Source organism: Pseudonaja textilis, chromosome 8 (assembly GCF_049901715.1).
Source record: "Pseudonaja textilis isolate UNSWEBS1 chromosome 8, rPseTex1.2, whole genome shotgun sequence".
NCBI lineage: Eukaryota > Metazoa > Chordata > Lepidosauria > Squamata > Elapidae > Pseudonaja > Pseudonaja textilis.
Genome location: NC_141997.1, coordinates 22,701,670 through 22,810,229, shown reverse-complemented (window position 1 = coordinate 22,810,229; position 108,560 = coordinate 22,701,670). Strand labels below are relative to the sequence as shown.

Below are 108,560 nucleotides of genomic sequence, written 5' to 3'. Positions count from 1 at the left end.
CAAAAGCAGACTTTGATTTATAGCCTGTGGGGAGGGTAGCCTATGGACCACAGGCAGCCCTGAAATGCTTTCTATCTGGCTTGAAAGCCAGATAGTTGGACTGCCGTTTCAAATTTGGCAACTATTTATATACAAAATCAGCCATGCAATTTCCTGAATTTGGTTTCTGGCATGAAATTTAAGAAACAAGTTACTCTTAATTTTTCATAAATCTACATTTTTAAAAACAGTCCTATTAATCAGCATGATATTAAGTCATTGAAGCTCCATTCACTGATGTGTTTTGCCCACACTCTGAAAATGAAATGGTTGCCTGCCTAAAACAGCAAAGTTCAATCTTAGCAATAAATGTACTGTATATCACTGCAATAAACAGAACTTAAAGGACTCCAAATCTTTGGTGCTCATATACCACAAATATAATTTACATTACTGCTACAGAGTAAGGTAGTAAAATAAAAAGAAATTAAAAATTTTAGACATATCTTTCACGCTGTGGGGCAATCATGTAAACTGTTTAACCAATTGCCACTAAATCAGATTCCTCTTGTAGCTGACAACAACATAGCTGCTTTTATTGCATGACTGCTGCATTGTCAATGAAATTTACTAAAAACAGGGTGAATGAGGGATCATTTCAGAATGGAAAATTTTTGCCACATCCGTGCATATGTTTTTAAAAGACTCATCTTTATGTTTCCAATAAACATTGAGGAAATATTTGGATGCTCCTGCAATACATATTATTTATTATAATCAGTGCATTATATTTATATAGCAATAGCACTTAGACTTATATACCGCTTTATAGTGCTTTACAGCCCTCTCTAAGTGGTTTACAGAGTTAGCATCTTGCTCCCAACAATTTGGGTCCTCATTTTACCCACCTCAGAAGGATGGAAGGCTGAGTCAACCTTGAGCCTGGTGGGATTTGAACTGCCAAATTATAGGCAGATGGCTGCAGAAGTAACTTGCAGTACTGCACTCTATCCACTGCGCCACAGAGGCTCCTAACTTATTAACTGCTCAAGTGATCCCAGGGGAAAAAGTATGACCAAAATGTGGATCTAATCTGAGAGCTAGTTTATGAGGGGGAAAAGCCCTCTTTTGAAACAGCAAACCTTTTGTAATAGCATTAACTTAGAAGGTTCCAAAATGAATTGAGACTGCAATGCCCAGAACTTTTAGGTTGCGTAGCATTCTAGAGAAGAGGGATGTAATTCTCCACTGTTGGTGAGACTAAATGTATTGCAAGGCAAATTTATTTTTTTGCTAGTTGGAGGAGCATGATGAACATTGTCAAATCAATCTAATAAGCTCTGTGTTGTGAATAGTGTGTCATACAAAAGTTACCACCCAAGCAGACTTGAAAGCTCCCTCTCTAGGACAGCTAGCGCTGCCTTGTGACCCAATGAACTTAGTGGTCCGCTTCTGAGAGAAATCACTGGGCTCATACAGAGTTTTCAGAAAGTTTTCAGACCTTCACTTTTGTCACTGCAGCCCTTGTTATGCTGCAGCCTAATTCTACAGTTGTTGAAATTCATTTTTTTCCTCATTAATCTACACTCAGCAACCCATAAAGACAAAGTGAAAACAGAATTTTAGAAATGTCTGTAAAGAAAAAAGTGAAATATCACACTGGCATAAGTATTCAGACCTTTCACTCAGTACTTTGTTGAAGCACCTGTGGCAGCAATTACAGCCTGGAGTCTTTTGGGGTATGACTTGATAAGCTTTAAACACCTGGATTGGGGGATTTTCTGCCATTCTTCCCTGCAAATCCTTTCAAACTCAAGTCAGGTTGGATGCAACCGTTGGTACAAACAATCATTTTCAGGTCTCTTCAGAGATGTTCAATAGGGTTCAAGTCAGGGCTCTGGCTGGGCCACTCTAGGACATTCAGAGAGTTGTGCCTAAGCTACTCCTGTGTTGTCTTGGCTGCTTAGGATCATTGTCATGTTTGAAAGTGAACCTTCAGTCCAGTCTGAGGTCCTGAGCACTGTGAACAGGTTTTCTTTAAGTCTATTCCTATACTTTGATCCAATCAGCTTTCTTTCAACTCTGACCAGTCTCCCATTCCGTAATGATGAAAAACACGGCATAATGCTGCCACCACCATGCTTCACTGTTAGGATGATATTGAGCAGGTGATGGATGGTGCCTAATTTCTTTAATGTTTAGAATTGAGGCCAAACAATTTAATCTTGGTTTTGTCAGACCAGAGAATCTTGTTCCTCACAGTCTGACAGTCCTTCAGGTGCTTTTCTGCAAACTCCAAGTGGGCTTTCATGTGTTTTGCCATAAAGCCAAGATCTGTGGAGGAGGGCTAAAGTAGAATTACGAGAAGAACTGGAGTTGTTCTGGAACTCTGTTCCATCTCCACACAGGATCTCTGGAGCTTAGTTATCAGTGAACTCAATGGTCACCACCTTTCCTAAGGCTCTGCTCCCCCAATTGCTCAGTTTGATCAGGTGACCAGCTCTTGGAAGAGTCCTGGTTATGCCAAATCTCTTCCATTTGAGAATTATGAAGACCACTGTGCTCTTAGGAACCTTCAGCGCAACAGAAATTTAATTGTAGTCTTCCACAAATCTGTGCCTTGCAATAGCCCTGTCTCTGAGCTCTGAAGACACTTCCTTTGACTTCATGACGTTTGCTCTGCTACGATATGCATTGTCAGCTGTGTGACTGTGATAGAGAGGCATGTGCCTTTCCAAATCATGTCCAATCAATTTAATTTACCACAGGTGGATTCCAAGGTGTAGAAACATGTCAGCAACAATCAATAGAAATAGCTAAATTTCATGTGTTGTTGCAAAGGGACTGAATACTTATGCCAAAGTGATATTTCAGGTTTTTCTTTTTAATAAATGTACATACATTTCTACAATTATGTTTTCACTTTGTCATTAAGGGATACAGAATGTAGATTAATGAGGAAAAATGAATTTTAACAACTGTAGAATCAGGCTGCAGTATAACAAAATTGATAAAAGTGAAGGGGACCTGAATACTTTCTGAACGCACTGTACATATGGTGCTAAAATCATCATTTCTTTAAGTGTGGTTGACTGAATAAACAATAGGCTAGGTACCATCATGTTCTGGATACTAAATGAAGTAGATCAAAATGGCTATGTTGACATAACATTCTAAGCCAAATGCAAACAAACAGTTCTGTCAGTTGGCTGCTTTGCTGGAATAAGCAGGAAGTTGGTGGCAACTTTTTCCGGGCTTTGGGCAATGCCTGGTTTTTGAATGGCATGGCAGCATGACACTCCAGAAAGGAATGGGTGGTCCAAACAAACAAAAAACTAAATATAATTTAGTTTTAATTTAATTAACATCAAATATAATTATGTCTGCCACTCAAATAATGTATTTACCCTTGTATCACATTCAAAATTAGAAACATTTTGAGATGTCTGGGGCCTAAACCAAGTTTTTCAGGTTCCGCGCAATCAAATCCCCTTCCTTTTTAGATGAGTTGTATGTAAGAGGCTATGAGTCAGTGAGTGCAACTGACATCTCTATTTTTTGCCCCCACCTCTGCAGACATCTTTGTATGTAACTCTGTGGCTTATTGCAATACCTAAACTCTGTCTGTATACCTGAGACCTGAAATGTTATAAGTGAGTTTTAAGGAAGTAGAGTATTTGGCATTTTTTTCACTAGAGTATTTGTATGACTATAAAGAAACCTCTTTTCCTCACAATATTTTAAAATATTTTATCATATTCTAAAAAGTTTCAACTTCTATCACATCATTTTGTTGGACTTTGGGATATGCTGAAAATTGGGATAGTAATACACTACATGCGTGCATATACACAGAGAGAGATTATATAAAATAGGTTTAACGCTAATGTAAGTGAGGCTGTGTGCAATCCCAAAATTCTTAAATTCCTTGATTGCATATTAATTTGTCTTTCCATGGAGACCCATACGAATGTCTGTTGCTTATCACTAACAGATAGGCAAAGAATTTACATTCATGTGTCATAGTAATCTGAAATTGGTACAATGTCTGACTTCTTGTTAATGAGCAGCATAGTTGTGCATGCTTGACTGGCCATTGCTATTTTGCTTTTACAGCATGGGAGAATGCCTGCCCGTGGGTGTGCCAACAAGCCAAATGTCATCCCTGTTTTTTAAAGACTCCTAACAAGCCAAATACTGCAGGTTTCTAGTTCGTTTGATGGTAACAGGCTAGAAGTTCCAGTAATGCTGAACAAATCAACACTGAAGGTTACCTCATTTGTTTAGCAACACAGCAGTTCTGCTTTATTGTATATCAACGAGCCAGTGAAATATGCAATGACATTATTTTTAACTAAAACAACAGTGCCACAATTCATCAATCTAGATTCCTGTCACAGTCCATCTGACTGACAGTGGAATTAAAAATCGCTTCATATATATTACAACATAGAGAAACACAGATTTCTAGGGCAAAATTAATGTAAAACCATGGCTTTTTTCCAGTCCCCCCCCCCCCATTCAAGTTCTATGGGTAGCATTATTGAAACCTGTGAAGAGTAGCTCCCTTCAAATTAATCAAACTTGAATTAATCATGCCCAGGAATGGATTCATTCAACTGTTTTTTTCAAGGATAGGCTTGAGCAGGTATGGTTATGGGACCACATTTTGTTTTTAGTTAGCATGTAATTCTGAATTCGTTTCAGAGGTGGTATTCAGCCTGTTCTGACAGATTCTGGAGAACTGGTAGCGGAAATTTTTAGTAGTTCGGAGAACCAGAAAATACCATCTCTGATTGGCCCTGCTTCCATGTATTCACTGTCTCCCAAGTCCCAGTTGATTGGAGTCCCAGATGATCGGCTGGGTCTTCTTTTGCTGGAGAACAGGAGAACAGAGCTGGAAAGGAGAACAGGGCTGGAAAGCAGGTGGGAATTTTACAGTATCCTTTCCCTGCCACGCCCACCAAGCCACACTATGCCCACCAAGCCACGCCCAGAGAACCGGTAGTAAAAAAAATTCGCATGCCACGTGCATTGTGAAAACGTGGGTCAATAAGTTTTTAAAACTGCACAGGTTCATGCTAAAGGTACAAATGGATTTTTATTCCCCAGGATTCAATTGAACTCTTTTATATTTTCTATTCTTGAAATACTCAGTTTATATTTCAGAGTAGCAAAAATGGTTTGTGATAAGCACGATTATCTGTCTGCATTGCTCTCTCACACACACACACACACACACACACACACAAAACAGTGGAACAGCTTACCTTCAGAAATTGTGGGTGCTCCATCACTGGAAGTTTTTAAGAAAAGACTGGACAGTCACTTGTCTGAGATTGTAAAGGTTGAGCAGGGGGCTGGACTAGAAGACCTCCAAGGTCCCTTCCAGCTCTATTCTACATTCTACACACACACAGACAGACACTTTCTCAGATGTAATCAAAATAAGGCAAAGAGGCAAAGTCCCAGAAAGCACATTTCCTCCTTCTGTCGTTTGATATTGTAAAACTACAAAAAAATTATCAAAACAAAATCTTCAGTGAGTTCATCAGATGTAACAATGAGTTCCATTGTTTCTGCTCTTCATTTCCCAAAACTAAACAAATTTCCTGCTAGTGACTTCCCTGCAAAGATAAATGTGGTGAGCAATAATGGTATTTGGGAATTTTTAAAATAATACCATTATTACTGTTATAAAAGAAATGGTTTGCAAATGTGCATTTTGAACATGTTGGTGTTGAGCATCTTCAAAGAGCATCTGTTTCCAAAAGCAAAATCTGTTGTCAGTTGTCAAACAACTGGAAACTCTATTATTGCGGTTTAGGTTCTATGGCTCACAAACTATCAAATGAAACCATTGTTCTTTGAAAACATTTTTCTATTATAATCATACAAAGTTCAACTAAAAAGTCATCATGCTGTATATATTAGCTGTAACTATAGCGGCAGTGTAATGACTTTTTAGCTGAACTTCATATCATTGTAATAGAAAATGTTTCTATTGTAATAGTTTTGCTGATTCTTTGGGTAATGTGTTTGTAATCATATACAGAGTTCATTATACCTAAGCCTTAATGGTGTAAATAACCACTTCTGATAATATATAATGAAAGTACAAGATCCGTGGGTCTTGTTAGCATGTTGGGTAAGGAGCTGTTATCCTTTCACTCTTACATATGTTATAGACTTCCCAAGAAAACTAGTTCAATAGATTCATATTGACATATAATCAATGGATTGTTCTATGACCAATTTCCTGACTAACTCTTGTAATTCTGGAAGACTTCTGCAACATCAGTCATGGTAGTCCAACTTAAGCTTCTACAGAGCATCACAGATAAAATCTTTGTCTTGTGGTGTTTGTAGGTATATATTGAATATATTTTCCACGGTCTTCATTGCTACTCTATCAAGTACCAGTCTTTACTATTAGTTTACCTATGATAATTGATCCTAAAAATAAGAAACTATCCATCATTTCACTATCTTTATTTTCAGTTTTAAATCTGGTTGCTCTATCTGTTACTGTTATTTTGGTGATTTAAATATTTAAAATTAACCCCATTGTTACATTTTATTCTTTGGCTTTTATTACTAGAATGTGCAGCTTATTTCCATTTTCAGGTATGAGAGTAATGTCGTCAATAAAGCAAGAGTAATTAATGTTTCTTCTTCTAGTTTTAAAACCACACTCATCATTCTCTAGTACAGCTTCTCTCAATATATATTCAACAAATAAGTTGAATGAATAAGAGGAAAGCATACAGCCTTATATTATTCCTTTGCAGAAATTTGAGCCAGTCTGTTTCATTGTATTCTATCTGGATCATGAGATATTCTAGGATTCCAATTTTCTTAAGCATGTTTGTTAGATTGACATTGTCAACATAATCAAGGGTCTTTCTATAATCAATGCATATATTGACCTTTTTGTAATTTTTTTTGCTTTTCTCAGTTTTGTAGCATGTGCCAGCAACAATGTATGTTGTTCACCTTGAACATATGGTAACATTTTCCATGTACAGTTCATACATATGCTTGGATGTTCTTAATCATTGTATATCAGTGTATGAAACTATGGGTATTGATCATTGTTTATATACTTTGTTATCCTTTCTTTGGTAATGGTAGGATGACTGATTTTTCCAATCTGTTGGGCCATATTTCATTCTCAAAATTTGCTGACTCACTTAGTTAGAACTCTTATAGATTCCTTTCCTATTGCTTCTATATTTTGTACTTATTCTATCAATTCCTGCAGCCTGACACGATGAAAACTAGGGAACGTAAAACATAATATTCTAATACTAGAGGTGTATGTAAGCAAGGAATACTCCCTAGGGTATCTTGAATGTTGACATCTCTATTATACTTAATTTCAGTATATTCCTTACATCCTTGTTTGATCTTCTTTGAATCAGTTATGTACTATCTGTTCATTGGTATCCTTTAGCATACCAGTTCAAGGTTGCAATCTTCTTGAATCCTGAATTTGGAGATATTTTGAAAGACTTTCCTTATTTTTTTTCCATGCTTGTTATTTCCATCTTTGAATTTCTTGGGTTTAGCTTCTCATCCCTTCACAACAACTTCCAATCATTTGCTACAACTTCCATTTTGCTTTCTTCTGTTTTCGTCCTTTGATTACATGTCATAGTTCCTTTGTTTTTTAATCTATGAAGTTCAGAATTTCAAAGAAAATCTGATGTTTTCTTTGAAAATAATGGATATGCATTCAAACTAATATTGTGGAAATTGATTGGCTTTGTTATTCTATTTTAAGTTGACTTGAAACTTGCACTCAAGCAGTTTGTGATCAGTTGCCCAGTTAGCTATTGGTCATATCTTTGATTTAGAACTCAGCTCCTTCATTTCACTGTAGCAATAATAAAGTCAATTTAATTTCTGTGTGCTGTCTTTGATGTTTACATAGAGAGACATTATTTTGATTGTTGGAAGAAGGAGTCAGCAAACAATAATCATTAGCAGAAATTGATGCATCATTATCCTCCCTTCATGTTAGTTTCTTAGACCATTCTGTACAACTCACACCAATGACTGAGAATTCTTTTTGGGTCTAACTGTGGTTCTTTATTTCCCAAGGTCATTCTCACATGCCATTACACCTATATACCTGGATTTGCTATATTGCATTTTTAAAAACAGGTGACTTCTTAGAATAAGCCATTCTTAGAAATAGAATCTAGCTGTTTTAAAGGTTTAACTATCCTTTTTATATCGTTTGGGACAGTATTACATTAGTCATCCAACTTTTAATCAGTTATTAAAGTACTCGTGTATTTTCTAACCAAAGAAACAACTTGATGCTCAGAACTTGAAATATATTTGTTTTACAAACTGACTGAACTATTAATTGTTTTTATTTTTCTTCTGCTTAGAAATGCCTTTTTTAGCATTGCACTTTTGTTATTGTTACTTTTGATTTTTTATTATTGTACTTGGGATTTTAATATTGTATTTGATTTTGGGTTCTATGAACCATCAAGACAGCATGTCCTCTCTTGTACAAACTCTGAAAATAAAGATATAATTACTAAAACAAATACCTCTGTGCTATTTTTCTCTGCTAACATACTTAATGAAAAATCTTGGTACGTGGCTGCAATTGAGCAGTTTCTCAGTACAATCAATTGTTACTATAATTAATTATTGGAATTAACTAGAAAACATAGTCTAAAGAAATAATAGCAAAGAACTAAAATTGATATTGCCTTCTAATGTCATTGATTTCAATTTAAATAGCTAATCTAATCTATTAAAGGTAGGAATGTATCACACTAACAAGAGAGTTATAGAAAGTATTGGGCCAACTGTAAAGGTTTTCCAAAGTGTAAGTGAAACCAAGTGTTCTTCTTTTGCAATAGAAAGCACTGGTATATAAAAACGTAAATAGGCTTCTTACGATTTCACTATAAATCAAGAAAAATGCTTACATACATATCACACACATTAAATAATATGATTGTTTCCTTAGAGCCACTCAGAACTATAGTAAATTCCTCCATATCTGTCAAGCACTGGAGAAATCAGAAGATCCAGGTAGTTCAAATGAGTTATTTCAAGCGTAAGTTCCCTACAAGAATCTGAACTACTAATAGCCCAAGCAAATTGGTGATAGATAAGAGTTGAAGGAATTCAATGATCTCTTAGATCTCTTTTGGGTGTTACGAGATTCATGACTGATGATGCATTTGACCCGTCCTTGGGGCTCAGTGTGGTTATCTCCTACAATCTCTATATACCATGCCCATCTTACAACAATATTTAGAAACAAAGAAGACAGAAGTGTTTTTTTTTTAATGCATTCAAAATAAACATAGTAAGCTGAAATTGTGGATGATGTTCAATGACTAGCTTGTCATTCTTAAGGTCTTAAAAATGTATCTCATTTGGCTAAGTAGGCCTGAAAGAACTACTCAACCACAACCTACAGCTGGGTCACAAATGACCAGATATTATTGTTCATTCATGAGTTGGATTGTTCAAGAATGTAGATTCTAGCTGGCTTTAAGAGTGCCAAGCAGCTCCATGACTCCTAGGAGAGGAAGTTGTTAAACTTATATCTAGAAATATTATTGCTTTTCATCCTAGCCGACATTGTATATAACTCTTCTCTTTCCCTGTTAGAGAGGGTCAGATTTTCCTATTCCTGAGTTAATTTCTTTTCTCCTTACTTTGGACTATGCTGATAAGGAAACAGCAATGTACTCAAGATGCTTTGAGTGTGTTGGAAAAATTTAAGGCTTTGGCCATCATTTCTATGAAGCCTTTGCTGTTTATACTGGCTGTGAATAACATTACTCTGGTGTGAACCTTTATAACAATTATAGCATTATCATAACATTTCTGCATGCATTCATACTCAGATCTAAATTAATCCTTTTGGAGATGGTAGTTTAATACAATTTCCCCTAATGTAGCACTTTCCTGGTTTAACAGTTGCCTAAGTATAATAGAATGGAATGGAATAGAATAGAATAGAATAGAATATTTTATTGGCCAAGTGTGATTGGACACACAAGGAATTTGTCTTGGTGTAAATATTCTCAGTATACATGAAGAAAAGATACATTCGTTAAGAATCAAGAATCATAACGTACAACACTTAATGATAGTCCTAGGGTACAATAAACAATCAAATCATACTAGGAAACAGTCAATATAAATCATAAGGGTACAAGGGACAAAGTTACAGTCTTACAATCACAAGTGGGAGGGGATGGGATGGGCAATAAGGAGTGATGAGAAGATTAGCAGTAATAGTAGTATAGACTTTGTAATAGTTGAACAGTGTTGAGGGAATTATTTGTTTAGCACAGTGATGGCGTTCGGGAAAAAACTGTTCTTGTGTCTAGTTGTTCTGGTGTGCAGTGTTGTTTTGAGGGAAGGAGTTGAAACAGTTTATGTCCGGGATGTGGAGGGTCTGTAAATATTTTCACAGCCCTCTTTTTGACTCGTGCAGTATACAGGTCCTTGATTGAAGGCAGGTTGGTAGTAATTGTTTTTTCTGCAGTCCTAAATATCCTCTGAAGTCTGTGCCTGTCCTGTTGGGTTGCAGAACCAAACCAGACAGTTATAGAGGTACAAATGATAGACTCAATAATTCCTCTGTAGATCTGTATCAGCAGCTCCTTGGGCAGTTTTAGCTTTCTTTGCTGTGCTTTTTTGATGATGTTTTTGATGTTAGGTGTCCATTTTAGGTCATGTGATATAGTAGAACCTAGAAATTTGAAGGTCTCTACTGTTGATACTGTGTTGTCTGGTATTGTAAGAGGTGGTAGTATGGGAGGGTTTCTTCTAAAGTCTACTACCATTTCTATGGTTTTGAGTGTGTTCAGTTCTGGATTGTTCCGGTTACACCATGAGGCAAGTTGTATAAACTCCTGTCTGTATGCAGATTCATTGTTGTCTCAAATGAGACCAATCACTGTTGTGTCATCAGCAAACTTCAGTATTTTAACAGATGGATCGTTTGATATGCAGTCATTGGTATATAGGGAGAAGAGAAGTGGAGATAGTACACAGCCTTGGGGGGGGGGGGCTGTGCTGATTGTACAGGTATCGGATGTGATTCCGCCTAGCTTCACCTGCTGCTTCCTGTCTGTTAGGAAGCTTATGATCCACTTACAGGTGTGTTCAGGTACCGCTAGTTGGTTTAATTTACTTAGAAAAGTGTCTGGAATGATTATATTGAATGCTGAACTGAAGTCTACAAAGAGGACCCTTGCATAGGTATTTGGAGATTCAAGGTGTTGTAGGATGTAATGCAGAGCCATGCTAACAGCATCATTTGTCGATCTATTTGCTTGGTATGCAAACTGATGGAATCTAACAGTGGATCCGTGATGGTTTTCAGGTGGGACAGCACAAGAAAGATATGGTACAATATATCTGGACAACACCTGGTTGGGAAACTCTGACTTAACCAATCAAACCCAGAGTGCTATTAAAGTGTAACTCCTATGGGAGCTCTTGCAGGGAATTATAGTTTTCTATCTATGGTTGCATTGCTATGTCTTGAATAATCTTGAATAATATATAGAAATAAATAAAATAGATCATTAGAGCAAAGCCAAATATATTCAGGATAAATAATTAAAAAGCATTATGGTAGGTTTTGAAGAATATGATTAGCCATGATATCTTTGTGAATACAGTTAGCAAAGTTAAGAATGAGCAAAAAAAAAAAAAAGTTGGCAAATCTCTCCCTTTGTCTTTTGGCATGGGAAGCCCTACAATGCTTGAAAATGGTATGCTGCCAATTCTATAAGCAAGGACTTGGCTTCGATAGGGTGCTTCAGCACTGCCATTCCATCTATACAGCAGCAATCTAATCCAGTCAATGGATTCTGGAATTTGGCATTAACATATCTCCACTAGAGCAGAGTGTTTTAGGAAAAAGAATTGGTTTTGTGTGCTTTTTCCTATTGATATGAAGGTGGCAAGTTGGAATTAACTTGGCATTGTTGCCTCAGTCCAATCACGACTGAATGAATAGATATATAAACACATAACACTGATGGTGGTTTTACTCCCCCCCACTTTTTTTTATAATTGTTACCTTTCCTTGCTGTAAACAAGGCAGCCGTGCCAATTTTCCACAGAATGGAAACTTTCTGTATCCTTCTGCAAGAATACAGTAAATAGTGCACATAATGGAAATGCTCTTCTGTGCCAGCATAATAGAAATGTGAGTGTTAACTCTCAATGGAGAGTTTGAACATAATATTTTTGTTATTAAGGAAGAGATTTGGGACCAGAGGGTGTGACAAGGCAACTTGGAATCTGCAAACTGAATCTGGCTCAGCATAAACCAACTTTTGAAATGTTTCCTATAGTTCCTATTCAAAGCAAATGGCTCATAAGCCATTACTTCATGTGCACATTTGCCTTTCCAGGGTTTCAAACAAAATTCCTTCTCAATTGTTCTTCGGCTTGGAAGAAATTGAGTCTAGGAATAACAAATGCGTTTTACCAATGAGCTTTCAAAGTAGTCAAGGTATGTTGCTTCTGTTGGAAGTTAAAACCCATCCCTCTCCTAGAAAAATGAAATATTCTAGGAAATATTAAAAAGGCAGAATATTATATTTCCAAACAAAAATACACATCAAGACCAAAAATCTTAAATAAGTCAATTGTCTATGCATAAATAGAACTACATCTTGGAAGGGTTTAATCTAAGCTGGGACCTATGTGGTTATTGGTTGACATGGAAACTATCATTCCTCAAGTCCTTCTGGACTCCACATGTTCTATATTAGCATACTCCAAATACGCGTATCTGATTGGTCCACACATGCTAGAAGATGAATGGGTAACTGAACTACAGTGATTGGCTCATTATGAATCAACCGCGATTGGCCGGGCCGATTGCGGGAGATTCAAAGAGCTGTCATTGGCTGGTGAGCCATGAGCAATCCCTATATGAAGGGCTGCCGTGGCTCCAAGATCTTGTACAGATCTATACATTAAATAAAGAGCTGAAAAGTCACACTGGTCTCAAGTGTCTCTTTCCAGATTTAACACCACACATAAGACATAAAGATTGAAGTCACCCAAGCAGCAGCTACTTAGTACCTCAATAGCAAGAATAGCTTGTATCTGTGGTTCAAGTTCACACACAGGGCTCTGACCCAGAGCTCCTGATCAATGCTTCTGGCCACTGAGTGGCCTCATGAATTATTGTTGACTATCCCTTTTCCTGACTTTGGTGTTGCAGCTACTATAGAAGCTGAAAGACAGATGGACACATTTTTGAAAAGGCTGTGTCCCATTACTTGGTCTTAGTAATACCTGGAAAGTCTGCAAACTCATCCATCAGCATGATGGTTGTGGTCTTATTACATATAGACATGGCAACATCTTGCAGTGGGAGACCAAAGTATCCAATCATGTAGGGTGAGGCTTAAAAGAAGGGGTATGTTGCACTGTGTATATTCCCCTCCTCTGTTAATAACCTACCTTGATAATCTGTGTGTGTATTTCTGTGTTATTCTGCAGTTTGTCCCAACCCACAAGAAAAGCGTATATTGTTGCCTGAATCCATATGTATTTGTGAACTTACTTACAAGTTTATAAGAAAGAAATAGAAAAAGAAAAATTAAGTGAATGAAATATATTTTGTAAGTTATGTTATATTTATAAATAGCTAAACATTCTTTTAGGGAATTATTTCCCAAGTGAACAATAAAGGCAAGTATCAAATGTAATTTTCCCTGTTTGTACGTTCAACTGTTGAAGTATAGAATAGATTAGATGTCAAAAAGCAAATGAGATGTAAAAACTACGAAAATTGAATTTCTCCATCACTTCATAAGTCACCCACCAGCTACAGAAATGTCCATTCATTAAACAAAGATCTGAAGGCAGAATTTTTCCGTATCCAATTTTCCATTTTCATTTTAAGCTATACTGACATTTAAGAACCTCTATAAATATCCCAAATGTATTGACATATTGTACAATAACTTAAACTGAACTAGGATTTTCAATCACAAAAATGTCATTCAATAGTATGTTGAAAACTATATTAGTGTTTTACAGGCAAATAAAAACACAGGGACATTAGCGTCTTCTGTAATAATTCCTCAGAAATAACCATTCTTGTTTGTATTTATGTTTCTTCATGCATTTAAAAATATTAATCCATATCCTAGACTTAGACTGTGAATAACTTTATTGTCACTTTGACTGTACACTAATTGGCATACATTAAAATGGAATTTCACTGCATACAGCTCTCAAAGGATCACCTCCTCCAATATATACTATATAAACAGGACAAATAATAATAAAATAAATAAATAAATACAAAATTATGCATATACCCACATATATTATATGACACAGAGAAAACAACAGTCTAGTTCAGATGTACACATGTACATAGCGAGAAAAACAAATCCTGCGAGTTTACCAGATGGATGGCATAGGGAAGAAAGCTGTTAACGAATTGGGTAGTCCTGCTAGAAATACTTCGAAACCTCCTCCCAGAGCGGAGCAACAGAAACAGACCATGAAGTAGGTGTATGGGGTCTCTAGCAATGCTTTGAGCTCTAACCACATAGCACTTATAAGCAGTATCCTGAATAGCAGGAAGCAAGCTTCCTATAATCTTCTCAGCTGTTCTTACCACTCTCTGAATGGTCTTTCTAACTGAGGCACCGCTGCCATCAAACCAAACAGTGATGCAGTTTGTTAAAATGCTCTCAATTATGCCTCTGTAAAAAGTGGCCAGGACAGAAGGAGAAAGGTGTGCTCTCCTCATCTGATACAGGAAATGTAGATGCTGGTTTGAATGTTTCCCTAAGGATGACACTTTACTAAGGAATGCATATCGCTAGGAATGTTGAGGTACACGTGAGTGTGACAAATATATCAGTATGAAAAACATATTAAGTATAAGAATATGGCTGAATGTTCATTAAATCTATTATCAGAAATATTTTATGATTACAGTGAGCACTAAAAGGACTTCTAAACCATCCATTATCCAACTCTTGTTTTTAAGATAAAATTCACTCAGGATTCACTAGTTTGGCATCTATGCCCTGTCTCCCATTCTTTGTAACACTTCCCAGAAGTAAGACTGACTAGAGTTAGTTTGCCATAGATGGGCTGCACCCTCTCTTTTCTTCTAAGAGGCCTATAAAAGGTAGACTTGTAAACTTCAGAGAAAGCAGTTGCGTTACACAGAATATTTCAGTTCACACATGTAATAAAGATATATTGAAATCTTGTATGGTTACAGTCTTCTTTTCCAACATAATTTGATTATTAGGGCTTATCTAATGCCAAAATTGAATAGTACCCCTTTTTTCACAGTAAAGCAATAATTTAACATGGGAAATTTTAGCAGTATACTTGATATGGCATGAATATTGTACAGAGAACCCAGGAAGGGTAGAAAAGTGTACAGTATATTTTCTAAATTCATGGTATCTCATAGAATTTATCTAAGTTTATGAGATCTGTGAAAAGTACATTTGGTATCTATTGATACAGAATTATGTTAATTAAATTTTCATAACCTACACTTCAACTTTATTTATGCATTTAAACCTATATAAGGTATTTTTTCAACACTCTCTCTCTCTCTCTCTCTCTCTCTCTCTCTCTCTCTCTTTTACATGCCGGCTAGTATCTCCAGAAAATACAGTCTTGAATACTAAGAAAAGCTTGCAGAATAGATTGATGGAGAAAAAGAGAGGTTTTATTTTGCAAAAATACAAAGAAAAAAGAAAAGCTATTTACAGTTATTACTGTGCTCTTCTAAAATACAAGTTTTTTAAAGTATTTAGATTATCATATAAGCTTTGAAATAGCTCAGATCCCCAGACAACTTTTTTTAAAAAAATTATTATGTTTCAGCAAAGATTGCCACATGCATTCATTGACTTTTAAATTACCAAAAATTCTAAATTCATGATTATGCTTTCGCATTTAAAGCTTCATATATATAATATAAATAAATATATATTTATTGTTGTAGAAGGTGTCTTCGAAAAACTTTCAAAAAGCCACTTTCACTCTGAAGAAATAGAAATGAATTCTTTTATAGATATTGCTTTTTGAATGCTTGCAGAAAAAAGTCAAAAAAATCAGCAGTAATTTAAAAAGCACATAATGTTAGTGTTTTTAACAAAAAAACCCTAGATTTCCCATGCACAGAGCTCACTTTATAAGATACCATAGATGGAATTTCATACCTAATTTTTGTGTAAATGAAGTTTTTAAGACCCGCTAATTTCACTACATACAAACTTCTTTTTAGTGTTAAATAATAAAAAGCTAAATCTAACTTTCTGCAGGAGCTAACATTAATTACAGTGCAGAGTTGCCAACTCAATAATGATTTTTGGATGATTAAATGTCTTACTTTAGTCAATGTATTTGATGAATTAACCAGCTTAGGTAAATGTTAAATTAGCTCAAAACAAGTGACATTGGAAGAACATTGTAGATAAATAAAATATGTTGACTAAATATGAGAGCTATTTGATTTCTTTTGTGGAATATTGAAGATATGGATCAGTTTTAAGTTGAAAAATCTAAAAGTATCAATTAATGTGTATTGTAACCCAATCCATTTATTTATTTAGTGTATGGCATGACATAAATTAAAAACATAATAAAATATGAATGTTAAACAGATCTCTATTCAGATACCAATATCTAGGCCATCTAACCATTGAATCTTCTTAATAGCATATGTAATCCTACTTGTGGAAATGATAATAAAATCATATCATCAGTACAGAGGAAGCTGTTGCCGTATGTATTTAGAATTGTAGGCATATATACCATGGGATCCTTCATTAACCCTGACAAGTCATTGATATATAAACTAAATAATAATGGGGCCAGGATACACTCTTGCCTTACACCTTTATTTGTGTGAATCCTGTTAGTCAGAGCCCCATTAACCCCATACCACACCCTCAAACATGTACTTGTGTAAAAGTCTTTAATCAAAGCCAGCAGTCACTTGTGCTGACATGTGAGCCACAGGCAAATTTACCTCACTGTGCATGTGTGCACCTCACAGCTGATTTTTTTTTCTGGTTGGTTTGAGGCCTTTTTCGGCCTCCCAAAGGCTTGGAAAAATCCTCTGCAAGGCATTTCAGGATGAATTATAGGCCCTGTAATACCGAAAGTGACAAAATGGGCCTATAATTCGTCCTGAAAAGCCTTGCAGAGGCTTTTTTCAAGCCTCTGGGAGGCCGAAAAGGCCTCAAACCAGCCAAAAATTCAGCTGTGAGGCGCAGTGCAAGTAATGGGGGAGGGATTGCATGCACATACGTAGGGGGCATTCTGGGTGCTGGCACGTGAGTGCGTGCATGCTGACGAGCACAATTTTTGGCACAGGAGCCCAAAAAGGTTAGCCACCACTGGTAGGTTCTATTTTAAGTACCATAGTACTTCTCTGTTTACCATATCAAATGCCTGTCTTTCCCCTCCTTATTTAACCACCTTTATCAGTAATAACTGTTCTAAAAACTTGTTGTAATTAATGGTGAATCAATCACACCTACTTTGTATGAATCTTCCATAGCCCAGTCATTTACAGTGAACTACTTCAACCCAGTAACATCTGGAATGGGGGTGGGAGGCTTAATATCAGGGGTGGGATTCTACCAGTTCGCACCTATTCGCTAGAACCGGTTGTTAACATTCTAAGCAGTTTGGAGAACCGGTTGTTAGAAGAAATTACTGGCCTAATCCTGTAAAGGAAGGCAGGAAGGAAACATTCTGGTGTTGCTTACAGAACCTGCCTCTCCATTAACCCTTATTACATTCTTGGCAGGACTAGACTTCCTGTCTCAGGAACTTCTTTGGAGTTTTTTTTTTCTCCTTTGCTGGTACTTTGCTTATGTGGAGTGACCATTCAAAGTTACAATGGCACTGAAAAAAGTGACTTATGACCATTTTTCACACTTACGACTGTTGCAGCATCCCCATAGTCATGAGAGGCCAAACAAGGAGATGCCTCGATGTGACTGATATTCAGTTGGCCACACCCAGACAATAACATGACCACCAAGCCAGGCCCACCACCTAAGCCATCCCCACAGAACTGGTTGTTAAAAATTTGAATCCTACCACTGCTTAATATGATCTGCTGCTTTTAGATCCTACCACATTTCTATGAAGTATAGTTTTTGACTTTGACTTGGCTGTTACAAAACACTGTTTCTGTTTTTTGCAGATATTCCCCTTTTTGTATGTTTACAATCATCATGACCTTGACTCATGGCCTTACATTCTTCTGTAGAATTCTCTAATATGTAGAATAAAATTCATGCTTTCTTTAACTATGACAAATTGCAGGTCCTGAGGAGGTAATGCTATTACCTCCTTTCACACTTAAGATTTTGGCACAAGGTTCTTATTGAAGAATAGGTTCTTTATTTTCTGCTAAACATAGTGATATCTAAGTTGCCCAAAATATTTTGGTTTTGACTATCTTGCATTGAACATTCCTCCAAAAATAGGAAGAGCAATCCAGATGTTACTAGCAAACTTGAGTTGAACATCAGTGTTTTTCTTAGCAATAATTTCAGCCTTCTTTTGCTTCCATGAATCTCATTTCTTTACTTTGTCCTTTTCTGATGGTGGGGGTCATGAACATTGACAATCAGAACAAGCCAAGCCTAGAGACCTGTCAATGGGGTAGTGGTTTTAACTTTGTGATTCAGATAGACAGTCTTGGGAAGCTTCTTTGTACCAAATTATTGCCATTTCAAGATTATGCCTCTGCCTGCAAACTAGTTGGGTCTCAGAACTTAAGAAATGGATTTGTAATTCAAACTGATAGGTATCAAGGACTTTTTAAAGTCAGAAATGTCTTTTTAGCAGGACATAGTATGTGTCTAGATTCCATATAGGAAATTGTAATGATGATGAGAAGAACTTGTGAATTTGTGAGATTTACATAGAGCCTGCTTGGCTCCAACTATCTTAACTCAATAATTACACAACTGTCCCTAATTATCACCTTAATTGAACTGATTGAACTATGGGAATAATTACTTTTTCACACTGGAACATCTCTTGTATGACAATATTTATAAAATAAATGAAATGACTACTGAATTTTGGTGCTATTTGTTCATTTAGACTCCTTTTATATATAATAGGATCCACAGAGAGTTCTGATAACATTCAGTGGTGAAGAAATGCAAATACTCAGAAAATTTAATGTAGATATAGCCAAATTCTGCAGATATAGTATCAGTTGAACTGAGGATAGGATATACAATCCAACACCATGGATAGATTTTACTATTTATTTATTTTTTATCCCTTACTATTTTTAGAAATAATGTACCAAATATATCCAATATACCTTCTTTCTCCTATTTTTCTCATACTGTAACAACACCCAGGCAGGTGGATTAAGCTGAGAAAAAGTTATTGACTCAAAGTCACTCAGCTGGTTTCCACAGCTAAGGCAGTTAAACTTGTGGCCTGTGGGCCAGCCCGGATGTGTCACATGTTGGCCATGCCATGCCTGGTTTAGCGAAGGGGGAAAAAGTGATGATACATCACGTGATGCCACTGTGATGATGCATGTTTGACATCCCTGCCTTAACCATTAGACAAAACTGGCTCTCAATAATTTGCTATTTTAATTTTGAATCTCAAGATTGTTTTGCACTTTTCAAGAAGACCTGCATTATTTCTGATAAGGATAAATTTGGTACACATAGCTCATTGATATTAGGCAAAATTAAAGTGAGTACTGGGTCAGGTCTTGAAATAAATTTTGTTCCTTTTGGATATTGCCTAACAAGAACTGAGGCAAACCAAATGTAAGACCTCAGTCACTGGTGAAGCTCAGTTTGGGAAGCAGTTTGGAAGCAGGGCTGAGAAGATATGTAGTCAGTTGTTTTCAGTATAAATATTTGACAGTGCTGCTGAGAAGATAAAAAGTTGTTGGTAAAAGGTGAACCTAATATATCTTTTGAAATCCTTAGAGAAACAGAAAGAATGCAAATGATTAAAGAAACATGCAATCTGGGGATGAGGTGAAGAAAAAAGACTAGGTGGCAACCCTGGGACTGCTTGAGAGTCTCATTTGTTTGTATAGTAGCTGATGTGGATGCGATTCCCAAAAAATGTGGAACAAATGCAGCCCATATTGACTTTTCTTGCTATAACTGAACACAGAATTTAAAAGTGTGGATGTCCTTTTACACGCAATAAAGTCTGCTTGTTTTAGTACTGCTAGTTTACTAGTTTTGCTTTCTACTATAGAAGGTTCAGGAATTTAGCTTGGCTGTATTTCATACTACTGGCGGTAAGTGTTACTTTTCCTTTCCAACTGTACCTATTTATATCATCTTTTTTGTTAAGGTTTCAAACAATCAAGATTTTTAATTGCTGGTTAATTCTGCTGACACTGTTGGATGGATAAGAAACGTGGTCAGGCCTGCTGATTCATTCAGTTTTTCCTAACTGCAGTTTACCACCACAGCCTCAATTTTACTGTATTTTGTTTTTCATACTAATATTCATTTCAAAGCTACCTATCCCAATATAAATTGTTCATCACAATTATCTTAACTGTACGTGTGTGTTTGCCACCACAGTTTTTCACATTCTCTCTGCTTCTTTGCTCAGCACTTTGAAAGCTGATTTTCATGAAGTCTGTTTGACCTTATCATTTACTGCCAAGGCCTGTAAGGCGCGCCCTAAAGAAGCTGAACAAGCAGCACTGATCCTCTGAACCAGTTTTTTCTCCTAAAAAGAAGGATCCAGATATTTACAACCATCTTGTATAAATTCTAATAGTCAAGTGATAAACTTTGGTGAAAGTAAATGAGAAAATGAAAATTTGTTCTTTGATTTTTAGAAACACTAATGTTGTTCACGGATCAGAAGCCATCTTTTCCCCAGTGGATCTGTCTTAGCTCAGGTTTAGTTATAGTGTAAAAATGCATCAGTCTTAAAAATGGAATGCACAATTGATGATAGCTAGTAGCACTGAGTATAACCTACAACCTCTCCAAAAGTTGCCATAGGCTTCAATGATGCGAAACGCATACGTTATTAAACTAGCTCAGTACCTATGCTTCGCTACAAAACTATGTGGTCAGGCTTAGTTTTGGGGGAGGAAAATAAGGGGAAAAAATTCTGCCTCTCCCTACCAGCATCCATCGGTATTCATCTGGCTAGCGTCCTGTCAGTATGTGAGAGAGTTGAGAGCTGTTTGGAAACAGAAACAGTATTTGCTGTGTGAGCAAGGAGACAGCAAGGAGCCTGGGCCTGGCTTAGCTCAACTGTTCCGTACTAAAGCTGCTTGGTGATATGAAACTGAAACTGAAAATCCTCTACTTTGCTTGTGTTTTGTATTTGGAACAGATTTCTTTTCAGGTGGGGAGGGAGAGTAGATTTCCTTAGCATCAGAGCATATTAATTGTTAAGTTTGGGAAAAGAGAGGCTGAACCAGAGCATGAGTGCAACAATACTTTATTATAACAATAAAGGGCTGACCGTGCTTGCCAAGCCGGGAACTGGCTCGCAGCGATCAGTAACTGGTTGGACCCCGCAGCCTGCTTTTATAGCTGGCTGCTGGGGAGAACCAACCAATGAGTGAAGGGGGAGAACGCCCCCGCAAAGTGAATGGACCTGAGTGAGAACTCCTAGGGTTCTCAGAACATAACACCCCTTCCCCCCAGATGCGAACACGCATAGTCTTTGAGGTAGGCAGGAGGTTTATGCTGGCGCCCGGAACGGCGCAGCTCTGGAACGCTGTCTGTCCGTTCAGGGTCTGCCTGGGAAGGCAGAGCTGGTAAAGTGTCACCAACGTGCCCCTCGGTTCGGACAGGTCCGGGACTCGTAGGGTTGGTCACTGGGGACGTGCTCCCGTAGACTGGATCGGACTGGTCAGCCGTCTGGGCGCCGCTGTCCGTGTTCGGGCTTTCTGGAATGGCTGCCGGTGTAAACTGGTCGCCGGGAAGGATGTGGATGTGGGGTTGATGTTGAGGCCTCCCTTCGTTTTGTAATTCTGGGTCCCTGCTAGCGAGGGTGCTGAGACGCCTACGCAGCTGGTCCAGGTGCCTTCTCCAGACACAACCGTCCTCCAGCCTGACTCGATACGACCTGGGTCCGGTGATGGCCACGATCTCGCCCGGGATCCACAGGGGGTCTCCAGCGAAGTTCCTCGCGAATACTGGCTCCTGTAAGATAAAATGTCTAACCCCCGATGTGGAAGCGAGGGGAGAGTCAGGGCAGTATTGTGGGTGCAGTCTGTCCAATACAGTCCTCAGGCGCCTGCCCATCAGGAGCTCAGCTGGGGACTTATTGGTGACTGAACATGGAGTTGAGTGCTGGCTCATCAGGAAACGCACGAGTTTGTGGTGCCAATCATCCCTGCTGAACCTCGCCAGGGCTTCTTTAGTGGTCCTGACGGCCTTTTCAGCCAATCCGTTACTGGCAGGATGAAATGGGGCTGTGAAAATGTGGCGGATACCCAGGTTGGCAGCAAAACGGCTGAACTCGGTTGATGCGAACTGTGGGCCATTATCGGAGACAATGGAGTCGGGTAGCCCGTGTGTTACAAACAGGCGAGTTAATACTTTGGTAATTGCTTGTGTGGTGGTCGTGGATAGCTGTGCTACGTCAATCCATTTAGAATAGGAGTCCACGACTACTAGGAACATTTTCCCATGCAAGGGGCCGGCCAGGTCGATGTGAATTCTGGACCACGGAGCGCTGGCGCTCTCCCATTTAGTAGGGGTGGCAATAGGAGGAGCAGGACGGGATTCCTGGCAAATGTTGCAGGAACTTACCCATCTGACGACGTCCTCGTCGAGGCCCGGCCACCATACGTAGCTGCGTGCTAATGCCTTCATTCTAACGATGCCAGGGTGTCCCTCGTGCAACGCCTCCAGAACTCGGGTACGCAGTGAGGTCGGGATGACCACTCGAGTGCCCCACAGTAGACAGCCCTGCAAACTGGACAATTCCTGCATGCGGGTCTTGAAAGGTGTGAATTTGTTTTCAACATTACAACCCGGCCACCCCCTCCTCACCCAGTCGAGCACCTGGGCGAGCGTTTTGTCTGCCTTGGTTTTAGCGGCAATGTCAAGGGCAGTGATGGGGAGGTCCAGTTGGGTGACCTCAAAAATAGCGTGGACCGGAGCAGGGTCTTCAGTTGGAGCCGGCAAGGGACAGCGGCTGAGAGCGTCAGCGTGGGACAATGTTTTACCTGGGCGGTGTATGAGTCTGTAGGAGTAGGCTGCAAGGAAGAGGGTCCATCTCGTCATTCTAGGAGAAAGGACCTGAGGGGTCTGTTTGTCCCCAGCTAGTAGACCCAGGAGGGGCTTGTGGTCCGTGACCAGCTCGAAAAAATGGCCAAAGAGAAACTCGTGAAATTTTTTCACTGCTGCAACAGCTGCTAGAGCTTCCTTATCGATCTGGCTGTAATTGCGCTCTGTTGTAGAGAGCGTCCTGGAGAAAAAAGCAATGGGAGCCTCGGCGCCATTGGGAAGCCTGTGACTTAATACTGCCCCGATTCCAAAGGGAGATGCGTCTGCTGCCAGCACTAATGGAAGGTTGGGGTCGAATTGAATAAGTACCGCCTCTGACGTGAGTAATGATTTGACAGCATGAAAAGCAGCGTCTTCTTTGTGCCCCCAGTGCCAAGGTGATTTTTATCCAGTAATCTGTGTAGGGGTTCAGCTACTGATGCTTTATGGGGCAAGAAGGAGGCGTAAAGTTCAATAGCCCCAAGAAGGCCTGTAGTTCAGTTTTGGAGGTTGGAGTGGGTGCCTCGTGAATTGCCTTAACCTTGGACTCCAGGGGTGAATGCCTGAGGCGTCAATTTTATAACCCAGAAAGTCCACCTGTCTAGTGGCAATGGCGCATTTTTCTTTTTTCAATTTGAGGCCATGCTGTCTGAACCTCTCTAACACTGCTCTGACTCTCTGGAAGAGTTGGGGTCTGTCCCTGGCCGAGACTAAGATGTCGTCGAAGTAGGGTACTATACCAGGGAGGCCCTGCAAAATCCGCTCCATGAGGGATTGAAAAATACCTGGGGCAACACTTACGCCAAATTGGAGACGCTTGCATCGGAAAGCACCCCTGTGAGTGACAATGGTCTGGAGTTCCGCTGTTTGGTTGTCAACAGGGAACTGTTGATATGCTTGAGACATGTCCAATTTGGCAAAAATGCTGCCGGGTTCAAAAGTGTGTAATAAATGCTGAATGACGGGCACTGGGTAAGCGCTGACTTGTAGAAACTTATTGATTGTGGTCTTGTAGTCCGAGCAAATTCTCAGGCTACCGTCTTTTTTTAGGGGTGTGACAATGGGCGTCTCCCATTTGGCGAAATCTGTTGGCTCAATGACCCCTTGTTTTAACAGTTTATCCAATTCTGCATCTAGTTTTGGCCGAATAGCGAATGGGACCCTCCGCAGTTTTAGTCTGATTGGGACTGCCTGGGGGTCGACTGAGAATGAGATAGGGGTACCGTTATAACACCCCAGCTCATCGCTGAATACATCTGAGTAATCAGCGAATAAGGAGTCAGTGTCAGAGGTTGAGACAGCATGGACTCCTGTTAGCCCTAGGCCGAGATGGGGAAACCAATCGAGCCCCAATAAAGTAGGGAGATTGCCGTTAACTACCACTAGAGGTAGGTGACCTTTAAAAGCTCTAAAATTGATAAGGAACTTGCCTCTGCCGATTACAGGAATGGTCCTCCCCTGGTAGTCCTTCAGACTAAACTGGCACTTCTGGAGCCGGCTAGTTGATAGGCTGGGCTGGAGCCTCTTGAGGGTGTTCCACGAGATAATTGAGAGCGCTGACCCTGTGTCAACCTCCATGCGGCACGGTTTACCTTCTAAGTAAACGGAGAGAGAGATTTTACTAACAGTGTGGCAAGTGTGCTTGGCATGGTGGTGAGTGCGACAGTTCAATACTTGCCTCTGCGGTCCAGAGTGTGAGAAGGGGGGGTGCCTTTGTGCTGAGTTTTGAGGGGCTTGGCAGACTCTCGCGATGTGCCCCCTTTTATGGCAGTTATTGCAGGTGGCTCCTTTGAACTTGCAGGTGGCCCTCAGATGAGATCCACCACAGGCTAGGCACAGGGTGATGTGCTTGGGCGGACCGATGTTTTCTTGTTTGGCTCCTACCTGCAGCCGTTTGGTGTTGGAGAGGCGGTGGACGTCGTTTTCATCACTAGGGGCTTCCTCTGCTACCACCTCCTCGGAGTGGACTGGAACTGTCGTTAGCTTTGCAGTCGGGCCATGGATTTCGGTGGCTGATTGCGCTGCCAGTTCTGCTGCCAAGGCCTCCTCGACGGCTTGCGCTAGATTGAGGTCCTTTTTAGCGAGAAGGCGCCTCTGAAGGTGGAGGTCCTTGACCCCGCAGACTAGTTGATCGAGGAGCATGTCCTCCAGGTAGGTTCCAAACCCACAATGCAGTGCTGCTGTTCTGAGGGCGGCCATGTACTGATTGATGGTCTCCTTGTCCGATTGCTTCCTCATACGGAAGGTGAATCTCCTGGCAATCTGTGAGGGCCTGGGAGAATAGTGGTTAGTGAGGATTTCAAGTAGTTCAGACCAAGGAACGTTTTTCAACTCACGTGGAGCCACGAGGGCTGTGGCAGTATCGAAAACGATGGCTCCACAGTAGATCAGGAAATACGATTTTTTCCGATGCTCCACAGCATCAGCCAGCCCGATTGCATCGATATAATGGTTGAAGCGGTTCTTGTATGATTCCCACTTCTCCTCATCCGGTTTGAACGCTGGGAAGACTGGATTGGAATTCATGGTGATGGGACCGGTGGAACAACCTGTGGACAAAATCTCTCTGGGGCAGCGGCAAAAGGTTCTAGTGCCTGTGGCAGGCAAGTGATTTCAGCTCTGGAGAGGCTTTTCGCAATCCTCTCTCTCTCTCTGGGCTAGCACACGGTTTGGCTATCAGCCGTTGGCAGCGTTTGAATTCGCGCCTGTGTGGGCGTCAGTGACTTGACTACAGCACCGCGCTGTACCTTTTAGGTTTGAAATTCAAATGACAGCCGTTTGAATTTTGCGCCTAAACAAACGAGCGGCTGCGGCTCGCAGCGCTTCACTTTCCCTGTAGCTGGGCTAACAAGCGACTACAGACGCTTCTAACTTTCGATTCTGACCGCTCTCTCTGGCTGCGGATCAGTGTTCACTTCTTAGTGCTTGCTGACCGCTTTCTCTGTCAGCGGATCAGTGTTCGCTCTTTTTGCTTGCTGACCGCTCTATCTGGCTGCGGATCAGCGTTTGCTCTTATCGCCGGCCGATCGCTCTCTCTCTGGCTGCGGATCGGCGGCTAGTGACTCAGCGGTTGCATGGTGCTTCTGGTAGCCATCCCATCCTCGTCGCCAGTGTTAAGTTTGGGAAAAGAGAGGCTGAACCAGAGCATGAGTGCAACAATACTTTATTATAACAATAAAGGGCTGACCGTGCTTGCCAAGCCGGGAACTGGCTCGCAGCGATCAGTAACTGGTTGGACCCCGCAGCCTGCTTTTATAGCTGGCTGCTGGGGAGAACCAACCAATGAGTGAAGGGGGAGAACGCCCCCGCAAAGTGAATGGACCTGAGTGAGAACTCCTAGGGTTCTCAGAACATAACATTAATAATAATAAAGGAAATACTAATGCTCTGATGGTCATTTTGAAAAATCCTTTCATAGTGAGCACCTAGAAGCCAAGAGGAACATATGTGCCAAATTTCAATTTTGCAGGCTTTATGGTTCTGGAGATTTTGTGATGATGCGTGAGTGGTATTTCACTTTTATATATATAGGTAGAAGATAGAAGATACAGGATGTCTACTTACATTTCGCATTTTTTAACCTGGTAAACGTACCAGGTCCCCTGCAAGCCATTTTTGAGCTCTTGTCTCAACCAACTTGCTGTTCATTATCAACATCAACTTTTTCAGTGGGAGAAAAGGCTTTTACTGTAATAACAAAGCTTATCTGTAATGTGTGTGTGTGTGAGAGAGAGAGAGAGAGACATAAAATTTTCCTGGCAATTTGAATAACAGGGTCTTATAAGTTAGTTTGTTAATATAAAAATAGGTTCTCTATTCTGGGTAGTAATCACAGAACATTTAAGACTTTGGAGGTAATAGTTTTCCAGCTTCGTTTCTCTTTAAATTAATTGCCTCCTTTTCAAATGTGTTATCATGAAACCCTTATAAACATTATAGTGAAAAGAGCCTTGGATTTCCCCCTCCCCCAAATTTTCTTTTATTGTGGTGTTACTGATTGGAAGCAATTATTCTACTGTTGCATTTTTAGTATTTAAGCTTTCATTATCTACTCTTGGAGTTTATGAAGTAACACTAAAAGTAGTTATAAGAAACTTCTTTAATGATTCATGCTGGCTGGGAAATTCTGAGAGTTGAAGTCCATACAGCTTAAAGTTGTTAAGGTAGATAGACACTGATCTAGATAATGAAGTAACACTGAGAGTAGTTATAATAAACTTTTTAATGATTCATATTTACTTGTAGCTATTACTTCACAGATGCTATGTCAAATCCCACATGAATCCAATATCTCAAGCTCTTTGATATTTCATCCAAGCTTTTCTCCCAGGTCTGCTATTTACATGTCTTGAGCTTGCAACAGATGCCCCTCTTGTTTATGAATAACTTATCTTCCAAAATATGTGCAATCCAGTGAAATTTGTTCGAAGATTTCTTAATCAAAAAAGCATTTATAGGAACCATAAGTTGGCAAAAACCACCACAATTTTCAAGGAACAGTCAATAAAAACGTTAAAGGAATAGCTCCTACAACAAATCACTGACAATATGCAGAAAAATATTTCATAATATCATGGCTTGCCTAACTGGGTCAGTTCTGAAGAAATGGTGAGGTACTGTATGTAGGACACCAATTAAAATGTAGGTCACAGCTATGCATTGCATCATTGATTGAATCATCAAATATTTTCCACAGAAGGACATTAAGTCTAAACAGCAATTCAAACTCCCTCTGAAGTTTGAGAAAATATCTAAGCACAGGTGTTATACTTGTGAAACTTTACGCTTCATGATTTTTATTTGTGTATTTATTTTGTTAGAAAAAGTTCTTTTTTAATGGTCATAAACATAGTCATAATTAGACATAATTTGGAGAAACTTCCTTGTGTTACCCCAAAGGTGCTTTTTTCCCCCCAGGAGGCAACTGGACTTTCTTATTTTTTCTTTGAAGATGCTTCACTTTCCATCCAAGAAGCTTCTTCAGCTCTGACAAGATAGTGGGATAGTGAGCTGAAGAAGCTTCTTGGATGAGAAGCAAAACGTCTTCAAAGAAAAAAACAAGTCCAGTTGCCTCCCTGAAAAAAGGTACCTTTGGCACAGCTATGACCTAAGAATCTCTTCCTTGTGTTACCCATATGCCAATTTTCATATTCAGAATTATTGTGGGCTGACACATCTAGAAACTCCTGCTTTCAGTTGGCAATTAGATGAGGTAAGCTGACTATTACAGAGTTAAATTAGAAGCCTTATTATTAGGGACTGGAGCCAGATTCCACAGCTGGACCTTGCTTTTGTGTTATTTTAAAGTTTTGTCCCTCTGCTCTGTAATAAAATGACGTATGCATCAGCCTGCAACAAGAGTGAGCAACAGCAGCCTCCTGCTTACTGTTGTTGCAGGCTAATTTGCAAAAATAGAACTCATAGTTGTACTAAGGCCAGTGTGGGTACCACCTGGATTGACCCATTCAAGCTGAATATTGATGACTCACAATTCCCCAGATTATTTTGTTCCATTTAGCTTTTTTAGTCAGAAGTTTCTGAGAGCCAAGAACTTTCAATATTCTCTCTAGCAATGCTAAACTTCACACCACATTGAGAAAAATTTGAAAACAATGGCCACCTCAAGACAAGGGACTAAGCAAACTATCTTTACTAAAACAGTGAATGTTTTAAAATATCAGCTGGAATCAAAAGAAGATATTAAACAATCCTATAGAAGCCACAAAACAGTGGTTAAATAGCAGGTTTATTTGGTTATTTTATTAAGTATAAAACAGTACATTATTGCAGTATTTTTATGCTTGCTGTTGGATTGTGTAATAAATGGATTAAAACATTTTAACCATTTAATCAAGATTTTAAACTTTTGTCAATTTAAAACTATTATAACTTTGTCTGATGATATATTCCTGTGAAGATTCATTGAAAATTTTAGATGCTAATTTTTCCATATGTATCTAATTTACAGTATATAGATACCAGTCTTAACATAGCAAATTCTTCTCATGAGCCAGGAAATTCTGTTTTCTTGGATAGCAAGCTTTCTTAATTTATTCACATGCAATTGGCAAAATGTACAACTAAAACCACTGAAAGAGACAAACATTCAGATAGCAGAAGAATGTCACTTCATGGTTTCAGATTCCAGTTAAATTATAAATTGATAAGACCTATTTTGACATTTTTGTAATGTATTGCAATATAGTTAATAATGGGTACTATTGCAAAATAAACTGGAAATGTATTGAATACTGCAAAGGATTGTGGTATTTGCATTTGTTTTAATTCTGTCCAGATTGTTGTGTCCTAACCCCTTCTTTTAAGATATATATATATTCTTCAAAAAAGAAGAAACGACCTCTTCCCTGGTCCAACACCTCAAAGCCACAGGACATGAAATTGATTTTAAAAATACCAGAACTATCGCCAAAACCGAACACTCCAACAGCAGAATAATCAGAGAAGCCATAGAGATAGAAAAACGCCCACACAGCATGAACAAACGAGATGACGCCTCCCGCCTTCCAGCCATTTGGAAACCCGCCCTCATGAACAGACGAGTACCTAACATGAAGAAGGACACCGGACCCACACCCATGAGAGCCACACAAGATGCCACCACCACACTTCCATGTAGAAAACAGACTCCCACCCTTTCAGAAAATGAGAAACGACCATGGACCAGAAGCTGCACTGCAGCTGCATCACTACCCACTTCAAACCTCTCTGAGCCATACATGAAGCAAACCGACACCCACTATGAAGATGCAGAAGGACCACGAACTAGAAGCCAAACAGCAAGATCACAACTCTCCAGCTCAAATCCCCCAGCAACTAAGACTAACCTGAGCACAACCAAGCCCCCACCTGAACAGAACACGCCTCCAACCAATCAGAACACGGCTAACCCCCCAACCAATCAGAACACAGCCAAACCCCTACCAATGAGAACACACCCCACCCAATCAGAACACAGCCAAGCCCCCACCCAATCAAGTCCCACCCCCACTGGCAGTTAAAAGGAGGAAGCAGCTGCAATCTCCATTACTCTGAGAAGCACAGAGCCGGAGACAGAAGCCTGAAGATGATGAATGAGACTTCATCGAAACGTTGCCTAGATACTTCGAATCTTACGCGGGAGAAAACCCGAACAACCAAAGATCCATATATATATATATATATATATATATATATATATATATATATATATATATATATATATATATGCCTTTATTGAAAATTAACAGATTAAAATACAAATATATCTATAAAAGAAAAGTATGTTGATATATTTCATCATCGTTTTTTGACAGTACAATGTCTTGGTTGTATTTATACATTCCAAATATCCATCTATTTCAACAGGTTCTCATTGGTTTAAGTTATAGTATAATACTAGAGGATTGGTAATTGGTTTTGGCTCAGGTTGTGCCTCTAGATTTTGACTACAGTCCCCATAAAGGTGATTGGTACAGACTGGGAAAAATAGTGTAAAGCCATGAAAATATTATTTCAATATTTGCTGGGGAAGAATAAATATCTCTCCAGATACATGTCTTCCATGGGTGATGGGTTGAAGGAAAGAATATCCTGACTATTGGCCAGATACTCAACCTCTGTGCATTAACAGTGGATGTTTTATGTAAGATTGAGACCTCTGATCATGCTAGGTGAGTTTTCCAGTTTACCTTCATATGCCTGTAGAGCTCTGCTCATATATTTAACTAATGAATAAAAAAACATGGATTTATTCGTCCCATGCAATCAGTAGATAAGAGTGCTGATTAAAACAGGGATGATTATTTTCTAGAAACACATCCAAGAATGGAAGTAGCGTACAACGAAGATGAAAGTCCAAATGCAGCATTTTAGGGAACCTGGACTTTAAGGAGATCAATCAAGTTTTGCTTGGGAGATAGAAGGGGTAGATTCTTAGTCAAGTACAGTTAGACTGCAGTTCTAGAAACCTTGAATTATGGGGGGTTTTTTGCCTTCACTTAACAGTGAATAACTGCGGCTATGTATTGGGAAAAAAAGTAAGAAAAAATGCAAGAAGGGAAATTGGATGCACAGAAGGATGACTGCAAAAAAAATGACTTTGGTTATACTGGAGTACAGATTAAAATAGAAGGTTTATGATTATCATACAATAAAAAAAAATTAAATGGAAAGTGTATATTGAATACATAGATAAATTTCTATAGGATTGATTGAGAATTGGAAGATTACTGATTTAATAAAATACTTGTTCCAGTTGATATTCATTATACCATATAAGTAAATTACAATGTTTATCCCAAGTTACCCACACATATAATATTAGGAATATACATTGCTTAATGAATTACCATGCATATAATTTGAAGTACGGTGAAACACAGTAACACAACATGTGTACATATTTCTGATGGGTGGAGCAATCTGTAATTAGAGTAGGCTTCAGAGCTAAATTAACTATTATGGTAAGTAAATGAAAACTCTTAGCTCCCACCATTCTGGTAGTCAGTGTATTTGTCTCCTGCTGCTCAAATGGGCTCCATTACAATTGATTTAATAACTCGGCACTGTTCCTTTATCAACAAGAGCGCAGAAAGCGATTGTAGTGCTTCCAATGGAAAAAGTAAAAAAGAACAGTTGGACAAGTGGACAAGAGCCAAATAGACAAATGCATAGAAATAATCCCTGTTCTGCATTAGATCGGTGACTTATGTTGTTATGTCTTCATAGAACTGATGTGTTGAAAAGTCATATATGATAATGGGTTTATCTCTTTGATATTTGTTTTAATTAAGTGCCGAATTGTGCAACTTTACTTTTGCAGAAGCTTTTTGGTTTTACTTTATATTTGAACATTTCAATACACTGGGGAAATGTGGCTCTTCAAATGTTGATGGTTAAATATGAAGAAATTGCATAAATAAGTGTGTGTTTCTGTGTGTATGCTCAGGACTACTTATAATTTATACATATTCCGGGGTGGACTTGAAGTAGAAAACACCTCATATACCTGTTATTTTGGAAAAAGGTACTATTCATAGCTGAGATCCTGCAATTATTAGATAAAACTGTTTCAGTGACAAAATTCATATTTATCACCCAGAAAGGACCACACAGACAACACAAATTAAATACTGACACAGCAATATTTATAAAGAATCAAAAAAGTCAAGATGGTTCTTATCACCACACAACTGGAGCTCTGCTAGCTTCATTTTTGTTCAACAAATCAACAAACCCCACAATTAGGATTTTTTAAGACGAATACAATAGACTTGAGACTGGTTTTTTGATTCAATAATAATTTTAAAATGCAACAATATTAGTTACATCCAGGCTCATGTCAGCAAGCATAGAATACAATCAGCTATTTCTTCAAAGGTAGTGGTAATGGAGTAAGTTCCATTCTTAGACCTTGATAGAGGGTACAAAGTAGAAGAATCTCTGGCAGAGTTTTGAAAGTCCCAGAGCCCAGAGCCAGATGCCATAAGAGGATTACTGCTCTGAAAATTTCTCTAGGATGGATGAAGGAAATTCCTTAAGATGGATTTTTGCAAAGGAGATTTCAGGTATGAAACAGGTAATGAAGAAAGGTAGTTTCCCCTTTTATTAGAGAAGGTAGATTGCCCTTTTATTATGGTGGGAGAAGCTGGGAGGGTCACTCTGTGGGGCCTGACACGTAAAGAACAATCACCATCTGTTTTTGATGCTGTCGTTCTTCTGCCAGATCCCTCACTTATTCTGATTCAAAGTAGTTTAATAGCAGTCAGAAAAGGTGTCCTCTAACTTGATCTGACCATAATATGTGCTAAAGGCATTTGATCACCTCTCGTTTTCTTCCTTCTATGTTATTTATATTCCTGAACTAAAGAAGATCTGGACTGATTTTTTTTGTGTGGGGAAGGACCATATTCAGTCCTCAGAATAAATTACGCCTTTTTTATGTGAAAAGAATCTTGAGGTTTTAGAAGTAAAGTCAGCTGATTCCCCAAATCTGAATTCAGCACATCTCCAGTTTACAAGCCTCCAACGATGAACAGGAAGAATTCTAGAAACTCTCCCTTGACTTCACAGGTCTTCTTTGTCCTCTGCTACCTTTCCAGTATCTGGAACTGATTTTGTCTATGTTTCAAAAATTTACCTTTGAAAAACAAATCCATACTCTGGAGTTCCAATGTCTGAGCATGTGCTAAGTTGCTATGTTAACCCATTTGCAGGAAAGGAGGAGGGAAGAGGTTGGGACTGTAAGCTGAAACTAGGCCCGATGAGAGAACAAGGCCACTTAACGGAGAGAAACTCCTGGAGAAACAAAAGTGGTAGGGGGGAGAGGAGAGAACCAGGGTAGGATATACTTACAAGACACTAACCGAAGGTAATAGCATTGCTCACAAAATGACTAAAATTGGCATTGCGTGAATTGGGTTGTAAAGTCATCAAGCAGAATGAAAGAGAAATAAGAGCCAGTTGAGTAAAGTGATACGCTTAGATGTGGAAAGGTTGATGTAGGCAATAGGAGCCCAGAAACTTACAGCTAAGTGGCATAGTGGTCACTTGGGTGTTATTTGATCCAAATTAGCTTGTTTCATTTCAGGACGTGCTTCATTTTAGTATCAGCAGCAATGGAAAAATTGGGCAGCTTAATTATGGAGTATGATTTATTTATTTACATTTTAATGTATGTATAGCCACCCAACTTACACAATGCAACTCCAGATAGTATATAACCATAACAAATCCCAATATCATGATAACAACAAAATCAGCAACAACGCCACTCTACTCCTTCGATTTAATTATTATCTAGCTAATCAACTTTCCTCCAAGTAACTCAAACTATTTGCTCAGTAGGTAAATTGTTTGAGAAAGGGTGACACACAATTCAGTTCTGTGCTCAATCTGAAGCTTCCTGGTTAAGCCAGTTTTCCCCGGATGTCCTATCTAAGACTTTTTACAACTGCCGCCCAGTACATTTGTAAAATGCTGGGTATAATAAGAAGCAAATATATTATGGCATGACTGTGCAAATCATTCAAATACTTCATTTGCGTAATTTGCATTACAATATTGTGGTGTGTGTTGCATCACTTGTCCCCCATCCCATGCACAGACACAGACACAGTCTTAATTAAAAATCAGTATGCGTTGTATAACCTGAGCAGGATTTATGCATGAACCAACTTAAAATGGATCCTGTCTGAATTCATAGGAAGAAATGTATTAAATCAAAAAAGTCTGGAAAGTGAATTATATATGACGTGGGAACTTAGACCACCAGTAACTGCCATTTGGATCTGTCAACTGATTCAGTGATAAGGAGAATTATAATTATATTCCAACAATATCTGGATGACCACAGCTCTACTTGCTAATATATAGAATCTAATTTTGAAGGTGGCCATTGGTGGGGTATGATAAATAACAGTAGTTTCCAAAATACAAATTTACAAAAAATATTTCATGATATTTTTAATAGAAGTTCAAATATTATAACATTATTTGTCCTTATTCCCCTCTCTTTTGATAAAATCATAATAAGGCAAACTACAGCAGGTGATGCAATATATATGATTATTAACCTAGTAACAATGACTGCATTTATTGGACAGGCTTCAGAAACCCAGAAGAAGAGACATAATTTTCTTTTGTTATTTCACACAAGATTAATACACTGTAATTTACAGGTAGAAATATTGTGGTCAACATTTTAGTTCCTGAAGCTATCCATTCCCATTCTTATAACTATGGCCTGAATCAGTGGTGGTATTCAGCCAGTTTGCACCACACTGGGCGAACCGGTAGCAAGGATTTGGCATGGTTCACCAAACCGGTAGTAAGTTCTGGCTGGCCACGCCCCAACCCAGTCACCGCTGGCTCACTTGCCCCACCCGCCCGATGCTCACTCACCCCGCCCGCCTGACACTCGCCCCTTAAGGCATTTCTTTCTTTTTTTCCCCTCCTGACAATCAGCTGTTCATATGATATTCCCCTTGCTGAGGCCCAGACCGCCCCACTCCATTTTTGCCTTCCTGACTCCAGAGGAGCCTTCTGGGAGCAAAAATGCCCCCACAGAGGCTCCTCTGAGGCCAGGAAGGTCCCAAAATGGAGCTGGGGGCTGTGTGCCCCCTCCAGGCTCTGTTTTTTTTCTTCCTGAGCCCCAGAGGAGCCTTCTGGGAGCAAAAAAGACCCCCCTAGAGGCTTCTCTGAGGCCCAAAAGGCCCCCCAAAAGGGGGGGGGGCTGTAAAAATAAAAAGCCTAGTCACGTGTCAAGCCCACCAAGCCACACCCACAGAACCAGTAGTAAAAAAATTTGATTCCCACCACTGGCCTGAATCCATGAGACGAGGACCTGTCAAGCCCAACTTCCAAGCTGAATTGATTAAGACCTTTTCACACTCTTTCATGGTGATTGATGGATTTGCCATCTGAACTGCAAAAGACAGATCAATTGGCCAAAAATTATATAATGACAAAGCTTTCAAATATATATTCACATTCATCACTACATGTCAACACTAGAGACAACATACTCAATTAAACAAATGCCATTCAATAATGTACTATTCCAAACCTTGGGGCTAAGCTGAAATCTCTCTATAGATAATATGTCAAATTTTGAAAGAAAAGGTGCAATGCAAACTTGTTTCAAGAAAATCTAGTAAAGGAATCTATAAAATTGTAAGCCACCTAAAACTGAGGGAAAGGGATGGATGGCATACAAAGTAATAAACAAAAGAAAATAAAGTTATAAAGTACATGACCTATACATTTAAAAATTGGGGTATTGTAGATTTTATTGCAGATGAATGAAACAAAGCAGCAAGGAGCTTTGAAAAGTCCTAAAATAAAGAATAAACATATTCAGGTTTGATCAACATTTAGTAATTACTGTATATTGACAAAGATTATTTTTTCTAATGGTACTAATTGATATTCATCTGTACAAATATCATACCCAACATGCCACTTGTTTCTACTGCAATGTCTAGATGAAGAACCTAATTTGCAGAGAATTGCTTGGATACACTTGGGGTATAACTAGGCTGCTTAAATTGTATTTATTTTTAAGATCATTCTGTGTATGTGTGTAAGCAACCACATGGGATTGTCTCAGAGGGTGGGGAAAGTCAAGCAAACTGTCAAAGAAGAAAAGCATTGGCTGATTATACTGTACAAAAGACAGCTAAGAACAAGCATTGATACATTTCAAAATTGGAACTTACTGAATGTGCAGAAAACAAAACATGAAATAATGTAATAAAAACAAGAACAAAATGCTTGCAAGGAAAAGAATTATATGGTCAATTTCTACAAAAGGATTGAGGGAAAACGTAGTTAAGATAAAACCTGACAATGGTTTACAACGGGAAAATTTTAAAAGAGGCTTGGTTTTTGATTGCTAATGAACTAATGAAGAATTGAAAAGTGCAGATTATACAAAGATACAGAAGAAAAAGTAATCATATACTCAGCTGGTTCAAGAACTTCGCAGAAATTGATTATAAACAATGACAAAACACAATCACCAAAATGGAATATCTTAAAAATTATCATGTTTAGTTTAGTTTGGTTTATTTTATTGTCATTGCACCTCGTACAATGAAATTAAATGTGCCACTATTTAAAAATTGGTAGGAACATAGAGTTGAAAAAGTAGTCAAAAATGAGCAGGTTACAATATCGTAGAATTTCTGAATACAAACTGATAAAATTATGGCACATAACATACAAAATTTAACTGTGGTTGAAAAGAATAAAGTGTGGATTATTCCTGTGGTAATACCTGGAGATAGTAAAGTAGAAGACAAAGAATTGGAGAAGATCATTAAGTATCAAAATCTAAATATTGAAAATGAAAGATTATGACATAAACTGGCTGTGTTTGGTCCTAGTGATTATTATTATATTGGGTGCCACCCCACCCCCCCAAAATTGGATAGCACTTAGAAAATCTGTGTATTGACAAAAATTCTCTTGGTTAATGACAAAAGGCCACCCTGCTTGGAATCACACATATACTATATCAAGAAATTACATCATTCTTAAGAAAAACTCAATGCATATGAAGGCTAAAAAACAGCTAAGACTTCACATTTTTGTGCATATAATAAAAATCAATGAGTATTTTACTCCTTTTTTCATGGTGACTCTTTATAAGGAATTTAGTTGACTCAATAAAACTCCACCTATTATAGAATTATGCATTACTGGAAGGAATCTCTCATACAATTAGAGTAAAAAAACTTGAAAATTAACAGTAATTCAGATGCCTTTTCTTCCATCTTGTAGAGTAAAGTTACTATGAACCAATATATTTTCCACTAAGCATTTATTTAGACAGAAATTGTGGCCCTAATGTTTTTAGCTTTATTGTGGCTCTTCCTCAAATAGCAAGTGGCAGCAGTGACTAGAACAGCTGACATTCTATATCAGAACACCAAAAGCAAAACCTATACTAGTTTACCTGTTAGCCCTCAGACTATCATAAACTCCAATTCCTATAAGAAATGAGAATATCTTCTATTGGCCAACAGGTCAGAGTTAATGCAATGTAAAAGAAATGCAACAAAGTTGCTGTTGATTCCATGCATGCACCATTTTGGGACCCTTATGGACTTCACTTTTAGTTGTTTGCTCCAAACATCTAGCCAAAGTTGCCACATGCTGTGATAATTGTGTGCATATTTAGCCAAAGTGCTAGACACAGCAAGACAGCCTTAGCATAAATCTTCCAACGGTTTCTTTTCTATTAGTGTGCAAAAAGTCAATCACTACTGACTAAGTCATTGGCACTCCCATAACTATCTCAGTATGTAGCAAGTCAGCATGGAGCAGTTGAAGGGCAAAGTGCTTGCATGCTTACAACCTATTGCTGTTAGGAAGAAATAATAAAGCAATCAAGTTTTGCATATCCTGGCATCATTTGTGATTGGATTCATAGAGGATTTGATTATTCTTAATTCAATCTGCACAGTTTATGTAGCATAGCTTAAGGCAAACCCTGTGGTGCATAATTGAGCTCTATGGTCAGAATATGTTCTCACCCTCCCAGAACCCCTTCTCCTTTTCTCAGTTTGTCCCAAGAACCACGATATGAAAATCACAGACTCCACTGATGCTATTTCTTTTAAATATATTGCTTGGACTTTTATCTGCCTTAATGGATACTGTAAATTCTCCAGTCAGAGGTGGTTTTTGCTGGTTCTCTGAACTACTCAAAATTTCCGCTACCGGTTCTCCAGAACTGGTCAAAACCTGCTGAATACCACCTCTGGTCTGCAGGTTGGACATGTCTGATCTAGTGGTTAAGGCAGAGGTCTCCAAACCTGATAACTTTAAGACTTGTGGACTTCAACTCCCAGGGAGTTGAAGTCCACAAGTCTTAAAGTTGCCAAGTTTGGGGACCCCTGGGTTAAGGTATCAGCCTAGAAAACAGGAGACCATGAGTTCTAGACACATCTTAGCCATGAAAGCTAGCTAAGTGACCCTGTAATTCTCTTTCAGCCCAAATTGTGTTGGATTTGTTCGTCACCTTGAGATATTTGTAAAAATATTTAAGGTGGGATACAAATAAATAAATAAATAAGAATAATGCAACAAGAAATATGCATCAAAAATCAATGTATCAACACTAAAATGGACACAATTGAAGTGTTAATATCACTTTATAATGCCTTGGTAAGACCACACTTGGAATACTGCATCCAGTTTTGGTAGCCACGATATAAAAAGATGTTGCAATTTCCTTCCTATAGCTTGCTACAAAATATGAATAACAATAGTATTATATATCAGAGACAAATGTCTTAGATCTTAGGCCATACTGTAGCCACTCCACCACACCATCTCTATTTTTAGCCAAAGATTTCTATATGCAGTTAATTGTCTATGAACTGAGTGCCATAACGCTTAAGTAAGATAAGAGGATGTTTTAATAAAATCTCAAAGGATTCTACCTTTATATTTTCTGTGCTCCAAAAAGTAACCCTCAAATGATTTTAATTGCATGTACTTTCAGGGATGTCTGCATAAGATTAGGTTTAAATTAATCCATTAAATACTTTTTATCTTATTTCAGCAATCCACTATTAGAATGATCAAATGCAAAAGAAGTAGTGATGGATCATTAATTGTAGTAAAGCATTTTTTTTTTCAACTCAGTTGCAACACACCACAGCTCTTCTCCCTAATGGATAAAATATAGGAGACAAGTTTCTTTGATGCTAAAAATTGCTTTTTAGAATAAATTATAAAATAAAGAACTGTTGAAAAGCACACAAGTGGTTTTTTTAATCAGTTTTGAAGAAAAATCAGAAGAACACACGTGTTAAACTGTGGAAACAAGAAGTAAGGCCTGCATGAAGAAATCCTTAGTAAGTGTTTCAACATTGTCATGTTTGTGTGGTTTAAAATAAAGCAGAACGAAAGAATAAGGAGTAGTAAAACCAGATTAAAAGTAAATAATTTAGAATACCTAGGCAAACATGAAGTTAATTTGGATCTAAAAATAGAATAATACAAACATGTCTTATTTTCAAAGCCAGAAATCTGACAGCTTTCCTAAAGCCTGTTCTCTATCATTTTAGATTTGCTTTTCGCTCATTTCTTTCACTTTGTCCTGTTAATTGCAGGTTACCTTTAATCACAAGTTTGCTGTCTGGTCCTGAATACCTGAGCAGGGCAACTTTTGTTCAGAGAAAGTGCTCCATGTGGTCCAGCAGCATGCAGACCACCATTCTCCAAAAAGGCAGAACAAAACAAAACAAAAAATTGAATGGAGTTGAAACAAAGATACAACCAATCTAATTTATATTAAAACCAGTTAATAGATCAAACCACTAGTTATTTTTTTTCCTCATGTCATATTAAAATTGCAATCCAGCAGCAACTTTTAAGCAGGGTTTTCCATCTAAGGCAGGGATGTCAAACTCGATTTCATTGAGGGCTGCATCAGGGTTGTGGTTGACCTTGGGGGGGGGCGGGGTGTGTGTAGTCAGGGTGGGCATGGCCAGCGTGATGTTACTTATGTCAGTGGGTGCTTATGGCAGTTCCCGAGTTCTGTTTTCAGCCACGACAGCCTCCTGCAAGCCTCTGCCAGCTAAAACAGAGCTCGGGAGAGCCAGGCGTAGCTGTCACAACAGAGGTGATATTCAGCAGGTTCTGACCAGTTCTGGAGAACTGGTAGCAGAAATTTTGAGTAGTTCAGAGAACCAGAAAATACCACCTCTGATGCCTTCGCTAGAAACAGGTAAGGAATCCAGGTCCTTGAAATCAGGGATTATCCTGGCATCCCATTAAGAATTATTTGGATTCTAATAGACATATGGATATGTCCAGTATCTGCAGTTTGTAATTCCCATTGATTGTACAGCTGAAAGGAGTTAAAGACCAAGAAAATCCAACAGGTTTGTTTGTTATGCCTCCCCAAGGAGAAGTTCTTATGCACAATTTCATGCTCGGCTGGTAGCCCTACTTGGTCTTTGAATAAGGGGGCCGTCCAAAAATACTTGGCCACACCAGGACAAAAACAATGCTTTTTTCATTTATATTTAATTAATATTTAATTTTAATGTGACAATGTGGAGTATTAAAAGGATGATTGTCATATAACTATTACTTTGTCATGTTTTTAATATTTCCTGTGAATCACATTGAAATTAAACACCCCTTTGTAACAGACTTTTAGAGAGTGCATATTATTTTGAATCCACTCACCTTAACCTAAAATGCTTGCTACATGAACTTCAGTGTGTCACTGAAAAACAGTAGATGAAAAACAAAAACATAATTTCTGCCTATTGACTAGCTCATAATAACATGGTGCTCTGAAAACAAAATGGAAGTGAGGGCCAGTAATCTTACCAGACCTGTCATTCAGTGGTGGGATTCAATTTTTTTTACTACCGGTTCTGGGGACATGGCTTGGTGGGCAAGGCCGGGAAAGGACACTGCAAAATCTCCATTCCTTCCCCCAGGGGTGGGATTCTACTGGTTCAGATCGGTTCTATAGAACCGGGGTTGTTATGATTCTGCACAGTTCAGAGAAGCAGCAAATCATGCCCCTGGCTGGCCCTCCCCTTTCTGCCTGCCCCTCCCCTCCTCATCCAGTCACTCCTTAAGGTATTTCTTTTTTTCCCTCCCAACAATCAGCTGTTCCTATGATCAGCTGTGCCGGGATTCCCCTCGCTTACCTACTGCTTTCCACTGGCAGCTTTCCTGAAGCCCAGGAAGGCAAAAACATGGAAGCGGGACACAGCTCCACCTTGCCCCGCCTCCATTTTTTTCCCTTCCTGGGTCCCAGGGAAGCTTCCTGGGAGCAAAAAGCCCCCCCACCCCCCAGGAGGCTTCCCTGAGGCCCAAAAGGTTCCAAAATGGAGCACAGGGTGTTTTTTCCCCCCCCATGCTCCATTTCTTTTTCTTCCTAAGCCCCAGAGGAGCCTTCTGGGAGCAAAAACACTACCCAGGAGGCTTCCCTGGAGGCCCCAAAATGGAGTGTGTCTGGCGGGTGCTGCGAGCCCCTTCCAGGCTCCAGTTTCTCCTCCTGAGCCCCAGCAAAAATGCCCTCCAGGAGGCTTCCCTGATGCCCAGAGGGCCCCAAAAATGGGGGGGAGGGCTGCCAAAAAAAGAAGAAGCCACACCCACCCAGTCACATGACCACACCAATATAGCCATGTTCACTTAGTCATGCCCACTGAACCGGTTGTTACAAAATTTGAATGGGGGAAGGATACTGCAAAATCCCATTCCCTCCCCACCCCACTAACCTCCGTTCTCCTGTTCAGGAGCTCTCTTCTCCTCTTCGGGGCAACAAAAGAAGACCCAGCTGATCAGCTGGGACTCAGGAAGCAGAAAATAGATGGTGGCGGGGCCAGTCAGAGGTGGCTAGTTTACTAGTTCTCTGAACTAGTCAATATTTCTGCTACCGGTTCTCCACAACTGGTCAGAATCTTCTGAATACCACCTCTGCTGTCATTTCCATAAAGCGAACAGCATTCAATTATATAATTTGTATATCTAACATCAGCTTTAAGAGGACAAATATTTTATTAATTTAATTTAATTTAATTCATGTAATTTATATGCCATTAAGCAACTCTTTTGAAACATCTATTCTGGAAATATTTTAAAATATAGTGTTCTACTTCTTGCCATTTGTTTTTTAGATTAAGTATATTTAACTTACTTATTTTGTATGAATAAAAGAACATCTTTAATATTATAGTGCAAGGAACTGGCTGACACTGCAAAGTTTCCTTTCCTTTCCTTTTTCATTTCATTTCATTTTTTTAATTTACTTTCATTTCCTTTATTTTCCTTCAATGCATTATTGGTAACTGGTAACCCTGCAGTTTTCATGCCAATGTTTTTTTCCGAAGTGCTTTGATTTTCAGGCTAAGTCAAGATTAGAACTCACAATCTCCTGGTTTCTAGCCTGGTGCCTTTACCATTCTATCAAACTGGCTCTCCCACTGTTACATAGATAGATTAATTATATGATCTTTATCATCTCTCTATGGTTTTAGGCTAAAAGATTTTCCCCTTTTTAAGGAACCATAAGACAACCTTTCTCCTTCCCCACAAATACACATGAATATGTTCTTGTAATTGCATCTGTTATTTCTTACTCAAAGGATTCATTATGATATTTATACATAAACAAATCATACTTGTGTAGATCCTGTTAGAATATATGAATATCTGGAGTGACGCTTTTATGAATATTACCAAGCTATCAATCACCATCAATCAATGTTTAAAGAGAACAAGTACCTTTAGGTGCAATTGTGACTCCCATCTGGTGTGTTCTGCTGAATATGTTGCTTAAGTAGAACTAATCTAAATTTTATTATAAAGTAGATAACTCTTGCAAATTACTAATACATAATGTGTCACTTTCACTTAGGTCCAAAGTAACTGGTACCTGACAATAACAATACCAGAGTTTCTATGGATGGAAATCTGTTATTAACATAACAATACAAGCATCAGTGTGGAACAAACTGGGTGGTTATAACAGTTCCAGAGGTTCAGCAAAAGGACTGATGAGTCATCCTTTAATTATTTAACAGAATGGCATGAATGTTTGTATGTTGAGCCAAGAAAGCACATGGTTTATCTGTTTAAGTTATTGATTGACCTGGCATTGATTTAAAACTGAGACAGTTGTTGATAGGAGACAAATTTGCAACTATTAAAAAAAAAATACAGGGCAAAAGTTGGCAGGCAGCAGCTAGGATTGAAACAATGGTTTGATTACTTCTATCTTCCCTTTCTGTAAATCACAGAAATTGAACAAAATGGAAACAAAGCAACTATTTCTTTGCAGAGCAAATTACAGATCTATCTCCACTGATCTGGATCAGAGGCAAAAGCTTCCCCTTGACATTACCCTAATACACAGTTTGTTTGACTGAAGTTGGAATGGATTTTATTCATTCCAACTGGCTATCTTCACACAAAATGGCTTATTGCATTATAAGTATCTGATATTTATTACTGTAATTACTGTTTAGGAAAATAACAGCAATGAATAGATATAGTGACTGGTATTATTCATTACTTCAGGTTGGACCTGCATGGGGGAAAGTGGCCTTCAGTACCATCAGTTATGTTATCCTTTTGTTCTGACTGCAAGGATGCATTGTTATAGGTCTTCATCTGGAATGAACAGTTCTAAATGGTGGTTGTGTGAGAAGAAACAGCTCAAATTGTAGGGTACTTCACTGTTGGCATGTTGCAGTGTTCCACCTTTTTTCTCTTACTATTCAACATCTACATAAAACCACCAAAAGAAGTCACCTATTAGAATGGAGTGAGGTAGCATAGATGCAAATGAGGCTAATATATATCAGTATAGCTGTCTTATTGCAGGCCAATAAGGAGATGCAGTCAAAATCTTGTTTCAGAATCAGAAGGCTTAAATTTAATCCCAGCAAGATAAAGTGGCTGTTGATTCTTGGCCTGGTTCACATGCTTCAGCCATCACTCATCACCTCAGGAGAGGTGGTAGGATGATTTGAATTGGTTGGCCCCATCCACGCACACACACCTTCTTCCTTTTAGAGACTGAGTCCCACCAAGCCACGCCTACCAAGCCACCCCCACAGAGCTAGTAGGGAAAAATTTTGAATCCACCCCCCCTGCACAGATCCTTTAGATTTGTACCCCATCCAAAGCAATCTCTGAAGTAAACGATGCAGGAATTTCTGATCAAATAGTAATTCTGACTTGCTGAGATTCATACTAAAATTGTTTTTCTACATCCTTCACAGCTGCCAAACACAGGGTCAGGGTTTCCACAGCATCTATGCTTTAGCCTGGGATAGCAATATATATTCACGTATCATCAGCATACTGACAACATTTCATCTCAAGTTGGTGGATGGTATTTTTCAGTGGCTTCATATGACTGTAAAATGAATCTAAGTGAATATGAGCAATTTTAGCTGTGAAGAACTTTGAAGAACTGTCATGGCAACCAGCAGGATCATTGTCCCAAATCATTCCTTCCCACAGAGAACTAAATTAACCTGAGCAGGGTCCCTGAATGCAAGTCTGCAGATAAAATAAGAGCAGAAAAATAAGAACATTTTGTCACTCTTGACACCACCATTTGGTAGGCTTGGAGTTGTAGCTGTGATTAGTTAAATGCATTCCCTTTTTTCCATTGCCACTCTGGGAGTCTCTTCACTTATTTCATTAACCCTAACCCTCAATAAACCAAGGAAAGTCCAGTATCAAGATACAGAAAATGGTTATTCAGGAGCAGACACTTAGCATCTTCCTAATCTAGAAGGTGGTAAGGCTCATGCAGAAATGTCTGCTGGATCATTGGGTATATCCTCAAACAATAACCTCTGCTAGACAATGTCAATGGATCCATCACCCTTACAGATATCAGGCATGGCCACTGTGTGTTGCTTTATCCAGTAGTAGGATTCAATTTTTTTTACTACTGGTTCTATGGGCATGGCTTCGTGGGCGTGGCGTGGCTTAGTGGGCATGGCTTGGTGGGCATGGCAGTGGAAGGATACTGTAAAATCTTCATTCCCTCTTCATTCCCTCCCCACCCCTGGGAGAAGGTTACTGCAAAATCCCAATCCCTCCCCACCCCACTAACCTGCTTTCCAGCTCCGTTCTCCTGTGCAGGGCAACAAAAGAAGACTCAGCAGATCAACTGGAACTCAATGGGAGGCAGAGAATAGATGGGTGCAGGGCTAGTCAGAGGTGGTATTTGCCTGTTCTCCGAACTACTCAAAATTTCTGCTATTGGTTCTCTAGAACCTGTCAGAACCTGCTGAATACCACCTCGGGCTTTACCAAAAGTGATGTTACTGTGGCAAATCACGCAGCATCAGTTCTTAGGAGAACACTAGGTCTAGCAAATGATTACCTATGTGAACCAAAGCCAGGTAATGTGGGATGAGCCCATGGACATTATAGTACCATGATATAGAACCATGGGACGATGAGATGAGCCCATGCAGGGGTGGGTTTCTACTGGTTCTGTCCACATCTATAGAACCGGTAGCTCTGAAAGGCAGCAGGCATAGAAACGGTTCTATGTCTGCTGATGTTTTTGCCCACCTGCCTGCCCGGGTTCTTACCTGACCTTTATTTTCTGCTTTTTCAACTTCAGCTGCTGCACGAGGCACAGCTGCAGTTTAAAAAGCAGGAAAAAAGTCCTTTGTCAAAGGCTGCTTCTCTGCACGCAGCGTGCTGATGACGATTTACAGGCGCAGCATGCCGGGAAGCACATCAGAAATCACTGAACCTCATAAAACACCGAACCGATAGTTAACCCTGTCGGATCCCACTCCTGAGCCCATGGACATTATAGTACCATTTCTGGAATCACCCCAACTAAAATCCAGATGCCTAGGAAAAGCCACTCTAAGAAACAAGTTGGGAAGTACACCAATACTGAAGTACACCAATACTGGCCTAATTATTCTTAACAATAATAACTGGATTTATTTGGTTAAATTGTTTATATACAGTAATGTATATGGCATATTTCTCATTTCTAATCTTAATTCCATAAATCTCTTGGTTTTGTCTGGCTGCAGCTAGCAACACTTCTAAAGACAAGATAAATAACAGAGGCGATAATGGACAACCTTGTCTCACTCCTTTTGCAATTTCAAAACCTTCAGTACGGTCTCCATTTAATAATACACTTGCTTTTTGATTTGAGTATATTTCTTCTAGTGTTTTTTCTATATTAGTGCCAAAATTCAGCTTTTTAATTTGATATAGCATGAATTTCCAATTAAGATTGTCGACTGCTTTTTGTGCATCTAAAAAAATTAAAGCTGCCTGTTTTTCTGGATGAGCTTCATAGTATTCAATCGAATTTAGTACTGTCCTAATATTGTTTTTAATTTGTCTATTTGGCAGGAAACCATTCTGGTCTGTGTGTATAAGTTCATTCAAAATTGGTTTCATTCTTTCTGCTAATATTGTCATAAATATCTTATAATCCGTATTTAGTAATGAGATTGGCCTATAGTTTGCAATTAATTGTTGATCAGTGCCATCTTTTGCAATTAAGGAGATGTATGCCTTGGACCAGGACCTCGGAAGTCTAGCTTGCGTTAATGCCTCATTATATAGTTCCAGTAATATTGGTTCAAATATTTCAGATAAATTTTTATATAGTTCGCCTGGTAAGCCATCCGGGCCTGGTGTTTTATTATTTTTTTGTTTTTGTATTGCCTTTTGTAACTCTGTTAATGTTATTTCTTTATTAAGTGCTTGTCTGTTTTGTTCTGAGATTGGGCTCAGACCGTTTCCCTCCAAGTAGTATCTAATGTTTTCTTCCCTAACATCTTCTTGCTCATAAAGCTCACCAAAATACCTTTGCGCAATTCTCTTTTTCTCCTCCATCTGATAATCCACTGTCCCTTCCTCATCCTTGAGTTGCTGAATTAGTCTTTTCTCTTTCTCTATTTTTAATTTATGGGACAACCACCTTCCTGGTTTATTTGCTGATTCAAAGAAATTATGTTTAAGAGTTTTTAAGTTATGTGCATTTTCCTCAATATCTATCAAATTTAGTTCATGTCTAATCATCCCTATTTCTTTCTTAACTTCCATATTCTTTGGGTCTTTTTGGAGCTCATATTCAAATTTTTTAATCCTTAATTCGTTCTGTTTCTTCCATTTTTCTTAGCTATAAAGGCTATTGATATGCCTCTCATGAAGGCCTTTGTAGTGTCCCATAAATTTTGTAAACTGGTATGTTTCTTTAGATTAACCTTAAAGAATGTTTCTAACTCATTTTTCATTCTTGAGATATATTCTTTTTCCTTCATTATTTGTGAATTTAATATCCATCTCCTTTTCCTTTTACTATGTCCTTCTCATGTAATTTTAACCGGGTTATGGTCAGCCCATACATTAGGGTCAGCTCTACTTCACTAATGTCTTTCTCAATTGCCCCATTAACCCATACCATATCGATTCTGGACCATGATTTTTGTGGACTAGAATAAAACGTATATTTCTTCTCATTTGGATTCCTCTTCCTCCATATATCTTCCAAATTGGTCTCATGTGTAAATCAAAAATTTTTTGGGGGGGTAAAATTCTCTTTTTTTTCTTCCTAGTCCATTCCATACTAACATAGTCTTTTTTAACATCAACAATAGCATTAAAGTCCCCTATCAAGCAAATATTTTCTTCACCTACACTAATTATTTGATCATACAATCCTTTATAAAACTTCTTCTGGTTAACATTAGGGGCATATATCCCCACTAATAGTAATTGTTTTTGATGTAAATTAATTTGTATCACTAAAATTCTGCCTTGTTCATCTGCATAGATTTTTTTTTGCATTTATCCCTTTTTTTACATAAATTGCTACCCCCATTTTCTTTTGATCTGCCAATGCTGTAAATAATACACCCAACTTGGGATATTCTAGATATTTTTTATGCTGTTTTTGGATATGTACCTCCTGTAGGCATATAATATCAATATTTTGTTTAGTTAGTTTGGTTGATCTGGGCCAACTCAATATTATTCACATCGAGGCACGCATCTCCTTGCCTGGCCTTTCATGACTGTGGGGATGTTGCAGCAGTCGTAAGTGTGAAAAATGATCATAAGTCACTTTTTTCAGTGCCTTTGTAACTTTGAATGGTCACTCCACACAAGCAAAGTACTAGCAAAGAAGGGAAAAAACACTCCAGAGAAGTTCCTGAGACAGGAAGTCTAGTCCTGCCAAGAATGTAATAAGGGTTAATGGAGAGGCAGTTTCTGTAAGCAACACCAGAATGTTTCCTTCCTGCCTTCCTTACAGAATTAGGCCAGTAATTTCTTCTAACAACTGGTTCTCCAAACTGCTTAGAATGTTAACAACCGGTTCTAGTGAATAGGTGTGAACTGGTAGAATCCCTCCCCTGGTGTTACCCCAAATTATTCCAAGCAGGCATCTTTATGAGGAAAGCCTTTAACTCCATGGTCCAGTGACAGTGAACTTTTCTGGTTTAACATGTCAAAAATTCAGAAAATACCTAAACAAAGACTCTGTGGCATGTCACCCCCTACCCCCAACAAAAGGGAAACAATTCTTTACATATTTATTTATTTATTTAAAAACTACAGTCCAATAACGTGTGTGATTCCCCAGGATCTGCCACATGTCACCTTCAAGGAGTGTTCTCTATGTGTTGACAGCCCCTGTGGCCTTTCTGAGGCAGCTTACGGATCTCATGTGGCCTTCATTCTTGAAGCAGCTTTGGGGAATGGCTTCTGCAACCTCTGAAAACTACACAAAAACAGGCCCCATTCTTGCATAATATTTGGAGGCTCCACAGGCTACTCTCACGTGACTTTCTGGACCCCATGTAAAAGCACACCCCATTCTCACACAACCTCTGAAAATCACATGAAAGCACACCTCATTCTTACATGATTTTCAGAGGCTGCAAAAACCACACAATAGCATATTCCAATGTCACACAACTTCCAGACTCTGGTAAGAGTGCACCCCATTCTCACATGGCCTTCACAACCTTCAAAAATCACAGGAGAACAAAGCACACTTTCAAGAATAGTTGTCGGATGTTGGTGAATATCTTGGGTGATACTTGTTGGTGTATGTATCACCTAAAATGTCATGGTGTGCCATCTTTGACATGCCTACCATAGATTTGTCACCACTGCCATAGACAATCACTTAAACACCCATAGCAAATGCATTGGGTTTTCTACTATTACACATGCTGGAAGTTTCTGAATTACTTCTAATCATTTGTTAGGAAATGTATTACAGTAGAAACTGGTACTCTGTACCTGTTCAGTAACAAACAAAATTTCAAATAAAATAAAGAAAATGTTAATGTCTAGCTTTGAACTAATCTCCTTCTCTACTTATATTCGCCATCTGTAAATTAGATGAGCGGGTTGATTGTGCAACTGGACTGACTAGTTTCTTTACTGTATAATATTTCAGAGTTGTAATGACTCAGGTTAGATTTAATCATCACCAATTTGCATCAATGCCCATTCAGATGTGTCCATGCAGTGTTCAGCATTGTTGAAATCTACTGAGACTATAAAAAATGCTCTCTCCACCCATTCTGGAAAAACTAACTGTAAGAAGAGACGGCTGTAAGCATTCTATATTTAGCAGTTTATTACTGTGTAATGAAGCTGTAACTGGTTATTGCAATTTATCTGCATATCTCAATTTTTATAAACAGGCTGCTCTGTTTTGCAAACTAATGAAAGATATCTGCAAGATATCAGTGAAATCAATCCTTCTGGATTGCAACATTCCACCTTAGCTGTACTATTCCAGCTTTGACTTGACCAGCCTCATCACTAATGAGTTTAGGTGGGTGGTTGAAATATTTTTATTTTTAGCCAGGCTTTAATTTTGCTGTCAATTGCTTCCTACTAATGTTATAATATATGAACTGTCCTTTTAATCATAAGAAGATTATAATGTGTAGAAGACCTCAAAGGTCCATTCCTATTCTGGTATTCTGGTATTAACATGATGGAACAACAAAGGGAAAAAAATATTAAAGCCTTTGATGACTTCCACAAATCAGGGCTTCACAATTTCACAACAATTCCACAACAATTCCAATTTCACAATTCCAGAACAGTGTCCATGTTGGAAGGCTGCATGCATATGTGTGTACCTCTGTTCATATTCTATGACACAAACACATATCCATTAACACCCACACAAAACTATATACAGATACACAGACACAAGTGTTAGTCCTCTCCATTTCAGCAAGCCTGAGCAAAATCACTTGGAGGAAGAGAGCAACAATCTCTCTTTTCTTTTCTGGCACTTCTTCTTGCAACATGCTGTTTCCCCTTGGAAGGTATCCAAGGATTTTGAGCAGAGTTGCTGGAGAAGCAGGGAAGGCAGAATCTTATCTATCTAATGATCCTGCTCAGGTTGCTTATTATGACTGTTCCCATCTATTTCCCCTTACCAGCTGTAATACCACCCACCAAGGCTGAGAATAAGTAAATATGAAATAAAAATGCCACTGGAATATAAAAAGAGGCAAAAGGCAGCAGAAAGTAAACATATATCTTTCTACAATAAAGCGTGAGCAACTCCAGTGAATAATAAATTCCTTACATGAATTAATCACAATCTTTTCTCTTTTAGAACAGTATAGTTATAGCCCCATAAATAATGTATCTATGACACTAGAGATAGAAAAATCCACTTTTAAATTTATAGACATTATATATATCTCAGTATAGTGATATCTAACCTACTGTTTATTATTTAAGATGTAAAAAGTATTGCTTTTGGATAGCCAGTATTAGGTAACGAAGCAGGATAGATGACCAAAATTATGTTTAAAAATTAAAATGAGATTTTATGTCTCAGATTTCGTTGTTGTTATGGTCTGTGATTGTGTATAGAAGTCTATTTTTCCCAGTGTAACTCTCCCAAACAGCTGAAATTAACCTTTATATATTCATTTTTATATTATTCAGAACTCCAGTTGGATTTGCAAAGTATTTTTAATGAATAGTGAGCAGCCTGAGAAGCAATTAGAGGATAATTGCTCCAAACTTAAAACATATTCACATTGCCCATTTTGTCAGAATGGCTCACCAGTGGTTTTTGAAGGGCAGAAATGGAGGATATTATCCTCTATTAATCCCCCACTCACTGTCAAAAATCCAAGGTAATTTTTTCTGTTCCATTTCTGAAGTGAAGTCCATGGTCCATATCAAAACATCTTGCATACATTATCAGTTGATAGAAGCTAACCCCAGCAGTTCACTGGCTGTTTAACAGAAGCAGAAACACTCCTTCTGTTGAATCAATGCTTACCATAATTATAATAGTGTTTGGAGTTTCTTATACTAAAATCCCCTAATAGCACAATGGTTATAACCTTTGCCTTGGAAAACACAGTATTGCTAGTTTGAATGCCACCAGCAATGCTTTTTAAAAAAAACTTATTGTTTTTCTGCCCCTGAGCTTCCTCCTTTTCTATACCTTTTCTAAAATAAATACACTCCAGTGGTGCACTGCTGCATCACCTTTCAGTCACCTGAAATAGAATGGTTTCACACACACACACACACAGCTTGTCCCAAATAGCTTATACTGCAAGTTGTTTGAGCTCTTTGACAGCTGAAGGTGAAACCCTTCTATCTTCAGTGACTGGAAAAGTGATGAAAATATGCACTGCTGAATTTAGAAAAGAAAACCACAGGGATAGGAAACAAGCAAAAAAACAACAACCCATTACTTTAACAACAACAACAAAATTATCCTGGATTCTGAACCAGCAACCAGGTAGTTGGTAAGGCAATTATTATAATCATTGTATTATTGCAGCATTCTTAGTAAAGACAGCATTTTTTTTCTCTTGCTCAATTCTGTCCATCCTTGTAGACTGTCATTAAAAAGCAACAAAGCAGTGAGAAGAAATTAAAGAAAAACAAACCTGTTCTTTATGTGGGTATATGTGAATTTTTATGCTTTAATTTTTCCCATATAAAGAAAAATGATTGGCAATTTCTTTCCTAGAATAAAAAGATGTAAAAGAACAATAGCCTGGGAATTGTGAAAGGGGAAGATATGGTGGACACTGTTTAGAGTAGACTGAGTACCTTGCAAACTGTTGCCCCAAAGCATCTGATTGTGGAGAAGATTTTATTTAACTAGCTTGGAGTCAAAATAGCATGAGCACAAGATAGGAACAGCTTAAACAGTGAGTACAAGTAGTCCTTGCTTACCAATTCATTTGGTGACTTTTCCAAGTTACAATACTGGACAAAAGTCTCTTATAAATGGCCCTCACAGTGACGATTGTCATGGTGTTCCACCAATAACGTAATCACAGTTTGGGTACTTGGCAACCAGCTCACACTTACGACAGTTGTAGTATCCTGCAGTCATATGTTTGTCATCTGAGATCTTCCCAGCTGACTTCCAACAAGTAAAGTCAATGAGAAAGTTGGCAGGGACTGACAAGTTGTAGTCATATGTTTCACTTAACAATTGTGGATGATTTGCTTAAAAACCATGGCAAAAGATGGTAATAAAATCAGACCTCATTGAATGATCACATTATTTAACAATGAATTTTTCCATTTCTATTGTGGTCATAAGTTGAGGACTACTTATATGTTACTTTCCATAGGTTGCTGCAAATTAGACATGCCTAAACAGGTCATATTATTTTTAGTCATTTTTCTCCATATAATCACATCTGGATCAAATATCTTGCCTTCGCAGTTCGTAACAAGATTTCTGGTGGAGAATTTTTAAAACTTGGTGAAAATCAAATGACTCTCACAATTTGGTTAAGTTTTAAATTCCCACTCAGCTGCAAAATGAATACAAAAAAGAAATAGAGAGTCCTCCCTTATGTGCATTTTGGCCCAGATCTCTTTCTTCCCCCTCTTACCTAGAGATTTTAGCTGCAGCACGCATAATTACCTATTTCTCCCTTCTCACTGCAATTTGTGCTGGTTGGAGAAAACAGATAATTATTATCTTTCAAGCATATTGGAAGTTAGGTCTATCTGTGACTGGGACAACCTCTGAGCTGCCAACCATTACATGTCCATTTCCTCTTTACATTTCTTCCTCTAAGCCTCAAAATGGCCCTGCCAGGCCAAATCCTCTGATAGAGGACTAAATTGCCATGGCAGGGCAAGACACATTTATAATGAGATACACTATCTGTTCCATACTAACAGGCTTGTAGGCATGCATTCCTATTGGTCCAGAAAAGCCAGGCCGTGATTGGACAGAACTAAGTGTTCTGATTGGTTCTTATTCGGCTGCCGCGATTGGGTAAAACCAAGCGCGGCAAGCTCAAATGCATGTCATAGGCTGCCTAGCCGCAGCCAGCTCTATAAAAGGAGCTGCCTCAGCTGGGAGTCTTGTCTCAGTATCTGGTTTCCTAATAAAGAGCTGTTGTCACTATTTCGAGTCTCGTCTCTCCTTGGGACCCACCGCCCAGACTTAACACTATCTGTCTTCCATTCTCATGCTATTGGAAAGACACAGAGGCTATATTTCACACAGGCAAGTATTTTGTCAGCAATCCTGCAAAAGGTCAGTCCTCCAAAATTGCTAATTTCTGACTGATTGTGTAGGATGTAGCACATGGCAAACTTTGCAATTAAAGACTATCATGAATGTAAGATGTTTAAATGTTGCATGATTCATTGTATTACAGATTCCCCATTTATGCTTCAGCCTGAAATATGTTGAGCTCTTAATATTTATAATGCATCAATAGAACAAACTTTGTTCTCATTCTCACCAGATTCTGACACCATGGAGTTGACTGATGGAAAACAAAAACTCAGTTTATTGCATGTGACAAACCTGCATAGAGAAAAACCTGCAAGAAATCATTTTGGCAAATAGAAGCTTTTGAAACAATGACTAACAGGAGAACTTAAAGGGCTAAGAAAGACATTGTAATGGAATGTATGAATGACCTTGGGAAAGAGAGAAAGTGATGCTGCCTAGGAAACAATCAGCCAAGAAAGTCACGAGCACCCAATGCTTAAGAATTGGAGGAAGCAAATTAGAAAGGACCGCCACAATGGATCAAGCAGTTAAAAGCGAAGGCGAGAAATTTACATCTTCAGACTTGCAAGATTCTGCTAATATAGCCTAACAATCAAATAGAATTAGGTCTTCTAGTTACCTTTCCTGTCTGATTTACTTCGGAGGACTGCAGAAATACACTTGGTTATATATCTGTATATCAGTATATCAGAATAATCAATCACCAAAACTTTTGTTTTGAATCACTGTCTTTCAATATCCACCTCAGAAGAACGAGAGTGAGCAGGTACAATTATATCAGGTCAGAAAGTGCTCAGGAGAGGTAACAGAAGTAGGGTATGACCAAATGAAGGGGAACAGAAATGGCAGCTGTGCTGTAGGGAATTATGGGAGTGACATGTTATGGGAGCGTCTTTTGCACTCTACCTGGTTTTAAAAATCTTCTTGCTAGGTTTTTATCGATGTAACTATGCATTTCTTGCATCTCCTCTGGGGTCATTGAGTACATCTGTGGCTTTGGTGTAATATTTCCAAGATAAAATATTATAGGCCATTGTTGTGCCTATTTACAAAACATGAATCTGAGATTTGCCCACTAAGTATTGGTCTATCAGCCTCTTAAGTATAATAAGTAAGCTAGACATTTATACAATAAATTAGTTAATTGGATTGACTTACAGCATGTACCAGCAGATGAGCAAGCAGGCTTGAGGTCTGGACACTATATATGGACACACCCTTATTATTTGACACCTGGCAGAAAAATACCCATCCAGATCACATTCATCATTATATACTGCATTTATTGATTTCAGGTCTGCATTTGAACTAGTTCCCAGAAAAGGCTGATAATCCACCCCCCAATCATAATATATTGTTTTGTCTGTCTTTTATTTTTATTTTTACTATTATTGTTTTATAATGCTGGTCTGTAACCATAATAAAAATGGATTGATCATAGGAGTGTGGTATAAGTGACAAGATTAAAACACTCCTATGTTGTGCCCAAATACAAACTATTGTATATTTTGCATTAAATCACCATTTATGTATAGATGTATTAAATAACCCTTATTCATTGGCTTGCACACACCATCATGCTAAATTCCAAATAATGATTAACAAGTTAGAATGGTCTAAGATGGGGTGTCCAACTCACCTTGTCACAGCAGTGTCTCTTGACATATCAGGACTTTCCCCCCCATTGCTAAACTAGGCATGGGCGTGGCCCAGCCCACAGACCAGGAGCTTGATAGCCCTGGTCTAAGATAAATTCACAAAATTATATTATGGAGTTAGTGTGTTATGTAAATTAAGTCACACTCTATAGCAAGTTAAACCCAAGTAATTAAAAACTTGGTGAGATTTACCTGGTTTAAAGAAATAAGGCTGCAGGACCAGAAATAAGCCTGCAGGACTTCTTTGGTTCCACTTGGTTGTTAAGTAGTAGAAGCAGAGCTGCTATTAGGTGCTGCTAATTTGTATTTACCTCCTTGGAGTTTAGTGGACAAACACTCACTATCTAGACCTGTCTTTAGTGATATTTTACAACCAGGGGTGGGATTCAGCCGGTTCGGGCCAGTTTGAGCAAATCAGATATTAAATTTACATCTGGTTCACTGAACTAGTAGTTGAACTGACCGGCTGGCTCCACCCCCCTGCCCCTCCCAGGAGTCTCCATGCAGTCCATTTTGAATGCAGGTAAGTGCAGGGTCTGCACGGAGGCTCTTGGAGGGCGAAAAATGGTCCTGCCAGAAGTTCTGGAAGTCTGGAAATGGGCCTGTTTCCAGCTTCCAGATGGCCCCCGGAGCCCAGGGAAGGCCATTTTCACCCTCCCAGAGACCTGAGGGAATCCTCCGGACTCTGGGGAAGGCAAAAACGACCCTCCCGGAAGTTACAGTAGACCATGCCCATCATGGCCACGCCCACCCAGCAACCAGGCAGAGAACCAGTTGTTGGGATTTTTGAATCCCACCTCTGTTTGCAACATTTTCCAAGGACTTTCCATTAATTTCATCAATTTTGATTGATTAGCATTCCACCAATTGCCTTCTTGTTCTTTAATGTGGCTCCTACTTGTCAAGAATAATTAATTTTTTAGGTCATCATTCTCCGACATTACATCCCCCAAATATCTAAATTTCTCCTTGTTGATTTTCATCTCATGGGAGCAATGAGCCTTTATCTGGTGCAGGCTGATTGATTGCTTTGTCTGAATTGACTGTAACTCCTTCCAAATCCATAATATTAAGTCTCTTCTTTTCTCACTTTTTCTTCTTCCAATTTAGACAATCTTATCTGGACTGTAAAAAAATAGAGTTCTCTGGATTTTTTTGCTGACATTTAGCGATTGTCTGGACTTGTTCAGGCTAGATTAAAAAAAAAATGTTTTGGAGCAGCATTTCTCAACCTTAGCAATTTTAAAGTATGGACTTCAATTCCCAGAATATGTTGGCTAGAGTGTTGTGGGAGTTGAAATCCACACCTCTCAGTTGAGGAATACTGTCTTAGAGTTTCACAGTAGCACTTAAAATTTTTAATTCAATTTTCTTAATATATGTTTGTTGTCTTACACACAACAATATCGTCTTTTTAATCATGAATGAAAATTCTTCCTGCTAACTACAAAACCCAGAGCAAACTATAAACACAAGCAATAATAAAAATATTCAGATCCAAGGAGGAAAATGTACTTTGAATCTGCCTCTTGTCCTGATTTTACATGGTGCAAGGTAGCTAAACTACTTTTTGTTTTTTTAATCCTAATAGCTACGCACCCCTATCATATCTTTTGAAAATTATTGCTTTAACTATTCTAAACTTTGTTACCTTTCTACTGTATTCCATATTTCTCCAGCACAGAATTTATTTCTATTTATTTTTGAGCCAAAGATAAAAGAGTTACCACCTTCTTTGTCATCCATAGATTTTCAAAACACACCCGTTGAGCTTTGGGGCTGGGATGGTTTTTGTGATTTAACTGAACTCAGTTCCAATTTTATTCCAGGAATTTGGGGAGGTATGAGCAATGGAATCCCTTGTTTTTATTCTGTCTGATCAACAGTTTCTTGTATAAATGGACAGCAATACAAAGGGGATAAATAAACAGACATGTTTGCATCTTAATATTAATATGAACCCACATTTTCCATTTTCCTTTTATTTATATTTTCAATTTCAGCTTTTAAAGCTTTCTTGACATTCAACTAAAGAAGTGCATATGTGCATATTTGAAATTGTTAATGTTTCAACCTCCAGTTAGATTCAACCTATCATCTTTTCCAGTTCTGCCTTTTTTGTGATATATTTGCTGCTTAAGTTAAATAGATATAAAGACAATAAGCACCCTTATCTTACACTCTTGTCTGTCCTTAACCACTTTGTTCCCACGCTAGTTTCTTGTTCATTGTAAATATTCTTTAGAAGGATAATCAGCTTTTCTGCTACAGCTGTTAGCAGTATTACATTCTACATTATGGCAGGGCATACATAGTCAAAGACCTTGCTGTATTCAATGAAACAAATGAAAAACTCCTTGTATGTTCTTCTTTCCTCCAGCATGCATTTGGTCCTAGCTCCCGCTACCTTTTCTCAACTATCTGGTTGATTTGTCATTTCTTTTTCCATAGGAAACTCTACTTTCATTTACAGAACCTTAAGCAAAATGCTGCTTGAATGAGTAAGATGTGGTATATTGTCAAGGCCTCAGGGAATGATTAACCTTTAATCTATTATGTTATCAATTGTTTTTGCTATTTCAACATTGCTGTCGTGTACAAATAGATTTTTAGCTTCTATTTTATTATTGTTTTTAATGCTTTTATTTGTAATGCTGGTCTGTGATGGTAATAAAAAAATGTTTGATTATGGGAATGTGGTATAAGTGACAAGATTAAAACAATCCCTAATATGTTGTGCCCAAATACAAGCTGTTGTATACTTTGCATTAAATCACCATCTATTTACAGATGTATTGAATAAACCTTGCATCATTGTGCTTATATACAAATAGATGTATATACCATAGAAAGTCAGCAGCTGCTCCCCATGAAATATATTGGGGAATATTAAAAAGGCAGGGTAGAATATTTCCCCTAAAGGAGAAATAGGGGGAAAATCTTAAGGGAGACAGAAACCAGCACCAGTCTCCCTTCCCCAAGCAGAAACTGAGGAGGCTAGTTTTAGAAATGCAGGTTTGGTAATCCATTCAGAAAGAATGGGTCAGACTGAAACTCCAGATAAGCAATTAGACAAGGTTAGCTTCTCCTAAGATTTGCATTTCTCCTTTTGCCTATAGAACTAGCCATGACCCCGACATGGCCCCATAGATATCAAAAAGGTAGATGAAGAGATAGTCAGGAAGATACTAGATTGTGCAGAAATGGATAGATTGGTATTGAAAATTAAACAGAAAGAAGATGTAGAATATTATCAAAAATGGAATCTATTTTACCAATGGTTGGAGAAAAGGGTGAAGATTAAGAATGTAAATTTGTATTATTAAGCAAATTAAATACCCAGACAAATGATATCTTTAAGCACTAAGAAATGTATTTAATAGAAAATCAATTTTTAAAAAAAGAAATCAAAAAGGTATAAAAACCCACCCTATTCTCAACTCCATTTTTTCAGCTGTCCCAGAACTGTATGCTGTGTGTGTTGGTTCTGTTCACCAATAAACATAATCTTTCTTTCCAGTCAGCCTCCATTTATTCCCGCTTGGAACTGGAACTGGATCTGGATATTTCTTCCAACAATACATAAACGCAATACATAGACACTAATTCTTTAAAGTATTACAAGTACCATGAGATCAAGAAGCACATTTGCAACTAATCTGTCTCAATTTGTTCCACGCCTTTTGGCAATGTATTATATATCTTTTTTGGTCTGTGCTTGAGCTTCTTAGGTATGACATTTACCAGTTATTTATATCATGATTAAGGTGTTTTTGAAATTATCTTATCATTTTTCTTACTGGAAGAATATTTGCAAGGGTTTCTTTTTTTGGCAACTTAACCTCTTGTTTCTTGGATTTTTCCTCCAAAGCCCTAATTTCTTGTTCAACATTCTCTATCACAAGATTTCTTAATTGTCAGATGTTAGGTTCCTAACTGAAAAAAAGAGACGGAGATTTGTATTTTCCAATTAGAAAATATTGTTAATGTAACCTTACAATTAGATAGTTCATCTGGTCATGTTTGGTTTATCTAGGAGGGCTTATAAGCACCTACTCCCCAAGGGAAAAATTGATCCATGAGGAGACATTCAAACAACCCACTCCTAACCTTCCATTAATACAAGATGCCACTGACAGACTTCACTGTACTGGTAGAGACTGAAAAAAAAACTTATTTGGCAGTGATAGAAGAAAACACCAGTAAATACTCCACTTGCAGTGATGAAGTTGTAGGTTAAAGGGGTGTTGTGCATTCATGTCCTCTAAAACCACTTACTGAAGAATCATCAATCTGTGGCTAGCAGGTCATGTGGAAGAGCCCAGAGGTACTAAAAATAGACAAAAGGAATAGGTTCTTATGGAATGAGACTCCATACCCTGCGACACCAAGATACAGATTCTTTTGGATTTACTACCCAAAAGTGAAAAGTATAGGTTTTTTTTTAAACAGAACAAATAAATAAACCATGACTTTAAGGTTTTTTTTAAATTAAAATTGAATGTTTTGTGACTTAGGCACCTAATTTTCAGGCAAGAGCTTTGTTTTGTTTTGTTTTTAAAGTGATAGTTTGATTTTAGGTAAAAAGGAAACAATTTGATCTAGCTGGGATATGACTTATTTTTAGGTGGAAGGGAATTTTAATATATCTGATATTACTACAAAAATAGCAACGCTGACTCATGTGTGCCTATTTACCTCCAGGTACTTTTGCCTCTGAATTTGGAAATAGATGTCATAAAACAATCCCACACTTCCTGGACTCCTATCTCACCATAACACTAACTCAGCAAACCTGCTCTGAATCCTATTCCCATTTGCAAGATTTGGATTACAGGTAATCCTCAATTTCCATTACTAAGCAAGAAGGTTGTTAAATTAGTCATGCCTGACTTTATGATCTTTTTGCCATGATTGTTAAGCAAATCACTTCAGTTGCTAAGGGAATCATGTGGCCATTAAGTAAACCCGTATTCCACTGTTATCTTTGCTTGTTGGAAACTGGCTGGGAAGGCTGCAAATGGCAATCACATGACCCCCAAGTCATTGCAACCATTGCAAATACATGATGGTTGCTGAGTGCCCAAATTCTGACCGTATGATCATGGGGATGCTGCAACAGACATAAATGTGACAATCAGAGGTGGTATTCAGCAAGTTCTGACCAGTTCTGGAGAACCGAGAGCGGAAATTTTGAGTAGTTTGGAGAACTGGCAAATACCACCTCTGACTTGATATTTCACAGTATCCTTCCCCTGCTACGCCTACAGAACCGGTAGTAAAAAAATTTGAATCCCACCACTGCTGACAACTATTTGTAAGTCACTTTTTTCAGTGCCTTAGCAACTTTGAACTCGCCCCTAAATAAATGGCTGTAGGTTGAAGAGTACCTGCATGTAAAATAATATTATGTTATAAAGATAACGTATAAGCATTTCAAAGAATCACTTAGAAAAGTGCAATTTCTACATTTTATTTCTGCAAGACCAATTTTCAAAAATGTCTCATGAATGAAGTAGCCTGGACTTGAAGTGGAGTAAGGTTCTAGAGCAGTGATTTACAGGGAAACACAACAATGTAAATATAAGTGTGCTGCTATGAGAAATGAGGGACACGCTTCCCTCCAACACCATAGTTTGCCTAGAATCTTCCCAAGTATGGAAATTAGCTCAATGACTGAAAACAGAAATGTTCTCAATTAACAGCTAGAATGTGATGTGTTTATCCTGTGTACTAATATCTGGAAATGTAGAATATAGTAATAGAATATTTCTTCTACTGGCTGAATATTTCCCCCAATTTATGTTACTGACGTCACCAAGTCATTAGTTATGCCCTTAATAATCAAATATTAGTTTCTTTGGAGGCTAAAGAAAGAATTGAAAAGTTGTCTTCCTTTTTTGCACAACTGCAAGGCTAACATAAGAGTCACTGAGTCAGCATAAGAGCAATACTCCATATTAGCATATGTTACAAAAGATAAGAATCACAAGTTGTGCACCACACCTTTTGCAGATTTAATTATTCAGATGTGTTGATCTACAATTCTCACTATCTCAATTCAGTAATTTAATAAACCAAAGCCCCAGGTAGAGCAAATGAGTTGGGAGGACACTTTTTTTTCATTCCGCTTGATTGGATTAAACTGAATTAAATCATAAAAATGAGAGATAAATAGTGTATTCCTGTAGGGGGCAGTTATATTCTAACCAGTTCCTACCTTCTCTCAACTTGTCCTGGTTGAATGAAGTCAAGACAGATTCTCATAGGCCTGCTGCAGGGGTGGGATTCTACCGGTTTTGTCCACTTCTGTAGAACTGGTTGCTCTGAAAAGCAGCAAACAGAGAGCATACATAGAACCGGTTCTATGTCTGCTGCTGTTTTGACCCACCTGCCCACCCAGGCTTTTACTTGACCTTTATTTCCTGCGTTTTCAACCACAGCTCTCTTTGCGCGACCTAGCTGTGGTTGAAAAAGCAGGAAAAAAGTGCTTTTTCAACCGCTGTGCACCCGCATGCAGCTCAGCTCAGCTGTCCAGGCAGCTAGATGACGATGATATACATGTGCGTGCAAAATGTAAAATCACCAAACCAGTAGTTACACTGGTCGGATCAAATCCCTGGCCTGGTGTAACCATAAAGCCTGCCGATGAAATCTTTTCCAGTCAACAGAATATTTCTTATACATCTTAAAACTAGAGGGAAAGGACTTTTCAGCTTTTTTTGTTCTTTTTACTGTGTGGGTTGGCAACACTTCATACCTTATTAACTATGCACATTCCAGCAATGAAGACAGAGCTGCCATTTCACAATGCATTATTCATCTACACTCACAAAGCCTACAAGTCTAATCCTACACCGATGTTTCCCTTCCCATTTCCTGGTTTAACATAAAGAAACACACCTTGAAGCCAGCAATGTGTGTGCTATTCATCATTCAGAGAGGATCCAATTATAATTATAAATACATGCTAGGTGGGGATAGAGAAGAATTAAGAATGACACTTAAATCTGGAAGAAGTGCTACAGCTTGCCAAAAATATCTCCATTTAAAAAAGCATGACAAATTAAAATATTAAAGGAATCAAATAAGAGTTAAGAATCTTTCTCTGTTGTGTATCCAATATCTGATATTTGTGCTGGATTAACCAACAGACTTTCATTCAAGAAGTATTTCATGATATTTTTACAAAAAAAAAATCTTCCTCAGTGTAATTGATTGATTTAAACCAAGTCAACCTTCAGTATACAAAGACAGTATATAATAATAATAATAATACATAAACACAGCAGTAAAAACTTGTAAACATTGATAAAATATTAGTGATTATTATTTTAATAAGAACCAAATAATACTAAAATGAAAATGACCTAGAAGAGCTTTTGAATTCTTCTCACCTAAGAAGGATACATCTAGATATAATATTTACATTATCACAGTTCAATATTATACCATCAGCAGAGCTGGATGGAAAATCTTGGAAAATTCCATATTTGGGAAGGTTCTACCTTTGTAAAGACGATAATATTAAAACACAAACACGTATTCGGTTGTACTATAACATCTATCAAGAGGTACATAAAGAGCTAATAATGCCTCTTTTAATCCTATTTCAAGGATGGACTGAAATTTTTTATTTTCAATTTTTACTGGCATATAAGGACCTGAAAGGTAATTCTTGATATTGCATTTTATTTATGCAGGTTATAAAACTCATACTGTATATTGCTAACAGCAAAATAGTGCAAGCATGATTGCACATTTTTGTATCTTTTACACCTTGCTTTATTTTATTTTGCATGTTCTATTTTGTAGCTGTTTTTTTGTATTTCATTTTAGTAAATTTTATTTGGTCTGGATTACTAATCTGTAATAAAGAATTTGACTATATTTGAAATAAAATGAACACCGTTGTGATTAAAATACAGAATCCAATAAAAAAGAGGGAAGGACTAAACAGGAAAAATGTGTTTTTCTAATGTGATGAAACCCAAGAGTCAATAATAATTAAAAGTTTTAAAAGTCTTTATTGCTGATACATCAAGGATAAACAGATCTTTACCCCTAAGGAAGCTTTTGGTTGTATCTTTTAATTGGTAATGGATCCATATGTCTATTCTGAGTCAACACTCAACTATCTTAGAAGAAAAAGTTTGACATCCAACTTTCTGGCAGCTTCCACAGAGTCCAGTGAGAGTAACACTAATCTGTTTCCCTTTCCAACACCCATTATTCAATATGTCTTCAAACTGTGAAACATGCAGGTAAATGTTGCTTTTCCCAAGATTAGTTATTGGTTTAATGCTCAATACAAAACACAAAAGCTTATGATCAAACTCAGAACTGAGATTGGTATAACCTCTACAGTTCAATGTATATATAACTGGTTCTTCACCAATTGTCTTGCTTTTTATTAGCTCAAAAGAGTTTTTGTTATGACTAAATGCCTTTGACAAATAATCTTCATTTGTCTTTCAAGTGTGTTATTGGATATGGAACTTGTCAAATCATTGTTCCCTCTGTGCAAATTCCATCAGTCTGTGTCAACATGAATTTCCAAGTCGTTTGTCATTTGGAAGGCTTGTATATCTGTACAGTATTCTCACAGTTTAGTAACATTAGGCCTTTTTATTAATATGGCATTTGAAATGCAAATGTTAGAATCACATTTACAATAGAGATAAGATATTCTGTTTTTAACATCTTTGGAATGATAATATTTGTTGGAAAAAGAAAGTATATCCTTTTATGGTTGGATTTTGTAGGGGAAATCTTGAACTCTACTCTATGCACACCCTACTATTGACATGATCCTAATCATGTTCTATGTGATAAAGATATATTTTTGTTTATCATAGCATTTTCTTTGGCATCATCCAGGTTCTCCCATCTGCCCATGAATGTTACACATAGGTAAAAAATCCTTCTGTTCTAATAAAAAAATACAAAAAGCTACACCCAGATGATCAAGCCTTTTATTCTGAGTGAAAAATTTGGAATAATAAGAGACAGATTATTCTGCATGAATAGAATACAGGTATTCCTTAACTTACAACAGTTCATTTAGTGACCTTGAAGTTACAACAGCACTAAAAATAGTGACTTATGACCATTTTTCTCATTTATGACTGTTGCAGCATTCCCATGGTCATACAATTTACATTTGGATACTTTACAACTGATTCATATTTAAGACAGTTGCACTATTCAGATGTTTTGCAACCTTCTGACAAGCAAACTCAATGGGGAAGCCAGATTCAAGTTATTAATTTAACAACTGATTCACTTAACAAATGCAGCAAGAAAAGTCGTAAAATGGGGCAAAACTCACTTAACAATTTTTTCACTTAACAACATAAATGTTAGGCTCAATTGTGGTGTAAGTTGAGGACTGCCTGTATGCACTTTTTATACTCCTGGCCAGTTTGTTAAAAATTAAAAAAACTAAACTTTAAGATATTAGGCAAGCTTAAACATAAAACACATTTTGTACTCTAGATTTTAATAGCTAATAAGTATTTAGTGTCTGAACATGGTATAAGTAATCCAAACTACTTTTTCCAGAAATCTATGACAACATTTCCATGCATATGTTACATTAATTATTATTCATTTTTTTGTGATTGACTCACAAACTTTTAAAGTTTTCGGTTATATACTTCCTTTTATTTTTGAATATTAAAAGCAGATTCTGAAATGACCTTGTCTTTGCCATGTCAAGATTAAACATAATTACAAACAATAAACAATAATTATAGGTGGTATTTTTGGCATAATCTATGTACAGCATAGAACACAGAGTCTTATCTACCTCTCCCTTATCCACGCGGGGGAGGGGGGGTTATTAATTTTCCCATGGGCCACGTGAGAAAGCCAAGGAGACAGTTGTGGAGGGCCCCTGCTGCCACTGACTCTTGCTCACCATTGCGGGCTGGGTGTGCAGGCCGTAAAATGCCCAGGTCTGCTCATCTACACCAGTGGTTTAAGGATTACAAAATCTATGTAAACCCCAGTGAAAGAAAACTAAGGACTGTTTCCAACATGGAATAGAAACCTGCAGTTTAAATGGTCAGCAAAAACGTAACTGATTAATCTTTGTTGTGCCAGAGATACATGTACCTAAAGGATTTTGCCCATCCACATAATTGATTGGGGCAGGGAAAATAAGAGTATTGCCCAAAACTCCAAATAAACTCCAAGCTTTTACTCCAGGTGAAAGGTCTAGTGGAGAAAATAAGGAAGATGAATAAATACATTTTCTTCTGATCTTTAATCTCCTTAATCAGTTCATCTACTGATGATTGGGCTACTCATACCAGCTAATACTACAGCCCTGGTTCATTAAATTTCAAGTAACTACCGTTATGTTCTCCAGGGAAAGCTTATTTTTATATTCTTATTCTTCGTTCAGCAGAAAAATAGCCTTGCTGATGTATCCATAGTGTTTGTGCTTTTATATTGAATATATTGAATATTTTAGCAAATATTCAAAACTGGCCAGGATTTAGAAACTAAGAATTCGATCCTTGGTTTTGGCATGATTTTTAGACTTATTTTAACTATCAGATTCCTTGTATGTCCAAACACATTTGGCCAATAAAGTATTTCTATTCTATTTTGTTCTATTCTATTCTATTCTATTCTATTCTATTCTATTCTATTCTATTCTATTCTATTCCATTCCATTCCATTCTATTCTTCTACTGTCTGCTTCCCGAGAAAATGGATATTAATCATACTTTTAACAGCTGGATAATAAATAAATGAATATTATCCACAAATTCAAAGTCCAGAGTGATTATGATACTTTGCCTAATTTCGCTCTAGTAGTCAGAAATGCTCACCTGATATAACTCTGTTTGAGAATTCTGACTGGGGAATTCTGGAAGTTGAAGCCCAAACATCTTAAAGTTGCCAGGATTGTGAACCATTGCTATAGTATAAATGGCTGTGCTACTGGACAACATTCATGGACTTACATGCATTCCAAAGTGACTGGCTTTGCCATGTGAGAAAATATTGATTGTTCTGATGCAACAGGACTGTTTCAGCTGACACAGAAAATCTATAACACTACTTTTTCCACAGATAACAACATACAGTAAGAGAATCATAGACACATGGGCATGTAGAAAATTGTCAACATGCTGTCTTCCAGATGTTCAGGGATTACAGCTCCCAAGATTCTCAACTAACCTAGAAAAATTTGAACACATTTGAAAGATAGTAAAATATTCTAAGATATCCACATACATCTGAAAAAGTTTACATGTAGACCATTACATGCATTTTATGATTTCATAAATAACACTCTGTTATTGTGAAATAAAACAGAAGTTACTATGCTATCAGATTTTTTTTTTAAAAAACAAACCTCTAACTCTTTATAGTACTGAAGGTAATAAAATAGACATCCAATTAAATGTGATCACAACCAGGGGTGAGCTTTAAAAATTTTTAGCAATCAGTTCTCTTGATCAGTTGCTGGGTAGGCGTGGCCATGGTGGGCGCGGCTAGTCTGCCTCCTGCACCACCCTGACCTGTGAGTGAAAATAGGCTGCGAGAGTCCCGTTTTTTGTCCTCCCTGGGCTTCAGAGGCTTTCCTCGAGCCTCTGGGAGGGCAAAAACAGGCTCCTCGGGCTACAGAGACTTTCTGGAGACTGGAAACAGGCCCATTTCCGGCCCTCTGGAACTTCCAGGAGGTCCATTTTCTGACCTCCCCGAGCCTCCACACAGGTCCTGCACTTACCTGTGATCCAAAATGGGCCACGCAGGGGTTTCTGGGAGGGGCAGGGAGGGGCCAGCCAGGAGTGCGATTTGCCAGTTTGCCAAAAACTAGCCCTCAAATTAACAACCGGTTCGCCTGAACTGGCAGCCCACTCCTGATGACAGCCATGTTCATGGGCACCATTGCCAAAACACCAAAAAGACATAATGAAAACAGAAATGAAAGATAACACAGCCTTGTTTAAAATTTGCTACTTTAGTTTTTAAGAATTGATGAATATTTTAAAACAATGGCTATGCTTAAAATCAGGCTTCCCCAAGGTGGTCAACATCAACTCCCAAAGGTCTTTTAGACTATCCAAGTGGTTATTGTTCTTGCTGTAGTTGTTAATATTTCATAGTACTATTAGTATTTATTACATTATTTTCCCATAATAAATGTTTGGGACTTGATGAACAATCTGAAATTTCTTGAAAGGATTAGCTGAAGTGTTTAGGACATCCTGCTTTAAATAAAAATACATAGACACATAGTTGGGGAAGTAATACCTGAATTATCTTTGACTCTATCTCATCTGTGGGCCAGGTGTACACTGTTGATCAGTTGCTCCTGAGTATTGTCTTATGGTTCTTTTCCATTATAAAGTAGGATACATAAAATATCAGAAGCTAGAGGGAAGTTTGGGCCATATTCTCTGCTACCTCCTTGCTTCTTTAGATAGCAAACAAGAATTTCAGAAGAAGAAAATCAGAAAAAGCATGAGTTAAAGGCGTCATACTCCAATCAGTGTACAGGAGAGGTTTTGTTTAAAGAGAAAAGATGAATGGATAGTTGAGAACAGACAAAGAATGACAAGTATTATGATTGGAACTGAGATGAGATAAGTAGAATAAAACTAAGAGAGTTAAAAAAAGGAAGAAGCTATATAGAAAATGGAAAACGGTAATAAGATATGGAATTATATATAAAAGGAAAATTATTTTTGAAGTGGTGTCTGTACGATGAGTTTTAACCTGGGATCAAGCAACTTTCAGAAATGATCCTTATTACTTTTCTAAAGTGACCATGCGTTAGACTGAGCAGTTTGATTTCCTTTAGCACAACCTTTCCTCTCTAACTTCTGGGTTAAGAATAACCTGTTGCAACTGATGGACTTTATGCAAAAGTAAGTAGATTGAAATGTAGAGCATTATGAAGAAAAATTCTGGGTAGAATTCAATAAACATGTTTCTTCTGAAGTTTACCTTAATACTAACTTCCCTTCTAAGGCATGTTATTTGTAATTAGGAGTACATATCAGTTTAGGCAGCTATGTCAACTTTCATTTAGTACATATTTGCCAACTGGATGAGAAAAGCACATTCATTTTCTGAAAATATCAGTAAATCAGGGGTGGAATGCTACCGGTTTGACCCTGTTCTATAGAACCTGTAGCTGCGAAGAGCAGCTGACACCGAACCAGTTCGGTGTTTGACCCACCCGCCTGCCCGGGCTCTAGGCTGTCCTTTATTCCCTGCTTTTCCCTCCTCAGCTGCTTTGCGTGGCATAGCTGAGGTTGAAAAAGCAGGAAACAAGAGGATTTTCAAAAACTGTGCATCCAAGCATGTCAGCTGTCCAGGCAGCTGTCCAGGCGGCACAGCTGATGATTTCTTGCAAACACTGCACACACACTGCTATGATTGTCTGAAGTTCGGAAAACCACCAAATTGCTTCATTGGCTGGCCCCTCCCCTCCCCGCCCACTCACTCCTTACCTGGCATGCGAGCCATCCAACTTGCCTGGTTTGGTAAGTTTCTATTTTTCCTTTTTTTTCCCCCGACCATCAGCTGTTCTGCTCTGCCAGGAGATTTAGATTAGCTAGAAAGCAGGAAATCCTTGGATTTCTTGCTTTCTAGGTAATCTAAAAGCAGAGCTGAACCTTCCTTAGGGCTGAAGGTTTTCAGTGCAGACTCAGGTAGCCAATTGCAGATAAATAGATCTCTAAGTGAATCTGTGATTCTGTGAGCACCTCAATCTGCCTGCCTGCTTTGCCTTCTTTTGGGTAAAAGTTGCTTTATTATAAAAAAATCAATATTTACATAAATATTTATAATATTTATATACAAGCTATGACCACCCATTCACATGACCACCAAGCCATGCCCAGTCAGCAAGCCACACCCACCCAGTCACATGGCCACCAGGCCACACCCACAAAACCATTTGTTAAGAAATTTGAATCTCACCCCTGCAGTAAATTCTCTCATTAGCAAATAAAACAAACAAAATGTAATTTTATTTTTACTGAATAAGCAAATCTGTGTACTTAATGTGGGATTAATTATAAAACTAGAAGTGAACTTTAATGGATGGTGGACTTCTTGTCATACTGAATAGTGAATCTATCATAAACATTAATCCATTGTATGTACTGATATTGAACTGATCATGAATCCAAATTCATTTTTAGATTTTTAATTGTATAACTTTTATATTTTATATTTTATGTCATATAGTATACCTTGTTTTAATTGTGGTGCGTCTGATACAAATAAACAAACAATTGTATCATTATCACAAGGCAGACTATTAATTTGCAGGTAAAATGTATGCCCATATTGCTAGCTTTAGAATTCAAAATCCTTTAAAAAAAATTAGCTGTAGATAATTATTGCAATGTCCAGGTAATTATCGCAGAGTACAAAGTCCATTTGACTGAAAAGGTAACAATGAAAATATTATGCTGTATCTTCAGTGAACTTTGAAATCCTGCATTAGGAATAACAGATGGCATTTAATCAATGCAGCATGTAATGTATGTGAGAAACAAATAGCTGGTTTGTTTTCCTTGACTTTGCAGTAAGGATGATAAGTGGCGGACAATTTGTTATTCATCTTCCTTTCACAACAATATATTTAATGATCTGTCATTTTAGCAATAATAAACCCCACTTTCAGAAATGTAACAATAATTCATTTCTGGGTGAAATCTGGGTACTTATTCCCAAATCCATAAGCCTAAAAAGGAAGGTTTGAATAGTCAAGGTTTCTCCCCTCACCCCACCCTGGTTTAATTTTAATTATTCCTTTATTATGTATAATTTATATAATAAGTATATGTATAATTGTTTTTCTATTAAGCTGGAACCTTGATCTATTCTTATTGTTTGCAATCTTGCCCAGAGAAGTCAGTCATTGGGTTTAAAAAATGGGTCATAGTTACAGCTTCTGTAGTGGTAGCTTCTGTTGTGGAATTTTTCTTGATTTTACAGGAACAATGCATAGAAGCCATAATGAATGTTAAGAACATTGTTTTTTTTTTAAGGCCTAAAGATAAGTTTATATCTACCATTTCCTGCAATTGTGAGTTCAGCTGAAATTCAAAGGCTTGCTGGAAGTTTGGTGCCCTTGTCCTTCCCCCTTTTACACACACCTCTATCATTTTCATTGCGATGATTAATGGAAAAGTTGAAGGAACCTGCCCATTGCTAAGCCCCAAGGGAAGAGCTACCAAGCCCTCTCTTATTCCAGCACACTGCTAGGAGAACAAAGGAGATCCTGCCAGATGGAAAATACAAGCTTCCAGCTCTGATTGCTGTTGAGCTAAAGGTCACTCAAAGCAGCATCACGTATAAACATGGCCTAAGTGATTTGTTCAAGGTCAGCCACGGAGTGCATGTCAGATTCATGAATCAGCCTCAAATACCCCAAGGCTCTTGTTTTAGTACATCAACTCAGCTTAGTATCTTAAGAGCAGGCTTTCTCCTTCCCCTGTTCAAGCTGTCACTTACAAATTTACTGAACAGTTTCAGACCCCCTGTCGTATCAACCAAATTGGGAAACAGAAAAGGGTGCAGGGAGGCTTATTTTTCAGAGAGCTCACCTCTCAATGTTCAATGTCTCTAGAGCTTCGCTGATAATTGTATTCTAAATGCCAGTTTTTGAATTCCATCCTTCCCAGGTATATTTGTCTGACATCTTTGTTTTGCACTGTTTTCTATCTGTTTGCCCTTGGCTATTTCTTATGCACAATTTCTTGTGGCACGTGCAAATTATCCATCACTGTTCCAGATCAGATGGACACTTTTGCAAGGCAGCTGCTTTTTCTGTGAGCGAAATGGATATCATGAAATGAAGCACGTTTTGTCATTTCACAACCAGCAATGCGTTGCTGTAGCAACCATCATGTCTATGCTTGAGGATTCTCTGTGGAACCGTATCAGCTCAAATGATGTCGAACCAACCTAGATATTAAAGATTTTTAAAAGTTTTTACAAAAGCTTTTGTCCTTCACTTGTCTTCAGCTACAAAGTATTGGAGTTTTTTTAAAAAAATCTGCCAGGGATTTACAGTGCTAGAACATCCATTATTCCATATTAATATCAATTTCCTCTATGTCTTTCAACTTCTGGTAAAGATGAGTTGCTGGCTTAGGAACATCTGATAATAATCCTTCAAATCTTTAACAACTAAGGAATTTCAAAAGCTGCAATAGTATCAAAACTAAAAAGCCTAGATAGCAGGTGTTTAAGGTGAAGAAACTACAAGGACTGTTCTTCAACTTTCCAAAATTATTTCTGCTTCAATGGGTTCAAGACAACAATCTAAATCAGCTGTACATCTCTATCCTTGGCTAATCAGCTGGTGACATCAAGGTTTTGCCCCCAATGTCTGGAAGGCTATAGAACTCAATGGGGGAAGAAGAGACTTCCACTTAGCCTGAGCAAGTTTATATGATGCTAGGTTTCCCTGGATCTGGAGGCTCACTTCTAGATGGGTTTGCACCAGAGGTGACATTCAGCAGGTTCTGACCAGTTCTGGAGAAATTTTGAATAGTTTGGAATATCACCTCTGACTGGGCCCGCCCCCATCTATTCTCTGCCTCGTCATTGGTTGGATCTTCTTTTGTTGCCCTGCACAGGAGAATGGAGATAGAAAACAGGTTACTGGGATGGGGAGAGAATGGGGATTTTACAATATCCTTCCCCTGGAATGTGGTGGGAATAGACATTTTGCAGTATCCTTCCTCTGCCACGCCCACCAAGCCACACCCACAGAACGGTAGTAAATTTTTTTGAATCCCACCACTGGGTTGCACTCCCTTCTTAAACACAAGTATTACACAATGTACTATTGGAGAGAGCAGGTAGCAGTTATGGCCTAGAAAGCCTTTGCACAATTCTTTCTTTTGCACCAAAGGCATCCATTTCTGAACTGGAAGATGTTACTTATAATTACTCCCTACCTTGGTCATCATTCTAGATTGAGATGTAAGATCTGGCTTTTTCCCTAGGCATTGGTCCAGAGTGATAGATAAGCACATCTATAGAGATTTAAATCTGAATTAGTTATAGGCTTTTGTGGGTTTTTTTCTTGTTCACTTTGTTTCTGGTTTTTAATCCTGTATTAGTCACAATTTGTAGCTGGGATAGAGAGGTATCATAGAAAGCTCATTTTGTCTAAAAAAAATTCAGCAATTTAAAAATATTTTATGGTACATCTGAACTAATTGAAATTTGAAATTGAACTTCACATTAAATCACTCTCTTGATTTCAATCAAAGGCTTCAAATATCTTCAATATCTTTCTTCAGCAAAACCCCTTTGGTTAAATTAAAATGCTACAGGTGTAGTTATGTGCTGTAGCACTAGCAATGGCACTTAGACTTATATCTGTAGCACCAGCGATAGCACTGAGACTTATATACTGCTTCAGAGTGCTTTACAGTCCTCTCTAAGTGGTTTGCAGAGTCAAGCATATTGCCGCCAACAATCTGAATCCTCATTTTACTGGCCTTGAAAGGATGGAAGGCTGAGTCAACCTTGAGCCGATGAGACTCAAACTGCTAAACTGCTGGCAGTAGGCAGTCAGCAGAATTAACCTGCAGTACTGCATTCTAACCACTGTGCCACCACAGCTCTTACATCTGTACCTCTTGAGCCAGACTCTAACACTAGATTAAAAAGAAGGATGTTGTTCCCAAGGAGAAGAACAGTTAAGCAGAGAATGACAGCTTGGGGATAACAGGAAATCTTGGTCACCTTTCTTCCAACTCTAATTATTTTAGAGTTGGAAGAACCCTATTTTAAGCTGAGACATCCCAGAGTAACATTTTATGTCTGCTAAAACCAGATATTTTTAGTGTGCCTTCATTATTTCTGCCAGCATCCTTTTATGACCTCAGTCATCTCACAGAAATGCCAGTGATATCATTTGATTGACTGTAAATCTTTGTTCTTGTCAGTTGTGGGGAAAACATAATATGTGGCCAAGAGTAAGAGTAAGAAAGAAATTAGTGCTTAATACCAATTTCATGGGAATTCATGTATCTATTTGTACTTGAAGAAGAGATTTATATCTCTGTGTATTGCACATTAAGTATATATTAGGTACCGTATATATAATAGGAAGGGAAAGTTAGTATGCTTTTATTCTGCCAAAGTAAAATTAGGAGCAATATTGTGGTTTCTAGATAGACATTAATAGGGTGAAGCAAACCAGAGGTGGGTTTCTACCGGTTTGGCCCGGTTCTCCTGAACTGGTAGCTCCGAAGATCGGCTGAGACTGAATCGGTTCGCTCGGATGATCTTCTGTTCTTCTGTTTGGCCCACCCACCTGCCCGGACTCTAGGCTGTCCTTTATTTCTGGCTTTTCCAACCTCAGCTATTTGCGCGGCACAACTGAATGCTGTACATCAGCTGTGTTACACACAGGGCTTGCAGGAGAAGATGATTTTCAAACAGTGCACATGCACGGGCTCACCAAACCGGGTTTTACATTGGTTGAATCCCACCTCTGAAGCAAACAGCAGAGATCTAGAGATTTGCATGTCTGGAGATGCATATATAAGTTTGCACCATCCAAATCAATGTATATTAATAAAACAAAGGCATTTATTTAAAAATAAACTACACCATATTCTTTTTCTACTTCTTTTACTTGTGGAAAAAATGGTCCACGTGGTTTGTATTGGCCATTCACAAAATTGCTGGTGATCTTGAATGGATCAACAAAAATACCATAACCACTAAAAATATCCCTACTGAGGTCTCAGGATGGGAGTTGGACTCCACCTATTTCACCTTGAAATGAAGCTTTCAGATTCCATTGTTCAACCAACATAAATCAGCAACAGAGCATTCCTGCATATTAAATTCTGTCCTCTTTGATTTATGAATATTCCTATTTCTGGTAGGAAAAGTGTGACTGATCATTACTTTCCACTGAAGCCACAGTGGTGGTGTTTATTCTATGTGAGGCAAAATGCATATTGGTAATAATAATACAGAGTTTGAAGTAATAGAGTTTTGCCCTGTTATTGCCAGTTACCTGTTATTCTGCTTTTCTACTTTTGTGGGTGGCCACCATAACCTGACAAATGATTTAAATTTTATTATAGGAAGTTTCTGTTCAACAAGTATAAACAGATACTAGGGAGTAGAAACTGGAAACAGTGTATAGTGGACATATATGGTGTCCAATGCAAGGTGATGACTATTTGTTTGCTACATATTTATATGGTAACATTCATGAAGTGAATCTGGGTGGTGCAGTTGCCTAGAGATAAAGCGCTCACCTCACAATCAGGTACAGGCAGATATTTCTCTCTCTGGGCACAATGAGAATATATCTGCTGAATATAACTCCACATTGGCAACAGGAAGGGTTATATGGACAGTAAACACTCAGCTCCATTCGGTTGCCCAGACTCCACCCCGCAAGGCATTATGGGGTCATTAAAAGAAGATGATGATGAAGATGATGATATGGGATTTGTTTTATCAATGGTTGGATAAAAAGGCATGGTAATGTAATCGTCTAGATAATTTTGTGACAGAAATTTAATAGACTGATATAAAACATAATATAGATACATATATAGATACATATAACCACTGGTTGAAAGTATGACACAGATTTTAAGATAAAACTTGGAACATCTCGTATAAAATGATGGGATAAATAGTTTAGTCATGGATGATTAATAACTGATAAATATATAAGCATATGTTAGTTCAACAATGTGAAGGCGGATATAAGTTGTGAGTAAATTACTACAAAAGGATAGCACAAAAGATATGTAACCAACTGACACACTGTATGTATATAAAATGGAAGATGTTTTTATGTTTATATGTGTATGTTTGTTTTTAAAAATAAAAAATTTAAAAAAAGAAGATGCTGATGATTCATGAAGTGAATCTGTTGCATGAAATGATCTGCTGTCAGGCTGATAATGCACTCAGCTCCACATATCATTACAATACAAGAACATGATATCTGTAGCTCAGGGTTGAATGCATACAGGGAGCCCTTGACGTAAGCATTCATACAGTGAGCATTCAAAGTTACAATGGCATTGAAAAAAGTGGCTTATGACCAGTCCTTGCACTTAGGGCTATTGCAGCAATTCCATGGTGCCATGATCCAAATTTGAGCGCTTGGTAATTGACATGGTTTTATGATAGTTGCAGCATCTCAGGGTCATTTGAAACTTTTTGGAGCTAATCTATATTTTATAAAACAGATGTGTTGGCATTACTATTTTCACTTAAAAATTCAGTGTGAAGTGTATTAGAGCAACAGCACTGCATAGAGACAGTTTATAAGTTGCAATGCCTTGCATGGACACTATGAATTCTGGGAGTTGTAGTCCTAGCATATCTGATGGCTATTAGTTTGGTAAAGACTGAAGGAATTTCTCTGAGATGCCAACTATCAATATTCTATTTCAAGCTTTTCTTGCCCCCTGCTGGACATAATCTGCACTGACCTTTATTCATTGCTATTTGTGTTAATCACTGTGAACTGACGAACTGCGAAGTAAGATGATTAGTGCTGTTCAGACATTGAAGGAACACGATGAGCTGCTATATGTATACAATATATGGGGCCATGTCAATCATTATAAGGTTTTATGCAAAAGTGCTGAGTTGGTTATGTTTAATAAGGGAAGAAGTATTCATTATATTATTTTATAAGTGAGGTTCAATGTTTGAATGCTCTTATATCTAAAATTGTTACTAGTTGTACCATGGATTGCATGAAGAACCAAACCCTCAATCCTGAACTAAATAAAGACATTGCTTTCTTTAGATAAGGATCAACAAGCAGAAACTCACATGCCTTAAGCATGTTAACCCTGTGGATGATGGAAAAAACTTGTTATATTTGTCAAGACAGAGAAAGAGAAAAAGGAGAAGACAACAGATAAAACCAGTTCATGAGATTAAAGAGATTAGTGGAGTGTTCTTAGATCTGAATTGCTACTGAGGAATTTTTCCATGCAATCACCAGAAGTCAAACATGACTTGATGATACCTGACTAATATACACTGAAGATCAGATACTAAACTTGCATTGTCAGCTCTATTGCTTTAGAAGGAACTCCAGGAAGTTGTTTTCAAACAAACGTGTTCCTTATCATAATGTGACCTCATGTGATCCGGTTATAAGGGAGAACACAACAAGAGGTTCTCCAGGGGTGGGTTTCTACTGATTCTGTCCACCTCTGTAGAACCGGTAGCTCTGAAGAGCAGCAGGCATAGAACCGGTTCTCTGTCTGCTGATGTTTTTGCCCACCTGCCTGCCCGGGTTCTTACCTGACCTTTATTTCCTGATTTTTCCACTGCAGCTGCCAAACGAGGCACAGCTGCAGTTAAAAAAACAAGAAAAGAGGGCTGTTTCAAAGGCTGCTTCTTGGCACGCAGCGGGCTAATGACGATTAACAGGTGCGCGGCTCGCAGAGGGCAGGGAAGCTCGTAAATCCCGAACCGGTAGTTAACCCTGTTATATCCCACCCCTGGGATTCTCCCTCTCTTGCAAAGAACCTTGTCACCATTCAGATGGCTCTTTCTCAACTGAGATAAAACGGAAGTTATGTCTGCCCATGAGGAAACAATTACACCATGCAGGGCAGAACAACTATAGAGGCAGTCCTCATTTAGTAACTGCCTCATTTAGTGACTGTTTGCATTTACAACAGAAATGAAAAATAATTTTACATTTCATCCTCACATTTATGACTTTTTCAGGTCTGTAAAGCAAAGGAAAGCTGAAGTAGGATCAGAAGCCCAGTCACAGTTTCATTTAGCGATCACTTTGCTTAATGACCATGTTGCCCACCCCAGTTATGGTTGCTAAATGATTATTACCTGTAGTGATTTGGCAGGTGCTGGTAGACCCATCTTTTAATGATGATTCACTTACCTGTTCTATACGAGTTCAGTTATAAGAAGCTTATAGCAATAGCACTTCAACTTGTATACCGCTTTACAGTGCTTTACAACCATCTCTAAATGATTTACAGAGTCAGCATCTTGCCCCCAACAACCTGGGTCCTCATTTTACCGACCTCAGAAAGATGGAAGGCTGAGTCAACCTTGAGCCTGGTGAGATTCGAACTGCAAAATTGCAGGCAGTGGCAGTCAGCAGTACCACATTCTAACCACTGCACCACTGCGGTTCTATTTATTTGGATATATTTTCTCTACAAGCCTGGTGTTCCTTTGATACCAGTTTGTTTTATTTATTTCATACTGCATCTGATGGGAGCATTGGAAAAATGGTGTAGGACAGCATCATTATTAAAATACATCAGAAAATAAATTGACATATGAGTTACTAGCAGTTTGACTGTGAAATCGAAATCTTTATTTTATTTATTTTTTATTTATTTTTATTTGTCAATTGCTTACAAGATAATAGGTATAAGTAAAACATAGTTATGAATACATGGATACATATAAGATTATATATATATATATTTATATATATTCATATATATATATATATATATATATATATATATATATATATATATATATATGGATCTTTGGTTGTTCGGGTTTTCTCCGCGTAAGATTCAAAGTGTCTAGGCAGCGTTTGATGAAGTCTCATTCATCATCATCAGGCCTCTGTCTTTGGCTCTTGCTTTTCAGAGTGAAAATCACTCTGAAAAGCAAGAGCCAAAGACAGAGGCCTGATGATGATGAATGAGACTTCATCAAACGTGCCTAGACACTTGAATCTTACGTGAGAAACCAACAACAAAGATCCACATACAAATACCATGAGAACCTCAGAAAACATATATATATATATATATATATATATATATATATATATATATATATATATATATATATATGTATGTATTCAGCTTTGTTCGGGTATTTTTCCAACGTCATTGTAGTTGTGGTTTTAAAGTTGTAGCAACGTTTCAGCAGAATCTCATCTGCCATCATCAGGCTTCCGTATTGTGTTTGTAGGAAAGGGGTGAGGTCAATAGTTGACAGTCTAAGGTTAAAGTTTTTGGGGTTTGGGGAAAAAACCACGGAGTCAGGTAGAGTATTCCAGACATTGACCACTCTGTTGCTGAAGCTGTATTTCCAGCAATCAGGTTTGGTGCGATTAACCATGAGTTTGTATCTATTGTTTGCTCTTGTATTGTTGTGGTTGAAGCTGAAGTATTCATTGACAGGTAGGACATTGCAATGTATGATTTTATATGCTATACTTAGATCGGACCGAAGGTGGCATAGTTCTAGGTTTTCTAGGTCTAGAATTTTGAGTCTGGTGGCATAAAGTATTCTGCAATGAGTAGAGGAGTGTAGAACTCTTCTTGTGAAATATTTCTGGACTTTCTCAACTGTGTTAATATTATATTCGTAATGTGGGTTCCAGACTGATGAGCTGTATTCGAGTATTGGTCTAGCAAATGTTTTGTATGCTCTGGTTATTAGTGTAATATTACCAGAGAAAAAGCTATGTAAGATTAGGTTAACAAATCTTAACGCCTTTTTGGCTATGTAGTTACAGTGGGCTCTAGCACATAGGTCAATTGAGATAAGTACTCCAAGATCCTTGATTTGGATCATTAACAAGGTCTTGACTATTCAGCTTGTATTTTATTTTCTGATTTTTTTGCCAATATGTAAGACAGAGCATTTATTTGTTGAGATTTGAAGTTGCCATTCATTTGACCATTCTGATACATAGTTAAGGTCTTTTTGAAGGGTAGCAGTATTGTCTGTGGTGTTGAATAGCTTTACATTATCAGCGAAGAGAATGCAGTTGCTCTTAATATGATCACAGAGGTCATTTATGTAGAGTATGAAAAGAGTTGGTCCTAGAACACTGCCTTGGGGGATACCACTGTTGACAGGTACAGAATTTGAAAGGACGCTCCCAATTTTGACCATTTGTTGTCTGTTTGACAGGAATGCTTCTATCCAGTTATGCAGGTGTCCAGAGATATCGTAAGATTTTAGTTTTAGAAGTAGTTTGTCATGTACCACTGAATCAAAGGCTTTACAGAAGTCTATGTAGATTGCGTATATTGCTTTGCCTTGATCGAGTTGTGTAGTCCATATGTTTTTGCAATGTAAGAGTTGCAGATTACATGATAGTTTTTTTCTAAAACCAAATTTAGAAGTTTGTTAGAGAATAGGTTGTTTGTTTCTAAGTGGAGGATGATGGATTGGTTAATAATTGATTCCATGACTTTACAGGTGACACAGCAGACCAAAGAGATTGGTCTGTAATTTTCAACTAGACTGGGGTCTCCCTTTTTGAAGATGGGGATGACCGTGGCTTGTGACCATAGTTTTTGCAAGGAGCTGGTCCTGAAAGATTTTTCAAAGATTATGCTTAGAGGTTCGGGTATGGCAGTGGGTAGCTTTTTTAAGAAGTAGGCACATATTCCATCCGGTCCAATAAATAGAGATGGTTTTAGATTGCGCAGTGCTTTTTCAACAATGTCTTCTGTAAAATCGATATGTATTAGATCATTGTAGTTGTCTGTGGTTCAACTACTAACTGGGCATGATCCATTGCTGTTTACAAATACTGAGCCAAAGAATGTGTTAAAGAGGTTGGCTTTAATAGTGTCGTAAAGACATATGTTGAGACAAAAGTCAATCATGTTGTGGTCACTGTTGGAAAAGGGTTCTTTAATTTGTATTCCATAAATTGAATTCAAACTATTGCAGAAGATGAGATTGAGGCAGTTGTTAAGTCTAGTGTTGTTGGCTACTAGTTGTTCTAGTCCCAGATTTGTTACTGCATTATAGAAGGTTGCATGTGTGGGTTCAGTTGTACATTTGTTAAGGAACCAGTTAATATGAGGTAGATTGAAGTCACCAAGAAAGATAAAAGCATGTGGGCAGGATGCTGCCCATGTTAGTAGCGTATTTAGCTTGTTTGCATGTTTGATGTCATAATCAGGGGTTCTGTAACATAGTATGAACCGAAATGTGATATATAAGGAGAGTTCACAGATGATGGTCTCAGGAATAGCAAGCTTCTGGGTAACTTGGATGTTTTTTAGATGTAGGGACTTTTTATAGAAGATAGCAACACCACCTCCTCTAAAGATTTCACGATCTGATCGGTAAACATGATAGTCTCTTACTGTGGTAATGGAGTCAGGGAGAGATGTGTTGAGCCATGTTTCACAGACAAATATAATGTTGAATTTAGCCATATTTAGTAAGAGGAGAAATTCAAGTATTTTATTTACAAGGCTTCTTGCATTGAGTAGCTTGCATTTAAGGCCAGTTGTGGTTGGAATAGAGGTAGTTAGGGGCGTGCATGCCTAGTTTTGAGTGATGTTGGATTGGATGGGATGGGGTTGGATGCGGAGTTGTGGGTTGTGTGACTTTCTTTTGATGCAATCAGCTCTGTAGTCAACGTATAGGTCCTTTAAACTTGAACTTTCCTTTAAAGGTTATGGATCCAAGGACTGAGATTTTAAGACATGCTGCCCACAGAAAATAAACCTAGCCTTGGGAAGGAATTTCTAAAGCAATCAATAGCCATCAGTTTTAACAAGAATATGATTCTTTTGATCTGATCATGATATCTGAACTATAGTATGTAGGACACGGTTGTCAAACTTGTGGCCAATGGGCCATCACATGCTGGCCATGCCATGATGTTATGAGTTTGACACCCCTGATGTAGGAGGACAAGGAGATGACAGATTATACAGTTTATTTATCTCATTGTATTCCTGCACACTTTTTGTAAACATTAAATTAAGCAGGGTTCGTAGTTTATCCTATACCTGTGTCCCCCTCTTTCTTCTATGGTGGGGGGGATAATTTTAGGCATTTATGGAAAAACCTGAATAATTCAATTTTTTAAAATCATAATAGTAATAGCAATAACACTTAGCCTGTAAAAAGCTCTGTGGTGCTTTACAGCACTCTCTGAATGATTTACAAATGTCAGCATAATCATGAGCGAAAAGGCTGGAGATAAGATATTTATTCCTATATTGTATCCATGATTAAAATTATGAATACCTGAAGATATTTTTTTTTTCAATGAATAAGTCCCAGCTCTCTTGTGTCCATAAAATAATTGCATTTGCTTATTTTTTACTTGAAAAGGGGAGAAGTTGCTAGATAACATGTGGACACAAGAGGGCAGTCCTGCTTTTGACATGGTAGTTATGGTTGATGTGGAAAAGGTGAAATATTTAATACAGGAGAATATTTGTAACTCAGGGTTAGGTGCTAGCACTGATGATGTTACCTAGTTTGGGTAATGAAACATCTGCAAGAAAACAAGCAAGCTCAGAGAGCACCAAGGACACCTTAAAGTGAAGAATGCCCAATGCATATGAAAGGATGTATAACTGTCGTAGAACACTGAAGTATTACTCCAGCATTATAAAATATAAATTGCATCGTTCACCATCTAGTCAATGCCATATCAATTATTTCCCAGGGTAGCATTTGTTCACATACAATATGCATTTTTTCCCCAATGCCTTTAAGTCACTCTGAACTCTTAGCAACTGCCTGGATAAGTCCCTACAGTTTTCTTGACAAGCTTTCAGAAGTGGTTTACCATTGCCTGCTTCCTAGGACTGACAGAGAGTTGCCTGAGGCTCCCTGTTGACTTGATGTCTAAGGCAAGTCTAAAGTTCCCGGTTTAAAGTAAGTCTAGAACTCCCAGGCTCCCACTTTCTAGCCTGAAGCCTTAACCACAATACTTATTCCTTTTGCAAAGTTGTATCTTTCTCTAAAGAGGACAAAATTTACTTTTAAAATAAAGTTTTCCTTCTTTGCCAAGGAACGATTATCGGTCAACAACCCTTCTCTCTAAGTCAGGGGGTCCCCAGCCCCCAGGGTGAAGCGTTGCAAGAGCAGTGGGTGAGCAGGTGCAGGTGTGAAACTCCATTTGTGCGAGTGGTGGGCCATTCCCTCTTCCTCCCCTCCTCCCCTGGTCCGCAAAGGTTGGGAGCACTGCTCTAGGTAGACCAGGGATTCTTATACATTCTACCTGTAACTTACAATTGTGCAAGATTGTACATTGAGGAAAACGCTAAAGTCTGTCCTAGGACAAGCTTGTGCAGACTTCAGACTAGTAAATTCCACTATGCAGGTATGTATGTATTTTAAAGGGCATATCAACTGTTCCATAGCTAATTCAGAGTGGCATACTGTAAAATTCTCACTTCTGTACATTCAGATTAAAACAGAAAACAGGCAGTCCTTGACTTACAACAGTTCATTTAGTGACCATTCAAAGTTGCAACGTCACTGAAAAAAGTGACTTATGACAGTTTTTCACACTTACAAGCATTGCAACCTCTGCACGGTCATGCGATCTAAATTTGGATGCCTGTCAACTGTTTCATATATGTGATGGTTGCAGTATCCCAGGATCACGTGAACACCTTTTGTGACATTCTGACAAGTGACATAAATGGGAAAACCAGATTCACTTAACAATTGTGTTACTAACGTAACATCTGCAGTGATTCACGTAATAACTGTGGCAAGAAGTCATAAAATTGGACAAAACTCACTTAGCAACTTTCTCACTGAGCAACAGAAATGTTGGGCTCAGTTGGGATCACTACATTGAAGATTTACTGGTATGAAATTTATGGAAATCCATAACATCCAACAATGCAACACGAATTAAAGCACTTTTCATTGCTAGAGATCGATAATGTCACCCCAGTCCCTAAGATCTGTTGGAACAGTCAACTCTGCAGCCCACTAAAAGAGGAGACCTGTTCAGATGTCCAAAGGAAGAAGCAGAGATTTTTAAAAAAGAGGGGGTCACACTTCCGTGGGCCTTGCAAGTGACGATCAAGGAGATGCATACATTGGTTTTTACCATGCAGAGAGATTATATTGTGAGTTGGCAGCACTTGAAAACCATCCATAGCCAGTGCATCTTTCAAAGCAGTGATGTTATAAGGGTACATTGAAAAGTATCCAGCTGTAGCTTCTGAGTGCTCTTCAAGAGCAGCCCCATGTAGGGCACATTGCAATAGTCCAACTGAGAAGTCACCGAGGCAATTTTGACTGCACATAGAGCTGCCTCTTAAGAAGAGGACACACAGGTACACTAGACGGATCTTTGTGGTGGGGTTAATTTTTCTTTTAGTACCAGTTCTGTGGGCGTGGCTTGGTGGCAGGGGAAGGATACTGTAAAATCTCCAGTCAGAGTTGACATTTGCCAGTTCTCTGAACTACTCAAAATTTCCGCTAATGGTTCTCCAGAACTGGTCAGAACTGGTCAGAACCTGCTGACTGCCACCTCTGAAGCTTTGTACATTCCAAATCCACTATCTGGAACCAGGTATAATTTGATGATTTGTGGTGCTCAGGCAATATTTCTTCTTCCCATGACTCACAACCACAAGGCTTGCACTCACGACTAGACATCTAAGCTACAGAAGAGGAAAAATTATAATATCCTAACTTAGGTGTGACAATCTTTTTCTGCTTGAAAACAGAAAGCTGTTCTGACCCAACTGGGTTCCCAAAGAGCAAACACAGACAAAGGCAGCAGCCCCCACCTTTTAAGGTTTAATAACGAATTCTGTTCTGAAGGCTGCTTTCCACTAATTAGCTCTGACAAGAAATAGCCTTGCTAAGTTGTTTGTCAAGGCTGCCAAAACCCCAGAGATAAGAACTAATTTACAAAAATTCTCCAAACACGAACTAAGATGTCCATCAGTTGAGTTTAAGACCTTCTTTGCTTTCTGCAAGGAACGCTTTTTCAGACCTGGCTTTTATCCTCTTGAGGGAGGGGCCATTACCTTGCAGCCATATTCCCGAGTCACCTGTGCAGCTGTAATTGTTCTTTCCTCCGAATCCTTTGTGCACATGCATTTGGCTCAGGCTCCTCGGGAACCTCCTCATCATTGCTGCCAGCCCCCACAATCTCTGAAGGCAGCAGTCCACTCCCTGAGGGTCCTGGCCCCTCATCAGAGTCATCGCTCTCCTCAGCCATCTGCATCTGCTGCCGGCTAACCACAACAAAAGTAGAGAAAGTGTGCAGAGCTTCTGGAATTGTTTCCTATCTCTTTGCCAGCAAAAGATATTTAGATATCTTCATTTGAACATGTCCAGCACACAGCACAAGGCAGGCATTCTTCTCACAGGGGAGAATGGGAAATTTTCTCTCTACTTTCTTTCTTTTACAATTCCCAAACCCGATTTGGCCCATTTTCAAACCCAATCTTCATTCCGCTGACTTGTCCCCCATCAAACTCAATCCTACTCTGTTTATTGTTTGATGAATAATCTTGCTGATGGACAAATTTATTTATAACATTTATTGGCTGCCCATCTTACCATAGGATAACTCTGGGCAGCTTTCAGTTATAATTAAAACATAAAATGTTAAAATCAAACCTTATGGCCTAAAACACATAGAGAGGGTAGAGGTGGAGGGAATGGGGGAGTCGGGATCTCTTATTACTCAATCAACCACTTCCATTGTGCTGTTCCTTCACTGGGGCCCCAGGCCGACTGGCAGAGCCATGTCTGTAGGTCCTTACAAAAAGATTGGAGGATTGGGGACAACCTCACATTGGGAGGCAAGATCCTCTGGATACTGCTTATTGGTCCACACACCGTTTTATTAGAGATAAAAGAAAATAGCAAAACTAATAATTCCATTTCTATAATAGGAAAGATTTCCTATACTTCCCAGTGAACTATTTATCCCAGTTGCCGGGTGCCTGGAAGTATCACCTTATTAAACGCTGCTGAAATTCATGGAATGTATGTGCATTTTAAGACAATTGTACTTTTCTACCTAGATCCCAAGCTGCTCTAACCCTTAAAAGTGAACTGAAACAAGTGTGTATTAATTACACGGTTGGAAAATGATAATCTTATGCCAGTCGTGCACATCACAATGCCTTGGCACAGGAAACATTTTAAGTGCTGTGAAACATTCTAATTTTAAAGTGTGGAATGTTCTTTCAAAGGTCACTGTTAAGGACAGTGTGAGCTACTTCCTCATGATCCCATTTGCTTCCTATTTTTTCTTTTCTATCTGTCCCTCCAGCAGAATATGACCGCTGCTTACAAGCCACTTGCCTTAGATGGCTCCATTTGTCTGCTCTCAAAGGAAAGATATCTTGGGTGGGGGAGAGGAGGAGGGAGGCAGGATAAGAAAATTTAGATGTCTCCATAAATAAGATGTGTAACTTTAATCATGTTGTTGTGGCTGCCATCTGGATTTCTTTAGTGCCTCACGGATACCCTTCCCTCACATTTGTCAAAATACCCAAAATGTCTTTGGTACTGCAAATCCTTCCTTCCCCTGTTGTCCCCCTACCTCTTCATCCCCCCCTCCCCTGTCCTCCTCTTCTCTTCTTCCAATGAATAAAAATGGCCAAATTGGCTGTAGATTCTGCCTCAGTTCACTCTCTCCAATAAGCAACAGATTCAGAAGATCATTTATATAATTTATTAGAGTACCATGACATAAAGGGATCTCTTTATGAAAAAGAGCCAAAGCCTCCGATTTCCCTTTATAGTCAGTACAGCAGAAATAACTACAAAAGAAAAGTTGATGGGATGGAAGAAATCATCCTGCCCAATTACATCAGAGTCATGGACGGCTAGTTAAACCTCCCATAATGGTAAGCATAAAATGTCCCATAATGGTAAGCATAAAATGTTACCATGTGGAAAGGCGTCAGAGTCACATAGAAAAGATATAGTTGCGATCAGTTGACACAATTTAGCACGTACAATTTGTTATTCAGCCTGAGAAAGTTCTTTTCCTAAAGCTAGAAAATTACAGAGATTTGGTTGCTACCAGGGCAAAAGGCTTCTTTCTGCATTGCATTCTACATTATAAGGTTATGAGAAAAATATAAAAAATAACAAAGTAAAAGACAGCCAATATTGCTTTGCCCTCATCTCTATAAGACTCAATCACTTTTTCACCTTAACTTTCCCCTCAGGGCCCTAAAACTTCAAACTCATGGGGTCACCATATCACCATTGTTGCTCCTCTAGTCCTGGGTACAAAGAGGAAGGTAAGCAGGGATGGGATTCAAATTTTTAACAACCGGTTCTGTGGGCATGGCTTGGTGGTCATGTGACTGGGTGGACATGGCTTGGTGGTCATGTTTTGGCTGGGCGTGGCCAACTCAATATCACTCACATCGAGGCACGCATCTCCTCACCTAGCCTCTCATGACTCTCATGACTGTGGGGATGCTGCGACAGTCGTAAGTGTGAAAAATGGTCATAAGTCACTTTTTCAGTGCCGTTGTAACTTTGAATGGTCACTCCACATAAGCAAAGTACCAGCAAAGAAGGGGAAAAAACTCCAGAGAAGTTCCTGAGACAGGAAGTCTAGTCCTGCCAAGAATGTAATAAGGGTTAACGGAGAGGCAGTTTCTGTAAGCAATACCAGAATGTTTCCTTCCTGCCTTCCTTACAGGATTAGGCCAGTAATTTCTTCTAACAACCAGTTCTTTGAACTGCTTAAAATGTTAACAATCAGTTCTAGTGAATAGATGCAAACTGGTAGAATCCCATCCCTGAAGGTAAGTGTTTGCCTAGTCCCCACCACCATCAACCCAATTGCTCTGCCTGTACTTTGTCAATATTTACGTGATAATGTTTACATATGACTTGTCTGTAGTTTAGCCACTCAACCTTAGCCATCTTGTATTCTCATCCTATATTTTCATCCTACATTCTCACTTATTTCTTCACCCCTCCTGGCTGAATCTGATCCAATCAATCAGCAAATATGCTTCATCCCACATTCTATGAGAATATTTACAAGCCATTTTACATGTTTATTCTCTTCTTAGATTATGGGAACATGTTTTGCTAATTATATACCGTATCACACCAAACAGGGTGAAGTTTTTGGAAAAGTACAATACATGGTAAAGTAATAAATGGCTTAATTTTGATGCTTCTAGTTTTTAATTTATGTTAATCATTGTGTAAATCATCCCCTTTCTATTTATCCGCATTTAAAAGTGTTGGGCAACATTTGGTGATTGATGATACAAAATGGGTGAGCCCATATCCTATACACAGCCAACTATTCTTCCTGAGTTTTGAGTAGCAGGTATTTTTGTTTCTATTTTATGTCTATTTTACAGCTAGTGCTAATTTTTATAGTATTTTATATTTTGTTTTCTATATTTCCCCTTATGAAAGTTCTAAAGTTGCTTCGGTTTCAGAAGGCATGGTTGCAAATTATTCTGGGCACCATAGCAAAGGGAGCTGGGATTGGATCAGGGCTTGGCAGCTGCAGCTGCTCCACATTTGATGTATAATATTCATGTCTTCTGCATCATTACTTCGTTGTTCATATCTATATTTGGTAGTACTGGGAAATGGGGGAGGAATCTTTTCTTGATACCAGTGAGGGCTTTTTTTCATTGCCAAACAGCAGTTTCTTTTTATCCAGTTTATATTGGGAGGGATATGGCACAGTAAGATGGCCTTTAGGAATACAAGACTTGAATTAAATCCAAGTTAAGTTGAATGTCCTGACATGCATTTAAAAAAAATGAGTTAAAGTTTACTACTTTAAGACAAAGAAGTACATCTCAAAAAAAAAGATTTATTGCCTTTAAGAGCCAAACTTGGATCAACAATATGATTCCTAAAATTTAGAAAAGGTGGGCTGTGATCCATCAGAGTTTATGTGTTAATAGGTTTGTTATCCATTAAGGTTGCACAAGATTTTTTGTTGTAAAATATCGTATAGAATTTGGCTAATGTTAGGTCACTGGAAAACTTTCCCCCAATCTTTCGGGTAGTTTTTTTTTCGGGATGGGGGGAGAGATGGGGGAGAGTGTTGGTTATTTAAAAAGAACATTTTGAAACCATTCTTCCCTGAAAGGCACTGTAACAATAAAGAGTATATATTTATAGCTTCTAGCTTTGAAATTGCATATAATCCTTCCTCCTGACAGCTCTGGCAAGAATTTTAAACTAAGAGATACCATCTGGCATAATTCTTGGCAAAATTCAGGGATGCCTCGAGAAGGTGATAAAAAATGTCAAGAAGTTGGTTGTGTTGATGCAGTTGAAGCTCCATCCATTTTTATGTGCATTTCTCAACTACATACATTTGCAAACATTCATTAAAAAGGGGAAAATTGCATCGGGACAAATATCTTCAAAAGAGATCCCATCAGGCATTTTTTGTCATTTGTTTGTTTCTCTCTGGAAATATATCCAGATGTCCAGAGAGTTCCTTGCATTCATAAAGAATGTCTGGATTCCAGTGAGGAGGTCTGCTAATCCCTTGGCTTGAAGGGTCATTAATTGAGCTTTAGACTCTTGGTAGCTTGCACGTCAAATACAAGCTGGACTGAATCTTATTTACATGACATTGTAGTGTTGCCTAACTGACAAATGTCTGCCCAGAGGGCTTCCTTGGAGCCAGAAGCTCCAGAACCAGCTTTAAATCCAGCTTGTAAACTGGGATTTTGTGAAACACACTAATATACCTTAGAGTAGACCATGCATGTCAAACATTTATCTATGCCTAAACAGCAGCGTTAGGCAAGTTCCCAAGTGGAATGGTGTCAGTTCCTGGCACATTTTAGTTCAAGGGAGAGCAGCATAGACAAGATTATTGTTTATTGAAAATAGGGTTATGCTGTGTGGACCTGGAAATAAGGAGAAACTTTCTGACAGTGAGAACAATCAACCAATGGAACAGCTTGCCCTCGGAAGTTGTGGGCGCACCATCACTTGAGACTTTCAAGAAGAGATTGGACTGCCATCCCTCAGAAATGGTGTAGGCTCTTCTGCTTGGGTGGGGAGTTGGACTAGATGACCTATAAGGTCCCTTCCAACTCTGATTATCTGTTATCTGTGTTTCATCTTCAGATATTAGAATGGTTTATAAAATGCCACAAAGGTGGGAAACACAGGGTTTCTCAACCCAAGCAACTTTAAGATGTGTGTGTCAGCGTTCCATGTGGACTTCAACTACCAAAATTTCCCAGCCAGCATGGAATTCTGGGAAATGAAGTCCACACATCTTAAAGTGGCCAAAATTGAGAAACATACTCTAGGACAGGGGTGTCAAACTCAATTTCCTTGAGGGCTGCATCAGGATTGTGTTTGACCTCAGGGAGCGGGGGAAGGGAATGGCCAGGGTGGGTATGGGCCAGTATGACATCACTTGTGTCAGAAGGCACCTGTGGTGGCCTGACTGCTCTGCCAGCAAAATGGACTCCTGAGCGCTATTTTCAGCTGCAATGGCCTCCTGTAACCCTCTGCCAGAGAAAATGGGGCTCGGGGAACTCGTGTAGCCCTCATGAGCTTCATTTTTGGCTGAGACAGCCTCCTTGCAACCCTGTGCCAGCAAAAACAGAGTTTGGGAGGGCAGTGCATGGCCCACACAAGCTCTGTTTTCAATAGCACAGGCACCATGGGTCAGTCTTTCACTATTTCCAGGGCAGCCCCAACTGGCCAGATCTAAGCACCCCGCAGGCCGGATCCAGGTGCCTTGAGCTTGACACCCCTGGTCTAGAAGAATGCATATTTAAAGCACTCAGAATCAAGAATGAGTGATGTATTTGCCTGTCATCACCAATCTCACAAATGGTGTTATGGATTCTAATTCTAGAAATGCCAGGGCCTGGTGGTGTCCTCTATGAACAGTGGAATTTGTAAAAACATAGAACAAAGACAGATGATTAGTCTAACTCACAATGTTGTCAAGATGAAGAATGGGTAACTTAAAGTCCCATCAACCCCAGCCAGCAGGCCCAATGGCATGGAATTGTTGATTTTATGTTCCAAAATATCTAGAGGACAATAACCCCAGACTGTTTACTCCTAGCTGAAACAGACTTATAAGAGACAGAAATATTTTTTATCTTTCATATGGGATTGAAACTTCTTAATGTCCAGTTTGTACGTTTCCATTATAGCTTTTCCTTTCTGGCTCATAAGAAGTTACAACTCTTTCCTTCTATTCTTGGCCTTTTGACTTCAAAATATTTAGATAAGCAACCAGATATGCACATTGTTTTTGTAGGGTTGTAGTTTCAAAAGGCTACAACATAGAAAGAGTGGGTTTAGAGTTCTATTGCCTATCATAGGCTAGAGTAAACTTTCTAGGGTAGCTATAGTTCAACAAGAGGTGGTATTTAACTGGTTACTAAACAGCTGGATAATTGTATATGTATTACAAATAACAGCAATTTGAGGAATTGTATAATTTTCACATCCAACAATTCCTTGTTTTCTCAGTCATCATTTCTTATAACCATTTGCAAATGTTCCAGCATTGGTATTTATAGTAGATGTATTATATTTGGGGAATATATTAACTACATACATGTTTTTGAATGAGTAATTATAAATTGCAGAATTTTTGGAAATCTCTTAATGGCATAATGAATACTATTGCAGATAAGCAGGAGTTGATCAAGGTCTGAATGACAGATTCATGTCAGCTATAGTAGCTCATAGTGATGGGAAGGAGAAGTCTGGTTTTCAGGAAGGCATGAAGAAGAGAGACAAAACAAAGAATAAAACATTTTATAGTGTTGTCCATGGATTACCAAAAGGAATTTCTATAACAATGCAATTTAATATATATCACCTATTCCACATTAATCATCTGAAATTTCACTGGTTGTTGCAATGGTCTTCAAACTTGGCAAGTTTAAGATTTATGGACTTCAACTCCCAGAATTCCTGAGCTAACATGACTGGAGGAGGAATTCTGGGAGTTGAAGTCCACATGTCTTAAAGCTGTCAAGTTTGAAATCCCCTGGGTTATTGTTTTATTTAACTTCACAGCAACCATGTGGAAGATCTGTGTGAGCACGCAGGACTTTGCTCCCTGTTCCCATTTCTTTCCAGGTTTTAGTTGTCTGTAAGACGTCAGTAGTGAAAGAACAAAGCCTCTTATGTCTGCTGTTTTCTTTCCAAGCAGGCAACAGGAGTGGGAGTGAGATTGTTCTTGGTCTTCATTAACCTAGGTCAGTGTTTCTCTGTGTTGGCAACTTTAAGCTATATTGACTTCAGTTCCCAGAATTCCCAATCCGCACATCTGGAAGTTGAAGTCCACATGTCTTGAGGTTGCTAAGATTAAGAAACACTGACCTAGTTTCTTCCTTAAAAAGGAACACATGTTCAGGTCAAAGGAGGTTTCCTCAAAAGAATCTAGTCCAAGGATGTCAAACTTGCAGCTTGTGGGCTGATTGTGTCATGTGCTAGCCCTGCCCCCGCCTGGCTTAGCAAAGGGGGGAAAAGTCCCGATACATCACGTGACACTGCTGTGATGCTGTGAGTTTGACACCCTTGATCTAGTCAAACTAAGAGAAGAGTATCTTCATTCAATCTGAAGGAAGTAGGCTAGGTTGAGGAATAAAGGAAAGTCTTATGGCATAAGATCAGTTCTCAACAACTTTTCATTTTGTGAGTTCAGCTGCTCTCCACTGACTCATTTGATTTTTTGATAGCCCAACCCTTTAGCTTCAGGGACTTCCTAAATATATTGAAAAACTCCAATAACTTTTCATGATTTACTCAATCTGCTTTTCAAGATAGGAAGCTGATAATGGAGAGAATTTTGTTTGCTTATTAAAAATAAAAATTATAAGATAGGTTGTCTTTTAACAGAAGTGTATTTACATAAGTTAAATGCACTAACCTTATCTAGGTAATGGGACACAGCCATGAAAACAATAGCCTACGCCCTACTGAATTGCCAATTATATCAGGACTGGCAACCTACATTACCCCATCCACCCCTTGGTAGGTGTGGTAGTAGAAAGGACTGAATCTAAGATTATACTGTTCTTACTTGCAGAAACTTCTAAGAAAGTGATTCAGTTCTGCAACTGCCTTCAGAAATCAACTGACTTTAACTTAGCCAGGCTGGGTCATCTAGCCAACATTTAAGGCTCAAGGTTAACTCAGCCTTCCATCCTTCAGAGATAGGTAAAATGAGAACCCAAAATTGTTGGGGGCAATATGCTGACTCTGTAAACCACTTAGAGAGGGCTGTAAAGCACTCTAAAGTGGTATGTAAGTATTATTGCTATTGCTAAAAAGAAAGATGATACTTTAATGATTTGACAAAGGTCATTTTGTATGGCACTGGTTGAGCTGTTGGTTGGTTGGTGGGGCTCAGCACTGAGTCAATATTTAAAATACACAATGGTAATAGCACATTTATACAAGTATCCACCAGGAACTGACTGGTAATGCATGTGTGTATCTTTTCTGTAAGAAAATAATCTTTGCTCATGATTTTTTAATTCCATATCCTAATGATTAAGAAAGTCTATGTATGATAGAGCCATGGGTGTGGACATTCTGCATGCTGCTGGAAAGTCAATTTTGCATTAATTCAGGTAGCAAATGGAATGTATGACATATAGCATAAGGTGTAGATGCTAAATAAAGGTCAGGAACTGCTGCTCCCAGCATCAATAGTAGCCTTGCAACCAGGGACTTCAAGAAGTTCTGGTTCAACAATAAAGCAAGTCCACAGATTAAGAATGCTATGGTTTAAGTATGATGCATAATTAAGAACAGAGCCTAATTAAATACACAGTGATTCAAGTTATATATACAATGGTTCAAATTCATTACATAACACGACCATACTTGTACAGTATTCTACTATAATACTGTTCCAAATACGTGAATAATATAAATTTGACTTGAGGACAGACCTTGAGGATGGAACTTGTTCTTAAACTGGAAACTAGCCATTGTTCCCCACCCAGGTGTTAAGGCCAAAGAGAGAACATAACTCAAAGCTTAACATAAAAAGAGCAATAGCAATTGCACTTTGCCTTATATACTGCTTTACAGTGTTTTACATCCCTCTCTAAGCGGTTTACAGAGTCAGCATCTTGCCCCCAACAATCTGGGTCCTCATTTGACCAACCTTGGAAGGATGGAAGGCTGTGTTCAACTTTGAGCCTGGTGAGATTCTAACTGCCAAATTGCAGTCAGCTGGCAGTCAGCAGAAGTGGCCTGCAGTACTTCACTCTAACCCAGTGGTCAGGGAACAGGGGTAAATTACCCCAAATGGGGTAAAAGTGAAAATCTGGGGGTAATGAGGAGGTTGCGCTGGCCAATGGCGGAACTATCAGCATAGCAGCAGTTATTAAAACACCCTTGAGGCAAATTTATCCCCTCCACCCCATCCTTGTTTCCTGGGTCGGAAATGACTCCAGGCTAGATTCTGCAAGAGCCGCGCCGCCCGTTTTTTAGGGGAAGGCGAGCTTCTGGCATAGGGCAGAGCATTTTGGGAAAAGGGACGCTTTCCCCCACGCTGCGATGACCGCACGCTTTTCGCGCGCAGTTTGTGTCACCGTGGCTCCCAAATATCATCCTCCCTTCCCGCTTCCTCGCCCCCAGGCCCTGCCTGCCTGCCAACTAGCCAGCCAGCCCGGCTCCCTCCCCGAAGCCTCTCATCACTGCCAGGCACACAGGAAGCGAAGAGGCACCTGCAACTGCCGCCTTGGCCCCGAGAAAATTCCCAGAAGCCCTCGGGAAGCCTGGTGACATTTCATTCCCTGGAGCGAGCTATCCCGCCTTCTTCCCAGCCGCGGGGGAGGGCACCTCCTCCCGCCTCGACCTCCAAATTATGTGTCAGCAGCCTGAGGTGGCCGGGGAGGGGGAGAGGCCGGGAGGGGTAACGTCTGCGTTTATAAATTTTTTGGGGGGTAAGAGGTAAAAAAGTTCCCTGACCCCTGCTCTAACCACTGTGCCACCATGGCTCTAGGTATTAGCAGCTTTTCTTTCTGAACAGATCTTATAATAATCCTGCCTTTAAAATGTATAACTTAGAACTTCCAACTAAAAAGAAAATAGTTTCCTGATAATGTTCCTCTTATTAATTCTTTCTCTCCAACTGTGCACATCTGCCGAAGAGTTCTTCAGAATTATTTCTTAATTTGGTACTTTCAGTATTGAAACTCAGTTGTATATCATCTTACAAGTGAAGAAAATGTTGCTTCCCATTGTGAATGTTAGCCTTGACATTTCTGGAATGACTAAACCAAATTGTGATGAATTTTGGAGAAGTTTCAAGTGGTGGGATTCAATTTTTTTTACTACCTTTACTACTACCTGTTCTGCGGGCGTGGCCTGGTAGGTGTTGCAGGGGAAGGATATTGTAAAATCTCCAGTCAGAGGTGGTATTTGCCAGTTCTCCAAACTACTCAAAATTTCCGCTACTGGTTCTCCAGAACTGGTCAGAACCTGCTGAATACCACTTCTGGTTTCAACCCAGAGCAGGCAATTGGATGAAGTGGTTTGCACATATGTAAACCAAGGGAATGTATAGATAGAACATGTATAGATGAACCCCAAAGCATATCCAATCCAAGTGAATTTTATCCTATTTTACAGTTCATTTGTACAACTCTAATCTACAAAGGTGCCTGGATGACTGAATTGACATAAACTCTAACTGTGGTTGCATTCTCCAGATGGAATAAAGTTACTGAAATATGAAATATGAATTGCAAAACTTGGAGGGTTTTCCCCATTGAATCAAGGCATTCTTAGCTAGCACTGTGCTTTAAGGATAAGATTCCAATCTGGTGTATCTGAAATATTTAAAGAATTTTTGAAGGATATTATGAGAATTGATTTTGTTCCCTTACTGAAAATACAAAGTAATTTTAATTATTTCTTTTGCATGTTGTTATTTCTGGGAATTAAAATTCTGAGAATTGTCAAAAATGATAATCTTAATCCAGATGAAGACTTTTCAATTTGTTCTCTGCAATTTTTTTATCCCATAGGCAATCAACAGACGTTCCTGCTTTCCCAATTATAGAATTTATTTTTTATTTCTATTATCTTCCTGCTCTCACTTTGTGAGCTCTGCTTATAATTTAAAATTTGCATGATCATTAAACAAAAAATTGTATGTCTAGATGCAAGCAAACTTTGGTCACAAACTTTGATGTAGCAAAAGCAATGCTCCCAGAGACTAGATAATTTTTACGTCTTGATGGTACTTGGATTAAGACTCTTCTGGGTAAATAAAAATCGAAAGATCCATTGCAGTGTTCCAAAGGCTAACTTTATTTCCGTCTTTTGCTAGTTTTATCCTTGTATCCCTTCAACTGCAGCATAAAAATGCTCATTCATCATTTCCAACCAATCACGGAGGGAGCTTCAATTCTTCCTTAATAGTTTTCAAGTTTAATGTAGCATTTTCCACATTATCTCAAAACAAATCTTGGCATATGAATCACCTATACTGCTTCATTCAGTTTATCTATCTTCAGCAATAAAAGATTAGTATTTGCTAAGACTGCTAAAGACAAGGATCTTCAAACCTGGCAAGTTTAATGCTTGTGGACTTCAACTCCCAGAATTCCTGAGCTAACATGACTGGAGAAGGAATTCTGGGAGTTGAAGTCCACAAGTCTTAAAGCTGTCAAGTTTGAAGACCCCTGGCTAAAGGCATACATCCTCCAGGGGTGGGATGCTACCGGTTTGGCCCGATTCTACAGAACCAGTAGTTCTGAAGAGCAGCAGACACCGAACTATTAACTGCAATGACCTTTTGGTCATCTGTTTAGCCCACCTGCCTGCCTGGGCTCTTGGCTGTCCTTTATTTCCTTCTTTTTCAACCTCAGCTGCTTTGCGCAGCACAGCTGAGGTTGAAAAAGCAGGAAAGAGGGGATTTTCAAATGCTTCACACCCGCGTGCAGCGCTTTTCAGTTGTCCAGGCAGCACAGCTGATGGTTTTTTGCAAATGCTGTACATGCATGCGCAAAATGCACTCTCACCAAACCAGTAGTAACATTGGTTGAATCCCACCCCTGATGTGCTCCCCTCTCCATTAGCTACTTCCTTCCAAGGCCATTTGGTCTTGAGCTGTAGAAAAACCAAGCACCTTGTTTCCACAAAGCAATCTAACCAGTGTAATTTAGACAATATATGCATCCTTACATACATTAATATGTCAATCTTCTAGAAATGCATTAGACTTCTTTCTACACTGTACATTTTCAGAAGACCAGTATATCTGTTCTGCAAAGAAAAACCTGATCATTTAAACTGGGGGAAAGAGCTGTAGCTCAATCCCAAATATGGGGTTACGGTTTTATGATATTTCTTCCTTCCATGGCTCTGCTTTCTGTGCCTTTATTACTTTGGCAGGCAGACTGTGCTATTTTTCCTATTCTGATATCATTTCATAGGATACCTCTGGCTTCTGTTACACACTACCATTCCTCTGCAGCATTTAGTTTCTGAGATATTTGGAAACTCTTGAAATTGACAAGAGTTCTATCAGTTTCCTCTTCTATTCCTAGGTGTATTCCCAGCTATAATAACCTTGAAGAAGGAATGCAAAGCTGGCTACATACGCATCAGCTTAGCTTTAAAACAGAAAGAAAATGAGAAAGAAACTAAAAAGTGGATGGATTATCATTGATAAAAGGGATCAGTGGAAACTCTATCTCGCTTTCAAGGTTCTGTTATTATATCCTACAACAATAAAGTAGATTTCCTGTAGTCTTTATGGGGTCTGTTAGCCTGGCCAATCTTGAAGACTATCAGTAAATGACAGAAAGACTTATACCTCTCTACACAACTATCAGTTTTCTGGAAGAATAATAACCTCTGTCAAAAAAATTGGCCAGATGAGAAGTAACTGGGATGATGAACTGGCTGAGCTGAAGTGGAAGAGATCCCACGCAATGTATTGTATGAACTTCCAACCTTCTCCTCCTCTCCCACCAACCTGACAACCAGCTGGACTGAGAAAGAGGCAGGAGCACAGATTACAAGCATGGATCACCTTGCATTAGTCATCAGGCAACTTGAAATGTCACTGAAGCTTCTATTCTAGTTGTCCATTCATAAGACCTTCAGCTTGCCCTGCCATACTTTTTAAGTAAGGAAATTGGTGATGATATTACCACTGGTTGGTGACACTGAATGGGCAGGAAAACAAAACCAGGAAATCCACCAATTGCTGCTCTTAAGTTTTGCCACAGTAGAGATGTAAGGCAGGACCATGTGCAAGTTTCATCACAAAGTAGAGGGACCCCAGCTATCAAGTAGTGAAGATCACACACACACACACACACACACACACACACACACACACAGAGAGAGAGAGAGAGAGAGAGAGAGAGAGAGAGAGAGAGAGACTTTGTACTATGAAATCCAAACTTTTTGACCATATGGCATATAGCAAGGGACTTCTTATAGCCAATGAGGTGATGGTTGTCCATAGAATTGGACAAGCTGGCCTTATCTTCCTTTTGTAAATGTGGTAAGATCAAATAGCTGTGCTGTGTCTTCTGAAATTTTTGATCTTTTGATCTAGAAGCACTCTTAGCAGCGAGGCATGGACACATGGCCCTTAATGATATTCGGTATAATATTTCTGATATTCCAGAAAGCCTTGATGAGTAAAATAATAAAGCAGCAAAAAGATGCAAGCTACTTCAGTCCCAGTCACACATCAGTAGCAATTCAACACCTCTAAAGATGAATCAGTGAAATGCAGCAACAGTTCTGTTCTCAGAATCTTTTTTCTTAACATATAAAGATGGGAAGAGGAAATTGGGCAGGGCGCAACTGTGAGACGTGACACTTTGGGCAGCAGCAGTACAACCAATTTCTAAGTTTAGGCCCATGTTCAAATGTGATTCCGATAAGCAACACAGCTGCACATTGACTTAAAAAGGGCAACAACCCTCATATGGCAAAAGTGCACTGACCACTGCATAGAAAAAAGACTCTAAGCTTTAATTCACTATGTATTAATGTGAGCCTAACTACCAAATTGCTGTCATCTTGTTCCTTTTCTGTGTTAGAAAAAGGAGATGCAATGCAAAATTAAAAGTGACTCCCTGACCCTTCATCTTTTGTGATTTTTATACCCCATTATATTGTTTCCTGAAGCAAGTTTTCATTAAGTGCCATGGCAAGACCGACCCCAATTCAGTCAATGGGGCAAGCCATCAATTGTATCTTTCAATGAAGATTAAATTTTGGTTCCAATTTATTCACTGAGCAACAATAAATATCTTTGGAAGGACCTGATCCTATCTGATGTATAAATTACCTGTAAAAAATATCTGCAGTGCAGTTGTAAATAAAAAGTAAACACTCTAATCCTTTACCTTTCATACTGAAATAATTATAATGTTCCTTCTAATGATAGGAAGCCAATGCAACTGGATCAGGTAGCATTCAGTCATGTCAGCAAGTATAGCTCCTGTTGTGTGCACAGATGCAGCAAACAATGGGGAAACAATTCATTTTCCAAAGAATGTATTTTGCCAGGTATGTCCAAGAATAGCATTACCTAATAAAAAGACTTAACTCTACCAGTCACAAGCATAGAATGTCTGTGGAAAAAGAAAAAGAAACCATATAATTTTAGCAGGCTATTCTGCTGAGATGGTTGTGAGGAGCCTTATTTTTTTTATTTCTCGCTAGGATTTGAGTGCTAGGATCAGCTGCCATTGTACTATACTTATTTATGATTCCTTTAAAACCAAATAATACCCAAATCCAGGTTATTTTAAAACCAAATAACAGCCAAATCCAAACACAAGTGCTTCTGTGAGCAGTTACTTCACTTTAAATGTGGAAAAGATAAATGAACAGTTTAACAATAACATTAGTATATGAAGGATAGGAACAAGGCTCACTTTCTTTTTTTAACCGTGTTTCTTTGTATTCCACTGCATTAAATGTTCCTAATGATAACATTTTGCTGTATTTCATAAAAGTAATCTATATCAGTCTAGATTTAATACTTAGGAAACATCAGGTGAGTTTTATCCTCTCTGTGACCTGTTTTTTGTTGTACGTTAACCAAAAAAAAATCCCCTACAGTCCAGAGTCACAGATACACACATATGCATTCAACTTACAATCAGAATAGGAAAGTTTATGAAGTGATTGTTTCATAAATCGGACCATGATTAATACCATGTACACAGACACCTCAAATCTAGGGAACCCCAAAAACCTGAGATACCTCAGGTCCTCATTAATCTAATATCCCCAGCTGAGCAGCTGATTGTATCATACCACACTAAGGCAATTGTGTTTATTGCTCTTGTGGAGAACAAAAATGGAAGCAATGGGCTTAATAGGACCGTGTTGACCTTAATTCAGAAAACTATTTGATAATAACCACTTGAAAGAATAAATAAAATCACTGAATTAGAAAATATTATTGACCGGCTTTTAACTTTCCTTTGGCCACTTTCCTTTGGTACTGCTGGTTTTGATTAAAGTTCATACCTCATTAAAACCACAAGCTACAATATTGACTTTCTCTCATTCTTCTGCCCCTTCCTTTTCCTTTCAAAGTTTTTATTTAGATTCCTAAGTGTCTTTTCAGTACTGTGCATAGCCTTTCTGAATATTGAGTGAAATTTGAAAATGTCGATTGTTTGTATTTTAAAAAGAAAAGAGAAAGATGCTAAGATAGCATAGCAAACAAATTCAAAATATGGCCCGCTAGGTATAATACAAAAGTATCAGAAACTTTGTGGGTGTAGTTGAAATATCTCTTTTGCCAGTAATACACAAATTTGCTAGGATTGTTTTTTTAGACAGATTATTCAGGAAAGAGGCTAATATTCCTGAATTGGAAACAGATGTCTTTCATTTCAGTTTGCAACTGAATAGCATTTCTGAGAGATGATCAGTCTAAAAGGGTTGAGCAAACTTCTTCAACACTGCCTGGAAAGGAATGTACATGTGTGTCATGTGGAGATTGTTGCATAGAAATTCCATTTATATTTCTGAAAATGTAATGTTCTGGCTGGAAGGCACTCAAACAGCAATGCACAGATCAACGCAGGAAGCACACCTCCATATACCATGCAATTGGGATTTAGGAGGGGTTCATATCGGCCCGCCCACAACTATCTGCAACCTATGTTTACCCCTTTGCAGCATATGTATGTGGCAACAGCTAAAAGCAGTTGCAGGTAGTGCTAAATCCGTCTTTAGAATACAGCCCTGGACATTAACTATCCCTGGGCTGGTAAATATGGCCATGCAGGGAAAAATAGAAATACTCTCTGGTTTATGAAAGGCCAACAAATTCTAGCTGATTATCCATTTTTTGCTAGTGCTAAAAATTAACAGGCTAACTGAATATCAGAAACATTTGGATGAGGGACAGGAAATTTCCTTGATCTTTGTTGCAAAAACCAGCATAAGTCTATGCAAATCTAGTTGTGGTGAATCATCATGAATCATCCTATGTCTTACTTGCTTACCTGAGCAGCATTTTCTTTTACTTAGCTGTTTTCTTGTTGAGGCTGGGCACTAAAACAATTAAGTAAACATTTTTGACAATAAAACAAGTCCACATCTCTGTGTCAAGTTGAGAAACAGAGCAACCTTCATTTGCTTCAGTATCATCATTACCCATCAAATTTCTCATGTTAAATATGTTTTGTAACCTATTCCAAGCAAGGTATTTCTTCATTTATAGCAGCTGGACCCTGACCATTGTTGCCCAGTTACAAAACACAAATGTGATATTTCACTGCATGAAGGAGATGCAGTTAAATTATATTTAAACTATATCATGGTGTTCACCAAACATGGAGCAGGTGTGCATGTAGGCGTCCTTTGTAGGATTATTCTACTTAATTTCCTACTACCTATCTTATTCTAGACTCTTCCTATTATTATGAGTTTACAACTACCATTATCTTCAATCTAAAATTTCTATCTCTGTGTTTTCTGTCTCTGTTGTTATTTTCCATATTGTGGGGAGGACCTGGCTATTTCATGGAAGTTTCATTAGATTTTGCATGGAACAGCCCAAATACTATGTTTACTAGGGTTCTTGGATAGAGTATACTTTCAATGTCTGGCCTTCAGCATGCAATGTTCTGTGTACTCTATCCCCTTAAGATTTTAAGGATGCGACAGCAGCAGACATTTTATGATATTTCATTTAACTGCTGCTTCATTTAGCTGATTTTTAAAATAATTGCTTATACAGCAGAGTTTTCATTTGAGTTATGACTGATATCCTATGAGAATAAGATTGACATCCTAACTAGAAGGTTTTTTTCATGCTTTTCTTCAGGCATGTCTTTATGTCTATTCGTGGAAGATGACTATATTCTTTTTCATTGTTCCTTCTATTTATTTTGATAAACAGACCAAATCTTTTTTTTTTTAATCACAGAAACTTAAAAGATAAAGACTCTAGTCTCCTTCTAGCTGAAAAGTCAACAATGGCATCAAAGATGGTTGCAAAATTCAATATGATTGCCAATGCAATTTGGTGTGGAATTGCATAGTTACTGCATTGTGCTATTTTATACAAAGGTTGTCCTGCTCGGTATTTTAAACTTAGTTTAATGCTACATTTTTGGTTATGTAAATTGTTAGTAAGGCAATTGAACTTTCAGCTGTGCTCAGCGGTTCCTTTGGGGAAAAACAGGGCCTACCAGACCAAAATCTCCAAAGCATAAACATCCTGCACATAGTAATCCATTAATCCTTAAGGCAGGCAGGGAGGGTGGGGAAAATGGATTTAATAGAAAGGCTGTTTCCATGTTCAGTATTAAAGTGTAATTTTAGAAATCCTTATTCCTCTTCTTTTGGTTGTAGAGTCCATAATAAAAAAAAAATTACATACATTACTCCATGTTTTCCAATATGTCCAAGGGCACAGATATTCAACTAAGATATTCGTATTCCAACAGCTTTATACTATAGTTTTTCAAGTGTGTTTCTTGAACACATATAACATGTCCTTTTTCCTTTTTCCAAGTAATTGGAAAAAAACCTTTTGAATGGGCTTTTAAACTCATTAATATTGGATAAAATTACTTTGATTTGATCCTTATATCAATTTATAAATTAATTGAAGAATAAATACCATATGTGTCAGGTTTCCAAGTGATGAAATCCATTTAAAAAGACAAAAACAAAGTCCATCTTCCAAAACAAATTCTTTTATTTAGAAAAGCATTAAATTGGTAAAGTGGCAACCCTTACCCCCATGACTGCCACAGAGAAAGTAAGAAAAAGAATATATACTAAGCCTAACTAAAATTTTGGGCTTGACAATATGCTTAGTCCATCTGCTTTCAATCCCTATTCTGTTTCTGTTAAAAAAAATAGGTGTTATATCCTATCAAATTCTGTACCTGTCAATAGTGGTGTCCCCCAAGGCAGTGTTCTAGGACCAACTCTCTTCATACTCTACATAAATGACCTCTGTGATCATATTAAGAGCAACTGCGTTCTTTTCGCTGATGATGTAAAGCTGTTCAATACCACAGACAATACTGCTACCCTTCAAGAAGATCTTGACTGTGTATCAGAATGGTCAAACAAATGGCAACTTCAAATCTCAACAAATAAATGCTCTGTCTTACATATTGGCAAAAAAAATCCGAAAATAAAATACAAGCTGAATAGTCAAGATCTTGTTGATGATCCAAGCTCTGTAAAGGACCTTGGAATACTCACCTCTAATGATCTAAGTGCTAGTGCCCACTGCAAGTACATAGCCAAAAAGGCATTAAGAGTTGTTAACCTAATCTTACGTAGCTTTTTCTCTGGTAATATCACACTAATAACTAGAGCATACAAAACATTTGCTAGACCAATACTCGAATACAGCTCATCAGTCTGGAACCCACATTACGTATCTGATATTAGCACAATTGAGAAAGTCCAGAAATATTTCACAAGAAGAGTTCTCCACTCTTCTACTCGTTGTAGAATACCTTATGCCACCAGACTTGAAATTCTAGAACTAGAAAACCTTGAATTACGCCGTCTTCGGTCTGATTTAAGCATGGTATATAAAATCATACATTGCAATGTCCTACCTGTCAATGAATACTTCAGCTTCAACCATAACAACACAAGAACACACAACAGATACAAACTCAAGGTTAACCGCACCAAGCTTGACTGCAGGAAATACGACTTTAGCAACAGAGTGGTCAATGTCTGGAATACTCTACCCGACTCTGTAGTTTCTTCCCCAAACCCCAAAAACTTTAACCTTAGACTGTCTACTATTGACCTCACCCCTTTCCTAAGAGGTCTGTAGGGGGCGTGTATAAGCGCACCAACGTGCCTACCGTCCCTGTCCTATTGTTTCTTTTATTTTTCTTTTATTTTTCTTATATGTACTCATTTCATGTATTCATAATTATGTATACACTTTTACTTATCTCGTAAACAATTGACAAATAAATAAAATAAATAAAAATAAATAAATATATGAACATCATCAGTGGAGTACAGACGCCTCATCCATAAAACCTCTAGGCAAAATGGAGTAGCCTGCCCATATTTTCAATCTATGTGCCAAATGACAGAATAAAATTTTATGTGTTTTTTTTTAATCCCTTCCTGAAATTGTAGAGGGGAATATTTTAATTCTTGGAGGTCTGAATAGGATTAATTTCCCATTTAGGGATAAAACCACTTCATTTAAAAGCCACAGCACTAAACCCCCTCAAAATATTCCAGACTATATGTCACTATTTTCTGTTAATAAAGAGAAAGTTGGAATTGAGATGATATGTCTATTCAGTTATAGATATGTATTAGATTACAAGCTCATAATTAACCAATTTTTGAGATATGAAAGTGATAGATCATTAGCACATCCCAACTCAGTAATTGTAAGACTAAACAGAGGAACTTCCAAACCAAAAAGAGGTCAAATGTTTTGTGGAAATTGCTCATCACATTGTGAACTTCACCTTCCAAGACTGAGACAGAGTCTTAGAGAGGGTTTCTCTAGGCATTTACATCTCTGTAGTTTTTGGGATTTTCATCCACCTTGGCCATATGGAGAGCTGAAAGATGTACAGAATTGGGTGGGGGTGAGTAAATCCCTTGTTTTTATTTGCAGTGATGGAAACCCTGATTATGCCTTTGAAGAAAGAAGGAAAAGAGCAAGGAAAGGCAAAAATGGTCTCCCTCAAATTAGGAAGACAATTGCAATGCATACCAGAGGAGGTATTCAGCAGGCTCTGACAAGTTCTGGAGAACCAGTAGCGGAAATTTTGAGTAGTTCAGAAAACCAGCAAATGCTATCTCTGACTGGCCCTACCCCCATCTCTGCTCTGCCTCCCGAGTCCCAGCTGATCGGTTGGGTCTTCTTTGGTTGCCCTGCACAGGAGAATGGAACTGGAAAGCAGGTCAGTGGGGTGGGGAGGGAAGGGGGATTTTGCAGTATATCCTTCCCCTGCTATGCCCACCAAGCCATGCCCACCAAGCCACAACTCACCAAGCCACACCCACAGAACTGGTAGTAAAAAAATTTGATTCCCACCACTGATACATACCCAATATATTCCCATATTTTGGTGCCAATATAAAGTGGCAAAACTGAGGGAGCAAATGACTGGGACATTTATGTTGTGAGACCAGGGACAATATATGCTTTAGTGATTGATTAGTGTCCTTGATAATTTTAAGACTTGTAGACTTCAACTTCCATTGCTGGCTGTAGAATTCTGGAAGTTGAAAGGAAAGAAGTCTTAAAGGCACCAAGGTTGGACACCTCTGGCCCAGGGGTGGGTTTCTACTGGTTCTGTCCACCTCTGTAGAACTGGTAGCTCTGAAGAGCAGCAAACAGAACCGGTTCTATGTCCGCTGATGTTTTTGCCCACCCGCCCACCTTGGCTCTTACCTGATCTTTATTTCCTGATTTTTCAACTTCAGCTGCAGAACGAGGCACAGCTGCAGTTAAAAAAGCAGGAAAAGAGGCCTGTTTCAAAGGCTGCATCTCTGCACACAGCATGCTGATGACGATTTACAGGCGTGCAGCTCACAGCGTGCAGGGAAGCTCGTAAATCCCGAATGGGTAGTTAACCCTGTCGTATCCCACCCCTGCTCTGGCCTAAGCCATAAAATCTTCCCATGCTTCAATGTTTTCATGTTATATCCTCTACCACAGTTCTTTACAGTACTATTATTTTTGAAGATCCTGTTTTTAAACTCATTACATTAAAAACACTACAGTGAAGATTATAACCTAATGAACTCTCAGCAGCAGCAGGACAGTGATGTCAATTTACTAAGACCATCTATTTGGCAAGCTCTTATCCTAGATGAAGAATGTGGCATGCTCTCAATGCATTCTGATATGAACTTGTCAGAATGACACAGGTCAAATTGTTCTCTTTCTCCAGAGCAGCTATGAAGGAATCTGCTACTTGTTCCTTTTCCTGTTGACACAAAGGGCTGCTTCCTATAATCAATCCTGGCACTAAAATGATAAACCCTTTCTTGCTTTCTGATTTAAATATCTTAGAATAATGGTAAAGTGCACTGCCAATTGTGCCTGAAATGTGATTTTAATGAACACCAAGTTATCCGTGCTGTAGAAAGCACCATTTTTATTATTTTTAAGGTAACATACAAGGTAGCATGCATTTTATTCTCACAACTTTAGCTAATCCATGGTCAACTTTATTTACCTCAGATCCTCATTCAGCCATAAAACCTACAATCTAAATTTCTGTCCAATACACTAAGACCAGGATGCAAAATGTCTGTGCACATATTACATACGGCCACCCAGCTGACTCCTTTTTTTTTTTTTTGCAGACCACAGAGCCCATCCTGTGATTGCGCTGCCAAAATGTGACATCAAATTGCTGAAATCCACATTTTTAAAAAATTGCAAATAGTTGTGCTAAGCCTCAGGCTTAATGTATCAAGGAGATAGAAAAAGAGAGAGAGAGAGAAAAACCCACACAACATCTGAACTACATTTTAAAAATAAGGTTTGTTATTGTTCACTCATCCTCTTTGGTAATGTCAATCCCCAATATGTCAGGGGAAAAAATGACCGAACAGAATTTTGGAATGATTTGCTTTTGCATATGCCAACTTTTCTAACCCAAATATAAACTTCATTTGAGATGCCTCCAGGCTGTTTTGATTATTTGTAGAGCTGTTCTTTCCTTCCTTGCCGTTCTTCCTGGTGGTAAGAGCAGAGCTGAAGTAAGCAGGGTTGAAATTGGTTAGAATAAAGTAGCAATAGACTAGCTGGAATTGTCTTTCCTCTCAGCAGGCTAGACAGAAAAAGCCAGGGAACAAAACAGCTGGGCTACAATGCACTGTCCATTTTGGAGAGATTAACTGCCTGGCAGAGGACAGGCCACATCCATGAAAACAATGGGGACACATCAAAATTCCATTCAGTTGCAAACTCATAGTTATGATGTCACTTGGCCATCTAGAGCAGGGGTTACCAACTGGTGGTCTGTGGACCACTGGTGGTCCACAAAATATTATGTGTATTTTTTATATTGCACTAAACCAGGGGTCCTCAAACTATGGGCCCTGGGCCAGATACGTGCAATGAACATTCGTGTTGCTGCAGAGACTCTCCCCCTTTGGGGTCTTTTTGTGAGGGTCAGAGGGGGGCAGAAATTCTGACTTGAGATCTGCTTCAGCCTCCTGGTGTGGGGCTTTTGGTGAAGGCTGGAGGGAAGTATTGCTGGTGGCAAAGAGACGGAAGGCCTCATTCCAGTGGGATTGCATCATAGCCTGGAACTGGCTGACCATCTCAGCCCACTGAGCCTCCGGTACCTAGCCTTGCACTCCTGCAGGTCTTCCCTCTGCTTGGAAAGCCTATGTAGAAGCCGATGAGGCACCCCTCAATGTAAGTGACATTGAGTTGGCCATGCCGAACAATCACATGACCACCTAGACACTTCCACCCAGTCGTTCGTTCAGCAGATCATATTAGTGGTCCATAGAATTTAAAATTATGAATTTAGTGGTCCCTGAGGTCTGAAAGGTTGGTGACCCCTTACCTAGATCAGGGGTCTCCAACCTTCGCAGCTTTAAGCTTGGAGAACTTCAACTCAGCTTTGCTGGCAAGGGAATTCTGGGAGTTGAAGTCCTCCAGACTTAAAGTTGCCAAGGTTGGAGACCCCTGATCTAGAGCAGGGTTTCTCTATCTCAGCAACTTTAAAAAGTATGGACTTTGGATCCTAGATTCTCCTAGAATGATTGGCTGAGAAATAGCGGGAGTTGAAATCCATATATCTTAAAGTTGCCAACACTCAGAAACATAATCTAGAAAGGTTCACTGCACACAAAAACCAGGGCTACATCTTTGTCAAAAAGTTGCAAAATTTTGGCGTAGGGCTGGAAAAATATACCTGCTACTGCTAAGACCACTAAGTATCACCAGTTCTTGAACTTGGAGATATCTCTTCATAGGCTTTTCTCTCAAAATATCTGAGACTTACAGAAATGTGCCATATGTGACTTGAAGTAACTCTTGATTTATTCCTTACCCTGATAAGAAGACTTGTTTGCTTTACAAGTGCCTTTCCTTTGTTTTGAATCCTACAAGAATAAGATGTTAACATATGTAGGCTTTCAGGTTGCTTCAAGGTCACATTAGACCTGGGACATAAAATGCGGTGTTTGTACATTATACTGAACCCCAAATTGGCATATAACACTGACCCAGCATGTTATAGGCCTAGCCTGTGGGGTTGGTCTGATGTCTTGTTCAAACCCAAAGCAATGAATTAGTTTAATAAACCACGATTCACTTAACCATGGGTAAATAGATATGGGATCAGATATACAGGCTGTATTCCCACACTGCAAAGATCATCACACAGACAGTTTGCATTTGGTACAGCAATTTATTGACTTAAGAGTTGAATCCAAGCACAATTTGTCTAGTTTTGACTCAACGCAATGTATAAACCTACTCCAAAAAGGAAGTTAAGGTTGATTTTGAATAAGAAACATCAAATATTGCTATCTTATAAATTCTGACTTATTTTGACCATTACTTGTCTGAATTTAGAATACTGGCGTATTCTAGGTTTATTTGCTCTATTGATTTATTTTGGTTATAAGCAAAAGTAATGTCTGAAAAAGTCACAATTACTTTGACTTTTCTTCAAAACTGATTGTGATTTGTTCCTTGTTTGTTCAGCAAAGCACAATTCAAAGCAGTATAAGAAGGTGCAAATATACCTTAAAACTTTATGAAATGGAACATACTAATGGGCTGATTGAGGCTATCTGATGACATGGTTTCCAGCTCATAAAAGTATCTGCCACAATAAACTTGCAGGTTTTCAAAATGTTGCTTATCAG

At 38.5% G+C, this 108,560-nt stretch overlaps 1 protein-coding gene across 1 annotated transcript; it reads left to right on the top strand.

Annotated features, from left to right (window-relative positions):
* Positions 1 to 40,256: 40,256 nt before the first annotated feature.
* On the top strand, positions 40,257 to 106,175 carry LOC148125145 (uncharacterized). Its single transcript, XM_087938156.1, has 4 exons — positions 40,257 to 40,500; positions 60,174 to 60,306; positions 104,329 to 104,617; positions 106,032 to 106,175. The coding sequence occupies exons 1-4, from the start codon at positions 40,257 to 40,259 to the stop codon at positions 106,050 to 106,052; spliced, it is 687 nt and encodes a 228-aa protein (XP_087794282.1). The 3' UTR covers positions 106,053 to 106,175.
* The last annotated feature ends 2,385 nt before the right edge of the window (positions 106,176 to 108,560 follow it).

Bases quoted from the DNA above. Each gene is read 5' to 3' on its own strand.
- LOC148125145 (XM_087938156.1), top strand. From the start codon at position 40,257: ATGGCCAGCGTGATGTTACTTATGTCAGTGGGTGCTTATGGCAGTTCC. The intron at 40,501-60,173 runs GTAAGGAATCCA...ATTTACCTCCAG, and splicing joins GATGCCTTCGCTAGAAACAG to GTACTTTTGCCTCTGAATTT. The intron at 60,307-104,328 runs GTAATCCTCAAT...TTTTATTTGCAG, and splicing joins TTGCAAGATTTGGATTACAG to TGATGGAAACCCTGATTATG.